The sequence below is a fragment of the Triticum aestivum genome, chromosome 2A (assembly GCF_018294505.1).
Source record: "Triticum aestivum cultivar Chinese Spring chromosome 2A, IWGSC CS RefSeq v2.1, whole genome shotgun sequence".
NCBI classification, from domain to species: Eukaryota; Viridiplantae; Streptophyta; class Magnoliopsida; order Poales; family Poaceae; genus Triticum; species Triticum aestivum.
In genome coordinates, this window is record NC_057797.1 from 346,393,585 (window position 1) to 346,537,763 (window position 144,179).

The following is a 144,179-nucleotide window of genomic DNA, read 5'->3' on the forward strand; positions in this document are numbered from 1 at the left end:
CAAGTAAATCATCATCACCTAACAAGTCATCTTCATCACTATTGAAATCAACATACTCGGGGTGTGATACCTTTGGACCTTTGGCCATGAAGCATCTTCCAATTCCTTCATTTGGTGAATCAAATATGTCGTAGGAGTTGGTTGACACAAGTGCTAGACCGGCAACACCTTCATCTTGAGTATATTCGGAGTCGGAGTGATAGCTTCTCTCGGAGTGACTGTCGGAGTCGGAGCCGGATACCCATTCACCAACATGAGCTTGATGTCTTCGTTTTGTGTAGCTCCTTGATGACTTGTCCTTCCTTTCCGAATCCTTGCTTCTCCGAGAGGGTCTTCGTTCATAACGATCATCCCTACTCCTTCTCTCCCTCGATGGTGATTCTTCTCTTCTACTTCTTCTTTTGGGAGAATCTTCTCTTCTCTTGTGGGGAGCCGTACACTCATTGGAGTAGTGTCCGGGTCTTCCACAATTGTAGCAGTTTCGCTCTCGACTAGAAGATCTTTTGTCATTGTAGGACCTTGACTTGGAACTTCTCTCTTTGCTTCTATTCTTGTAGAACTTGTTGAAGTTCTTCACCATTAGGCTCAATTCTTCATTGAAGGTTTGTTTCTCACTTGATGATGTGGGAGCTTCACATGAGGCTTTGTAAGCACCACTTGACTTGTTATGGAGCTCCTCCTTATCCTTGAGTGACATCTCATGAGCAACAATTCTTCCAATGACTTCCGTTGGCTTGAGATCTTTGTAATTTGGCATCATTTGGATCAATGTGCATACGGTATCATATTTTCCATCCAAGGCTCTTAGGATCTTCTTGATGATGAATTTGTCGGTCATCTCTTCACTTCCTAAGCCGGCAATCTCATTTGTGATAAGAGCAAGCCTAGAGTACATTTCAGCGACACCTTCACCATCCTTCATTTTGAACTTGTCAAGTTGACTTTGAAGCACATCCAACTTGGATTCCTTGACGGAGTCGGTACCTTCGTGCATATCAATCAAAGTATCCCAAATTTCCTTTGCATTCTCAAGACGGCTGATTTTGTTGAATTCTTCGGGGCACAATCCGTTGAAGAGGATATCACAAGCTTGAGCATTGTATTGCAGCATCTTCAACTCTTCCGCGGTAGCTTCACGATTCGGTTCTCTCCCATCAAAGAATTCACCTTGCAAGCCAACACACACAATAGCCCAAACGGCGGGGTTATGTCCAAGAATATGCATTTTCATCTTATGCTTCCAACTAGCAAAATTAGTACCATCAAAGTAAGGACCTCTACGGTGGTAATTTCCCTCGCTAGACGCCATACTCTCCTAGGTTGTGAAACCAAGGCTATGACTTCCAAAAGCTATGAAAATCAAGGCAAATGGAGACCAATGCTCTGATACCACTTGTAGGATCGAAAGTATGTCTAGAGGGGGGTGATTAGACTACTTGACCAAATAAAAATCTAGCCTTTTCCCAATTTTAGTTCTTGGCAGATTTTAGCAACTTTGAACAAGTCAAGCAATCTTAACACAATTCAAGCAAGCATGCAAAGAGTATATGAGCAGCGGAAAGTAAAGCATGCAACTTGCAAGAATGTAAAGGGAAGGGTTTGGAGGATTCAAACGCAATTGGAGACACGGATGTTTTTGTCGTGGTTCTGATAGGTGGTGCTATCGTACATCCACGTTAATGGAGACTTCAACCCACGAAGGGTAACGGTTGCGCGAGTCCACGGAGGGCTCCACCCACGAAGGGTCCACGAAGAAGCAACCTTGTCTATCCCACCATGGCCATCGCCCACGAAGGACTTGCCTCACTAGCGGTAGATCTTCACGAAGTAGGCGATCCCCTTGCCCTTACAAACTCCTTGGTTCAACTCCACAATCTTGTCGGAGGCTCCCAAGTGACACCTAGCCAATCTAGGAGACACCACTCTCCAAGAAGTAACAAATGGTGTGTTGATGATGAACTCCTTGCTCTTGTGCTTCAAATGATAGTCTCCCCAACACTCAACTCTCTCTCACAGGATATGGATTTGGTGGAAAGAAGATTTGAGTGGAAAGCAACTTGGGGAAGGCTAGAGATCAAGATTCATATGGTAGGAATGGAATATCTTGGTCTCAACACAAGTGTAGGTGGTTCTCTCTCAGAAAATATAGGTTGGAAGTGTAGGTTTGTTCTGATGGCTCTCTCCACGAATGAAGAGGAGGTGGAGGGGTATATATAGCCTCCACACAAAATCTAACCGTTACACATAACTTTCCAAACTCGGTGGGACCGAATGGTTAAACTCGGTCGGACCGATTTAGCAAAGCTAGTGACCGTTAGGGTTTTCGGTGGGACCGACATGCAACTCGGTAGGACCGATATGATTAGGGTTAGGGCATAACGTAATCTCGGTGAGACCGATTACACAAACTCGGTGAGACCGATTTTGGTAATAAGCTAACCAGAGAGTTGGTCAGGTAAACTCGGTGGGACCGATCGCTCATTTCGGTGAGACCGAAACGTTACGAAGGGAAAACAGAGAGTTTACATTGCAATCTCGGTGGGACCGATCGCTCATCTCGGTGAGACCGAAATGTTACGAAGGGAAACAGAGAGATTACAACCCCATCTCGGTGAGACCGAGATCCCTATCGGTGAGACCGATTTGCCTAGGGTTTGTGGCAGTGGCTATGACATTTGAAACTCGGTGGCGCCGGATAGAAAGAATCGGTGGGGCCGAGTTTGACTTTTGGTTTAGGTCATATGTGGATGTGAGAAAGTAGTTGAGGGTTTTGGAGCATATCACTAAGCATTTTGAGCAAGAACCTCATTAAGCAACACCTCATCCCTCCTTGATAGTATTGTCTTTTCCTATAGACTCAATGTGATCTTGGATCACTAAAATAGAAAATGTAGAGTTTTGAGCTTTGAGCTTGAGCCAATCCTTTGTCCTTAGCATTTTGAGGGGTCCACTTTTCTCATCCATGCCATGCCAATCATTGAGCTTTCCTGAGATATTAATCTTGAAATAGCATTATCTCAGTGAGCTATATGTTGTTAGGAATTCCCAAAACCACCTAGGGATAGTTGCACTTTCAGAAGCCCCAGCACAAGCACCGGCAGGGAAGGCCGTCGGAGCTCAGTTGGAAGACCGCTAGAGGAGGCGAAGGCACCAGGAAGGCGACCCCATCCCTGGCGACCGAGAAGCAGACGATGACTGTGCCGAGGAAGGGAGGGGAAAGATGGAAAGACGAGGGGCAGGTCACCAGTACGAGACGAACGTGTCGGTGCTATCATACTCTGACCCGACGGCTTGTCTCCCGCCTTCTCCATCTTCCTGGCCTCATCTTCATCAACACCGCTCTAGGGAGGCACCAACCTCTCGATCCGATGCCTTCCCCAGAGAAGCAGCCAGGGCCAAGATCGCCAGGGGGCTCGAGATGCGCCGCTCCCCACCTTGGCGGGCGGGAAGGCGCACCTCCCTTCAGCATCAACCCCAGTTCTGCCAAAAGGGGCAGTGCTGGGATTACCAACGATCCCTAGCCCTGCATCCTGGACGCGCGTCGAGGGCTCCAAGAACCTGGTCTCCAAGCCAACGAGTGGCAGCGGCTCAAGGCAATATGCCACGTTCCCCGACGGATGACCGACCGAGACAGAGGAGACAATCATTTCAGCATAATGGGAAAGCTTTGATATCTCCCACACCATGTACACCTCGTCCGCCGAGCCTCCTCCGGGCCTGGACCAGACTCACTCCTCGAGCAGCAGCATGAGCATTCGACATTTCCGAATTCAAGCTATGGACCAAGGCCTGGCCCCGGGCTCTCTCCTTCGGCGTGGCCAATAGAAAGCAGAGGGTGGAGGAGACGAGATGTGAGGATGAATGCCTCCGCTCCTCCCCACCCCTCCTTTTATAGGTGGGTCGGGGAAGAGAGTCGATCCCTCAACGGGTAACCGCCGCCCTCCTCCACCAATTCCAAAAGACCGGGTCCCCGCCGTGATGCTCTCCCGCACTCGCATCCATTACCTACGCCGTGCGATGCATGCATCATACATGGTTGAGGATAAGGGCATGGTGGGAAGATTGAATTGACAGTTACTCCCCTGTGCGTTAAAGTCATTCACGGGCCATTACAAGAGTGGCCCCACCACAATTGGCTTTATGTGACGCAGGAAAACCGAAAACTGGCCTGGACTCAAGTTAATGAAGAAGCAAAGAAGATCTCAGGGGGCCAGCCAGTTCTACGGTCCTGCGTGTGCACTGGTTAGGGCCCACCCCAACGATGCTCAGAAGCGCGTTTGCGCCAGGCCTGGGGGCTCCTGTCGGTGCAATAAACCCTGGGTCTGTTGCCCAGACTGTGCACAGGCATGAGAACAAGATCACAGCACCAAGATCAGATTGAAGCACAAGGGATTAGTTCTTCGAACGACTAACGTGCAACACAAGAGGACCAAGACTAGCTAGAGAAGTAAGATATCGCTAAGGGAAAAACCTCCCTTGTCAGGCAGGCGAGCCTGGCAAGGACGGGATTACCCTCGGAAGCAAGCCTTCGGGTCGTCTCGGCAGGCCTGACGGGGCTTGCGGAGGCAAAACCACTCCACCGCACCACCTCATCACGACACACGTCGTCGATCAGTGTGCTGTGACATCGTCGATCAGTGCGGTGTCACGCTCCAAAGTGACTAAGTGGCTGCTATTCACCACATGGCAGGCACTTCCTACAGAAAATACCTCCAAGCGATGCCCGTCCTGAGACGTGTCAAGCAAGTAGGCGCGAAGCTGGCAAAACAGCCTGGCAGGGCCTGCTGGGCGAGCTGTGATGTGACGTTTAGCGGCGCATTTAATGCGCTCTGCCCAGCCTGCAAAGTTAGGTATTATAGGACTGTTTGCTATCTAATCAGTGTGTAATGACTAATTTGCCACTATGGTGACCCCTTGATATATAAAAGGAGGCCCAAGGCAATCGAAGAAAGGGTTGGCTGATTCAGACCCTCGCACACTCATACGCGTGTAGCCATTCTCGCCTCGAGGCAACCCTGCCGGGAAAACGTGCTACGCTCACCACCATCTTTTCCACCATTAATCCACCAAAGTAGGAGTAGGGTTTTACGCCTCACGGCGGCCCGAACCTGAGTAAAAACTGCCTGTGTGATCTCTGTCGTGATGTTCCATGCTTCTTCGCTCGCCCGCCACCGAACCAGAAAGGGGCTCTTGGTCCCATAGGTGGCCGTGGATTCCCACGACACCCTAGTCACCACCACCAAGGCCAGCAGGACATGACAGGGTGAACAAAGTCGGAGCCCACGAGGAAGCCTGCCGGGGTCCAGCTAGAGGAGCCGGAGACACCATCCACACCTCCACATCCAACTCCCCGACAAATCACCTTGCTGGGGAGGAGATGCAGGTGCAAATGGTGGTGCCGCCAATTGCCGATGACGGTGTGGCTGGTGTTTAGCTCTAGTCGGAGCCATCGTCCTCCCCATCGGCTACGCCATCATCACCGTCACTATCCTCCTTGTTGCTATTGCTCCAGAAGGAGCTTCCGTCATTAGTAGAGCTCTCCCTGCAGCACCCTAAACAAGTACCCGAATGCCCGAAGACATTGACGGAGAGCAAGGTGGCGTCCATTAACTTGAAGTGGAGAACATGTCCCGCTGCCAAGCTATGGGAATGTGCAGCCTCATCCCCGATGGCTGTTTGACCTCCATTACCCTTGCAAACGGGATAGGAAGCCGAAGGCGGCTACGCGGGGGCTCGCGCAACTTAGCGATAAACTCCAATGGTTGGTCCCCGACGTGGCCTTCATTCGAGTTCTGAACAGCCAGGGGAGGCACGATCAAAATGTCGCCTTGCCCTCCTCGGCCCCGAACGCCACGATGACCATGCATGCGTCCCCTCCCACCTCCCCTTGCGGCGGGTTCCGCCTTCGCGTTCCTGGAGGGAGGCGGGAGGCGTTGTTGAGCAGAAACCCTCGTCGCAACCGTCGGAGCACCACTGCACCCTCTCCCCCTCTTCATGATGGGGAGATGATATCACAAGGAAGGAAGAAGGATGGGTGTGAGTCAGCACCTCGCCCATGTTCCCTTTTATATGCTAGCGGGGCCGAGGGCTGGCTCCTCACCCAGGGAGCAACCGCCCCGTTCCGCCAGTATGACTCCTCTATGACACTAATGGCGCACGCAATCAAGACCGACCCCCCGCACCAAACCACTACGCATGGCTTTCTGCCATGGCACTCATTCCCATGCCCTCCGCATCCGCCACCAACCCTGTGCAATGCATGTGGCACATGTAGCAGAGGCACCAGGAGCGAGGAAGCTAGTGGAATGGCAGTTATCTCCACGTGAAAGTGGGACGTGGGTAGCCCATAGATCATGGCTTAAATTTCCTCCATAACTTCTTGGATGACACACGGAAAAACCAGAAACTAATTCCAGCACAGGTTAATGAAGAAGCAATGAAAATATCAATTAATGAGCTACCACGAGCCCTCTACCTGTGTACCTGATAGGGCCTACCCCAACGACGCTCGATAGCGCGTTCGGGCCAGGCCCTGGGGCTCCTGTCGGTGCAACAATCCTTGGCGTATGTTTCCTAGACTGTACACAGGCACGGTGGCAAGATTGCGACAACAAGACAAGACCAAGCTAAAGATATAGCCCTTTGAGGAATCAAGGGGCAGATCAAGAAGACCAAGACAAAGCCAAAGGAGCAAGATACCACTAAGGAAAAACCTCGCTTCCCGGGCAGGCGAGCCCGGTTAGGTCGAGCCACACCAAAGACAAGTCTCAAGACTCACCCGACAGGCTTGCCGGGGACCCCGAGGGCGGATTACCCCGCCAAGACACCACCGCTCCACCACATGGCGACTCATGTCACTTATCAGTGCGGTGTCGAGCCCCCAAGTGATTAAGTGGCTGTCCTGTGGCACATGGCAGCCATTTGGGGAGAATATCCACCCTGCATGACACCCGTGCAGAGGCGTGTCAGGCAGATAGGGCGAGAGACAGCTAAAGTAGCGCGGTAAGGCTTGCCAGGCTACTCCCACGATGTGACATTAAGTGGTGCATTTAATGCGCCTTGTCCTGTCTGTAGAGTTAGGTATGATAGGACTGTTTGTTGTCTAATCAGTGTGTAATGACTGATTTGCCACTGTGGTAACCCCTTAGCCTATAAAAGGAGGACCATGGCGACCTAAAATAGGATTTGGGCATTTGTACACTCTTACGCGCGTAGCTGCTCTCCCCAAGGCGACCTTGTTGGGCTTGAGTGCCGCGTGATTGTCTTGGTCCGCCATCAAATCCACCAAAGCAGGAGTAGGGTTTTATGCTTCCCAACGGCCTGAATCTGGGTAAAAACCACCGCGTCACCATTGTCGTGCTGCCTCCATGATCTCCTCTTTTTGTGCAACGTGCCCCTCCCCCTTGCCGAACCTCAAGGGGCCAGCGGCCCCATAGGTGATTGTGTTTTGCCACGAGAAAGCTCGACGCGCTATTCACAACTTTGGGTTCGTGCAAGCGACGCCCCCTACCTGGCTTGCCAAAGATGTCATGGGTGGACACGATGGCATATGGGCCATCAGCCCCTTGTGGTTCAGCAAGGGGGAATTCACATTGCACAAAAGAGCGGAGGTTGTGAGGCAGCACGACGACGGTGACACAGGTGGTTTTTTACCCAGGTTCATGCTACCATGAGGCGTAAAACCCTACTCCTTCTTTTGGTGGATTGGATGAAGGAATCACAACAACACGCAACGCTCGAGTCCGGCAAGGTTGCCTTGGGCCTCCTTTTATAGTCAAAGTGGTAACAAAAGTGGCAAAACAGTCATTATATGGTGACTAGATAGCTAACTGTGCTATCATACCTAACTCTAGAAGTTAGGAAAAAATGCATTAAATGTGTCGCTAGGTGTCATGCTGAGGGTGAAACCCAACAAGCTTGTCGTGCCGCTTAATCATCCTCAGCATGTCATCTTGACACACCTCCGGACAGGTGTCAAATGGATATGATCTGCCTTCCATCGTGCTGCCACATGCTTAGTGGAGGCCAATTAATCACCTGGAGGGCCTAACACCGCATGGACAAGTGACTTGTGTTGTTGTGCGGTGGAGCGGTGGTGATTATCCTGTGCCTGCTGGGGCAGGGCTTGCCGAGCCTTCTTGGAGGGATGCGCGCCTCAGTCTCGGATTGCCCCAGAGGCGCAGATGGCGTGGTTTGGCTCTGTTGTCACTTGTGGCATCAACCTTGCCGGTCTCGCCTGGCCGGCATGGTACACTCTTCTTGGAATCTCTTGTCTTGTATATCTGGCTTGGTCCTCTTGATCCGCTCCTTGATCTCATGAAGAGCGGCTTTTCTGGCTTGATCTTGCTTTGTACATGTGATAGCCATTCCTTCGTCAAGCCCTGGCTGTCGGAGCGGAGGCTCTTCGTCCGTGCACAAGTCAAGGGGAATAAACACCCATGTTTGTGTACCCTGACACATGGGGAATAATATTCGGAGCTGCTTAGTCTTAAACCCCATGAAGAAGTCCCATCGAAAGGAATAGCCATCCTCTACATGTGCTCCCTGCTACCTCTTTTAGCACTGTGTTGGTTTTCCCCGAAGAGGAAGGGATGATGAAGCAAAGTAGCGTAAGTATTTCCCTCAGTTTTTGAGAACCAAGGTATGAATCCAGTAGGAGGTGATGAGGACATCAATACAATTGTTACACCCACAGCCCCTGCTGTTATACATACTGGACCAATTACTAGAGCTCGTGCACGCCAACTAAATTACCAGGTACTTTCGTTTCTTGGTAATGATTCTAATGTTCATGAGAATATGGTGCTGCCTAAATTGGATACATTTGTTTTGCTTACAAATGAAGGGCCTAGCTTGGAGAAGGATGAACATTGGAGCAAGAACAAGCATGGAGATGATGGCATGCGCAAGGGGAACAAGAACGGAGTTACAAGTGATGATTTCAGGACTTTGAAGCCACCATAATGGGTGCATGAAGCCTTGGACGAAATATACAAGATGCCACTTCATAAATTTCGTCCCGAGGCTATTTTAGGTGATGCGTCACCTTATTATTGGGCCAGGCCCATGTAATTTCGAAATATATAAGTATAGGCTATTTTTAGAGTCCGTATGTGTGGGGAAACAAGAGATAGGGTTGATTTCGGACCCCTCCACCAAGGGCCACGAAATTCCCCCCCTCTTCCTCCATATATACAGCCCTTAGGGCATCGTTTAGACTTTGGGTTTTGTTTAGATTAAAAGTTCGCCATAGCTGCAACTTCGCGTACTTCGTTTGTGTTCAACGACCAGACAAAGGCGTCACAGAACCCCACCTTGATCAATAAAGCTTTCATCTTATATTCGCAATATCCAGATTGCAATCTTAGTTTCTTGCTTGTTCTTCGTTTGCTCGCAGGAAACAGACCCTCGTGGTCAGGTTGATCGTGCTCCGGCGTGGTCAATAACCTCTCGGAGTTGGTTTAGCGATTGCTAAGGCGCGACGTCCTCACACGTTCGTAGTCGGATCGTCAAAGTCGATTTCCACCAAAGCGATATCTATCATCTCATCGAAAGACGGGACACCTTTGCCTCTATCAAGTGGTATCAGAGTTCCAGGATGCTCGGTGAGATTTTACAGTTTTTCGTAGTTTAGATCGAGTCTGTTCTTCATACCTACAGTCCACGAAAAAGCCACAAAAAAATTAGGGTTAGTTCATCATATCCGAACCAATCTGAGCCTTTGCATAATCTTTTTAGGGTTTTGCTTTGTTGAATTTGCGGTTGCATCGTCGTGTCTAGTTGCTGGTCTTAGAGTCTAGTCTTTTAGAGTTTCGAGTTCTGGTCATAAGTTGTCATGCCGCCGCCGCACCATCATCATCGCCCCTGCCATCTACCACCACCGCTCCGAATTCGTATCCATATACCACCACCAATCCGTGCCCATATACCACCACCGATCCATATCCATATACTACCACCGCTACCACCACCGCTGCCATATACCACCACCATATATCCACCACCAATCCGAGTTCCTTGCTTATTAGGTTTGTTTTCGGGATCCATCTAGATTCCGATTCGTGTTTCCTTGCCGGAGTAGGTTTCGGAAAAAAAAAGAGTCGGGTAGCCACGCTCCGTTTAGGCCCAAAATTTTTCGAAAACGCATTTTTCGAAAAAATTTCTGGCTATCCTATTTTTAGGTGTTTCTGAGTGTTTTGAGACAGGTGCCATTATAGGAAGTTTTTTTTTGACCCGTTTCCAGTTTTTGGGTCCGGGCAGTCAAAAAAAAAAAAATTGGTCGAAAAAATTTCGTGCCCATCCTGTCAGTTTGAGCTAAGAAGAGTTTTGAGACACTCGCCATTATAGTGATTTTTCGCAAAAAAAAACAGCGTAAAAAAAAAGCAGCGCAAAAAAAAAGAGCGAAAAAAAAAAATTCAGAGTGTGCTTTTCCCTTGTTTACGTGCCGCGCCGTGATTTTGTTGGTGTTCTAGGCTCGCGTCTCTAGCACAGTCTAGCCTAGGACCAGCACAGTACCGTCGTTGAGCGTTTATTCAACTTTGCATCTCTGAATTGATTATTGCTGACCCTTTTTGCTACCATACTATAAGCCTTCCCAGCTCCACATACATCTACGTCGTGTGTTTGACTCTCCCTGGTAATCGCTCTATCCAAGCTTTGAGATTTTTTGACTACAACGGTTGCCGATCACCGCCTGCTGCTGGGTAAGAACTGGTAAGAATTTGAGATTTGCTTGACGGATTTGTGATACACCACCACCACTTCTTAGTAGTCTGTAGGATCATATTCTTGTGTGTTTCTATTGCTGCTAACCATGCCAGGATCACAAGCTGACGAGATTGACTGGGAGAACTTATCGAACAAGGAGCTTCATGATAAGTTTCAGCAAATGATGACTGAACAGGTACAAGATGTGCTGAACAATTTTGAAGAGGCCATGGAGAAGATCACTGGCCTTGAGAAGACGTTCGAAACAAAGCTCGATAACAGATTTAATGAACTGCTTGCGCGTCTTCCACCACCGGCTGCACCTGTCGCACCTCTGCAACAACAACAACTACGCCCCCTTCCGAATCAGTATGGACGAGCACAGCGTGTTCCTATTGTGCCAGGACAAAATTCTGGTGCCGCTGGTACTGCTGTTGGTGTTTCTTTGGCTCCTGCTACTGCTCCTGCTGGTACCCAGGAGGATGGTGAGTATGCGGGCGATTATGAGGATGAGGTTGATCAAAATCAGATCTACGAGCAACCACCAGCACCACCACCAGCAGGTCGACCTTAGGTATATATTCGTAATGGTAGGCCTGCACCACCACCTCGGGTACGAGATGATGTCCATATTCCTAAACTGAAATTGAATATTCCACCATTTGAGGGTAGATATGTTCCTGATATATATCTTACTTGGGAGTTAGAAACTGAACAACGATTTACATGTTTACAATATCCTGAGGAGAGACGAGTTGCTGCTGCCGTTTGTGCTTTCACTAGTTTTGCATGTGTATGGTGGTCTGAACATTGTAGATTATATCCTAGTCCAACTACTTGGGCTGCTTTGAAAACTGCTATGCGTACGCGTTGGGTTCCACCATATTATCAACGTGAATTGCTTCAAAAATTGCAGCGTTTAAGACAAGGGAAAAATTCTGTAGAAGAATATTATCAGGAATTACAAACTGGCATGATTAGATGTGGTATTGTTGAGGAGAATGAAGCTATGCTTGCACGTTTTCTGGGTGGATTAAATAGAGAGATTCAGACCATTCTAGACTATAAGGAGTATACTAATATCACTCGTTTATTCCATCTTGCTTGTAAAGCTGAACGTGAAGTGCAGGATCGACAAGCATTGGGGCGAACTAACTTTTCTGCAGGCCGACCTTCATCATGGACACCACGTGCATCTTCTACTTCAACTGCACCAGCACCTCCATCCAGTGCCACCTCCAGCCGTGATACAAGAAAACAGGCACAACCACCATTATCTGCCAAGAGCGCACCTGCGGGGCCTGCACAGCGTTCTTCTTCTTCCATGGCATCAACAGGGCGCACAAGTGATATTATTTGTCGTCGTTGTAAGGGAGGAGGTCATTATGCGAGAGAATGCAAATCTCCGCGTGTGATGATTGCTACCGTGGATGGTGGATATGAGTCCGCTAGTGACTATGATGAGGAGACATTGGCTCTTATTACACGTGAAGAACATGGTGGAGATGATTCTGATCATGAGACGCAATACATGGCTCCTGAAGACGCTGACAGGTATGAATGTTTAGTTGTTCAACGTGTTTTGAGTGTGCAGGTCACACAAGCTGAGCAAAATCAGAGGCACAATTTGTTCCATACCAAGGGAGTTGTGAAGGAACGTTCTGTGCGCGTCATAATAGACGGAGGGAGCTGCAACAACTTGGCTAGCATGGAGATGGTGGAGAAGCTTTCTCTCACCACAAGACCACATCCACATCCTTACTACATCCAATGGTTCAACAACTGCGGCAAGGTTAAGGTAACACGTACTGTTCGTGTGCATTTTAGTATCTCTACATATGCTGATTATGTTGATTGTGATGTGGTACCTATGCAAGCATGTTCCTTATTACTTGGTAGACCATGGCAATTTGATAAAAATTCTGTACACCATGGTAGAAACAATCACTATACTCTTGTTCATAAGGATAAAAATATTACTTTGCTTCCTATGACTCCTGATTCCATTTTGAAAGATGATATTAATAGAGCTAATAAAGCACAACAGGAGAAGAATAAGAGTGAAAATCAGATTGTGGCAAAAGAATTTGAGCAACAAATGAAGCCTAATAATAAACCATCTAGTGTTGCTTCTGAAATTAAATTGAAAAGTGCATGTTTATTTGCCACCAAATCTGATATTGATGAGCTAGATTTCAGCAAATCTGTTTGCTATGCTTTTGTGTGCAAAGAGGCATTATTTTCATTCGAGGACGTGCCTTCCTCTTTGCCTCCTGCTGTCACTAACATTTTGCAGGAGTTCGCTGACGTATTTCCACAAGACGTGCCACCGGGATTACCGCCTATTCGAGGGATTGAGCATCAGATTGACTTAATTCCCGGTGCTTCACTGCCAAACCGTGCACCATACCGTACCAATCCAGAGGAGACGAAGGAGATTATGCGTCAAGTACAAGAGCTTCTCGACAAAGGTTATATACGCGAATCCCTTAGTCCTTGTGCTGTTCCTATTATTCTAGTGCCGAAAAAGGATGGTACATCACGTATGTGTGTTGATTGTAGAGGCATTAATAATATTACTATTCGTTATCGTCATCCTATTCCTAGGCTAGATGATATGCTTGATGAATTGAGTGGTTCTACAATATTCTCCAAAGTTGATTTGCGTAGTGGCTACCATCAAATTCGTATGAAATTGGGAGATGAATGGAAAACAGCATTTAAAACTAAGTTTGGATTATATGAGTGGTTAGTCATGCCTTTTGGGTTAACTAATGCACCTAGTACTTTCATGAGATTAATGAACGAAGTTTTACGTGCTTTCATTGGACGATTTGTGGTAGTTTACTTTGATGACATATTGATTTATAGCAAATCTTTGGAAGAACATTTGGAACATTTACGTGCTGTTTTTATTGCTCTACGTGATGCACGTTTGTTTGGTAACCTTGGGAAGTGCACCTTTTGCACCGACCGAGTATCTTTTCTTGGCTATGTTGTTACTCCACAGGGAATTGAAGTTGATAAAGCCAAGATTGAAGCTATTGAGAGTTGGCCGCAGCCCAAAACGGTCACACAAGTGAGGAGTTTTCTTGGCCTCGCTGGATTCTATAGGCGTTTTGTGAGAGATTTCAGCACCATTGCTGCACCTCTCAATGAGCTTACAAAGAAAGATGTGCCTTTTCTTTGGGGTACTGCACAGGAAGAAGCTTTCACGGTATTGAAAGATAAGTTGACACATGCTCCTTTACTCCAACTTCCTGATTTTAATAAGACTTTTGAGCTTGAATGTGATGCTAGTGGAATTGGATTAGGAGGTGTGTTATTACAAGATGGCAAACCTGTTGCATATTTTTCTGAAAAATTGAGTGGGCCTAGTCTGAATTATTCTACCTATGATAAAGAATTATATGCTCTTGTTCGGACTTTAGAAACATGGCAACATTATTTATGGCCCAAAGAATTTGTTATACATTCTGATCATGAATCTTTGAAACATATTAAAAGTCAAGCTAAACTGAATCGTAGACATGCTAAATGGGTTGAATTCATTGAGACTTTCCCTTATGTCATTAAACACAAGAAGGGAAAAGAAAATGTTATTGCTGATGCCTTGTCTCGTCGCTATACTATGCTTTCACAACTTGACTTCAAAATATTTGGTTTGGAGACCATCAAAGATCAATATGTGCATGATGCTGATTTTAAAGATGTAATGCAGAATTGTAAAGAAGGAAGAATGTGGAACAAGTTTGTTGTTAACGATGGATTTGTGTTTCGTGCTAACAAGCTATGCATTCCAGCTAGCTCCGTTCGTCTTTTGTTGTTGCAGGAGGCGCATGGAGGAGGATTAATGGGACACTTTGGCGTGAAGAAGACGGAGGACGTACTTGCTACACATTTCTTTTGGCCAAAGATGAGACGGGATGTTGAGCGTTTTATTGCTCGCTGCACTACATGTCAAAAAGCTAAGTCACGACTCAATCCTCATGGTTTATATATGCCTTTGCCTGTACCTAGTGTTCCTTGGGAGGATATATCTATGGACTTTGTTTTAGGTTTACCTCGAACAAAGAAGGGGAGGGATAGCATATTTGTTGTCGTGGATAGATTCTCGAAAATGGCACACTTTATACCATGTCATAAAAGCGATGATGCTGTTAATGTTGCTGATTTGTTCTTTCGTGAAATTATTCGCTTGCATGGTGTGCCAAATACTATTGTTTCAGATCGTGATACTAAATTTCTTAGCCACTTTTGGAGATGTTTATGGGCTAAGTTGGGGACTAAACTGCTTTTTAGTACTACTTGTCACCCCCAAACTGATGGACAAACTGAAGTAGTCAATAGAACGTTGTCTACTATGCTTAGGGCTGTTTTGAAGAATAATAAGAAAATGTGGGAGGAATGCTTGCCTCATATTGAATTTGCTTATAATCGTTCATTGCATTCTACTACTAAGATGTGCCCTTTTGAAGTTGTCTATGGTTTCCTACCTCATGCACCTATTGATTTGTTGCCTCTTCCATCTTCGGAGAAGGTTAATTTTGATGCTAAACAACGTGCTGAATTGATTTTAAAAATGCATGAGTTAACTAAGGAAAACATTGAGCGCATGAATGCTAAATATAAACTTGCTGGAGATAAGGGTAGAAAACATGTTGTGTTTGCACCTGGAGATCTTGTTTGGTTACATTTGCGTAAGGATAGATTTCCTGATTTGCGCAAATCAAAGTTAATGCCACGTGCTGATGGTCCCTTTAAGGTGTTAGAGAAAATAAATGATAATGCATATAAACTTGAGCTGCCTGCAGATTTTGGGGTTAGTCCCACTTTTAACATTGCAGATTTGAAGCCTTATTTGGGTGAGGAAGATGAACTTCCGTCGAGGACGACTTCATTTCAAGAAGGGGAGGATGATGAGGACATCAATACAATTGTTACACCCACAGCCCCTGCTGTTATACATACTGGACCAATTACTAGAGCTCGTGCACGCCAACTAAATTACCAGGTACTTTCGTTTCTTGGTAATGATTCTAATGTTCATGAGAATATGATGCTGCCTAAATTGGATACATTTGTTTTGCTTACAAATGAAGGGCCTAGCTTGGAGAAGGATGAACATTGGAGCAAGAACAAGCATGGAGATGATGGCATGCGCAAGGGGAACAAGAACGGAGTTACAAGTGATGATTTCAGGACTTTGAAGCCACCATAATGGGTGCATGAAGCCTTGGACGAAATATACAAGATGCCACTTCATAAATTTCGTCCCGAGGCTATTTTAGGTGCTGCGTCACCTTATTATTGGGCCAGGCCCATGTAATTTCGAAATATATAAGTATAGGCTATTTTTAGAGTCCGTATGTGTGGGGAAACAAGAGATAGGGTTGATTTCGGACCCCTCCACCAAGGGCCACGAAATTCCCCCCCTCTTGCTCCATATATACAGCCCTTAGGGCATCGTTTAGACTTTGGGTTTTGTTTAGATTAAAAGTTCGCCATAGCTGCAACTTCGCGTACTTCGTTTGTGTTCAACGATCAGACAAAGGCGTCACAGAACCCCACCTTGATCAATAAAGCTTTCATCTTATATTCGCAATATCCAGATTGCAATCTTAGTTTCTTGCTTGTTCTTCGTTTGCTCGCAGGAAACAGACCCTCGTGGTCAGGTTGATCGTGCTCCGGCGTGGTCAATAACCTCTCGGAGTTGGTTTAGCGATTGCTAAGGCGCGACGTCCTCACACGTTCGTAGTCGGATCGTCAAAGTCGATTTCCACCAAAGCGATATCTATCATCTCATCGAAAGACGGGACACCTTTGCCTCTATCAGGAGGCTACGCGCGAGTCCCTCACACCTGCACAAAACAAATAAATCCTCGCAACCAACGCAAATAGGGGTTGTCAATCCCTATAGGGCCACTTACGAGAGTGAGATCTGATAGATATGATAAGATAATATTTTTGGTATTTTTATGATAAAGATGCAAAGTAAAATAAAGGCAAAGTAGTAGGAGATTAATATGATAAAGATAGACCAGAGGGCCATAGGTTTCACTAGTGGCTTCTCTCGAGAGCATAAGTATTCTATGGTGGGTGAACAAATTACTGTTGAGCAATTGACATAATTGAGCATAGTTATGAGAATATCTAGGTATGATCATGTATATAGGCATCACGTCCAAGACAAGTAGACCGACTCCTGCCTGCATCTACTACTATTACTCCACTCATCGACCGCTATCCAGCATGCATCTAGAGTATTAAGTTAAAAACAGAGTATCGCCTTAAGCAAGATGACATGATGTAGAGGGATAGACTCATGCAATATGAAGAAAACCCCATCTTGTTATCCTCGATGGCAACAATACAATACATGCCTTGCTGCCCTTACTGTCACCGGGAAAGGACACCGCAAGATTGAACCCAAAGCTAAGCACTTCTCCCATTGCAAGAAAGATCAATCTAGTAGGCCAAACGAAACTGATAATTCGAAGAGACTTGCAAAGATAACCAATCATACATAAAAGAATTCAAAGAAGATTCAAATATTATTCATGGATAGACTTGATCATAAACCCACAATTCATCGGTCCCAACAAACACACTCCAAAAAGAAGATTACATCGAATAGATCTCCACAAGAGAGGGGGAGAACATTGTATTGAGATCCAAAAAGAGAGAAGAAGCCATCTAGCTACTAACTATGGACCCATAGGTCTGAAGTAAACTACTCACACTTCATCGGAGAGGCTATGGTGTTGATGTAGAAGCCCTCCGTGATCGATGCCCCCTCCGGTGGAGCTCCGGAACAGTCCCCAATATGGGATCTCGTGGATACAGAAAGTTACGGCGGTGGAATTAGGGTTCTGGCTCCGTATATGATCGTTTGGGGGTACGTGGGTATATATAGGAGGAAGAAGTACGTCGGTGGAGCAACTGAGGGCCCACGAGGGTGGAGGGCGTGCCTGGGGGCCTCCTGTTAGCTGGCTTGACCTAGGGTCCAAGTCTCATGAGTTTTATTCTGTGAGAAAATCATGTTCCCGAAGGTTTCATTCCATTTGGACTCCTTTTGATATTCCTTTTCTTTGAAACCCTAAAATAGGCAAAAAAACAACAATTCTGGGTTGGGCCTCCGGTTAATAGGTTAGTCCCAAAAATAATATAAAAGTGGATAATAAAGCCCAATAATGTCCAAAACAGTAGATAATATAGCATGGAGCAATCAAAAATTATAGATACGTTGGAGATGTATCAAGCATCCCCAAGCTTAATTCCTGCTCGTCCTTGAGTAGGTAAATGATAAAAATAGAATTTTTGCTGCGGAGTGCTACTTGGCATAATTTTAATGTAATTCTTCTTAATTGTGGTATGAATATTCAGATCCAAAAGATTCAAGACAAAAGTTTATATCGACATAGAAAATAATAATACTTCAAGCATACTAACAAAGCAATTATGTCTTCTCAAAATAACATGGCTAAAGAAAGTTATCCCTACAAAATCATATAGTCTATCTATGCTCTATCTTCACCACACAAAATATTTAAATCATGCACAACCCCGATGACAAGCCAAGCAATTGTTTCATACTTTTGACATTCTCAAAAAAAATCAATCTTCATGCAATACATGAGCGTGAGCCATGGATATAGCACTATAGGTGGAATAGAGTGGTGGTTGTGGAGAAGACAAAAAGGGGAACATAGTCTCACATCAACTAGGCGTATCAACGGGCTATGGAGATGCCCATCAATAGATATCAATGTGAATGAGTAGGGATTGCCATGCAACAGATGCACTAGAGCTATAAGTATATGAAAGCTCAAAAAGAAACTAAGTGGGTGTGCATCCAACTTGCTTGCTCATGAAGACCTAGGGCATTTTGAGGAAGCCCATCATTGGAATATACAATCCAAGTTATATAATGAAAAATTCCCACTAGTATATGAAAGTGATAATATGAGAGACTCTCTACTATGAAGATCATGGTGCTACTTTGAAGCACAAGTGTAGTAATAGGATAGTAACATTGTCCCTTCTCTCTTTTTCTCTCATATTTTTTTATTTGGGCCTTTTCTATTTTTTTATGTCCTCTTTTCTTTCTTTTTTTTATTTTTCGTCCGGAGTCTCATCCTGACTTGTGGGGGAATCATAGTCTCCATCATCCTTTCCTCACTTGGGACAATGCTCTAATAATGATGATCATCACACTTTTATTTTTCTTACAACTTAACAATTACAACTCGATACTTAGAACAAAATATGACTCTATGTGAATGCCTCCGGCGGTGTACCGGGATATGCAATGATTCATGAGTGACATGTATGAAAGAATTATGAACAGTGGTTTTGCCACAAATACTATGTCAACTACATAATCATGTTAAGCAATATGACAATGATGGAGTGTGTCATAAATGGAACGGTGGAAAGTTGCATGGCAAAATATCTCAAAATGGCTATGGAAATGCCATAATAGGTAGGTCTGGTGGCTGTTTGGAGGAAGGTATATGGTGGGTGTATGATACCGGCGAAAGGTGCGCGGTATTAGAGATGCTAGCAAAGGTGGAAGGGTGAGAGTGCGTATAATCCATGGACTCAACATTAGTCATAAAGAACTCATATACTTATTGCAAAAATCTACAAGTTATCAAAGCAAAGTATTATGCGCATGCTCCTAGGGGGATAGATTGGTAGGAAAAGACCATCGCTCGTCCCCGACCGCCACTCATAAGGAAGACAATCAATAAACAAATCATGCTCCGACTTCATCACATAACGGTTCACCATACGTGCATGCTACGGGAATCACAAGCTTCAACACAAGTATTTCTCAAATTCACAACTACTCAACTAGCATGACTTTACTATCACCATCTCCATATCTCAAAACAATTATCAAGTACCAAACTTATCATAGTATTCAACACACTCATAAGAAAGTTTTTATTATTAATCTTGCATACCAAGCATACTAGGATTTTAAGAAAATTTCCATGCTGTTTAAGACTCCCAAAATAATCTAAGTGAATCATGAGAGATCAATAGTTTCTATAAAACAAATCCACCAGTGTGCTCTAAAAGATATAAGTGAAGCACTAGAGCAACATTATATAACTCAAAAGATATAAGCGAAGCATATAGAGTATTCTAACACATTCCAAATCATGTATGGCTCTCTCAAAAGGTGTGTACAGCCAGGATGATTGTGGTAAACTAATAAGCCAAGACTCAAATCATACAAGACGCTCCAAGTAAAACACATATCATGTGGTAAATAAAAATATAGCTCCAAGTAAAGTTACCGATAGAAGTAGACGAAAGAGGGGATGCCTTCCGGGGCATCCCCAAGCTTTGGCTTTTAGGTGTCCTTAGATTATCTTGGGGGTGCCATGTGCATCCCCAAGCTTAGGCTCTTGCCACTCCTTGTTCCATAATCCATCAAATCTTTACCCAAAACTTGAAAACTTCACAACACAAAACTTAAAGTAGAAAATCTCATGAGCTCCATTAGCGAAAGAAAACAAAATACCACTTCAAGGTACTGTAATGAACTCATTCTTTATTTATATGGGTGTTATACCTACTGTATTCCAACTTCTCTATGGTTCATAAAATATTTTACCAGCCATAGATTCATCAAAATAAGCAAACAACACACGAAACACAGAATCTGTCAAAAACAGAACAGTCTGTAGTAATCTGTAGCTAGTGCAAGATCTGGAACCCCAAAAATTCTAAAATAAATTTCTGGACGTGAGGAATTTATCTATTAATCATCTTAAAAAAGAATTAACTAAATAGAACTTTCCAAATAAAAAGTACAGCAGTTCTCGTGAGCGCTAAAGTTTCTGTTTTTTACAGCAAGTTCAACAAGACTTTTCCCAAGTCTTCCCAACGGTTCTACTTGGCACAAACACTAATTAAACACAAAAAACACAACCAAACAGAGGCTAGATAATTTATTTATTACTAAACAGGAGCAAAAAGCCAGGAATAAAAATAAAATTGGGTTGCCTCCCAACAAGCGCTATCGTTTAACGCCCCTAGCTAGGCATAACAAGCAAGAATAGATCTAGGTATTGCCATCTTTGGTAGGTAATCCATAAGTGGTTCTCATAATAGATTCATAAGGTAATTTACTTTTATTTCTAGGAAAGTGTTCCATGCCTTTCCTTAACGGAATTTGGAATCTAATATTTCCTTCCTTCATATCAATAATTGCACCAATCGTTCTAAGGAAAGGTCTACCAAGAATAATAGGACATGAAGGATTGCAATCTATGTCAAGAACAATAAAATCTACGGGCACATAATTACTATTTGCAACAATAAGAACATCATTAATTCTTCCCATAGGTTTCTTAATAGTGGAATCCGCAAGGTGCAAGTTTAGAGAGGAATCATCAAAATCACGGAAACCTAACAAATCACACAAAGTCTTTGGAATCGTGGAAACACTAGCACCCAAATCACATAAAGCATAGCATTCATGATCTTTAATTTTAATTTTAATAGTTGGTTCTCACTCATCATAAAGTTTTCTAGGGATAGAAACTTCCAATTCAAGTTTTTCTTCATAACACTGCATCAAGGCATCAACAATATGTTTAGTAAACGCTTTATTTTGACTATAAGCATGAGAAGAATTTAGCACGGATTGCAACAAGGAAATACAATCAATCAAAGAGCAATTTTCATAGTTAAATTCCTTGAAATCCATAATAGTGGGTGTTGCAACATCTAGGGTTTTAATTTCTTCAATCTCACTTTTATCAAATTTAGCATCAAGAGTAAAAGATTCAGAATTCTTGAAACGCCTTCTAGGTAAAGGTGGATCATATTCAGTCCCATCATTATCAAGATGCATATTGCAAAACAAAGATTTAATAGGGGACACATCAATAAATTTTAGATCTTCATCATTATTTTCATAGGAACTAGAAGAACACGCTTTTATAAAGGCATCTTTCTTAGCACGCATCCTAGCCTTTCTTTGCACACGTCAATGGAAATTATCATGGCTTTGAGAGACTCATTGATATCATGCTTAGGTGGGATAGATCTAAGTTTCAAAGAATCAACTTCAAGAGCAATTCTATCAACGTTCCTAGCCAAAATCATCAATCTTAAGCAATTTTTCTTCAATCATAGCATTAAAATTCTTTTGCGAAGTAATAAATTCTTTAATATTAGATTCGAAATCAGAGGGCATCCTATTATAATTTCCATAATAATTGTTGTAGGAATTACCATAATTATTAGAGGGATTACTAGGATAAGTCCTAGGACTGAAATTTCCTCTATACGCGTTGTTACCAAAATTGTTCCTACCAACAAAATTCACATCCATAGATTCATTATTATTCTCAATCAAAGTAGACAAGGGCATATCATTAGGATCGGACGAAACACTCTTATTAGCAAATAATTTCATAAGTTCATCCATCTTACCACTTAAAACATTAATTTCTTCTATCACATGCACCTTTTTATTAGTAGATCTTTCAGTATGCCATTGAGAATAATTAACCATGATATTATCTAGGAGTTTAGTAGCTTCTCCTAAGGTGATTTCCATAAAAGTGCCTCCCGCGGCCGAATCTAAAAGATTTCTAGAAGAAAAATTCAATCCGGCATAAAATTTTTGTATAATCATCCACAAATTTAAACCATGAGTAGGGCAATTACGTTTCATTAGTTTCATTCTCTCCCAAGCTTGTGCAACATGTTCATGATCAAGTTGCTTAAAGTTCATAATATCATTTCTAAGAGAGATGATCTTAGCGGGAGGAAAATACTTAGATATAAAAGCATCTTTGCACTTATTCCACGAATCAATACTATTTTTAGGCAAAGACGAAAACCAAGCTTTAGCACGATCTCTAAGCGAAAAAGGAAATAGCTTCAATTTAACAATATCATTATCCACATCTTTCCTCTTTTGCATGTCACACAAATCAACGAAGCCATTTAGATGGGTAGCGGCATCTTCATTAGGAAGGCCGGAAAACGGATCTTTCATGACAAGATTTAGCAAAGCGGTATTAATTTCACAAGATTCAGCATCAGTAAGAGGAGCAACCGGAGTGCTAATAAAATCATTGTTGTTGGTATTGGTGAAGTCACACAATTTAGTATTATCTTGAGCCATTGCGACAAACAAGCAAACTAACACACAAGCAAACAAAAAGCAAGCGGACAAAAAGGGGAAAATAGAGAAAGAGAGGGAGGATAGAGAGAGAGAGGGCGAATAAAACGGCAAGGGTGAATTGGGGGAGAGGAAAACGAGAGGCAAATGGCAAATAATGTAATGCGGGAGATAAGGGTATGTGATGGGTACTTCGTATGTTGACTTTTGCGTAGACCTCCCCGGCAACGGCGCCAGAAATCCTTCTTGCTACCTCTTTTAGCACTGCATTGGTTTTCCCCGAAGAGGAAGGGATGATGCAGCAAAGTAGCGTAAGTATTTCCCTTAGTTTTTGAGAACCAAGGTATCAATCCAGTAGGAGGCTACGCGCGAGTCCCTCGCACCTGCACAAAACAAATAAATCCTCGCAACCAACCCAAATAGGGGTTGTCAATCCCTATAGGGCCACTTACGAGAGTGAGATCTGATAGATATGATAAGATAATATTTTTGGTATTTTTATGATAAAGATGCAAAGTAAAATAAAGGCAAAGTAAATAACTAAGTAGTAGGAGATTAATATGATAAAGATAGACCCGGGGGCCATAGGTTTCACTAGTGGCTTCTCTCGAGAGCATAAGTATTCTACGGTGGGTGAACAAATTACTGTTGAGCAATTGACAGAATTGAGCATAGTTATGAGAATATCTAGGTATGATCATGTATATAGGCATCATGTCCGAGACAAGTAGACCGACTCCTGCCTGCATCTACTACTATTACTCCACTCATCGACCGCTATCCAGCATGCATCTAGATATTAAGTTAAAAACAGAGTAACGCCTTAAGCAAGATGACATGATGTAGAGGGATAGACTCATGCAATATGAAGAAAAACCCATCTTGTTATCCTAGATGGCAACAATACAATACGTGCCTTGCTGCCCTTACTGTCATCGGGAAAGGACACCGCAAGATTGAACCCAAAGCTAAGCACTTCTCCCATTGCAAGAAAGATCAATCTAGTAGGCCAAACCAAACTGATAATTCGAAGAGACTTGCAAAGATAACCAATCATACATAAAAGAATTCAGAGAAGATTCAAATATTATTCATAGATAGACTTGATCATAAACCCACAATTCATCGGTCCCAACAAACACACCGCAAAAAGAAGATTACATCGAATAGATCTCCACAAGAGAGGGGGAGAACATTGTATTGAGATCCAAAAAGAGAGAAGAAGCCATCTAGCTACTAACTATGGACCCGTAGGTCTAAAGTAAACTACTCACACTTCATCGGAGAGGCTATGGTGTTGATGTAGAAGCCCTCCATGACCGATGCCCCCTCCGGCAGAGCTCCGAAACAGGCCCCAAGATGGGATCTCGTGGATATAGAAAGTTACGGCGGTGGAATTAGGGTTTTGGCTCCGTATATGATCGTTTGGGTGTATGTGGGTATATATAGGAGGAAGAAGTACGTCGGTGGAGCAACAGGGGGCCCACGAGGGTGGAGGGCGCGCCTGGGGGGCCATGCCCCCTACCCCGTGGCCTCTTGTTAGCTGGCTTGACGTAGGGTCCAAGTCTCCTGAGTTGTATTCGGTGAGAAAATCACGTTCCCGAAGGTTTCATTTTGTTTGGACTCCGTTTGATATTCCTTTTCTTCGAAACCCTAAAATAGGCAAAAAAAACAGTAATTCTGGGCTGGGCCTCCGGTTAGTAGGTTAGTCCCAAAAATAATATAAAAGTGGATAATAAAGCCCAATAATGTCCAAAACATTAGATAATATAACATGGAGCAATCAAAAATTATAGATACGTTGGAGACGTATCACTCCCATGTAAAATGAGTAAATGAGAGAAAAGGAGAAAGAGAGAAAGTAGAAAAAATCACTAGCCTTAGAACCAGCCCTATTGTATAAGTGAATGATATTTCTACATTGTGATTGACATGGCTATATTATGAACGATGATGCGGAGGTAGCAATAGATTTTTATTTATTTGCGAAGGTAGTAGCAGATGGATATTCAACGAGGAGTGAAATGATGGTTGTTTCCTCAGTCAAACATAGGGAAAGATGAGCCTCATTATTTGATGGCTCATTAGTCATTATTACTGCCTATACTCTTTTCCCATATAATAACCACATGGTAGAGTAGTTTATACTTTTAATAACCATGCTCGAAGAGAAGAGGTTCATGCACCCATGCATGTAGTACTCTTTGCGTCTTCCCCAACCACACACTTGACATGGTGGAGCTCATTTTTGTACGAAAATGCAGCCCACGTGATAATTTGACGTGTGTAGTAGTAGTTACTCACTTAATGGAGGGTCGGGAATCATGCATGAATGGTTCTGCGTAATTTATAAATAAAATTTTTTCTTCAGTGGCACGTACGCATTATAAATGGGCTCATATGGAGAGAAAAAGAAACCGCTCCACTATATACATAGCCAGGAGCCTACATGGTTGCTTGCTAGGGTTGCTCTCTTCACACTCTCTCACACAAAACGACTGTGGCCACATCCCTAGTCACACATCCGGGCGGATCAAGTCCACCAAGGGAAGGGGAGGATATTTTGTGTAGATGCGGTCGCTGTCGGCGAGGGCAAAAACCAATTGTCGACGCATCCCGATCAAAGGTCCCCATCGTTCCCTCTCACAAAGTGGGCACGGTTGCCTTCGACCCTTGCTCACTACCGCGACGTGGGCAGATGCCGCCTCCCGCCGTCCTCCTAGCTACATCTCAACATCCCTCGGGTACATCTTCCTTTACAACCGGCTTGCACCACTGCCCCGGCTACCCACATCACTCCATGTGGATATCTCTCTACTTCATTGCCCCGTGCGTACCTCTATTGGCTTCTACTGTATATGTGATGAGTTTATGTCTCATCAACTAGTTCCACTAGTCTTATTCTAATCACACTTCTTCAATTTCTTTACCACGGGGATGCTCAGCTCGATTTTAGTGAAACTGCACAAAAAGGATGATCAAAGGGTTGCAAACTTCATTCCTTCAGAAGTTTCAACCTCGCCAGCAAATTAAAGCCTGGTTAGGGTTTAGGGTTCCAGGCCTAGGGACTCCATAGATCATTTTTTTCTTTAGTTGTCTCTGTTCCAAAACATGTGTCACAACTTTAGTTGGTACAAATTTGAGACACTTATTTTTGAATGGAGGGAGTACATATTGGCTATGATATGTGAATCACTGAGATTCAATAGCATGCATGTTAGTCTCCTTTGTATTTGATGGAATGTTGCAGTGAGGCAACCTTGGATACAAGATACATGAAGCAGAAGATGAAAGCTTCGTAGCATTGTACAATTTTATCTCGCTGAGAAATTAAAGTACTGTGTACTAAAGAGTTAGGTGTCGCACGGTGTCCAAAAAATATGGTGATAGTGTGAGGTGGGCCATGTAATCACCAAGCTACCATGTTTTCGCTGCTTTCACACTCCTCCGTTGCAAGAGTGGAGAAAATTTTAAAGACTGGAGACGCTCTACCTCCTTTCGTCGAAACGTGGGACATCCAACATCCGATGCACGTGTCATGCACCAAACTAAAGTGTACAGTACAACTAAGACTCAGCACGGGCATACCACCTTAGTAATAATGACTAGTGAGTTGTCAAATCACATAGACCCGACAGTAAGTTGGACGGACTGCAACCATCACTCTTCGTTGAATCTGCTTCTCCCTTCAACGCAGGCACCAGTGAGAGGTCATGTCTGCTGTACTCGAGCATGAATGCGGCAGCGATTCTCTAGAGCGGCGCTGACCGTTTCAGGCAAGAAGCGTGTGCGGGTGATGGAGGGGGTATGGGTGGGCGAGGGTGGTCTGGAGAGGCATGGCAGCTATCCCGACTGGATGCCCAGAAATGAGAGGATGCACCAACTCTTGCGGCTAAATCATAGCACACCATCTCTCTATAGGTTGGTGTGTGTAGGATTGAAAGTATGTCTAGAGGGGGGGTGATTAGACTACTTGACCAAATAAAAACTTAACCTTTTCCCAATTTTAGTTCTTGGCAGATTTTAGCTATTGTAGGACAAGTCAAGCAATCATCACACAATTCAAGCAAGCATGCAAAGAGTATATTGGCAGCGGAAAGTAAAGGATGCAACTTGCAAGAATGTAAAGGGAAGGGTTTGGAGAATTCAAACGCAATTGGAGACACGGATGTTTTTCCCGTGGTTCGGATAGGTGGTGCTATCCTACATCCACGTTGATGGAGACTTCAACCCACGAAGGGTAACAGTTGCGCGAGTCCGCGGAGGGCTCCACCCACAAAGGGTAACGGTTGCGCGAGTCCATGGAGGGCTCCACCCACAAAGGGTAACGGTTGCGCGAGTCCACGGAGGGCTCCACCCATGAAGGGTCCACGAAGAAGCAACCGCCCACAAAGGGTCCATGAAGAAGCAACCACCCACAAAGGGTCCACGAAGTAGCAACCTTGTCTATCCCACCATGGCCATCGCCCACGAAGGACTTGCCTCACTAGCGGTAGATCTTCACGAAGTAGGCGATCTCCTTGCCCTTACAAACTCCTTGGTTCAACTCCACAATCTTGTCGGAGGCTCCCAAGTGACACCTAGCCAATCTAGGAGACACCACTCTCCAAGAAGTAACAAATGGTGTGTAGGTAATGAACTCCTTGCTCTTGTGCTTCAAATGATAGTCTCCCCAACACTCAACTCTCTCTCATAGGATTTGGATTTTGTGGAAAGAAGATTTGAGTGGAAAGCAACTTGGGGAAGGCTAGAGATCAAGATTCATATGGTAGGAATGGAATATCTTGGTCTCAACACATGAGTAGGTGGTTCTCTCTCAGAACATATGAGTTGGAATTGTGTATGTGTTCTGATGGCTCTCTCCACGAATGAAGAGGAGGTGGAGGGGTATCTATAGCCTCCACACAAAATCCAACCGTTACACACAGTTTTCCAATCTCGGTGGGACCAAATCAAAAAACTCGGTCGGACCGAAAAGGTAAACCTAGTGACCGTTAGAGATTTTCGGTGGGACTGACATGCAACTTGGTAGGACCGATATGGTTAGGGTTTGGGCATAACATAATCTCGGTGAGACCGATTACACAAACTCGGTGAGACCGATTTTGGTAATTAGCTAACTAGAGAGTTGGTCAGGCAAACTCGGTGGAACTGATTTGCTCTTTCGGTGAGACCGAAAAGTTACAAAAAGGAAACACTGAATTTACATTGCAATCTCGGTGGGACCGATTCGCTCTTTTGGTGAGACCGAAAAGTTACGAAAGGGAAACAGAGAGTTTGCAATCCCATCTCGGTGAGACCGAGATCCCTATCAGTAGAACTGAATTGCTAGGGTTTGGCAGTGGCTTATGACAAATGAAACTCGGTGGCACCGGATAGAAAGAATCGGTAGGACCGAGTTTGGCTTAGGGTTTAGGTCATATGTGGAAGTGGGAAAGTAGTTGAGGGTTTTGGAGCATATCACTAAGCACATGAAGCAAGAGGCTCATTAAGCAACACCTCATCCCTCCTTGATAGTATTGGCTTTTCCTAAAGACTCAATGTGATCTTGGATCACTAAAATATAAAATGAAGAGTCTTGAGCTTTTGAGCTTGAGCCAATCCTTTGTCCTTAGCATTTTGACGGTTCCACTTTCACATCCATGCCATGCCAATCATTGAGCTTTCCTTAAATAATCATCTTGGAATAGCATTAGCTCAATGAGCTATATGTTGTTATGAATTACCAAAACCACCTAGGGATAGTTGCACTTTCAATCTCCCCCTTTTTGGTAATTGATGACAACATATAGATCAAAGCTTCGACAAATGATAATAAGCATGAAATATATCGTCGCTTTGAGAAGTATGTGACAAGTAAGAGCTCCCCCTAAATTTGTGCATATTTAAAATTTGCTTTGGACTGCAAATGCACAAAGAGTTACAGTCATGGGTTACTCTTCCATGTCACATACATCTTGGTGGAGCACTTAAAACGATAAGAATGAAATACATGCACTCATCACCAAGAATAGTGAATGGTCACATAAGATAGATAAGATATATCAAGCATGCACAAGTGTAGCTTATGATCAAACACATGATCATCAATGTCTCACGAGCAATGACATAGTATGTCAAGCACTCAAAAGCAAACAAAGTTCGAAAAACCACCAAATAAAGCAAGAGATAAAAAAGCAACACTCTCTTTCTCGAAGCCTATGATCTATACATTTTCTCCCCCTTTGGCAACAAGTTACCAAAAAGTTCCTAGAAAATGCATAGTGCTAAGTCGACACTCAGGCTTGATCTTCAGGTGGTGGTGGAGTCCGGAGCACTCCAAGGACGAAGTCTTTTGTAGACGTGGTCGGAGTCGAGGCTAAAGTGGACGCTGGAGCTGGTGGAACTGAGGCTGTAGCTGGTGCAGACGTGGTGGCTCTGGGATCAGCAACTGGCACTGCAGACGACCTCAGACCTCATGGCAGTCTGGCAAAGGCATCAGTTGTAGTCTTGCCTCTCCTCTCATGCATGTCATCCTGGAGCTGCTCCACTGCAGTCTGAATCTCTGTCACTTTGACATCCGAGTCATAGAACTTTTGTTCCATGATCCTCTCTAAGCTTGCCTGGTTCTGAGTTAGGGTAGCTAGTCCTTGCTCAATCCGCAGGGTGGATGCAATCAAGTAACCAAGCTGCTCTTGTTTTGTTTTCAGGAAATATTCAGATGCCTCCTCTTGAGTTGGCATCTTGGCAGCTTTCTCCTTCCTTGCTTTCTCCTTCTTTGCTTGTGCTTGTGTAGATGATGGTTCATTCTCAGTCATGACCACTTGATTATCTTCAAAATCTGGACGGATGGGTAGGTGTTCCTTGTCCAATAAGTATATCCCCGTGCCCATCTTAGAGTTGATGAGCTCATGAGTCTGTGGGGGCATATCCACAGCTCCTCTTCTGGTCTGTTGCTGTCCTCTTGATTGTTTCAATCATAAGGCTCATGACTTTGAATTTCTGTGGCATGTCAAAGATATGAAGCAAGTTGATCGTGTGGCCCCTGATCATCTTGTGATCTCCAGACTTGGGCAATAGGGTGTGCCTAAGAATCCAGTTGATGGTTGGCAGCCCTGACAGAAGATAGTGTACTGAGCCAAACTTGAACGTATCAGGTGCTTCATTTGGAATCTCCTTGTACATGTTTGACATTGAGTTGTGGTCCATCTTCTTCTTGGCATAAATGTCCAAGTCATCGTCATGCTCTTCTGGGGCATTAATCAGCTGAGCCCATTCAGCAACTGTAGACTGGTACCTCGTACCCTCTGACATCCATACAATCCTGCCATCAGGATAGAAATGGGTTGTGGAGTAGAACTGCATGATGAGTTCCTCGTTCCACTTTGTGAGCTTCTGCCCAACAAAGTCCTCTACTCCACATGCCTTGAAGCTGTCCTGCACTCCAGGGTAGTACTCTTCGTTGTCCTTGATGTATTGCCAGTCAACCCATCTCATATCACAGACTATTGGCTTCTTATCAAGCAGCACTGTCTCATAGAAGTCTTGTTGTTCCTTGGTGTGAAATCTATAGTCAACTGCAGTCCTTCTCCTTGAAGCATACGGGTCTGCTTCTCTCCACTTCCGGAGCCCTGAATCTCTCCTGAGTTTCATATCCTCAGCCACAGGATGAGCATCGTTGTGGTCTGGGATCTTGGGCTTGAGCTTTCTAAGAACATTCTCTTCTTCTTCTGCAGCTTCAGGCACTGGGGCCTTGTTCTTCTCAGTAGTTGGGATGCTTCTTGTGTTCCTCTTTGGCTTTGGCTTTGGAGCTGGCTTGGCCTTGGAAGCAGCTGCCCCTATTCTTATGGCATCACCAATCAGCTTGGGTGCCTTAGGTGCTGGTGCAGCTACCTCTTCTTCTTCCTCCTCATCTTCCATGATGGAAGCCTTGCCAAGCACTCTGGCTACGGTCTTCTTCACCCTTTCCTTCCTTTTCTTGCCTTCAGCAGCAATTGGCTCTATGGGAGTGGGATTCTCAGAAATCTTGATTGAAGCTCTGGCCTTTGGCATAGGCTGCCTACCTGCTGGCCTTTTGATCTTTAACCCTGGCTTTGTGCCCTGAGCTAGCTCAATTCTCATGGAAGTTGCTTCCTCTTCTGCCACATAATCCTCATCTTCTGAGTCTGAGGTTCTCTTCTTTCTCTGTCTTGTGGCAGCTTTAGGCAGATTGCTAGGGGTGCTCCTTCTGCCATCATCTGAGGAACTTGAGGGACTAGTGCCCTCACTCATCTGCACTTCCTGCTCTGACAAGTTCTGGCTGTCACTCTGATCAGACATGTTGCAAACTCTGACTGCTGACCCTGTGAATAGGTTATAGATGAGATAGAGTGGATGAGCATCACAAAATGCAGAGATTTTTGCAAAAGAATGACTCAAAAACTTAGTTTTAGTTTCCCACTGAAATCATCTTGGATCTACCGATTTTTAAACTCGGTGATACCGAAGCAGTTTTGGAACCTAAACTAGTGAACTCGGTCAGACCGAGTCATAGTTCGGTGGCACCGAGACTGCTAGGGTTTCACAGAGTTCCAAAATCGGTCACACCGATCAGTAATTCTCGGTCAGACCGAGTCTCACTTGTGCAATGGCATAAGCCAAATCGGTGGGACCGAGTTTTTCAACTCGGTGGGTCCGAGATGGTTTCGGCGGAAACCTAACCCTAAAATTTTCGAATCAAAACTAATCTACGAACGCATTGACTGGACAGGAGTGTTTCAATCGTGGCAAGAATCATGATGATCACAATGTGCTAAGAATCAGATTGGGGAATAGCACAAAGATCGAGTCCATACCCTAGTTCGGCGGAGACTCGCTACGGCGGCAACGGCGGGGTAGAATTCCGTTGACGGCGATGGAGACCAGCGACTGGAGGCGGCTGGCGGCGAGGAGACGATCCAGAGACCAAGTTGGCAGAGCAGGCTATTGCGCGGGCGAAGGGGTTTGGAGAAATTTCCAAATTTTTTTTGCCCGTGACTATATATAGCCCGACCCTGTCGGTGTGACCGAGTGGAACGACTCGGTGGCACCGAGATGCAAAACTGTACACAGTTATTGAAACTCGGTGTGACCGAATGGTTCAAATTGGTTGCACCGAGATCGAAAACATAGATCAACTTAATGATCTCGGTAGGACCGAAAGTAGGGTATCAGTCAGACCGAGAATCATAAAGAGGTTTTGGAAGTTTAAGTCTATGATGAATCGGGGACTCCGAGCGCTCCTCACACAGAGTGGTTCGAATCTGACTTGATCAAATTTTGTGATGTAGCATGAATAGAGTTTGAGACGAGAAAAGCATAGATAGCTAGAGGAGGTTCTTAGGCATTGTTGTCCATCCACTTGGCAAAAGGAAATAAGACCAAACAATCAAAACAACAAGTGGATGTCCTCGAATGAGTAAAATATGCAACCAGCATGCTCACACAATAAGATGGCAAATGAAATATGTGACAAGGCATGCACAACCAATTCTAGCATCTATCAAGCAATTTGCGATGACAAGGTCATCTATATATGAGTATATTGACTTAGGAGTCAAGTGAGAACACTTGATCATAGGTCATACTCATCGTTTAATCTCAAGTGGGGTTACCACTTTTACATAAAGCATTGTTGTGTTCACATCTTTAGAGTTGCTTTAGCTCAAGTCTTAGAGTAAAGCTCCCCCTAGATGTGATATCCCCCCTTAGAGGGATGAACTAACCTCGGGTTTTGTCGATGATGACTTCATGTAGATGTTGAAGATGTGGATGCTCAATGTTGATGTAGATCACTTGGAGCTATCCCTTTGAGTGAATTGCACTTTCAATACCTACATGGGTTAGTCCCGCAAGGAACAAACAAGGATATCCATAGACATAGAGTGATGCACACACAAGATGATGTCCATGAAAACTTTTAGGTTACCTTGTTCCTTGTCTTACCAACAAGAGGGTTTGTGACTCCTTGAACTAGTGCAAGATGTGGAAGTTGATTGCACTTGTTCTTGCCAAAATGATAAGAGTGAAGTATGTTGGCGGAGTCACCCTCAAGAACTCTCTAGTTCTTCTTCTTTTGGATCCACACCATCTTGATGGGAATCCTTGGAGTTGTAGGCGTACTTGATGAAGTGGAACTTGAAGTAGTCTTGGGAATCCACTTGACTAAGGTCTTAGGAGCTTCTTCAAATGCATCAATTTCCTCTTGAAGCTTGTCCTTGCCTTTTTGCTTGTAGTCTTGTGGTGGAAGATCATCTTGAGCTTGTGTCCCCTTGAAAGAAGTATCATACTTCTCTTGTTGAGGAAAAAACTTTGTCTTGGGGTATTGATCTTCTTCCCACTCAACTCCATTGGCATTGAATTTTTGTTCAAAACCAACACCTTGATTCTTCCGGTGCGTTCCTTGCTTGCGCACAATTTCCTCGAATTGCTTACTCCCGGCAAGGCTTTTGTACACTCCTTTCTCTATAATTCCCTTCAATAAGCTATTTTCTTGCTCAAGTGTAACTTGGCTAAGAGAATCATTAGTGGAATCAAGAGAACTACTAGAAGCAACAATATTGGATTTAGCATGATCATTGTTACTGCTAGAGGAAGAATCTTTCTTGTTCTTGTTACTAGACTTGACTTGAGGCATGTAAGTGGATAAGAGTAAATGCTTGGCAATGTAAGGAGAACTTTTCTTGCGGAGATCATCATTGATTGCTTTTAAGAACTCATGCTCTTGCTCAAGATTGAGCTTTTCAAAGCGTAATTTCTCATGAGCTCTTAAAAGTTCTCGATGATCTTCGAAGATAGTTTCATGAGCTAACTTAAGAGTGTTTAGTTCTTTAGTTAGAGCCTCAATCTTCTCCTTATCATTGTCATTCGTTTTATCTTGATTAGCATGATTAATTGACGTTTCATCATAGTATTCATCACTAGAGTTGTCAACAAGCAAATCATCACCTAACAAGTCATCTTCATCACTATTGAAATCAACATACTCGGGGTGTGTTACCTTAGGACCTTTGGTCATGAAGCATCTTCCAATTCCTTCATTTGGTGAGTCAATGATGTCGTAGGAGTTGGTTGACACAAGTGCTAGACCGGCAACACCTTCATCTTAAGTATCTTCGGAGTCGGAGTGAGAACTTCTCTCGGAGTGGCTGTCGGAGTCGGAGCCGGATACCCATTCACCAACATGAGCTTGATGTCTTCGTTTTGTGTAGCTCCTTGATGATTTTTCCTTCCTTTCCGAATCCTTGCTTCTCCGTGAGTATCTTTGTTCATAACGATCATCTCTACTCCTTCTCTCTCTTGGTGGTGATTCTTTGCTTCTTGTTTTTGGAGAATCTTCTCTTCTCTTGTAGGGAGCCGTACACTCATTGGAATAGTGTCCGGGTCTTCCACAACTGTAGCAGTTTCGCTCTCGACTAGAAGATCTTTTGTCATTGTAGGACCTTGACTTGAAGCTTCTATCTTTGCTTCTACTCTTGTAGAACTTGTTGAAGTTCTTCAACATTAAGCTCAATTCTTCATTGAAGTTCTGTTTCTCACTTAATGATGTAGGGGCTTCACATGAGACTTTGTAGGCACCACTTGATTTGTTGTGAAGTTCCTCTTTATCCTTAAGTGACATCTCATGAGCAACAATTCTTCCAATCACCTCTGTTGGCTTGAGATCTTTGTAATTGGGCATCATTTGGATCAATGTGCACACGGTATCATATTTTCCATCCAAGGCTCTTAGAATCTTCTTGATGATGAATCTATCAGTCATCTCTTCACTTCCTAAGCCGGCAATCTCATTTGTGATGAGAGCAAGCCTAGAGTACATTTCAGCGACACCTTCACCATCCTTCATTTTGAACTTGTCAAGTTGACTTTGAAGCACATCCAACTTGGATTCCTTGACGGAGTCGGTACCTTCGTGCATATCAATCAAAGTGTCCCAAATTTCCTTTGCATTCTCAAGATGGCTGATTTTGTTGAATTCTTCGGGGCACAATCCGTTGAAGAGAATATCACAAGCCTGAGCATTGTATTGCAACATCTTCAACTCATCCGTGGTAGCTTCACGGTTTGGTTCTTTCCCATCAAAGAAGTCACCTTGCAAACCAACACACACAATAGCCCAAACGGCGGGGTTATGTCCAAGAATATGCATTTTCATTTTATGCTTCCAACTAGCAAAATTAGTACCATCAAAGTAAGGACCTCTACGGTGATAATTTCCCTCGCTAGACGCCATACTCTCCTAGGTTGTGAAACCAAGGCTATGACCACCAAAAGTTATGGAGATCAAAGCAAATGGAGACCAAAGCTCTGATACCACTTGTAGGATCGAAAGTATGTCTAGAGGGGGGGTGATTAGACTACTTGACCAAATAAAAACTTAACCTTTTCCCAATTTTAGTTCTTGGCAGATTTTAGCTATTGTAGGACAAGTCAAGCAACCATCACACAATTCAAGCAAGCATGCAAAGAGTATATTGGCAGCGGAAAGTAAAGCATGCAACTTGCAAGAATGTAAAGGGAAGGGTTTGAAGAATTCAAACGCAATTGGAGACACGGATGTTTTTCCCGTGGTTCGGATAGGTGGTGCTATCCTACATCCACGTTGATGGAGACTTCAACCCACGAAGGGTAACGGTTGCACGAGTCCACGGAGGGCTCCACCCACAAAGGGTAACGGTTGCGCGAGTCCACGAAGGGCTCCACCCACGAAGGGTAACGGTTGCGCGAGTCCATGGAGGGCTCCACCCACGAAGGGTCCACGAAGAAGCAACCACCCACAAAGGGTGCACGAAGAAGCAACCACCCACAAAGGGTCCACGAAGTAGCAACCTTGTCTATCCCACCATGGCCATCGCCCACGAAGGACTTGCCTCACTAGCGGTAGATCTTCACAAAGTAGGCGATCTCCTTGCCCTTACAAACTCCTTGGTTCAACTCCACAATCTTGTCGGAGGCTCCCAAGTGACACCTAGCCAATCTAGGAGACACCACTCACCAAGAAGTAACAAATGGTGTGTAGGTAATGAACTCCTTGCTCTTGTGCTTCAAATGATAGTCTCCCCAACACTCAACTCTCTCTCATAGGATTTGGATTTTGTGGAAAGAAGATTTGAGTGGAAAGCAACTTGGGGAAGGCTAGAGATCAAGATTCATATGGTAGGAATGGAATATCTTGGTCTCAACACATGAGTAGGTGGTTCTCTCTCAGAACATATGAGTTGGAATTGTGTATGTGTTCTGATGGCTCTCTCCATGAATGAAGAGGAGGTGGAGGGGTATATATAGCCTTCACACAAAATCCAACCGTTACACACAGTTTTCCAATCTCGGTGGGACCGAATCAAAAAACTCGGTCGGACCGAAAAGGTAAACCTAGTGACCGTTAGAGATTTTCGGTGGGACTAACATGCAACTCGGTAGGACCGATATGGTTAGGGTTTGGGCATAACGTAATCTCGGTGAGACTGATTACACAAACTCGGTGAGACCGATTTTGGTAATTAGCCAACCAGAGAGTTGGTCAGGCAAACTCGGTGGGACCGATTTGCTCTTTCAGTGAGACCGAAAAGTTACAAAAAGGAAACACTGAATTTACATTGCAATCTCGGTGGGACCGATTCGCTCTTTCGGTGAGACCGAAAAGTTACGAAAGGGAAATAGAGAGTTTGCAATCCCATCTCGGTGAGACCGAGATCCCTATCGGTAGAACTGAATTGCTAGGGTTTGGCAGTGGCTTATGACAAATGAAACTCGGTGGCGCCGGATAGAAAGAATCGGTAGGACCGAGTTTGGCTTAGGGTTTAGGTCATATGTGGAAGTGGGAAAGTAGTTGAGGGTTTTGGAGCATATCACTAAGCACATGAAGCAAGAGGCTCATTAAGCAACACCTCATCCCTCCTTGATAGTATTGGCTTTTCCTAAAGACTCAATGTGATCTTGGATCACTAAAATATAAAATGAAGAGTCTTGAGCTTTTGAGCTTGAGCCAATCCTTTGTCCTTAGCATTTTGAGGGTTCCACTTTCACATCCATGCCATGCTAATCATTGAGCTTTCCTGAAATAATCATCTTGGAATAGCATTAGCTCAATGAGCTATATGTTGTTATGAATTACCAAAACCACCTAGGGATAGTTTCACTTTCAGTGTGTCGCTCTTTGTAACACACACGCGCGCGCATATGCACACACCCACACACACAAAGGTCCATAGAATAGGAATATCGTGGGAGTGGGAAACCACGGGAAGTGAGATAAATGGAGTACGTACAAGAAGACAAGAGGTACATGCAAACACATCGGAGACATAGTCGCTGCCTTGCATAATAGCCTAGCCGACCACAGCATGATGGCCGGATCTGTGCCTCTCTCGTCCCGGTGGCGGTGGTCAACCGCTATATCTGTGGCAGTGGGATTTGACACATGCAGCTATTGGATTTGGAGCATTCCGGCAGCCTGCGACTGCTCCTTGCCATGGATTGTCCGGGTACTGGGTCGCACAACAATGGCAATGCCTCCATGTCGCATGTAGGTACTGAATCCGCCTCTAGCCTCTCGGATCTACCCCGTCGGCGGATCATCGACAAAGACACGGTCGGCCACCGTCCAGGCTCGGCCCTAGCCCAACGGCTAGTCGGTTCACCGTTGCCACTCATAAAGTGCGATGGCTTCCCGCGACAGGTCATGCGCCGCGTTTCGACCATGCCAGAACATCCTAGATGGATGTTCATCAAGTGCAAAAAAGATAAGGTGTGTAGTACTTATTTTGATTCGGTTGTGCTCCCTTATTCGGCGCATGTTCGGTAGCTTATACTCAAACTTGTGTGTAGGATGGATGCAAGTTTTGGTTTTGGGGAGAATAATACATCGATCTATTGATAGCATGAAATTTGGTATATGCTCGTGCACTCCTTGCTAGAATAGAGGCTAGAGATGAGTCTAGAGATGATATTAGATGTGAAGCAACGTCTAGTTCTTTAGAATCAAAGAAGAGAGAAGTGTGCAAGCTCGAGAAGCCACAGATCAACAATGAAGACATAGAGAAGATATTAATACAATTAGTGGGAGCAGTTATGGAAATAAGATATCTTTTAAAATGTCTAATTGTGGTTCTTGTTTTCTTTGATCTCTCCTAGCAAAGAATTCATGAATGTACTTCCTTGTATCAAAATGTTCTTGATGAAATAAAGAAATGTGCTTGAACATAAATGTGTGCATACGGCTGGTGGCCGTATTTATTACGTTGGTTCTAAATTTTTGCCGCTGGTTAATTTTGTTGCCGAACTTTGATAAAAAATACTCTGTAAAGAAATACAAAAGTGTTCAGAACACATAAAAAAGAAGCCAATACTATTTATTTTTTGGTGACATGTATTAGCAGTTTACTACTTCCTCCTTTTTGGCTTATTGTGCTCATCTCATTTTCATTGTTTTACCAGATTATATAGTCTTATTTTCACTTATTTCCACCACATGTTCACATTCCAAGGTGCATTAAATTGATGCATGCAAGGAATAAAATAAACCAACTAGTGCATGTATCCATTCCTAATCATTTAGTGGTCATCCATGAATATATTGTAATTAATGCAAATTAAAGTTTGAGCAATTTTGGAAACTATGAGACAGAGTACATTTTTATACTCATCATCTGCCTTGGTTGATGAGATATCAAATTTATGCCCTATAAACTAGAAAGGATGGAGTAGTTAAAATTTTGGTCAAACATTGACAAAATGACGTGGCGTAAAAACCTGGATGGGGGTAGTAGTACCAGATACGGTGGCACACTGACTTAGGCCGAATACAAGTGCCCAAAATTATTGGAAGAGAGCAGAGTGTACATACAAAATAATTAAAATTGGATTTCTCGAAAATATTTAAAATTGGAGGATGGTGCAGCCCACCTTTCCGATATTTTGACCATGTGTGGTTCAATTGTTGTTCACTTTGGAGGGTCGAGTACCACATGTGAATGAAAGTAAGTGTGATCGAAAGGCGTGGAGCGTTAATTGCGAGTTGACTCCTTCGAGCATTAAATTTTCTTCACGTATTAGCATTGCCCTAGTATTTTTGTTCACTAGTACGTTAAATAAAGAGTTCCATTTCATGCATAGTTTAAAACGATTTTTCGGGGAGAAAAAGAAAAGCACTCCAACTATATACGATGCAGGCTCAACGCTTGTTTTCTAGGGTTTTCTCTCTTCACAATCTCTCTCCACTATATATATAGACGCTGGAGCCTCAACACTTGTAGTTGCTCTCTTCACACTCTCTCATCCTCTCTAGATCTAAACAAGACTATGTTGGCCCCTCTCTCTCTCTCCCCTCGCTGTTGGTCAAAGAGCCGGCAGGACCCCGTTCGCCGGGGAAGAGATGGAGGCTTAACACTGTCATCATCGGCGAGGGAGGGAATCAACTGCTAACACCGCTGTTCTCTTTCACCCAGCGGTGGCGCTGGAGGGCCTCCGACCCCTTCTTCCTTATTGCCGTACATAGTGTGGGCAGATCAGCCTCCAGCCACCCACCCAGCTATTGGCATTCTGGGAACGGGTGTACCCAGACTTGCCTGCATGCGACCCATGGAGTGGCTTCATCGGCGGCCCGGTATGGCCCAGCTTCAACATCAATAACTCAAGACCCTCGTGAGGGGCCAAGCCTCATGAGGCGGATGACGCCAAGGCCTCTATGAGGAGCGGCATCCTCAGGCTAGCTCCCAATGAGCGAAGATCTCTATGCAAGACACGCCTCGTGAGGTTCGGATGACGTGAGCCATGACGACCAAGGCCAGGCGGGCGCCAGCGGGCGCAGTGTACCAGCTTCCTCTTCTGTGCTAAGAAAGCAAGCGCAGGCGCAAAGTCCCGAGGAATCAGCCAAAGGTTTCCATTCATGTGCAACAAGACCAAGACCGCCAGGACGGAGGTCATCACCGAGCCCACCATGGCGTCACAACCAGACGCTTTTGTAGGCGAAGACTACTTTTGTTTGGATAGCATGTACTAGTTGTCTCCCTTCGAATTTGGCCGTTGTGGGATCCCTTCCCGCCTTTCATTTGGGAAGAGGACCAAGGCCACTATAAATAGGACCTAGCCACCACCATAGAAAGGGGGATCATTCAGATCATACTTTCCCTCACCAGCTCAAGAACACTCCTCCTCTTGACGTTTTTCTCCCGCTATACTAGTTCATCCTCAACCCCTTGAGGCCAATCCACCACAAACTAGGAGTAGGGTTTTACACCGCAAGGTGGCCCGAACCTGGGTAAACTGTTGTGTCCCTTTTCCTTCCAGTTCATCGAGCTAGTCCGTGAGATTGGTGAGTAGGCAGACTGGGGAGGACGAGTTCTCCGCACACACCCCAGAGTTCGAACCTCTCAAGGGTCTGCGGAACCCGAAATCCAACATTTGGCGCGCCAGGTAGGGGTGTGTCAAAGATCCACCGCTCTCTCTGGTGTGCTCCATTGTTTGGCGTCCATGGCGGTCACTCCTCCATCGACCTGGTCAACGCACACGCTCGGAGGGGCCCCGGGCCTCCGAGCTTTCATCCCCACCCTGCGGTAGGTGCAGTGGCCACCCAAGATCAGGCCGGAGCTGCCGCCCCGATACGACAGCGCAGCAGACCCGACATGTTTTCTCCGGGCATACGAGGAGGCTGTGTTGGCGGCCGACAGCGATGACAAGGTCATGGCCAACTGGCTTCCCATGGCCCTCGCACGTGCGCTGCGCACCTGGCTGCTCAGCCTGCCAGGATATTCCATGGCCTCCTGGGATGAGCTTGGCGGCCTCTTCGTCACGTGCTACGCGGCACCAGCGCCCCACGCTGTCGTAGCCCTCCTTGATGGTTCGCAGGTGCCGCCCTCGGACTGCCATGTCAGGCAGTTATTTCGCCAGGTGAGTGCCGCCCACTTGCAGCAGGTAGCTCCTCTGGGCTGGGCAGAACCCAAGGCCGACCTCATCTTCAACTCGAAGGACCACCCCGCGACCACCGCGGGCGCCGGCGCGCTCCCAATGCTCTGCACCCCCACCATCTGCAACATGGCTGTCACCAAGACTCTCATCAATGGTGGAGCCGGCCTCCTCAATGGCTCTCCGTGGAGGCTTTCGGCTTGCTTCACGTGCCCTAAGGCCAGCTCCGCCCTACCAAACCCTTCTCCGGGGTCGTCGATAGCTCCACTTGCCCCCTAGGGCAGATCCACCTCCCCGTCACCTTCGGCACCCGTGACAACTACCGCATCGAGCTTATCGACTTCGATATTGCCCGCATCGGCCTCTCGTGCAACGCCATCCTCAGGTACCCGGCCATGGCCAAGTTCATAGTAGCAACTCAGCATGCCTACAATCTCATGAAGATGCTGGGGAGCAGCGGCGTCCTCACTATGGCAGGGGACACCAAGGAAGCATTGTTGGCCCTCAAGCTCGCCTTCAGGGCCGTAGAGGCTACGCGACCAAGTGAAGAAGGAGCCCCGGAGGCTCTGAGGGCTGCGCCAGTGAAGAAGAAGCAGTTGTTCTCCCAAGATCACACCGAGACGAGGCATGTGCCGGTTAATGAAGACGGGGCATCGGGCGCCACCTTCACCATAGGTGCCGGCCTCCCCCCAGATCAAGAGGAGGCATCGGTCGGCTTCTTGCGCAAGAACAAGAATGTGTCGCATGGGAGCCTAAGGATCTTGTTGGAATACCAAGGGGAATAATCGAGCATCACCTGAGGGTGTGCCCTAATGTGCGCTCGGTAAAGCAGAGGGCGCGGCAGCAGTCCGTGGAGAAGCAGTCGGTGATCGTATAAGAGACATGCAAACTGCAAGAAGCTGGTGTCATTCGGGAGCTGCGGTACCCGGAATGGATGGCGAACCCGGTCATCGTCCCCAAGAAAGGTGGGAAGGAGCGCATGTGCGTCGACTTCACCAACCTCAACAAGGCTTCCCGCTTCCGCTCATTGATCAGATCCTTGACTCCACCGCTGAGTGCGACCTGCTATGCTTTCTTGACGCCTTCTCGGGCTACCACCAAATCAAGATGGTGGTGCAGGACATTGAGAAGACAACCTTATTGACCCCATGTGGGGTGTATTGCTACACCTGCATGTCGTTCGGGCTGCGTAACACCAGAGCGAGTTTGCAGCGGCTGATGCACATCGCTCTGGGCCAACAGCTCGGGAGGAACATCGAGGCCTGCGTGGGTGACATAGTGGTGAAGTCTCAGGAGGCAAGGGCCTTTATTGAAGACCTGGAAGAAACATTTGCCAGTCTGCGCAAGGTAGATCTATGGCTCCATCCTGAGAAATGTGTGTTTGGCGTCCCCTCAGGCAAGCTGTTGGGCTTTCTGGTGTCGCATAGGGGAATCGAGGCCAATCTAGAGAAGGTTAAGGCAATATAAAGGATGAGCCCACCACAGACCCTCAAGGAAATGCAGGAGCTGGCGGGCTGTGTGACCTTGCTAGGGCACTTCATCTCCAAGCTGGGAGAATGCTCCCTCCCATTCTTCAAGTTGATGAAAAAGAAAGGACCATTCGAGTGGACCCGTAGGCTGACGCGGCGTTCCAAGACCTCAGGAAGTACCTCACCAGCCTGCTGGTGAAGGTAGCACCACGCCCCCTCGAGCCCTTGGTGCTCTACCTGGATGCCATGCCTCACTCGGCCAGCACAGCGCTGGTGGCGCCCCGGGAGGAGCGCCTGGCCAAGGGCTCGCAGAGCAGCACTCAGCCACCGGTTGAAACATAGCAGCTTCAGGACGATGCTCTTGAGGCCTCGGCTGCCCCAACAGATGTCCAAACTCCTCAGGACGGAGCTCCTGAGGCCCCGGCTGCCCCAACAAACAACTCGGCTCCCGAGGCTAAACAGCCTCAGGAGGAACAAGACCCCACCAACACTTCCACCCTCGTCGAGCACCCGGTGTACTTCGTTAGCATGGTGTTGCGTGATGCGCCGGCACATTACCCCATGCCGCAAAAGCTCGTGCTCTCCTCGTCGCCTCCCACAAGCTGCGCCATTACTTCCAGGGCCACCCCATCAAGGTTGTCTCGGCTTACCAGCTAGAAAGGGTGCTGCAGAGCCCCAATGCCGTGGGAAGGGTCACAGAGTGGAACATCGAGCTGCAGGCATTCCAGTTGGAGTTCAGCACCACCAGGGTCATTAAGGGTGTGGCGCTCACCGACTTCATGGCGGAATGGACCAATGTCCCCAGCCCAAAAGTGGGCGAGGATCGATCCCTCTCATCGGGAAGCGAGGCACCAGACGGCTGGGTCATGTACTTTGACGAAGCATTCGCACGTCAAGGCGCGGGGGCTGGAGCCGTGCTCATCTCTCCCACCTAGGGCAAGCTCTACTACGCTGTGTAGCTCTGCTTCTAGCAGGGCGAGAAGGTCTCCAATAACAAGGCGGAGTATGAAGGCCTGATCGCCGGGCTCGAGGCTGCGGCAGCCTTGGGAGTAAAGGGCCTCACCATCAAGGGCGACTCCCAGCTCCTCATCAACTTCTCCAACAAAGTGTACGAGCTGAAAGACGAACACATGGATGCATACCTTGCGGAGGTACGCAAAATTGAGAAAAAAATTCTTAGGCCTGGAACTGCAACATGTGTCATGCAGCATGAACAAGGAAGCAGACGACATCACCGAGAGGGCATCCCGGCACCTAAATCAGGAGCCTGGCGTCTTCGAGGAGCGGCTCTTCAAGCCATCAGCAGTCCCTCCTGCTGCGGAACCAGCTTTGCCTCAGGAGGAGCTCCCCCCAGCACCCCTCTCGGGAGCCCCCACTTGTGTCCCAACCTCGGGAGCATATCTGCTCCTCGCGCTTGAGCCTTAGGAGGGGTGCTAAATCGAGGAGTTCAAGGCGTACCTGCTTCAGGGGATCCTGCCAGAGAAGGAGGAAGACGCGGAGTGCGTGGCTCGCCAGGCCACTGCTTACTGCATTCAGGACTGTGAGCTCCATCGGAAGCGACCAAACGACGTCTCTTTACAGTGCATCTCCAGGGAGCAAGGACACGAGTTGCTGGCTGACATACACGGCAGGGACTGTGGGCATCACTCTTCATCGCGCACACTCATGGGCAAGGCGTTCCGCAGTGGATTCTACTGGCCAACGGCGCTCAACAACGCTACCGAGCTGGTGAGGTCCTGCGAAGCCTGACAATTCCATGCCAAGCAGATCCACCAGCCCTCTTAGGGTCTCCAGACCATCCCGCTCTCGTGGTCCTTCACGGTCTGGGGCCTGGACATCTTGGGCCCATTCCCTCGAGCGCCTGGGGGCTACCGCTACCTCTACGTCGCTGTTGATAAGTTCATCAAGTGGGCGGAGGTGGAGGTCGTCCGTACCATCCCGGTCGGCTCGGCGGTCAAGTTCATCAAGGGCCTCGTGAGCCGGTTCAGGGTCCCTAACCGTATCATCACCGAAAATGGCTCGCAGTTCACTAGCAACCTTTTCAAAACATATTGTGCTAACCTTGGAACGTAGATATGCTACGCCTCAGTGGCACACCCCAGGGCAACGGCCAAGCCGAGCATGGCAACGCGGAGGTCCTGAGAGGCCTCAAGGCAAGAACCTTCAAGAAGAAGCTCGAGGCCTGCGGCAGGGGCTGGCTGGACGAGGTCCAATCCGTGCAATGGTCCAGCCGCACCATCGCGACCAAGCCACTATGCGAAACTCCATTCTTCCTTGTCTACGGAGCCGAAGCGGTTCTCCCACACGAGGTCCGGCATCGCTCCGCGCAGGTCTTGGTGTTTGACGAGGCATGCCAGGACACCTCACGGGTGATGGACATCATGCTGGAGGAGGAACGCCGCCGCCAAGCCTCGCTCGGAGCAGCGAGGTACCAGCAGGCGCGGCAGCGGTATCACTACTACAATGTCCGCTCCAGGATGCTTGATGTGGGTGATCTCGTCCTGAGGCAAGCGCTCTCTAGGGAGGGCTCGTTCAGGATCGCTCTTGTCTCCAGGACTGGCACCGTGCGCCTGGAGACGCAGGACGGGATCCCCATCCAGAATGCTTGGAACATCCAACACCTCTGGAAGATCTACCCATGAAGAAAGGCCCCGTGCCAATGAAGGTCTCGGCTCGTGACACTCTCACATAATAATGAGTGGGGCTATACATGCCCCAGAGTCTCCTGAGTGTCGCCCACGGGCCTCACAGGGGCTCCCTCTCACGTCCTAGTGGCAGCACTTAGCTCCGCGCTGGTGAGAAGACTAGACTAGGTGCCGGACGCGGCTGTTCTTTTGCTTGCTTTCTGTAGCTAGTTTCTAATTTCTTAATGGAATTCGGAGTTTTTGCGTTTTGTTCGCTGGAGTTGGAATTTTTCTCCTCTTGCTTCGCTTGTCTCCCAGTCTTGGCCCGGGAAGAGCGGCACTTGCCCATCGCTCCTCCTCATGCGTCCCGCGCGTGGGGGCTAGGTAGGCGTGCACGTCTGGGTTCACCCGCACGCAAGCACACCTCACCGAAATCCCGTTGCCCAAGTGATCCGGTTTTCTTAATCCTCGCGAGACCCCCTCGAATGAGCTCGTGGACATGTGCACCCTCTTATGTCCGTGCCCCCAGGGTAGCGTGACATGGTGCACTAAGCCACAGCTAACCCATGCCTGGGAACTCGTGCAAGGAAGAACAAGGTGCCTCGACAACCTTTCTAATAACTCTGCAGCTCTGCAATGTCTCCTGAGGCCGACGGCTCCTGAGTCATCGGGAAGGGAGCTTCGCCGGATGCAGAAGGGCGCGCCCTCGCGAGGTGGGAAACTACCATGAGCACATCAAGCTAAGTTACCCTAACCGCACCTACTCGGGGCATAAATATCATGGCATAACATCAAAATAATAAGCATAGCATAGTGGCATAAGTGCCATAGTAAAAGTAGCAAGCGCGGGTGCCAAGTTCAAAGGAATCAGCCAAAGGTTTCCATTCATGTGCAACAAGACCAAGACCGCTAGGACGACAGGACGGAGGTCATCACCGAGCCCACCATGGCGTCACGACCAGAGGCTTTTGCAGGCAAAGACTACTTTTGCCAGGATAGCATGTACTCCCTCCTTCCATCTATATAGGGCCTAATGCGTTTTACGAGGCTAACTTTGACCAAATATTAGAGCAATAATATATGACATGCAACTTACACAAAGCACAGTGTTAAATTTGTGTGTGAAAGGAGCTTTTAATGATATAATTTTCACATTGTGCATGTCAGGTACTATTAATCTTGTCAATAGTCAAAGGCGGTCTTAAAAAACACATTAGGCCCTATATAGATGGAAGGAGGGAGTACTAGTTGTCTCCATTCAAATGTGGTCGTTGTGGGATCACTTCCCGCCTTTCATTTGGGAAGAGGACCAAGGCCACTATAAATAGGAGCTAGCCACCACCATAGAAAGGGGGATCATTCAGATCATACTCTCCCTCACCAGCTCAAGAACACTCCTCCTCTTGAGGTTGTTCTCCCACTGTACTAGTTCATCCTCAGCCCCACGAGGCCAATCCACCACAAAGCAGGAGTAGGGTTTTACACCGCAAGGTGGCCTGAACCTGGGTAAACTGTTGTGTCCCTTTTCCTCCCGGTTCATCGAGCTATGCCATGAGATTGGTGAGTAGGCAAACTGGGGAGGATGAGTTCTTTGCACACACCCCAGAGTTTGAACCTCTCAAGGGTCTGCGAAACCCAAAATCTGACACCAGCCACACCCCGATAACCCTAAGTGTCGTGGGAAACCACAGCCACCTATGGGACCAAGGGTCCCTTTGCTGGTTCGACCTGGGGATGTCACATTGCACAAAGAGCAGAAGAATGTGGGGTAGCACGACAAAGATCATGCAGGCAATTTTACCCAGGTTCGGGCCGCTGCAAGGCATAAAACCCTACTCCTGCTTTGGTGGATTGATGGTGGAAGAATTATGGTGGAGCGTAGTACACTTGCCCGGCAGGGATGGCAGTGGCTACACACGCACGAGTGTGGGGGTGTCCAATCTTCTAAACCTTTCTACGGTTGCCATGGGCCTCCTTATATAGATTAAGGGGTCACCACAATGGCAAAATAGTCATTATGCACTGATAAGATAGCAAACAGTGCTATCATACCTAACTCTACAGGTTGGCAGGTCGCATTAAATGCACCGCTCAATGTCACATTGTTGCTTGCCCGGCAAGCCTTGCTGAGCTTGTCTTTCCAGCTCCACACCTGCTCGCTTGACACGTCGCAGGATGGCTGTCGCCTGTAGGTATCTCCAGTAGAAAGAGGCCGCCATGTGGCGAATGGCTGCCACTTAATCACTTTGCAGCTTGACACCACACTGATTGACGACGTGGGATGTCTTGGATGTTTTCTTCCGGGGGTGACCCCGCCCTTCCGAGCTCGCCTGCCCGGCAAGGGAGGCTTTTATTCTGGTGGTATCTTGATCCTCTGGCTTGATCTTTGTCCTCTTGATCTACATGTTGGTTCTTCGATGATCTTGGCCTCTTGCATTCTAGCACGACATTTGCTCGTCTGTGCATGAGTTAGGGGAAAATACATGCCCTTGTTTGTTTTCCCTGACACTACGGTATAATTTTACTTAATCCACATGCATTGCTCTAGCTGGATGTGGATTTTTTTCGCTTCTGCACTCGAATCCACGTGTTGGATCAAACAAAAAAGTACGGGGGGGAGTTGTATAGCACGAATCTAGGACGTGGTTCAAAGAGGAAAGGAAGGGGAAAAGTAGTACCGACTGGCTATCCAACACTTATGTTGGTCGAAAAGGGAAAACAATGACAAACGCAGTACACACATATGTAAAGAACTGATCTTTCTATGGGTGGGGGACAAGGCTGTAGAGTTTAAGCAGGACTAGATTTGCTGCCCTCACATAGGGAAAGGTGTCTAAAGAGAACAAAAATGGGAAAAACACAAATATGATCCTTGGTTGTTTGTTGTAACAGACTGTGCATCACCCCTTTATATTAGGTGGATGCACATGGTGCTAGTGCATCCACTGTCCCATACAACTCATTAGCTGTTGTTAATCTAATAATGCTGCTGGAAAATTGAAGCAATGCCACAGCTAAAAGAAAATTACATGTTTAACGAATTGTATTGATGATGAGCCCAGATTCCGCGAAATGGCTTGATGCCATGAAATCTGAGATGGGATCCATGTATGAGAACAAAGTATGAACTTTAGTTGACTTGTCCTATGATCGTCAAGCCATAGTGAATAAATGGATTTTCAAGACGAAGACTGACGCTGATGGTAATTTTACTATCTACAAAGCTCGACTTGTCGCGAAAGGTTTTCGACAAGTTCAAGGAGTTTAGTACGATGAGACCTTCTCACCGGTAGCGATGCTTAAGTCTGTCCGAATCATGTTAGCAATTGCCGTATTTTATGATTATGTAATCTAGCAAATGGACGTCAAAACTGCATTCCTTAATGGATTTCTTAAAGAAGAGTTGTATATGAAGCAACCAGAAGGTTTTGTCGATCCTAAAGGTGCTAACAAAGTGTGCAAGCTCCAGCGATCCATTTATGGACTGGTGCAAGCATCTCGGAGTTAGAATATACGCTTTGATGAGTTGATCAAAGCATATGCTTTTATACAGACTTATGGTGAAGCTTGTATTTACAAGAAAGCGAGTGGGAGCTCTGTAGCATTTCTGATATTATATGTGGATGACATATTGTTGATTGAAAATGATATAGAATTTCTGGATAGCATAAAAGGATACTTGAATAAGAATTTTTCAATGAAAGACCTCAGTGAAGCTGCTTATATGTTGGGCATCAAGATCTATAGAGATAGATCAAGACGCTTCATAGGACTTTCACAAAGCACATACCTTGATAAACTTTTGAACCAGATCAAAATGGACCAGTCAAAGAAAGGGTTCTTGCCTGTGTTACAAGGTGTGAAGTTGAGTAAGACTCAAAACCCGACCATGGCAGAATATATAGAGAGAATGAAAGTCATTCCCTATGCCTCAGTCATAGGTTCTATAAAGTATGCCATGATGTGTACCTAGCCTATTGTGTGCCTTGCCATGAGTTTGGCAAGGGGGTACTATAGTGATCCAGGAGTAGATCACTAGACAGCTGTCAAAATTATCTTTAGGTACCTAAAGAGGACTAAGGAAGTGTTTCTCGGTTATGGAGGTTATAAAGAGTTCGTCGTAAAGAGATACGTCGATGCAAGCTTTAACGCCGATCTAGATGACTCTGAGTCATGATCTGGATACATATTGAAAGTGGGAACAATTAGCTAGAGTAGCAACATGCAGAGCATTGTAGACATAGAAATTTACAAAATACATACAGATATGAATATGGCAGACCCGTTGACTAAACTTCTCTCACAAGCAAAACATGATCATACCTTAGTGCTCTTTGGGTGTTAATCACATAGCAATGTGAACTAGATTATTGACTCTAGTAAACCCTTTGGGTGTTGGTCACATGGCGATGTGAACTATGGGTGTTAATCACATAAATATGTAAACTATTGGTGTTGAATCACATGGCGATGTGAACTAGATTATTGACTCTAGTGCAAGCAGGAGACTGAAGGAAATACGCCCTAGAGGAAATAATAAAGTTGTTATTTTATATTTCCTTATATCATGATAAATGTTTATTATTCATGCTAGAATTGTATTAACCGGAAACTTGATACATGTGGGGATACATAGACAAAACACCGTGTCCCAAGTAAGCCTCTACTAGACTAGCTCGTTAATCAAAGATGGTTAAGTTTCCTAACCATGGACATGTGTTGTCATTTGATTAACGGGATCACATCATTTGGAGAATCATGTGATGAACAAGACCCATCTGTTAGCTTAGCATGTTGATCGTTCCGTTTTATTGCTATGGCTTTCTTCATGTCATATACACATTCCTTTGACTATGAGATTATGCAACTCCCGGATACCGGAGGAATACCTTGTGTGCTATCAAACGTCACAACGTAACTGGGTGATTATAAAGATGCTCTACATGTATCTCTTAAGGTGTTTGTTGGGTTGTCATAGATCGAGATTAGGATTTGTCACTCCGAGTATCGGAGAGGTATCTCTGGGCCCTCTCGGTAATACACATCATAATAAGCCTTGCAAGCAATGTGACTAATGAGTTAGTTATGAGATGATGTATTACGAAACGAGTAAAGAGACTTGCCGGTGACGAGATTGAACTAGGTATGAAGATACCGACGATCGAATCTCTGGCAAGTAACATACCGATGACAAAGGGAATAACGTATGTTGTCATTATGGTACGAACGATAAAGATCTTCGTAGAATATGTGGGAACCAATATGAGCATCGAGTTTACGCTGTTTGTTATTGACCAGAGACATGTCTCGGTCATGTCTACATAGTTCTCGAACCCGTAGGTTCTGCATGCTTAACGTTCGATGACGATTTTGTATTATGTGAGTTATGTGATTTGGTGACCGAATGATGTTTGGAGTCCCATATGAGATCACAGACATGACGAGGAGTCTCGAAATGGTCGAGAGGTAAATATTCATATATAGGACGATAGTATTCGGACACCGGAAAGTGTTCCGGGGCTACCGGGTACGTATCGGGTCACCGAAAGGGGTTCCAGGCACCCCCCCCCTCCCCCGGCAAAGATATGGGCCTTATTGGGCCAAGGGCGGGATTGACCAGCCCCTAGTGGGCTGGTGCACCCCATATAGGCCAAACAGGAGTAGAAGGAACGAGGGAAGGGAGAAAGGAAAGGGGAGGATTCGGCCTCCCCCTTCCCTTCTCCCCCCCTCTCTTTCCTTCCCCCTCTGATGGATATGGAAGGGGGGAGGCCGACTTGGAGGAGGCGCCAAAGTAGGATTACTCCTACTTGGGGCGCCCCTTGCAGCCCCTCACACACACACACACACACACACACACACACACACACACATATATATAGTGTGTGGGGGGGGCACCGCTAGAACACACGACATTGATTCCTAGTCATGTGCGGCGCCTCCCTCCACAGTTTACGCCTCCGGTCATATTGTCATAGTGCTTAGGCGAAGCCCTGCGTGGATCACTTCACCATTACCGTTACCACGCCATCATGCTGACGAAACTCTCCCTCGAAACTTTGCCGGATTAAGAGTTCAAGGGACGTCATCGATCTGAATGTGTGCAGAACTCGGAGGTGCCGTATGTTCGGTGGTTGATCGGTCGGAATGAGAAGAAGTTTGACTACATCAACCGCGTTGTCAAAATGCTTTCGCTTTCGGTCTACGAGGGTACGTGGACACACTCTCCCCCTCTCTTTGCTATGCATGTCCTAGATAGATCTTGCATGAGCATAGGAAATATGTTGAAATTGCGTGCTATGTTCCCCTACAATTATCTACTTCACCTCGTTGATATTGCGACCTTTTGTTGCACTACACAAAACACTTATTTAAGAGTGTTTTGTGTGGTTCAACTAAAATGTCACACCAACAATGTTTCTTGATTGCTTGATCTTAGTGGAACTGCACAAGAGGAGATCTGACTTCCTATCTATGCTGGCAAATTTGTTTCAGATCTTCTTCTTATGAGTTGTTTGAATTCTGCATCATGAGAGGTCAGTACTGGCCTTCTTCCACACGATTGTGCAGTGTGTTTTCATATGTTGTGCTACTTATACGGTAATGTTGCTTGATTTTATTGAACTACAGAAAAGGAGACCAGACTTCCAATCTGTATGTGCAACGTAATATCCCATTGAGGTAAGATAATGATATTTCACAATTGTTGGCCTATATTTTGCTACTGTCATCAGAAAAATAATGTTGTTTAGTGCTATACTTGTGCTCCCTGATTGACATGCCAAATCTTACATTGAAGGCAAAGCTTGTCTGTTATTGAAGCAAGTGATGAAGGGGAAGAACAAGCGTAAGAAGAATAAAAATCAACTCCAGGTATTGTAATGAAGCATTGGAACTATGATGACACAATTAATGACATAGTTTTGCATCTTAATTGTTTGCTATGGCTGGAATGAGCAATTTTTTTGCCATTGTGATCTGATGCCACTCTTAATGTAATATGTAATTATCTCTACTTGTGCAAACAGGGATCTCGTTTTAAGATAACATATATTTTAGTGGAACTGCACAAGAAGATGTTGGAAACATTAAACTAATCGAGGAGTATATAGAAGCATGGCAACCACAGTAGATAACAATGGATGGTTACCGAGAAGTGCTTCATTTGTATGCTCTACACAATAAGCCTCTTGACAAAGGTTGGTACCGGCCCACGAATTTCATCCATATGATTGAGCTTTGTCATCTATATCCATGTTGTGCTACTGTTTAGCTACTATCATGAGAAAGTGGTATTGTTTCGCATCTTAATCTAAGGCTGCTAATGAATTGAGGCACCGGTTTTCCCACCATTATAGCCACTGATAAAATGAAGTAATAATACAGTTCAAGTTGAGTTGTTGTCTTTGGTATCATATCATTTCCTATGACTATGCATCTCTTTGTGACTATACATTTCATCAGTTACTCCCGTTGTTAATGTAATGGATGTTTTAAATATTTCCTTTTCTTTTTTATGAGAAAACATGGATGCTAGCACTTAGTTGTTCTCTTGTCTTCACACAACAGGATCATCCTCCTCTGAAGAAGAATATGGAGTACGTGAAGTGCCTAGTTCCGATTATGCCAGGATGAAGAAGCCAAGTCTCTCTTCTTATTAGAAGGGAGCAGTTGAAGGATGGTTACATTACTTCCCACAAGAACAAACTAACTTCAGCTCAGGACTCATAGATCGCCATCTTTGTTGCTGTGATGGCCAATACAATGTTGTTTTAGGATTCTTTCTGGCGAGTTCCATTTTTTAAATGTGTGTTCTACATGGAACATGTAGGTGCATGTTTAAACTGTAAATTCATAATACAGTTTGTTTTATACAAATCACTTTTTTGTATTTATGCAAATAGGGATGCTCAGCTTGATTTCAATGGAAACTACACAAAATGTTCTGATGGTTCATGTCCACCATTATACTTCATCATGCAAAATACATTGAGTGTTCTCGAATCATTCATTTCCACCTTCAGCCACAAAATTAGCTACAAGAAAGGAGGTGCCGATATGTTCAAGGCATTGCAATATATAAAGGCAAAATCCTACAAGGTACGCGTGAAGTTTGTTGATTTTAGTGGAACTGCACAACAAGAACAGCTGGTTTATTTAGCACAAGGTGACATGTCAATGTGCAAACTGATGGCAAACCCTGCCCATTCCACAATTGCAGGCATTTGATATTTTGGAATGGGGAAACCTTGTCAATGTTTGCTCATTGATGTACACAAAAAGACACGAATTTGATATTTTGTAATGAGACAACCTTGTCAAATTTTGATCATTGATGTTAGCAAGAAGACACATGTTTGATATTTTGGAATGGGACGCCCTTTGCCAGCATCATCGATCGATTTTTCTTTTTTATGTCTTTAGTTGTGAAGTAAATATTGGCTCTGACGTGTGAATCATTAATATGCATAATCATCGATTGTTGTGAATGTTATCTATGAATTGCTAGGCCTTTGAGTTTGATTAGAATGTACAAGCACGGTAAAAAGCTGCTCAAACTTTTTGTATATGAAACTGCTACAAACGAGGTGATCACCGTGCGCCCTGAGAATAATGCTAGTACATATTGTTTTGCATGTTCATCTAATGCCACAGATGCAAGAATTCAAACTAATCAGAGTAAATTTGTTCACACACGGACGAATTTCATATAAGCATGTCGGATTTCATTACATTTCAGACATTCTTCAATTAAAAAGGGGTGCGCTGGAGGTATAATTAATAAACCTAATATATGATCTCCGGCGCCCATTGCCCGCGTCCGGCTGAGCCCCAAGAACTGAAGCTTCTTCTCTAGCTCCGCATCCGGAGCCACAATAAGTAAAGCTATCCGACTCCATGTCACCGCCAGCAACTAATCGACCATCGATGTTCAACCCGCCAAGCTTGGCTTCAACCGAAGGGTAGGAGCGATGGCCTTACTTCGACCCGAGCGGCCGCGACCTACCATCTTTTACTCTTCCTCGTCTTCTGTGTGGTGCGGCCTCGTTGGCGGCAGGGCGGGACCTTGACGGAGTCAGCAATGTCCTCTACCTCGTTGGCAGCGCCTCGGTGGAGTGGGGGAAATCCCCCCCACCTCGTTGTCGGCAGGGCAGGGCCTCAGCGGAGCTGGCAATGTCCTCTACTTCGTTGTTGGCGGGGCTGGCCCTTGGTGGAGCAGGGCCTCTCCATAGCCGGCGAACTCCTCCGACTCGGTGTCGGCGGGCCGGGGCCTCAGCGGAGCCAGTGGTGTCCTCTGCCTCATTATTGCTGGGGCGGGGCCTCGGCAGAGCAGGGCCTCGCTGTAGCCGGCGAAGTCCTCCGCCTAGGTGCCAGCGAGGCAGGGCCTCGGTGGAGTCGGCATTGTCCTCCACCTCGTTGTCGGTCTCACCAAACAGTGCCTCGCCCACTTCATCACCCTCTTTGTAGGCGGCCACAACCTCGACTACCCGCATGCTGTATGACTCAAGCAGCGCCCCCTGCTCCGCCCGCTCCACAATGATCTGCTCCTCCGCATGCAGGTGCTCATGGAGGACAGGGTGGTTGTACGTGGCATCGGCCTACGCCTCCCGGAGCTGTTCCTCATGCTTCTGGATCACCATGTACATGTATTGGGCACAGGCCTCGTCGATGGTCATGTTGCAATGCACCGGAGAGGATGGCACGGAGGAGGGGGTTGGTGCTGAATCATCGACGACCATGTTCTCCATTGGGACGTCATCGTCCTCCGGTTGCCTGCCAGCCAGCCAGTCGGCAGCAATGGCTGTCATCTCCTTCCTATGGTCCGTCGTCCGCCCATCCCGAAGAGCACTGGAGCGCGAGGAAGCCATGGTGGGAGTGGTGTGGAGAGATGAAAGGGAACGGAGGCAGATGACTGCGGCTATGACCGGTTCGCAATTTGTATAGCAATGGTGGGCGATAGAGGGACGAACAGTTGGCATCGGAGTAGCCGCCTCAGCAACAACGTATCATTAATGTGGGCGGCAGACAGAGGGACGGATGCCACTTCCGTGTTTGAACGTGGAGCAGTCGCCTGCACTGGGAAGCGGCGCGAGCGGCGCTGACCATTTCGGGCGGAAAGCACGCGCAGGCGAGGGAGGGAGTCTGGGTGGGCCAAGGCGGTCAGTCTCGTGCTTGGCAGTGGTCTGGTCTAGCAGCCGAACATGCTAGCTCGCCAGCGAGCTCACCGAGCTCAGGGGCGACAACCAAACGATGGACAAGGCTTCCGACCAGGAGCCGCCACCATCGCCCAAGCCGGTTCATGCCATGTTCACCATAGAGGAGGTGTGGACGCACTTCGACGCCCTAATGGCGGAAGAGCTAGCAGCGCTGCCGGAATCGGCATTCTGGCAAGCGCAGGAGAACCAATGCTACAACCTCCGTCTCATCAACGAACACCGGCTCGCCAAGGGCGAGTCGCCAGCGAATAAGTGAACGACAAAGTCGTCTGATACGTCTCCAATGTATCTATAATTTATGAAGTATTCATGCCATGTTTACAACAATTTTATATGGTTTGGGTGCAATTTTATATGATTTAAATGGAACTAACCTGGACTGACGTTGTTTTCAGCAAAACTACCGTGGTGTTGTTTTTTGTGCAGAAATCAAAGTTCTCCAAATGCAGCGAAACTTTTTGACGATTTTTTTGGTAGAAAAGAGGCACTAGAAGCATCATGAGAGGGCTAGAAGAGCCACAAAGGCCCCACAAGGCACCACGGCGTGCCAGGTGGGGCTGGCTCGCCCTAGCACCTTGTGGGCTACTCGTGGCCCATCTTCGCGTGATTCCAATGCTGAAAAATCCTATATAAATAGAAACCCCCAGAAATAACCCTAGATCAGAAGTTCCACTACTGAAAGCCTCTGTAGCCATGAAAAAGATCTAGACCCTATTTCGGCAACCTGTTGGAGGGGGAAATCATCACCGAAGGCCATCTTCATCATCCCGGCAGCCACCATGATGAGGAGGGAGTAGTCCACCCTTGGGGCTAAGGGTTTGTACCAGTAGCTATGTGTTTAATCTGTCTCTCTCATGTCCTTGAGTTGGCACGATCTTGATGTATCGCGAGCTTTGTTAATATAGTTGGATCATATGGTGTTTTCCCCTCTCTATCTTGTTGTGATGAACTAAGTTTTCCCTTTGAGATTTCATTCTTATCAGATTGAATACTTTTATGGATTTGAGAGCACTTGATGTATGTCTTCCTATGAATACTCGTGGTAACAATGGGGTATCATATTGATTCACTTGATATATGTTTTGGCACTCAACTCGTGGATTCCTGAGGTGACAATGGGGTAATCTATGCATACAGGTTAATGCACGTTTTCGTCCTTATTTCTCCGGTAGAAATCATGGGGCACTCTTTGAGGTTCTTTGTGTTAGATTGAGTATTACAAATATGATATTTTTTATGCATATCGTATAATCAACTCACGGATGCTCGTGGTGACATTAGAGTATCTAGGTGACATTAGAGTTGGTTGATGTGTATCATATGGTGTTATTTTAGTACAAACTCTTGGATAGATCGATCGGAAAGGATAACTTGGTGTTATTTTAGTATGAACTCTTGGATAGATCGATCAGAAAGTATAACTTTGAGGTGGTTTCGTACCCTACAAACAATTTCTTCTTATGTTCTCAGCAAGATAGGAACTTTGGAGTGATTCTTCATTGCACGTTGAGGGATGGTTATATGACCCAATTATATTAGCATTGTTGAGAGATTGCACTAGTGAAAGTATGAACACTAGGCCTTGTTTCTAAGCATTGCAATACTATTTGTGCTCACTTTCGTTACTCGTTACCTTGCTATCTTTTATTGTTCCTATTACAAAAATCAATATCTACTATCATTACTACACTTATTGATGCGGAGCATATTATGGTCATCCCCATGGACCTACCATCGTCTCACCAAGTGCTAAGAGGACCTATGACACGAGCTAGAGCTAGAGCTCTCGAGACCAAGGTGACTTCCTTCCTTAGTGATATCACATATGATCCTCTCAAGACATGGCTACTACCTAAGTCTGGAATGTTGTGCATGATCAGGTACCAAGAGGACCCTCCCGAGATGCACGTGAAGACGGACAAGTCCCCAAGTTCACGGATGAAGAGAACCAATGGAAGGAGTCAAGAATAGCTTCCAGGCCCCGGACATCCGGCCATGACCTCGGACATCCCGCCCCTGGAGCATCGCCCGCAGCAGCTGCCCAGCCGCCAAGCACCTACAGGCCCCGGACATCCGGCCCCGGCCCGGACATCCAAACCAAGCCTGGAAATCTGGCGCCCCTAGTCCCGAATGCGTCAAGGCCAACCCCTCCAGCCCGGATATCCGGCCACCCCAGCCCGGACATCCGGCCCAACGCCCAGACATCCGGCCTCCCTGTCTGCGCACAGTGTAAGGGCCCGAGGCCCATGTACCCCTTCGCCCACCTAGACTATATATACTCCTCCTCCTCCCTCTTTCTAGGGTCAGCATTGTTTTAACTCATATGTGAGACAGAGCTTCGGTCATCCATCCAGATCTACTCCTTTGCAAGGGACCGACACCTCTTCGGAGAAGATCCACTTGGATTCAAGACCTCTAACGGGAAGACATCAAGACCTCCTAACGGAGAAGAACCGGTTACCCTATGTATCATCCTTTGTTGGATTCGGATCTTGTATCTCTTTGTGTTTCGAGGATCCAGCATATGTGTGACCTAATCTCGTTGGTTTGAGTGATTCTCTCGTGTTTCCCCTCGTGTTCTTCGTGTTCCTCGTTGGGATCCGCTCCTTTCCTGAAAGATCTGCCATCTAGGGGTCCACCCTACATCATCTAGGTATCATGAGCCACGTTGATCATGATTTCAGAGCCTCCCCTCTTTGTTTTATAGCCTAATTTTGTTGATTTCTACCCTAATTCAAAAATTCCCCACAAAAATAGCCCCCCAATTTTTTTTTGTGATTTGTTGGTGTGATGAAGATATGTTGGATTTGATCCGCAGATTTCATGTATTGCAGGTAGATCTAGCTTTCCCCCATCTTTTCACCAATTTCCATCCACAAAATCTCCTGAATTTTCCCCGAATTTGCCTCTTCCACGCGGTGTTCCTCGAGTTCGTCCATGGATCCAGAGCCCGGACATCCGGCCACCCCGGACATTTGGCCCTCAAGCCCGGACATCCTGCCCCTGACAGCAACATCTCCATCCACCGCCCCGTTTTCCGTCCAAATTTCGCCAAATTTTGTTCTAGTGCCCACATTCACTTCCGCATACGACCATCACTTCCGCATAGCACCACCATTTCCCGCAAACACCACAATCGCCTAACCGCTACCAATTCCGCCAGTTTTGTCACATTTTGTTTTAAGAATTTGAGTTGCAGTTCCGTGTCCTATTGTGTTTCGGCTATTTAGGTACGGTTTGACATCAACATCTCCGCTGCTCATGTTCGCCACAGACTCGTCATCAACAACGACCACTCCACCATTTTAGCACCATACCGCAAGCAAGAATGGTAATGTCATCTTGGTATCGTCATATCTCATCATTTTACATTCTTGCCATTGCATTGATAACCACCATAGCCCAATTTTGCGTATCTTACCCATTGAGACTAGCCTTTGAGTATTGCCGGCAATGTCACTTGTGCACATTAGTGATCATACTTCACATTGCATACTTACCATATCATCTTGGTCCATATCTTAGTATCATCTTTTGTGTCACAAAGTTGTCATCGCATACACAATTGCTATCTGGGTTCGTGAAGAATTGCATGAGAAAAGAGCTCAAGAGAGAAAGAGCCAAACAAGCTTTTAAGCAAAAGTGAAACATAAGAAAAGAGCTTTTAAGCAAGAACCATAGCATCATACTACATTAAGATTGTCATACTAGATCATCTTGGACATATCATTGGAGTACCATACATAGAGCATACTTGGGATAGAAGCCGTTGCATTTTTGCTTAGTAGGTTCTGCACAAGTCTCGTATCCACCTATTGTGCAATCATGCTAGCGTCTCTCTAGTGTTGTGCAACAAGAGCATTTTCATGGATTCCACATTTTGGCTCATTCCTTGGTTGCACGACTCCACTTATCTTTTTGCGTGTGTGTTTCCGGTACCACATTTTGCTATTGGTCTACTTGTTGCTTTTGCAAATTTGCGAATCTTTTCCAACATTATTGAAGCTCACTAACAATTGCATCCAATTTTGTGCCACCATCCTAACCGAGCTCCACTATAAGCTTTTACTTGTGTAGGTGTGAGAAACCGACAAGAATTCGTACCAATTGTGCGATTTCCTTGTTCCACATTGAGTGATCATTGATCCGTCTTCAACATCGGTCAAGGTACATTTGGTATAAGTTCTTCTCTTTCTCGCACTCACATAGTTTTTTGGAATGATGGATAGGCCAAGTACTTCTACCAACCCACTCTTCATCGAGCAAGACGACGACATGTCCTCCTACATCGCAAAGAGCCATCTCTTTGGTGCACAACGTGCTTTGCATCAAGATCAACAAGCAATGAGCGAACACATCGACAACCTCGCCACCAACTTGCGACTCTCCGAGCAATGTACAAGAGACTATTTTGACAACAAGCTCGACGACCACAAGCAAGAGAATGACGCAAGAATGGACGAGATTCGTGCTTTGTTGCTCACCGCTCTTCTTCCACTTCATCCTACTCAAGAAGGAGCCGCTCGAGTCGACACTCCGGCTACACCATCTCCGGCTCAAGTACACCGACATCAAATACTCTTTGACGTGCCGCATGCCAAGATCGTCAAGGAAACCGCAACCCTCTACATGACAACGACTCTCAAGAGCAACGACACCGCCAAAACCAAGCTACTTTTTCGCAAGCACGAGAAACGCCAACGCCAACACGAAGAGAAAGAGCGAGCGCGACTACACCAAGATGCACAAGATGCCGAGGCACAACGTCAAGAACAACAATTGCAAGAAGCCCAAGCACTTGAGGCGCAACGTGCCCTCCAAGATTCAAGTCGAGCCGTAGCCACGCGCAACCGACAAGCTCGTGCGCAACAAGAAGCGCTTCGCGAAGAGGTTCAAGAGAGGGTTTTTCAATCAAGAGTGCATCGTCAAGTTCCTCAAGCTCCTCCACAAGCTCGATAAGCACCTCAAGTCCACGAAGAGCAAGAAGGCAATGGAAATCATCCAATACAAGAATAGGTTGAGGGATACAATCCTCCTCGTCAAGGACGTCATCACCCTCGACCCCAACACAATGAAGAGCAACCCCACGGCAAGCTCAAGTTCACCATGCCAAAGTTCAATGGAAGCAATGATTCCGAAGAGTACCTTTCATGGGCATAGAAGGTTGACAAAATCTTCGCTTGCACAACTATGAGGAAGAGAAGAAGATCGCGATGGCGTCCCTTGAGTTCCAAGACTATGTCCTCATTTGGTGGGAACAAGTCATTGAGCGCTGAGAGGCAAGAGGTGAACCACCCATCACTACGTGGGCGCAAATGAAGGATGTCATGAGAGCACACTTCGTGCCAACATACTACAACCGTGACCTCTTCAAGAAAGTCCAACTCCTCAAGCAAGGAACCAAGAGGGTTGAAGAATACTACAAGGAAATGGAGATTGCCATGACAAGAGCTAATGTCATAGAAGATGATGAGAAAACTATGGCACGTTTCTTGAATGGACTCAATCATCCTATCAAGAAGATCACCGACTTCCAACCATACTCGAACCTCATCAAGCTAGTCCATCAAGCTACCAAGGCGGAACGTCAAGTGCAAGATGAATTCAAATATGCCAAGTTCTCATCCAAGTTCTATGGTTTCTCAAACAACCAAGTTTCAACGACTCCAACACCTTCTACCCCAACGAAGCATCTACAAGCAACGGCGACAAGTCAAGTTACAAGAAAACTTCAACAACCTCAAGTTGTCCTCCTACTACAAGCAACTTCGAGCCAAGAGCTTCATCATCCTCTACCCCAAGTGATGAGACCATCAAGACAAGTTCCTTCAAATTCTTCACATGCGGAGGCCGAGGCCACAAGTCCTTTGAGTGTACCAACAAGCACACCATGATCTTCAACGACGATGGTACATACGACTCCATGAGTGAAGGAGAAATGGAAGCACTTGAACAAGTGGCCATGCACCGGCAAGTGAACGAAGATGAAGAGGATCAAGTCTTTTGTGACGAAGATTCAAGCCCCGCTCTCGTTGTCTCCAAGGTCTTGGCTCTTCAACATCAACAATAAGAATACCAAAGATGCCATATATTCCATACCAAGGCCGGCATCAATGGAAGGTACATCAAGGTCATCATCGATGGAGGGAGTTGCCATAACTTAGCAAGTGAAGAACTTTGCTCCAAGCTCCAATTGGTCAAGATGAAGCACCCACATCCCTATAAGTTTCAATGGCTAAGCGACTCGAGCACTATCCAATTCGAGCATAGAGTACAAGTTTCTTTCAAGATCGGAGCTTACGAAGACACTTTGGAGTGTGATGTCGTTCCAATGTCCATTTGCCACCTTCTTCTTGGGCGACCATGGCAATTTGGTCGAGGTGTCATCCACAACGGCCGAACGAATCACTATATCTTCAAGATGAAAGGAAAGGAGTACGTACTTCGACCTATGTCTCCAAGCCAAGTGATCGCCGACAAGCGAGCCAGCCATCGTGGATAGAATAGTGAGAGAGCGAACCACCAAAAAGAGAGTGAGCGCCACAAGCCCAAATCGAGTGCCTCCACAATGAGCGACAAGAAGAACTTAGTTCTATTTGTCACCAAAAGTGAGATAAGAGAAGTGTGTGAGAACCCATCAAGTGTCATACACTATGTCCTTTTGTGCAAGGACGAGGCACCAAAAGCTAACACCTCTCACAATTTACCTTTAGTGTTATCTTCTCTATTGCTAGAATTCCCAGATGTTTTCCTCGACGAGCTACCTCCGGGTCTACCTCCTCTACAAGGCATCGAGCACCGAATCGACCTCATCCCCGGAGCACCACTTCCTAACAAGGCTCCCTACCGAGTCAACCCCGAGGAAACTAAGGAGATCCAACGGCAAGTACAACAATTCATCGACAACGGCCATGTTCAAGAAAGTTTAACCCCTTGTGCCGTCCTGGTAATCCTTGTTCCCAAGAAAGATGGTACATTTCGCATGTGTTCCGATTGCCGTCCTATCAATGCTATTACCGTGCGTTATCGTTACCCTATTCCACACCTAGATGATATGCTTGATGAGCTTAGCGGAGCCATAATTTTCTCTAAGATTGATCTTAAGAGTGGCTACTATCAAATACGCATCCAAGAAGGTGATGAATGGAAAACCGCATTTAAGACCAAATTTGGCTTATATGAATGGCTAGTTATGCCAATGGGTTTATCCGAGGCACCCGGTACTTTCATGCGACTCATGTATTTTGTTTTTTGACCTTACATTATTGTATTTGTTGTGGTCTACTTTGACGATATTCTTGTCTTTAGCAAATCTCTAAAAGACCATGTCACCCACCTTCGAATCGTGCTACGACCTTTAAGCTAATATGGACAAATGCCTTTTTGGTGTTGATAAGCTTGTTTTCTTAGGTTTCGTTGTATCTTCTAACGGTGTTCATGTTGATGAATCTAAGATCAATGCTATTAAAACTTGGCCCCAACCAACCAACTTGCAACAAGTGCGTACTTCCTTTGTTTAGCCGGTTTCTACCATAGATTTGTGAAGGATTTTAGCACCATTGCTTCACCTTTACATGCTTTGAGTAAGAAGAATGCTCCCTTTGTTTGGGGACCATCCCAAGATACCGCATTCAATGAGCTTAAAAATTTGCTTACTCATGCTCCCATGCTTGCATTACCCAACTTTGACAAACCTTTTGAAATTCATTGCGATGCTAGTGGTAATGGCATAGGAGGTGTGTTAACGCAAGAGAAGTGCCCCATAGCTTACTTTAGTGAGAAACTTTCCGGGGCGCAACTCAATTACCCCATCTATGACAAAGAGCTATATGCTTTAGTGCAAGTTTTGCATGAATGGGAACATTATCTTCGCCCTCATGAATTTATCATCATGAAACGCTCAAGTATCTTAAGGGTCAAACTAAATTGAACAAGCGTCATGCTAAATGGAGTGAGTTCATTGAGTCATTTCCTTATGTCATCAAGTACATTAAAGGAAAGGAAAATGTTGTGGAGGATGCACTTTCCTACATATGCATGCTTGTCACCAACCTTGAATTGAATGTCATTGGTTTTGAGCACATAAAAGACTTGTATGTGCATGATCCTACTTTTGATATTCCTTATGCCAAATGTTTGACACATACATCTTGGGAATGCTACTACATCAAAGATGGTTATCTTATGAGATCTCACAAACTTTGCATCCCCGAGTCTTCTATTCGTTTGTTACTTTTGCAAGAATCTCATGGAGGAGGACTAATGGGACACTTTGGACGCAACAAGACATTCACTACACTCTCCAAGAACTATTTTTGACCCAAGATGTTTCGTGACGTCAACCGCTTCACCAACCAACGCTCTACATGTCGCAAAGCTAAGTCTAAAGCTCAATCCCGTGGTCTCTATATGCCTCCTCCAATTCCGTATCAACCATGGGAAGATATTAGCATGGATTTTGTCCTTGGTTTGCCTATAACTAGAAATAGAAAGGATTCTGTATTTGTTGTTGTGGAACGATTCTCTAAGATGGATCATTTCATTCCTTGCAACAAGATAGACGATGCTTCACATGTTGCCAATCTTTTTTGTAGGGAAATATTGCTCCTACATGGAGTACCAAAGACGATAGTCTCGGACCGTGACATCAAGTTCCTAAGCTACTTTTGGAAAACCTTATGCGCCAAACTCGGAATCAAGCTATTTTTCTCCATGGCATACCATCCACAAACTGACGGCCAAACGGAGGTGACCAACCTCACACTCTCCACTCTACTTCGCGTGTTGATCAAGAAGAACATCAAGGAGTGGGAGGAGTGTCTACCCATCGCCAAGTACGCCTACAACCGAGCAAGACATTCAACTACCAGCAAGTCCCCCATCGAGGTCGTCTATGGTTTCAACCCGTTGTCCCCATTGGACATTCTTTCTCTACCACTACAAGAGCGCACAAACATGGACGCAAGTGCCCGACTCAATTATCTCAAGAAGATGCATGAATATACAATGCACACCATTGAGCGCCAAGTACAATGACTCACGACCAAGCTCAACCTCAACCAGCACCCCATGGTAGTCAACATTGGAGATCTTGTGTGGCTACACCTTCGCAAGGACCGTTTCCCCAATGAACGCAAGTCCAAACTTCTACCACGAGCAGATGGACCCTTCAAGGTGCTTGAATGCTACAACAACAACGCATACAAGCTTGACATTTCACGAGACAAGTACTCGGTGAGCGACATATTCAATGTCAAATATCTCTCTCCCTACCACGGTGATGAAGATTTCGATCCAAGGTCGGATCTTCCCCAAGGGAGGGAGATGATGCAAAGCATCCGATGGTCATCCCCATGGACCTACCATCGTCTCACCAAGTGCCAAGAGGACCTATGACACGGGCTAGAGCTAGAGCTCTCGAGACCGAGGTGACTTCCTTTCTTAGTGATTTCACATATGATCCTCTCAAGAATTGGCTACTACCTAAGTCCGGAATGATCAGGTACCAAGAGGACCCTCCCGAAGATGCACATGAAGACGGACAAGTCCCCAAGTTCATGGATGAAGAGAACCAATGGAAGGAGTCAAGAACAGCTTCCAGGCCCCAGACATCCGGCCATGACTGTCGTGGTTCTAAGTCTGAAAGTAGATTAGGGGGTGCGTAAGTGGAGGCAAGATCCTAGCTACGATGAAGTTGTGCACGCAAGATTTACGAGTCCAGGCCCTTCGCGGAGGAAGTAACAACCCTACGTCTCGGTGCCCTGAGGCGGTCGACTGGATTATGCGTGAAGTTACAGGGGGTGCGGACCCTTTTCACAGTGATGGGGGTGGCTTATATAGAGTGCGCCAAGACCCCAGCCAGCCCACGTCACAAGGAGTTCAATGTACATAAAGGTGAGGCGTTACTGGTAACGCCAGCAATAAAGTCATATAAATGACCATTAACACTATGGAGTGAACGCCTGAGCGTTGCCATCCTGAGTGACTTTAGATCTTCTATACTCCGAGTTGTTTCTTGTATAGTCGAGTGATGGTGTATGGGTCGAATGGAATTGGGCTATCCGAGTGGAGTTGTTGGTCGAGTGGGTTGCACTCTGAGGTGATTCCAGTCGGTGGAAATGATTGTGCTTTGAATGATGCTGATATTTGGGTAGTGTCCTTGGGAAGGGCGTCTAGGTTAGGCCCATTACCCTACCCTAGGTACATGTCATCGTCATTAGCCCCCGAAACTATTTTTGAAACCTCAACCTTATTTTCAGTCGCCTTGATCCATTCAGAACCTGTCGAGTGAACTTATACCGGAACGCTTCGAGTGTTGGAGAGGAATGAAATCTTTGGCGTGATTGACTGCGCTGCCATCTCCGAATCTCACAAGATTCGAAATTTGGGGAAGCGCACGGGACGGAGTGTGCCACAGTAATCGGGACGGAATAGGCAAGGGCGCCTCAATTTCTTCGCCGCCTTATTTGCCACGTACCGAGCATGCGGCTGTTGCGGGATTTGACAGGATTTCTTGGGCCCGCATGTCAGTCACTCAGAAACAAGCAAATAAAAGACTCTGCGGCCGGTGAGTCTGCACATCGTTCCCCATTCTCCTTCCCCTCCCTTTGTTTCCACATCTCGCCCCCGCCACTCTCGACACCACCGCACCACTTGTTTGTAGTCCACAGCGATGGGGAAGGACAAGACGGCAGCTCTGGAGTGCACCAAGAAGGCGACGGCAATGGCGACGACAGCGGCGAAGCCGATAGGGAAGAAGACGAGTCCGGGGATCCTCCTCGAGGTCCGGCCTGCCGCTCGGCTGGATCCAGGGTGACTGGATCCACTCCACGATCCAGCTAGAGGACGTGGAGGATCTGACCTCGAGAGGTTTGATTGCTCATGAATCTTGGAGGCTTCCCTGCAACGAGACCGAGCCGCAGCTGCAGGAGGGTGAGTGCATCCTCCTTGCAACTCACGTCGACTGCAGATTCTCTCTGCTTCCTCATCCTTTTTTTGGGGCTTTCTGAACTTCTTCGGAGCCCAGCTTCATCACTTTCCCCCCAACACCATCATGTATCTAGCTGCATTTGTTTCCATGTGCGAAAATTTCTTGGGCTGCCGACCGCATTGGGGTCTCTTCAAACATATCTTCACCTGTCGCTCTCAGTCGGTGAAAAAAGCTAATCTAAATGATGAGAAGACTCACGTGCTCTAGATGTGTGGAGGCCTAGGTATCCAGATGAGGAGAAAAAGTGTCTTTCCAGTCGTAATCCTTCCCGAGTCAGTTAGAGGGTGGAAGTCAACCTGGTTCTAGTGCAAGGACTAGCCGACTCCTGGTCAGTCGACTGGTCTCCCTCCCTTCTCCATGGAACGAGTCCAGCAACCCACTTCCTTGGAAGTAACCCCAACAGAGAGAGCAGAGGTGAACAAGCTGATGGAGTGAGTAATCCAATTGGTCCGGGATGGCGTGACTGGTATGGACCTGCTGGAAGTGTTCCTCAGTCGACGCATCCAGCCGTTCCAGGCCCGCGATCATCCTTTGTGGATGTATTTAGGCATTGAGGACACCACTCGGATCCACCCGGAGGACGTCACCAAGGAGACAGTGGAGCTGTGGTTGCAGGGCATCATCAGGAACAAAGATAACCCCCGGGGGTCCAGAAGAGTTCAACCATTCTTTGCTGGTCATGAACCTGAAAAGGTCTGTCTTTTCCTGTCGAGTGCTTCATTATCGAGTGCTTATCTTTCGAGTGCTTCTTCATTCTGATTTGTAACTGCCTTCATGCCCGACTGACGTCTATGTTAATCTTTGTCTTGTAGGTCTACATTGATATGTATTCAATGCCCAATGGAGAGCAGGACTGGGAGGGAGAGGCGAGTGGCGGCGAAAGCGGTGATTGGAGATCCGATGATGAGGATGAGGAGGAGAGTGAGGATTCAAGCGACGGCGAGGAGGTCGACTCTCCGCCTCATTCTGAAAGACGCTCCAAGCAGACCCATGACCTTGCGAGTATTTGCGGCAAGGCAGTTGCGTAGAAGTCAAAGCACACTCGGACTTCCTCTCCCGTCCCGACTGAGAAGGTGCCGAAGCAGCCCAAGATTGCGGCTCCTAAGCCTCGGAAGACTCTACCCAAGATCAAGATCAACGTTCATGTCGCCTTAGGGTAAGTGTTTTGTTTTCTCCTTTGATACAATGATTTCTTAAGCAGATGTCGACTCGCTTTCTTGCTTGACCGAGTGAATTCAGGAACTTGCAGTGCTGCTACTTCTGGGACCTCAGTGGACATTTATAGGAATAAGGACGATGCAGAAATGGAAGATGCGGCCACCTCCAAAGCAGGTGTGACTCTGCTATCTTGCTTCCAGTCTGTTAATTTCCTTGCAGGTCGACTGATAAATTGCGGTCTAAACTTTGGTAGCACCACAACATGTGATTGAACTTCTAGACGATGACGAAGGAGTGCCACTAATGCCTATGGGAAGGAGAATTAGGAGCTCGAGCAGGAAAGCACCGATCGGCAAGACAACCCAAATGACATCAGTGCCCGAGCCAGTGGTCCAGCAGACTAGAGATCTCAATCGGGCTTCCGTCACTTTTGTTGATCTTGTGTCGACTAAATGCGCATCAGCGTCGACTGCCCAAGACCCTGCTTCATCTATTCAACCCCATGCCTTAGACCCTCAAGTTGCTGCGACTGTTCCACCGTCTCTGTTGTTCATCACCCATCATGTTCCGGAGGATCAGGCAAGCACTGCTAAGGAAGCTATACGCCAAGTAGGCCTGATGATGGAGCGGATGAAGACGGTGCATGAGACCAGCCAAGCTACCTATGATGCCAGTGTAGTTCTCCAAGCCATTGTCCAGGTTAGTTGATTTCCGACTGACCCTCCAACTTGATGCTTGACAACTGCTATTTTCTCATTCGCAAGATGTCCGTGGATGATAGTTTTCACACTTTCAAACTTCATGCACATTTGTTCACCCACTGGGTGCGTTCTTTTATTACGCAATCTTCTTCTCTTGAACCAACATCGAGTGAACTTTCAAATCAGGGGGAGCACGCAGAGTGCACCCACTGGGTGTAGTCCCCGAGACCGCCGTCGAATGTTTGATTCGGCGAGGGGTCTTAAATCTTTATTGATAAAAAATCCACTCGGTCTTGAACGGATCCTGTCGAGTGAATTCTTAAACTAGTGGGGGCCCGCCAAGTGCACCCACTGGGTGTAGTCCCCGAGACTGTGGTCGACTGTGGGCAGTCGGTCGTGGTCTGAGACCTTTTTTTTGAGCGACCGGACTGACCAAGTCGAGTACCAGGTGGGGGCACGCCAAGTGCACCCACTGTGATGAGGACATCAATACAATTGTTACACCCACAGCCCCTGCTGCTATACATACTGGACCAATTACTAGAGCTCGTGCACGCCAACTAAATTACCAGGTACTTTCGTTTCTTGGTAATGATTCTAATGTTCATGAGAATATGATGCTGCCTAAATTGGATACATTTGTTTTGCTTACAAATGAAGGGCCTAGCTTGGAGAAGGATGAACATTGGAGCAAGAACAAGCATGGAGATGATGGCATGCGCAAGGGAAACAAGAACGGAGTTACAAGTGATGATTTCAGGACTTTGAAGCCACCATAATGGGTGCATGAAGCCTTGGACGAAATATACAAGACGCCACTTCATAAATTTCGTCCCGAGGCTATTTTAGGTGCTGCGTCACCTTATTATTGGGCCAGGCCCATGTATTTCGAAATAGCCTATACTTATGTATTTCGAAATAGCCTATACTTATGTATTTCGAAATTACATGGGCCTGGCCCAATAATAAGGTGACGCAGCACCTAAAATAGCCTCTGGACGAAATTTATGAAGTGGCATCTTGTATATTTCGTCCAAGGCTTCATGCACCCATTATGGTGGCTTCAAAGTCCTGAAATCATCACTTGTAACTCTGTTCTTGTTCCCCTTGCGCATGCCATCATCTCCATGCTTGTTCTTGCTCCAATGTTCATCCTTCTCCAAGCTAGGCCCTTCATTTGTAAGCAAAACAAATGTATCCAATTTAGGCAGCATCATATTCTCATGAACATTAGAATCATTACCAAGAAACGAAAGTACCTGGTAATTTAGTTGGCGTGCACGAGCTCTAGTAATTGGTCCAGTATGTATAGCAGCAGGGGCTGTGGGTGTAACAATTGTATTGATGTCCTCATCATCCTCCCCTTCTTGAAAAGAAGTCGTCCTCGACGGAAGTTCATCTTCCTCACCCAAATAAGGCTTCAAATCTGCAATGTTAAAAGTGGGACTAACCCCAAAATCTGCAGGCAGCTCAAGTTTATATGCATTATCATTTATTTTCTCTAACACCTTAAAGGGACCATCAGCACGTGGCATTAACTTTGATTTGCGCAAATCAGGAAATCTATCCTTACGCAAATGTAACCAAACAAGATCTCCAGGTGCAAACACAACATGTTTTCTACCCTTATCTCCAGCAAGTTTATATTTAGCATTCATGCGCTCAATGTTTTCCTTAGTTAACTCATGCATTTTTAAAATCAATTCAGCACGTTGTTTAGCATCAAAATTAACCTTCTCCGAAGATGGAAGAGGCAACAAATCAATAGGTGCACGAGGTAGGAAACCATACACAACTTCAAAAGGGCACATCTTAGTAGTAGAATGCAATGAACGATTATAAGCAAATTCAATATGAGGCAAGCATTCCTCCCACATTTTCTTATTATTCTTCAAAACAGCCCTAAGCATAGTAGACAACGTTCTATTGACTACTTCAGTTTGTCCATCAGTTTGGGGGTGACAAGTAGTACTAAAAAGCAGTTTAGTCCCCAACTTAGCCCATAAACATCTCCAAAAGTGGCTAAGAAATTTAGTATCACGATCTGAAACAATAGTATTTGGCACACCATGCAAGCGAATAATTTCACGAAAGAACAAATCAGCAACATTAACAGCATCATCTCTTTTATGACATGGTATAAAGTGTGCCATTTTCGAGAATCTATCCACGACAACAAATATGCTATCCCTCCCCTTCTTTGTTCGAGGTAAACCTAAAACAAAGTCCATAGATATATCCTCCCAAGGAACACTAGGTACAGGCAAAGGCATATATAAACCATGAGGATTGAGTCGTGACTTAGCTTTTTGACATGTAGTGCAGCGAGCAATAAAACGCTCAACATCCCGTCTCATCTTTGGCCAAAAGAAATGTGTAGCAAGTACGTCCTCCGTCTTCTTCACGCCAAAGTGTCCCATTAATCCTCCTCCATGCGCCTCCTGCAACAACAAAAGACGAACGGAGCTAGCTGGAATGCATAGCTTGTTAGCACGAAACACAAATCCATCGTTAACGACAAACTTGTTCCACCTTCTTCCTTCTTTGCAATTCTGCATTACATCTTTAAAATCAGCATCATGCACATATTGATCTTTGATGGTCTCCAAACCAAATATTTTGAAGTCAAGTTGTGAAAGCATAGTATAGCGACGAGACAATGCATCAGCAATAACATTTTCTTTTCCCTTCTTGTGTTTAATGACATAAGGGAAAGTCTCAATGAATTCAACCCATTTAGCATGTCTACGATTCAGCTTAGCTTGACTTTTAATATGTTTCAAAGATTCATGATCAGAATGTATAACAAATTCTTTGGGCCATAAATAATGTTGCCATGTTTCTAAAGTCCGAACAAGAGCATATAATTCTTTATCATAAGTAGAATAATTCAGACTAGGCCCACTCAATTTTTCAGAAAAGTATGCAACAGGTTTGCCATCTTGTAATAACACACCTCCTAATCCAATTCCACTAGCATCACATTCAAGCTCAAAAGTCTTATTAAAATCAGGAAGTTGGAGTAAAGGAGCATGTGTCAACTTATCTTTCAATACCGTGAAGGCTTCTTCCTGTGCGGTACCCCAAACAAAAGGCACATCCTTCTTTGTAAGCTCGTTGAGAGGTGCAGCAATGGTGCTGAAATCTCTCACAAAACGCCTATAGAATCCAGCGAGGCCAAGAAAACTCCTCACTTGTGTGACCGTTTTGGGCTGCGGCCAACTCTCAATAGCTTCAATCTTGGCTTTATCAACTTCAATTCCCTGTGGAGTAACAACATAGCCAAGAAAAGATACTCGGTCGGTGCAAAAGGTGCACTTCCCAAGGTTACCAAACAAACGTGCATCACGTAGAGCAATAAAAACAGCACGTAAATGTTCCAAATGTTCCTCCAAAGATCTGCTATAAATCAATATGTCATCAAAGTAAACTACCACAAATCGTCCAATGAAAGCACGTAAAACTTCGTTCATTAATCTCATGAAAGTACTAGGTGCATTAGTTAACCCAAAAGGCATGACTAACCACTCATATAATCCAAACTTAGTTTTAAATGCTGTTTTCCATTCATCTCCCAATTTCATACGAATTTGATGGTAGCCACTACGCAAATCAACTTTGGAGAATATTGTAGAGCCACTCAATTCATCAAGCATATCATCTAGCCTAGGAATAGGATGACGATAACGAATAGTAATATTATTAATGCCTCTACAATCAACACACATACGTGATGTACCATCCTTTTTCGGCACTAGAATAATAGGAACAGCACAAGGACTAAGGGATTCGCGTATATAACCTTTGTCGAGAAGCTCTTGTACTTGACGCATAATCTCCTTCGTCTCCTCTGGATTGGTACGGTATGGTGCACGGTTTGGTAGTGAAGCACCGGGAATTAAGTCAATCTGATGCTCAATCCCTCGAATAGGCGGTAATCCCGGTGGCACGTCTTGTGGAAAGACGTCAGCGAACTCCTGCAAAATGTTAGTGACAGCAGGAGGCAAAGAGGAAGGCACGTCCTCGAATGAAAATAATGCCTCTTTGCACACAAAAGCATAGCAAACAGATTTGCTGAAATCTAGCTCATCAATATCAGATTTGGTGGCAAATAAACATGCACTTTTCAATTTAATTTCAGAAGCAACACTAGATGGTTTATTATTAGGCTTCATTTGTTGCTCAAATTCTTTTGCCACAATCTGATTTTCACTCTTATTCTTCTCCTGTTGTGCTTTATTAGCTCTATTAATATCATCTTTCAAAATGGAATCAGGAGTCATAGGAAGCAAAGTAATATTTTTATCCTTATGAACAAGAGTATAGTGATTGTTTCTACCATGGTGTACAGAATTTTTATCAAATTGCCATGGTCTACCAAGTAATAAGGAACATGCTTGCATAGGTACCACATCACAATCAACATAATCAGCATATGTAGAGATACTAAAATGCACACGAACAGTACGTGTTACCTTAACCTTGCCGCTGTTGTTGAACCATTGGATGTAGTAAGGATGTGGATGTGGTCTTGTGGTGAGAGAAAGCTTCTCCACCATCTCCATGCTAGCCAAATTGTTGCAGCTCCCTCCGTCTATTATGACGCGCACAGAACGTTCCTTCACAACTCCCTTGGTATGGAACAAATTGTGCCTCTGATTTTGCTCAGCTTCTGTGACCTGCACACTCAAAACACGTTGAGCAACTAAACATTCATACCTGTCAGCGTCTTCAGGAGCCATGTATTGCGTCTCATGATCAGAATCATCTCCACCATGTTCTTCACGTGTAATAAGAGCCAAAGTCTCCTCATCATAGTCACTAGCGGACTCATATCCACCATCCGCGGTAGCAATCATCACACGCGGAGATTTGCATTCTCTCGCATAATGACCTCCTCCCTTACAACGACGACAAATAATATCACTTGTGTGCCCTGTTGATGCCATGGAAGAAGAAGAACGCTGTGCAGGCCCCGCAGGTGCGCTCTTGGCAGATAATGGTGGTTGTGCCTGTTTTCTTGTATCACGGCTGGAGGTGGCACCGGATGGAGGTGCTGGTGCAGTTGAAGTAGAAGATGCACGTGGTGTCCATGATGAAGGTCGGCCTGCAGAAAAGTTAGTTCGCCCCAATGCTTGTCGATCCTGCACTTCACGTTCAGCTTTACAAGCAAGATGGAATAAACGAGTGATATTAGTATACTCCTTATAGTCTAGAATGGTCTGAATCTCTCTATTTAATCCACCAAGAAAACGTGCAAGCATAGCTTCATTCTCCTCAACAATACCACATCTAATCATGCCAGTTTGTAATTCCTGATAATATTCTTCTACAGAATTTTTTCCTTGTCTTAAACGCTGCAATTTTTGAAGCAATTCACGTTGATAATATGGTGGAACCCAACGCGTACGCATAGCAGTTTTCAAAGCAGCCCAAGTAGTTGGAATAGGATATAATCTACAATGTTCAGACCACCATACACATGCAAAACTAGTGAAAGCACAAACAGCAGCAGCAACTCGTCTCTCCTCAGGATATTGTAAACATGTAAATCGTTGTTCAGTTTCTAACTCCCAAGTAAGATATATATCAGGAACATATCTACCCTCAAATGGTGGAATATTCAATTTCAGTTTAGGAATATGGACATCATCTCGTACCTGAGGTGGTGGTGCAGGCCTACCATTACGAATATATACCTGAGGTCGACCTGCTGGTGGTGGTACAGGTGGCTGCACGTAGTGTTGATTTTGATCAACCTCATCCTCATAGTCTCCCACATAATCATCCTCCTCCGCATCAGCAGCAGGAGCCACAGAAGTATCAACAGCAGCACCAACAGTTTGGCCAAACGCAAGAGGAACACGGCTTGCTCGGCGGAGGTCTGCTTCGCGACGTGGAGGTAGTCGTTGTTGTTGTTGTTGGAGAGGTGCGTTAGGTGCAGCGGGTGGTGGTGGTGGAAGACGCGCGAGCAATTCATTAAACTTGTTATCGAGCTTTGTTTCGAACGTCTTCTCAAAACCAGTGATCTTCTCCATGGCCTCTTCAAAATTGTTCAGCACATCTTGCACCTGTTCAGTCATCATTTGCTGAAACTTATCATGAAGCTCCTTGTTCGATAAATTCTCCCAGTCAATCTCGTCGGCTTGTGATCCTGGCATGGTTAGCAGCAATAGAAACACACAAGAATATGATCCTACAGACTACTAAGAAGTGGTGGTGGTGTATCACAAATCCGTCAAGCAAAATCTCAAATTCTTACCAGTTCTTACCCAGCAGCAGGCGGTGATCGGCAACCGTTGTAGTCAAAAACTCTCAAAGCTTGGATAGAGCGATTACCAGGGAGAGTCAAACACACGACGTAGATGTATGTGGAGCTGGGAAGGCTTATAGTATGGTAGCAAAAAGGGTCAGCAATAATCAATTCAGAGATGCAAAGTTGAATAAACGCTCAACGACGGTACTGTGCTGGTCCTAGGCTAGACTGTGCTAGAGACGCGAGCCTAGAACACCAACAAAATCACGGCGCGGCACGTAAACAAGGGAAAAGCACACTCTGAATTTTTTTTTTTCGCTCTCTTTTTTTTTTTTTGCGCTCTTTTTTTTTGCGCTGCTTTTTTTTTTTTTTGCGAAAAATCACTATAATGGCGAGTGTCTCAAAACTCTTCCTAGCTCAAACTGACAGGATGGGCACGAAATTTTTTCGACCAAATTTTTTTTTTTTCCGACTGCCCGGACCCAAAAACTGGAAACGGGTCAAAAAAACTTCCTATAATGGCACCTATCTCAAAACACTCAGAAACACCTAAAAATAGGATAGCCAGAAATTTTTTCGAAAAATGCGTTTTCGAAAAATTTTGGGCCTAAACGGAGCGTGGCTACCCGACTCCGGCAAGGAAACACGAATCGGAAACTAGATGGATCTCGAAAACAACCCTAATAATCAAGGAACTCGGATTGGTGGTGGATATATGGTGGTGGTATATGGCAGCGGTGGTAGTATATGGATATGGATCGGTGGTGGTATATGGACACGGATTGGTGGTGGTATATGGATACGGATTCGGAGCGGTGGTGGTAGATGGCAGGGCGATGATGATGGTGCGGCGACGGCGTGACAACTTGTGAACAGAACTCGAAACTCTAAAAGACTAGACGCTAAGACCAGCAACTGAACACGACGATGCAACCGCAAATTCAACAAAGCAAATACAGAAAAGATTATGCAAGGCTCAGATTGGTTCGGATGGGATGAACTAACCCTAATTTTTTTTTTGGCTTTTTCGTGGACTATAGGTATGAAGAACAGACTCGATCTAAACTACGAAAAACTGTAAAATCTCACCGAGCAACCTGGAAATCTGATACCACTTGATAGAGGCAAAGGTGTCCCGTCTTTCGATGAGATGGTGGATTTCGCTTTGGTGGAAGTCGACTTTGACGATCCGACTACGAACGTGCGAGGACGTCGCGCCTTAGCAATCGCTAAACCAACTCCGAGAGGTTATTGACCACGCCGGAGCACGATCAACCTGACCACGAGGGTCTGTTTCCTGCGAGCAAACGAAGAACAAGCAAGAAACTAAGATTGCAATCTGGATATTGCGAATATAAGATGAAAGCTTTATTGATCAAGGTGGGGTTCTGTGACGCCTTTGTCTGGTCGTTGAACACAAACGAAGTACGCGAAGTTGCAGCTATGGCGAACTTTTAATCTAAACAAAACCCAAAGTCTAAACGATGCCCTAAGGGCTGTATATATGGAGGAAGAGGGGGGAATTTCGTGGCCCTTGGTGGAGGGGTCCGAAATCAACCCTATCTCTTGTTTCCCCACACATACGGACTCTAAAAATAGCCTATACTTATGTATTTCGAAATTACATGGGCCTGGCCCAATAATAAGGTGACGCAGCACCTAAAATAGCCTCTGGACGAAATTTATGAAGTGGCATCTTGTATATTTCGTCCAAGGCTTCATGCACCCATTATGGTGGCTTCAAAGTCCTGAAATCATCACTTGTAACTCTGTTCTTGTTCCCCTTGCGCATGCCATCATCTCCATGCTTGTTCTTGCTCCAATGTTCATCCTTCTCCAAGCTAGGCCCTTCATTTGTAAGCAAAACAAATGTATCCAATTTAGGCAGCATCATATTCTCATGAACATTAGAATCATTACCAAGAAACGAAAGTACCTGGTAATTTAGTTGGCGTGCACGAGCTCTAGTAATTGGTCCAGTATGTATAGCAGCAGGGGCTGTGGGTGTAACAATTGTATTGATGTCCTCATCACAAATGCACCCAAATGGGGTGATAAAGGCTATTTTTATTTCATCTGGACCATACAATCAGATCTGATGGTACCCTAAATAAGCATCTAGAAAGGACAAACGCTCGCATCCTGCGGTCGAGTCAACAATTTGATCGATGCGGGGCAGAGGGAAATGATCTTTCAGGCAAGCCCGATTGATATGTTTGAAGTCGATGCACATGCAAAGTGAATCGTCCTTTTTGGGGACCATGACAACAGTGGCAAGCCACTCGGAGTGGTATATCTCACGGATGAACTCAGCTGCTAGAAGTCGAGCCACCTCCTCGCCAATTGCTTTCCTCTTCTCCACGGCGGACCGATGGAGATGCTCTTTGATAGGTTTTGCTTTTGGGTCAACTCACAAATGGTGCTCAGCCAGTCCCAGGGGTACACCTAGCATGTCAGAAGATTTCCATGCAAAGATGTCCCAGTTCTCACGGAGGAACTGGATGAGCGCTTCTTCCTATTTGCTGTGGAGTGTTGTTGAAATATGAGTCGAAGCAGCATTAGGATCGGTAAGGTGAACATGAACTTGTTTCGTTTCACCGGACGACTGTAATGAAGATTCTGAAGTGGGCTTCTTGGCACGCAACAAATCACTCGGATATGCGTTCTTCTGATACTCTTGCATTTCTGCTGCTACCATCTGTTCATCAGCAATCTTTGAGCCTTTCTGGAAACATTCCTCTGCCCTCTGCCGATTCCCAGTGATCATAATCACGCCTTTGGGTCCAGGCATCTTCAGCCTGAGGTATACATAACATGGTCGAGAAATGAAGCAAGCATACACAGGCCTGCCCAAAATAGCATGATAAGCACTATGGAAATCCACAACTTCAAATGTCAACTTTTCCCTGCGATAGTTCTTCCAATCGTAAAAAACCACATCAAGAGTGATCTGGCCGAGTGAATCAGCTTTTTCCCAGGGATGACACCATGGAAGCGCATATCGCTTTCACTGAGCTTGGACATCGGGATGCCCATCTCTCGGACGGTCTCAGCATACAGAATGTTCAAACCACTACCACCATCCATGAGGACTTCGGTCAATCGGGTGCCTCCGACGACTGGGTCGACCACCAACGCTTGCCTCCCTTGGTAGCAACACGTGCCGGATGATCTGACTGGTCGAATGTAATGGGAGTCTTTGACCACTTGAAATAACCATGTTCACTTCTCTGTTAATGACTTTCAATCGACTTTTACTCTGAACATCAGCGAAAATCATCAAAGTGGCATTGATGTTGGGGAAACCATCATCTTCCTCTTTGTCTTCATCCTTATCAGACTCTTTCTCTTTCTCTTTGGACTGACCCTCTCGGAATTGCCGAATAAGGAGTCGACAGTTTTGAGTGGTATGCTTGGGATAAATCAGGTTTCCTTCTTCATCCACTTTGGTGTGTATATGACACGGCAGATCCACCACATCATTCCCTGCTGAATCCTTCACCTTTTTGGGAACCCACGGTCCTTTTGGTTTTCCCTTGAATCTTCCCTCAGTCATTGTTGCGGCTTCACCAGGAGCGGCGGGTTCGGCCTTGCGCTTCTGTTTCCGATTGGAATTACCTCCCCCGGCTTCTTGGGCAACTGGTTTGCTCTTGCCGCTGCAGGGTCGGTCTTCTTCTTCACCGTTGGTGTACCGAGTGGCTATTTCCATCATTCGGGTCAGAGTCATATCTCCTGTCCGACCGAATTTTAGGTTCAGCTCCCGGTACCAAACGCCCTCCTTGAAGGCGCAGACTGCTTGGTGCGGTGACACATTTTCCACTTTGTGATGCAAAGTGGTCCGCCTCTGGATGTAATCTCTCAGCGTCTCATTCGGCTTCTGAACACAATGTTGCAATTCTGTCAGTCCTACGGGTCGTTTGCAAGTGCCTTCAAACATTCGGGCAAACACTCGGGCCAACTCCTCCCAACTGAATATGCTGCCAGGAGCCAACAGATTCAACCAAGCCCTGGCCGACCCTTCCAACATCAAAGGAAGGTGTTTCATGGCTACCTCATCATTACCGCCGCCAATCTACACAGCCACACGGTAATCCTCTAACTAGGTGTCAAGTTTGGATTCACCAGTAAACTTACTTACCCAGTCGCCAACCTGAAGTTGGGAGGGATCTCTACGGCTCTGATGGCACTGCTGAAACACTCAGGCCCTGATACATGCACTCGATTGCTAGCTGGTCGATCTTTGTCTTGTCCTTCTCTGTGAGCTCTATTCCAGTCGACCAGACCTTGTACCAAAATTGATCTTGCGTCAAATCCAGGTTCCCTGGGGTCGACTGGATGCCTTCGCTCGTCACCATATGGACGCCTGTCGTCGGGTCGTCGTGGTACATACGACCCGCCTCGCGGAGGGGGCATTGACACTCGACGACGGTCCTCACGGCCGACCTGATGATCATATTGCTCATAATTCCGGACCATGAACTGCTCTTGACGGTGTCCACAGCCCTCACGCCGCGGAGGCGATCTTGGGCTGTGAGTCAACTAGACAGTGTCCACAACCACAAATCTGCTATGGATCCTATTGCGTGACTGGGAAACTGCTGTGTTCTGCTCTCCCGCTGCACGGAGCAGCGCTCTAATCTGCATCAAACCTCTTCCAGCCTCTGATTGGGACGGCTGGATTGACTCTACTATGCGGGCTGTAGCAGTAAGATTCTGAATTGGGGTACGGTATACCTGATGCTCGGGAGGAAGCAATTGCCGCTGTCGTCGACTGGATTCAGGGACCAGCCGTCCAGCGCGGTCGTCGAGTGAACGCTGGAGATTCTCCAGTCGTGTGCGCTCAGCCAAAGTGGCCAGGTGCGCAATCTCCAAGGCCCGAGCCTCGGAGGTTTCCCCGACAATGGGAGTGTGGAGTGCCTCCGAATTGCGACGATGCAGCTCCTCTCGCTGTTGTGAAGTAAGGGCTTGAGGAAGATATTCTTCATGAACATGTGACGGATCACCGCCGCCATCGCCATCGTCACTGCGGTGGAAACCAGGCGAGCTGCGCGGCGTGTCAACCATCAGAACTTCTGCCGCAGGGTCACTGCTGTCACACTCGGACAGTGTCTCTACAGAGCCAGTCGGCGGGTCCAACAACCCATAGAGAGATTCGTCGGGCTCGATTGCCGCGACTTGAGGGGTGGCCGACCGGCGAGCCACTGCATGCTTGATCTACCGCTGAAGTCGCGATCGACCGGATCGCTTGCGGCGTCGAGCGGCCAAGAGGGAAGACGTTGCGGGAACCGACCGATGTTGGGTCGACGGCATCCGCAGAAGGACGCCGCGGGCGCGCGCCCAAAAGTGGGTCGCCCCGCGGACTGGGAACGCCTCAACATCGAGGGGAGCTTCCTGAAGCCAAGCGGAGTCGTCGGCGATGAAAACAAGCGCGCCGAGACAGATCTCGCAGCCCTCGGCCAAACCTTCGCCGGATACCATGATGATAGGTCTCAGAGAAATCGCAACCTCACCAGAAGTTGCTAAGACACCTGCCCCACGGTGGGTGCCAACTGTCGTGGTTCTAATTCTGATAGTACATTAGGGGGTACATAAGAGGAGGCAAGATCCTAGCTACGATGAAGTTGTGCATGCAATATTTATGAGTTCAGGCCCTTCGCGGAGGGAGTAACAACCCTATGTCTCGGTGCCCTGAGGCGGTCGACTGGATTATGCGTGAAGTTACACGGGGTGCGAACCCTTGTCTCAATTGTGGGGGTGGCTTATATAGAGTGCACCAAGACCCCAGCCATCCCACGTTACAAGGAGTTCAATGTACATAAAGGTGAGGCATTACTGGTAATGCCAGCAATAAAGTCATATAAATGACCATTAACACTACGGAGTGAACGCCTGACCATTGCCATCCTGAGTGACTTTAGATCTTTTATACTCCGAGTGGTTTCTTGTATGGTCGAGTGATGGTGTACTGGTCGAACGGAATTGGGCTATTCGAGTGAAGTTGTTGGTCGAGTGGGTTGCACTCTGAGGTGATTCCAGTCGGTGGAAATTACAGTGCTTTGATTGATGCTGATCTTTGGGTAGTGTCCTGGGGAAGGGCGCCTAGGTCAGGCCCATTACCATACCCTAGGTACTTGTCATCGTCAATGACCCCAGACACCCAGCCCCTGGAGCATCGCCCGCCCAGCCGCCAAGCACCTACAGGCCCCGGACATCCGGCCCGAGCCCGGACATCCGGACCAAGCCCGAAAATCCGGCGCCCCCAGTCCCGAATGCGTCAAGGCCAACCCCTCCAGCCCGGACATCCGGCCACCCTAGCCCGGACATCTGGCCCCCAGTGAAAGCCCGGACATCCGGACAGATGCCTGGGCATCCGGTCTCCCCTGTCTGCGCACAGTGTAAGGGCCCGAGGCCCATGTACCACTTCGCCCACCTAGACTATATATACTCCTCATCCTCCCTCTTTCTTGGGTCAGCGTTGTGTTAGCTCATATGTGAGATAGAGTTCGCTCATCCATCCAGATCTCCTCCTTTGCGAGGGACCGACACCTCTTCGGAGAAGATCCACTTGGATTCAAGACCCCTAATGGGAAGACATCAAGACCTCCTCATGAAGAAGAACCAGTTACCCTATGTATCGTCCTTTGTTGGATTCAGATCTTGTATCTCTTTGTGTTTTGAGGATCTAGCATATGTGTGACCTAATCTCGTTGGTTTGAGTGATTCTCTCATGCTTCCCCTCGTGTTCTTCGTGTTCCTCATTGGGATCCGCTCCTTTTTTGAAAGATCGGCCATCTAGGGTTCCACCCTACATCACTTATATCACCATCTCTTCATCGAACTAGTGCACCTATACAATTTACCATTGTATTTGGTGTTGTGGGGGACACAAGAGACTCTTTGTTATTTGGTTGCAGGGTTGTTTGAGAGAGACCATATTCATCGTACGCCTCCCACAGATTGATAAACCTTAGGTCGCATGCTTGAGGGAAATTTGCTACTGTCCTACAAAACTTTGCGCTTTGAGGCCCAACACGAGTCTACAAGAACAAGCTGTGTAGTAGACATCACCGTCACGGACATCTGGCCCTATGATCCTGGCTTCCTGAATGAGCAGCGGGTGCTGTATCAGACCATCCGTAGGGCCAGTGAGGCCCTCTCCATCATCCTTCAAGTTTTTGCGCTCGCCGTGGCGCTGCCGTCTCACGTTGTCAACATGGTTAACGAACATGAGGAATCCGAAGATGACTTTACGTGGAGAGGATGACAATACGGACCCACCAGGGCCATAGCCGTACGTACGCAAGTACCTCCTTATTACAACTATAAAAATTGCTTCCTCCTGGTTTCCTGACATCACAATTCCACACCGTTGTCAACCTATGTAGTCAATAAACAAGTGAATTGCACAAGGGGCGGCCGACAGCTGGGACCCAGCGGCTCAAGCTGTATTTGTTTTTTGAGGTGTGAGTAGAGTTTTTCCTGAGCGATGTTTTTGTTGTTGTTCAGAGGAGCAGGGTATCAACTGGGCGGGCTGTGGCCCATCTAGCCCAGGCTATTATTTTATGTCGACCAAATATCCAACTCAGATATTATTTTTTTCAAGGTGAAAATGGCTAGCCCAGCTATACTTTTTTTAAGGAATACCCAACCCAGGTCAACTTGTTATTCTCCGCCCCGCTGGGCTGCAAATCTTTCCTAGGAGGGATACATTAGTCTTAACAAGAAAATGAGCTTTAAGAAATAATAAATGGTCTATAATTATAAAAACTGGGCTGTAAATATAAAAAAATGCACCAAACAGGTAATTAGTTATAAAAATATCGTTTGTGGATTTTGAAAATTGCAATTTCATTACTTGTTGCGCGTGTAAAATTTTGTTGGATTATTACCTAATACAAATTTATTTTGAAATTATATTTAATCTGACTCGAAATTTTGGGATAAAAATATTTTGGATCCCATAAAAATGTGGGAAATTTTGTTGAATTCTGTTTTGAGCTGTTGGCTGAAATTATTAATCGTTGTCATGGCTAGAAAATGGATTGTAATTTTAACAAACTGTAAATGGCCTGTAGTAAATTCCATTAGAATTCAAAAATGGGTTGTACATTATTACAAATCGTGAATAAGCTATATGTTCTCTGCCACAGATGTGATGCTCACTTGTGGGCCTACTAAGTTGACGCGTACGCAAGGCTTGTAAACTTATAGTCAACAGTGATTCTAGCAATAGTGGTCGTTGGATGTCCATCCAACGGTTGTTGTGCTTCTTCAATCTCGGATATTCTTGCTTCAGCCGCCCAAACCACCACCAGCGGTACCGCCTGCTACTGCCTCCCGTAACCGGTTGTGCTGTCGCGCAGGCCTCATTGGCCCACCCTACTCCCATCGCCGTCGAGGCCATTTCTCTACTCACTAACACCTTCTGTTATTCTTCGGCAACGGCAGCCTCACACCGCAGCCGAACCAGTGAACCCTCAAACTCCCCTCTGCATGGGCTTCCACTGTTGTGCCTTCTCCGGACCTGGGTCGTTCCCTTCCTAGGCCTCGCCATTGTCCACCGTGTTGGTTCTCTCGGCACGGTGTGGTCAACTTTCTCAAAAAACGACATCCATCGGAAGAGGCATGTACATGGAGTGCCTGACAGTAGGGACCCACATGGCCCATGGTCGTAAACAGCAAGTGCCTCTTTATTTTGCGAAAACAAATGATTTCTCCCTCTGATAGGTTTGACCCACTAGCTACATCTTCGCACGCAAGGAAGTGCTTCCTTTATTACGTGGAAAAAATTCCTCTCCCTGACAGCTAGGACCCACCAGCTTTATTATGATCCATTTCGTGAAAATATAGATTGTACCAAAGATGTTAAATAGTTTTCTTTTTATTCTAACTCGACAAAGAAGAAATTAAAAAAACCTAGAAAACATCTTTGCACACAAGGAAGTGCCACCTTATTACGCAAAAAAAATGATTCCCCCTACTAGCTGGGACCCACCAGATTTGGAGGCTGACTTGTGGGCCTACTAAGTTGATGTGCACACAAGGCTTTGTCAACTTAGTCAATAAACGATTCTAGCTGCAGTGATCGTTGGATGTTAATCCAACTGCCGTGGTGCATCTTCAACCTTTGGTCTTCTTTCTCCAGCTGCCCAAACCAGTGCCCGCCTACTCCAACCTCCCATGGTCGGCTGTGCTGCCACCCAGGCCTCATTGTCCGACCATACTACGACCGGCCAGGCCTTCCGTCTACTCACCCACACCCCCTGTTATTCTCCGGGTACGGCAGCCTTACACCACAGTCGAACTAGTGAACCCTCGTACTCCCCTCCGCATGGGCTTCCACCTGCCTCATCTTCCCTAGCTCTACATCATTCCCTTCCTAGGCCTCGCCATCATCCATCGTCCTGATGCTCTCAGCGCGGCGCCGTCAATGAGGTCAACAAACGACAGTCATCAGAAGAGGACTTTAGTCGGTGAGGCTGGCAGCTAGACCCACCAGCTACATCTTCAAACACAAGGAAGTGCCTCCATATTACACGGAAAAAATGATTCCTCCTCCTGACAGCTGGGACCCACCAGCTATATCTTCTCGCGGAAGGAAGTGTGTCCTTATCCTCCCTGACAGCTACGACCCATCCGGTCGAAGCGTACGTAGCGATGTCTATCTGGTCTCGAATGTGTACGTACATATTGGTCGATCGGTCTCTCTGCAATGATGAACCGTGGCCGAACAAGCAGTAGCACGTGTTGTAGTAAAGCCCCGACGTAGAAGTTCAGACAGTCCCCTCTAAACCGTGTACACGTACATACAGCCACAGTGCAAAAAATACGGCCATGTACATACATACGAGTGGGGTCTCGAACACGTACTCGTGCATACATACGGCTTGGGACCGTGTACATGGAGAGGCAATAGACGGCAGCAACGGCATCCTGTTGATCGACTCCCAACTGGCTGGGTCGGAATGGAAAAACTGCATCGTGTTCATCGGGAGGCAACAGAATGCGTCCTGTTCATCAGGAGCCAACTAGCTTCGACGGAACAGCCAAAACGTGGTCTGGCATATTGCAGTATGGAGGAAATGACCTTCTGTTCGACCACCTACGGTCGAAACGGGATCCTGTTCATGGGGAGGGGTCTGGCGTACCGCAAAATGGAGGAAATGGACTTATGTTCGAGCTCCTATGGTTGAAATAGGGGCCTGCTGATCGGGAGGGGTCTGGCATACCGCAAAATGGAGGATACATACTTCTCTTCGACTGCCTATGGTCGAACGGGGTCCTGCTCATCAGGAGGGGTGTGGCATACTGCAAAACGAGACTCCATGGGCTACTGTTCATCCACCGTCGACTTCCTCCAGCCTCCACCAGCTACTGTTCATCCAGCCTCCACGGGGTACTGTTCATCCACCCCCAACCGGCTGGGGTGTGGCGGCCTCCTTGGGGTTCTATTAATCCAGCAACGGCCTAATACCACGGGGTCCTGTTCATCCAACCCTCACCAGGAACTATTCATCCACAGCCAATCAACCGGCTCGACTCACCATGTCTCGACTCGTTCTACCTACCGTGCGCACGATAGCAACGTCACTGTTCATCGAGAGAAAACCCAACACCGGCTGGTGACGTCTCGCACGGGGGCCCGATCGGCTTCAGTAAGCAGATTAATCGCTCGGGTTCAGTGAGCAGCAGCAGCGAAGGAATCGCTCGGGTTCAGTGAATAGTGAATGAATCGCTTGGGTTCAGTTAAGAGCCAAGGGGTCGATCGCTCTGGTTTAGTAACATAGCTAGTGCAATCGCTCAGGTTCAGTTAGAGCCAACGCCTCGCACCCACACGCGTATGAGAGAGAAATGTGCAAACCACAGTGCATCGCTCGGCCCCAACCACCCAACGTAATTGGGAACTCCCCGATGTTTTCCTCTCCCTCTTTCCACCATGATTTTTTCCGTCATGGACGGTCCAAAGAATGTCATGCAGGTGCGTCTTCGGCCCGCCCAGGACGAAAAGCCCATTTTTTGTAATGATTTTTTGTCAAAGAAGTAGGAGCCCCCACATCTATGATGATACATGTTTTATCACAATTATCATCATAGAAGTGTCATAAGCATGACAATTTTTTTGTTAGGGACATAATGTCACGGATGTGTCTTTTTTGTAGTGGGTGCTACAGTGGCGAGCCCCATGCGCACGGGGTCTGGAGGCCGTGCGCACGGGGATACGCATCTTGGTTATAGAAGCCTCCTCGGAGGCCCGTGGGCACAGTGTCGGGATGGCCCGTGCACACGGGATCGCTCGGGACCTGTTGTCTTCATCTTCTTTTACTCCTTCTCCTTCCTCGTGGCCTTGGGGGTGCTTCTCCTACTCCTTTGGGGTGTCCCTTAGCTGCTTAGTGGCGCTGGCCTTCGTACCTGATGACACATAACATGTTTTGGTGAGGTAGCATCCAAGTTCCATTTATATCCATATCTATCTCGAGTAGGAGTGAGTTCACCTCGGTTACGATGGGGCGTGCTCGAGCTCTTGTCATAGGTGCACGTGGTGCTTGATGTGTTGGTGTATAGCCCATGGGGATGATGGAAGGATGTTCTACATCACACGGGAGCCGCACTACAGCCTTAGTGTTTTTCCTAATTTCTTTTGGTATGTGAGGTCGATTTAATATTCACATATATGCTGAAATTTTGACAAGAACCAACACTATTTGAGACGGACCTAAAACTGCCCGCAATAGCTAACCAAGTACCACAAATTATTATGCATCTGCGAGGCCATAAGTACTCATACCCCCAAATAATTACTGATCCTATAAATTGATTAATTACCTTTTGCATTTGCTTTATATTTGATTGCAAAAAAGAGTTGCATCTGGTATTCTAAATCTCTCTGCAACTTTATATGGGTGCTACTCATATTGTGCAGTCACCTAGAATGGGGATTTTACCTAGCAAGTTCATTTTGAATCTTTTGGATTTTCACTTGTAAACATTATATATTGTTTGGTGAAAGTAATACAAACTCATGGTGCTCCCGTTTGCTCTAATCTAGATTAGCTTCATTCAGTATTGAGGTGATATTGATATTAACCTCAACAATGGTTATTCTCTGTATTAGGTTATACAAAAATTTAAGCAATTGTAGTATTTGGCAAGAATACCCTCAGTGACTCGGCTAAGCGCGAATCATATAAAAACAAGATGACAAACAAATCATATCAAACTGCAGGCCTCACTGAACCATACACACTGCATGCCCATGATCGATGTGGCGGCGACATTCCCGGGGATGTATTGTGGAGGATGATGGTGGCAAGCACGTCACTGCATGGAGAGGTCCATCTCCCTGGTGTTCCAATGAAACTTATTGCCGAACTATCTAAAGCTTTAGATGTAAGACTTGCTATAAACTTTACTTCACAAGCACATTTTCAGAAAATTGAAGTTAAATTACCTCAGTTCATGATGCTTGTACCTCGGCAACTAGGCAAGCACTAACAGATCCACCAAGCACAATTTTCTAGCACTAGATCGGACCACATGGTTTTCTTGTGTAGATACATACTCAGATTGTTCTTGCTTCATATGGAATTGATGTCTACAACTTGTTCTAAGTATATAACCTGACCTCAGTTGGTACGCCTGAGCCGAGCTCATGTTCATGAATCATGAGTGCATTTTTGTTTTATTACCACGGGGTCCAGTTCATCCAAGCATCAGCGGGAACTATTCATCCACAGCCAACCAACCGGCTCGACTCACCACGTCTAGACTCATGCTACTTATCGCGTGCACTGTAGCAAACGTCATTGTTCATCGAGAGGCCACCCAACATCGGTTGGCTATGTCTCGCACGGGGGCTTGATCGGCTTTAGTAAGCAGATCGTTCGCTCGGGTTCAGTTAGCAGCAACATCGAAGCAATTGCTCGGGTTCAGTCAACAGCGAATGAATTGCTCGAGTTCAGTTAACAGCCAAGGGATCAATCGCTCGGGTTCAGTAACGTAGCTAGTGCGATCGCCCGAGTTCGGTTAGAGCCAACACCTCGCACACACACGCCCGTATGAGATAGAAACATGCAAACCACTGTGCATCGCTCGGTCCCGACCACCCATCATAACTGGTAACTTCTCAATATTTTCCACGCCCTCGCTTCTACCATGATTTTTTCCGTCATGGACGACCCAAAGAATGTCATGCAGGTGCGTCTCCTTCCCGCCCAAGATGAAAAGCCCATTTTCTATCATAATATTTTGTCATACAAGTAGGAGCCCACCATATCTATGATGATACATGTTTTGTCACAATTATCATCGTAGAAGTGTCATAAGCATGAAAGAAAAAAATGTTCGGGCCATAATGTCACGGATGTGTCTTTTTTGTAGTGGGTGCTACAGCGGCGAGGGCCCATGCGCACGGGGTCTGGAGGTCGTGTGCATGGGGGTGTGCATCTCGGTCATAGAAGCCTCCTAGGAGGCACGTGTGCACGGTGTCTGGATGGCCCGTGCGCACGGGGTCGCCTGGGACCTGTTGTCTTCATATTCTTGGACTTCTTCTCCTTCCTCGTGGCCTTGTGGTGCTTCTCCTACTCCTTTGGGGTGTCCCTTAGCTGCTTGGTGGCGTTGGTCTTTGTACCTAATGACACAAAGCATGTTTTGGTGAGGTCGCATCCAAGTTCCATTTATATCCATATCGATCTCGAGTAGGAGTGAGTTCACCTTGGTTTCGATGGTGTGTGCTCGAGCTCTTGTCATAGGTCCACGTGGTGCTTGATCTGTTGGTGTAGAGTCCATGGGGATGATGGAAGGATGATCCACATCACACGGGAGCCGCACTGCAGCCTTAGTGTTTTTCCTAATTTCTTTTGGTATGTGAAGTCGATTTCATATTCTCATATATGTTGAAATATTGACAAGAACTAACACTATTTGAGACGGTCCCTCAAACTGCCTGCAATAGCCGACCAAGTACCACGAATTATTATGCATCTGCGAGGCCATAAGTACTCAAAACCCCAAATAATTATGAATCATATTAATTGGTTCATTACCTTTCGCATTTGCTTTCTGTTTGATTTGGAAAAGAGTTGCATCGGGTATTCTAAATCTCTCTGCGGGTTTATATGGGTGCTACTCATACTGTGCAGCCACCTAGAATTGGGATTTTACCCAGCAAGTTCGTTTTTAATCTTCTAGATTTTTCACTTGTAAACATTCTATATTGTTTGGTAAAAGTAATACAAACTCATGGTGCTCCCGTTTTCTTTGATCTTTATTATCTTCGTTCAGTATTGAGTTGATCTTGATATTAACCTCAACAATGGTTATTCTCTCTACTAGCTTATACAAAAATTTAAGCAATTGTAGTATTTGTCAAGAATATCCTTATGGACTCGGCTAAGCACGACTCATATAAAGACAAGATGACAAACAATACATATCAAACCGCACGTCTCACTGAACCATACACGCTGCATGCCCACGACCAATACGGCGGCAACATTCCCAGGGATATAGTGTGGAGGACGGCGGTGGCAAGCACGTCACTGCTTGGAGAGGTCCATCTCCCTGGTGTTCCAATGACAGATATTGGTGAACTATCTAAAGCTTTAGTTGTAAGACATGTTGTGAACTTTACTTATCAAGCACGTTTTCAAAAAAAATTGAAGTGAAATTGTCTCAGTTCCTTATGCTTGTTCCTCGACGACCAGGAAAGCACTAATAGATCCACTAAGCACAATTTATAGCACTAGATTGGACCACATGGTTTTATGTCTAGATACATACGTATGCGAAGCATCCTACGGTTATCCCCATGGACCTACCGTCGCCTCACCAAGTGCCAAGTGGACCAATAACACGAGCACGTGCTAGAGCTCTCGAGAACAAGGTGACATCTCTCCTTAGTGATATTCAATATGATCCTCTCGAGACATGGCTACTACCTAAGTCCGGAATGTTGTGCAAGACCAGGTACGAAGAAGACCCTGTCGAAGATGCACGTGAAGACGGACAAGTCTACAAGTTCATGGATGAAGAGAACCAACGGAAGGAATCGAGAACTGCTCCCAGGACCCGGACATCCAGCCAGGATCCCGGACATCCGGCCCCTGGAAGTGTCACCAGCAACCGCCCAGCCATCGAGCTACAGGGCCCGGACATCCGGCCCGACGTGAGCCCGGGCATCCGGCCACTAGACCGGAAATCTAGACCACTCCTATCCAGGGAGCACCGAAACTAGACCCTGCCAGCCCGGACATCCGGCTCCTCATGAAGGCCCGGGCATCCGTCCCAATGCCCAAATGTCTGGCTCCTCCTATCTGCGCACAGTGAAACGGCCGAAGCCCATGTACCCCTTCGCCCCCATAGACTATATATACTACTCCCCCTTCGTGTTTCAGGGTCAGTAATAGTTTAACTCATTTGAGAGATAGAGCATTGCTCATCCACTTGATACATACTCCTTCAGAGACCGAGGCCTCCATGGAGAAGATCCCAGGTGGATTCAAGACCCCGCAAGGGAAGATCCCCTCGTCGATTCAAGAACCCGTCTCTGGATCAGGAAGAACTACTGCCTCTTGTTTCGTCCTTTGTTGCGTTTGAATCTTGTGTTAGTCTTACTGCTCATGGATCTAGCACATGTGTGATTGTTCTTGTTGATTTCAGTGTCTTTCTCATGATTTCTCTCATGTTTCCCCTCGTGTTCTTCATGGGATACCTCCAAATCACCTTAGGGTTTCCACCCTACATCATCTTGGTATCATGAGCCAAGGTTGATCACGACTTTGGAGCCTCCCCCATCATTTTCTAGCCTTGTTTTGCTTGATTTCATCTTAATCTCGAAAATCACCACAAAAATAGCCCTCCCAATTTTTTTTGTGATTTGTTGGAGTGATGATCTTTTGTCAGATTTGATATGTGGATTTTATGTGTTACTTGTTGATCTAGCTTCCCCTAACTTTTCCCCCCATTCCATCCACGAAATCCCTAAAATTTTGCCCCGAAATTTTCTCTTCCCCACGAGTTCCATCGGGTTCATCATGAATCTGGAGCCCTGAACATCTGGCCCGACAGCCCGGGCATCTCCCCCCCTCTCCCGGACATCCGGCCTGACAGCCCAGACATCTGGCTTCCCACAGCATCCCCTCATCCCCTACCCCTTATTCCACCTAACTTTCACCAATTTTGACCGGGCATACCACCAATACTTCCGCATACCTCCACAGCATTCCGCATCCACCATCGCTTACCCGCTACAACCTCCGACAAATTTTGACACATTTGCTTTGAGAATTTGAGTTGCGGTTTCCGTTTCCTAACGTGTTTTGAATACTTAGGGATGGTTCGACAATGACATCACCGCCGCTCATCTTCGCCACAGATTCGTCATCGATGACATCCACTTCACCATTTGACACCATAAACCATAAGCAAGGATTGTAACTTCAACGACATCTTTGTATACTCCTTGCCATTGCTTTGATAACGCACTTTAGCCTACCTTTTGTGCCGCTTATCTATCGAGACTAGCCATTGAGTATTTCTGACAACGTTGCTTGTGCACATTAGTGATCATCGTCTCATTGCATATATCACATCATATTGGTATCCGTATCTTGGTATCATATCTTGTGCCACAAGGTTCTCATCGCATATACACAATTGCTATCATGGTTCGTGAAGTTTTGCATAAGAGGCCAAAGAAAGCCACCAAGCTTAAGCAAAGAGCTTTTAAGCAAGAACCATAGCATCATACTACATTAAGATTGTCATACTCGATCGTCTTGGTTCATATCACTGGAACACCATACATATAGCATACTTGGGATAGAAGTCGTTGCATTTTTGCTTCGTATCCACCTATTGTGCAATCGTGATAGCATCTCTCTTGTGTTGTGCAACAAGAGCATTTTCCGTGGATTCCACATTTTGAGCTCATTTTTGGTTGCACGACCCCATCTATCTTTCCACGTGTGTGTTTCCGTGTACCACTATTTATTATTGGTCTACTTATTGCATTTGCAAATTTGTGAATCTTTTTCAGCATTATTTGAATCTCGCTAACAATTGCATAAATTTTGTGCCATCGCCTCACCAAGCTCCACCAAAAACTTTATTTGTGTAGGTGTGAGAAATCGATGAGATATGGTACCAATTGTGTTATTTCCTTGCTACACTATTAAGTGATCATTGATCCATTCTCAACATCGGTTAAGGCACATTTGGTAGAGTTCTTTCCTTTCATCCACTCACATATTTGCTTGTGATGATGGATAGGAAAACTACTTCTTCGAACCGACTCTTCATCGAGCAAGATGAGGACTCAAACACCTTCGTCACCAAGAACCACCTCTTTGGCGCACAAAGAGCTTCACATCAAGAACAACAACCATTGAGCAACCACATCGACAACCTCGCCACCGACTTGTGACAATCCGAACAAAATACAAGAGACTACTTCGATAAAAAGCTTGACGCACAAAAGGAGGAGAGAAATGCAAGAATGGACGAGATTCATGCCTTGTTGGTCAACCGTTCTTCTACCTCTTCGTCCTACTCAAGAAAGAGCCACTCAAGTCGTCATTCTTCGCAATCTTCTTCGGATGCAAGTCCTCCTCGAGCTTGTTTGCATCGTCGCCAATACCATGAAGTTTATCAAGCTCCACAAAATCCATTCCATGGAAATGGTTTACAAGACCATCTCCGTGAACGTGAACGCCAATGACAACAAGCTAATTACCTTACGGTCCAAGAGCAAGCTCCAACACGCCAAGAGCGAAAAGAACAACAAGATGGTGATGCACTTCAACAAGAGCAACATTGTCATGAGGAACAAGCACTTGAAGCCGAATAAGCTCTGCAGGAATCAACTTAATCCGTCAATGCTTGAAACCGCCATGTACATCTACAAGAAGAGGTCCTCCGCCGTGAGCGCCAAGAAGAGGCCGCTCGTCATGAAAAGCTCCAAGAAATGAGGAATTGTGCTAACCTTACATGACCTCAACGCTAAGCTAACAATGAGGGGCAATAGAACCAAGCGGTTCAAGATCCTCCTTCTCGGCAAGAGCATCAACATCACCATCAACCCCAACACAATGAAGAGCAACGCTACGGAAAGCTCAAGTTCACCATGCCCAAGTTCGCAGGAAGCAATGATTCTGAATAGTACCTTTAATGGGCATTGAAGGTTGACAAGATCTTTCGTTTACACAACTATGAGGAAGAGAAGAAGATCGCCATGGCATCCCTTAAGTTCCAAGACTACATCCTCATTTGAGGTGGGAGCAAGTCATTGAGCGTCGAGAAGCAAGAGGTGAACCACCCATCACAACATGGAATCAAATGAAAGACGTCATGCGAGTACGCTTTGTGCCAACATACGATAATCGCGACCTCTTCAAGAAATTACAACTCCTCAAGCAAGGACCCAAGAGCATTGAAGAGTATTACAAGGAAATGGAGATTGCCATGATTCGAGCACATGTCATGGAAGATGATGAGAAAACTATGGCACGTTTCTTGGATGGACTCAATCATCCTATCAACAAGATCGCTGACTTCCAACCTTACTCAAACCTCATTGAGCTAGTGCACCAAGCTACCAAGGTGGAGCGACAACTTCAAGATGACTACAAATATATCAAGTTCTCTTCCAAGTACTACGGCTCCTCCTACAACCAAACTTCAATTACTACAATGCCTTCTACCTCAACCAAACCTTCTACAAGCAACGGCGACAAGTCTAGTTACAAGAAAACTTCGACAACCTCTGGTCATCCTCCTACTATAAGCAACTCCAAGCCGAGAGATTCATCATCGTCTACTCCAACAGATGAGACCGCCAAGACAAGTTCCATCAAATGCTTCACATGTGGAGGCCGACGCCACACGACATATGAGTGCCCTACACGGCTCACCATGGTCCTCAACGACGATGGCACATACGACTCCATGAGTGAAGAGGAAATGGAAGCCCTTGAGCATGTGGCCATCCACCGACAAGTGGATGAAGATGAAGATGACCAAGTCTCTTGTGACAATGATGTGAGCCCCGCTCTCGTTGTCTCCAAGGTCTTGACGCTTCAACATCAACAAGACAAAGACGAAAGATGCCATATCTTCCACACCAAGGCGGGCATCAATGGAAGGTCCGTGATGGTCATCATCGACGGAGGAAGTTGCCACAATTTGGAAAGTGAAGAGCTATGTAACAAGCTACAATTGGTCAAGATGAAGCACCCTCGCCCCTACAAGGTCCAATGGCTTAGCGACTTCAGCACCATTCAAGTGGAGCACACTTTTCAAGTCTCCTTCAAGATTGGAGCATATGATGTGGTGTGGTGTCGCCGGAAACCACGGCCACCTATGGGACCAGGAGTCCCCTTTGCTGGTTCACCAAGGGGGGCAACACGTTGTGCAAAGAGCAGACGAGCGTGGGGCATCACAATAGAGATCACATAGGCAATTTTCTCCAGGTTTGGGCCGCCGTGAGGCGTGAAACCCTACTCCTGCTTTGGTGGATTCATGGTGGAAAGGTGGTGGCGGAGCGTAGTACACTTGCCTGGAAGGGTTGCCTCGAGGTAGTAGTGGCTACGCATGTACGGGGGTGTGAGTTATCCAACCTGCTAACCCTTTCTACGGTTGCCATGGGCCTCCTTTTATAGATCAAGGGGTTACCACAGTGGAAAAGTAGTCATTATGCACTGATAAGATAGCAAACAATGCTATCATACCTAACTCTGCGGGGTGATAGGGCACATTAAATGTGCCGCTAAATGTCACATCGTTGGTTGCCCGACAAGGCTTGCCGGGCTATCTTGCCCGCTCCGCGCCTGCTCGCTTGACACGTGCAATACGGGTGTCGTCTGAGGGTTTATCCTATAGAAAGTGGTTGCCATGTGGCGAATGGCTGCCACTTAATCACCCTGCGGCTTGACACCGCACTGATCGACGACGTGGGTCATGATAGAGTGGTTTGTGAGGTGGTTTTGCTTCCGTGAGCCCCGGCAGGACCTGCCGGGGTGCTTTGGTTGTTTGTTTCTGGAGGTGGCTTCGCCCCTTGCTAAGCTCGCTTGTCCGACAAGGGAGGCTTTTCTTGATGATTTCATGCTTCTCTGGTTTTGATCTTGGTCCCTCTGATTTGCATGTTGGTCCTTTAAATCTCTGGGGTCCTTGCACTCTGATCTAGGATGGTGCTCCAATCTTCTTCTCGTGCCTATGCATAGTCTGGGCAACAGACCCAGGGTTTGTCGCACCGACAGAAGCCCCCGGGCCTGCCCCGAACACGTTGCCGAGCTTTGTTATGGTAGGGCCTAACAAGTGCATAGGCGAGGGTTGCTGAAGATGCTGGTCTCTTGAGGTCTTCTTTGCTTCTTCATTAGCCTTGATCCCGGGCCAGTTTCCGGTTTCCCAGCGTGTTGCGTAAAGCCAATAGTGGTGGGGTTGCTCCAGTAATGACCAATGAATGACTTTAATGCACGGGGTGGAAACGACCAATTCACTCTTCCAACCACGCCCTTATCCTTGGCCACGTATGTTGCATGCATCGCGTGGGGTAGGTAACGGAGGTGTGTGGCGTGGAAGAGCATCAAGGTGAGGACCCGGTCGTCTTTGAATTGGTGGGGGAGGATGGTGATAGCCCGTTGATGGAGCAGCTCCCCTCCTCGCCTCGCCTATAAAAGGGAGGGGTGGAGGAGGGCAGAGTCACCCATCCTCACATTCCTCCTCTTCTGCCTTCTGCTTCTTGTTAGATATGTTGGAGGGGAGATCCCGAGGCCAGCCCCCAGGCTCTCGGTATGGGTTAATGTCGCCACATACTAGTGTTGATGCTTGGGGAGTGATCCTAGTCCTTAGTGTGGCGACCTTCTTGGTTCCTTCCAGGCTCGGTCAGGAGGCAGGGATGGAAATCATTGGAAATCCCAGCACTGCCCCTGTCGGAAATCTTGGGGCTGATGTCGACGAGAGGCGCACCATCTGCCCGCCAAGGAGGGGAGCGATGCACCTCAAGCTCCCTGGCCATCTTGGTTGCTCGCCATGTCCATCACCGTTTCTTCCGGCTGCCGGGAAAAGGCTTGTCCCCTGGGGCTTCCGCCTCCCCAAGGGGTCTTCTGGCTGGGCCCTGGCGTCCTCCTCTGTCGGTGCCTGTGCTGGAGCCCCCCGCTTAGCCTTGGAGGTGGTGACCAGGGGGTCGTCGAGGTGCTCCGCACGTCTTCCTCCTTCGCAGCCTCGCCACTCCCGACCCTGTTAGGTTGCACCCGCCAGTTCCTGACAAGGATCGGGGTGGCGTTGTGCCAGCGCGTCGCTCGTCCTCTTCTCTTCCCACCGCTGATGAGGACATCAATACCTTTGTTACACCCACAGCCCCTGCTGCTATACATACTGGACCAATTACTAGAGCTCGCGCACGCCAATTAAATTATCAGGTACTTTCGTGATGAGGACATGACTACCTTGGATATGACCAAAAATATTGCATATATGCATATTTGTCAGGTGATTTCTAGTGCAAACTATTCAATAATCTATTTATATTATCCAGAACAAAAATACTTCACACACTTTTGTGTTTTGTCTAATTGCAGGTGTATGGGACATTTGTACAATCCACATATGAAGATAAGGAAGAAAGAGATGTTTATTTGTTGTCCAAAAAGTTCTCTCACGTCACTTTTGGCCCAAGAGAAGATAGAGTCCAAGTCTCTCACGTTCTGGATTCAGATTCGGACTGCACAGACACACCTGACTCAAAACAGACACAAGTTTTTCATACGGACTCCGAATTGGGTGATTCTTTTTTTGTTGGAAACTAGATTTCGTGCACTTTCCAACCCAATTGGAATCACCTTCAAATTCGTCCGGAGCGTTGAGTTGTGGACGAAACAATCTGATGCTGCAGCAGAATCCGAGTCAAACTACAAGTCCAAAGGTGTTACATCACCTCCACTTGGGCCCATTGGCCTTGTACGACCTAGATTTAGTTTTAGGCTGCCTTGGGACGTCCTCCCACCTCCTTGTCCGCCACCCCTTGCTCCTATATAAGTAGATCCATCTAGTAGCTTTTCCTTGGGATTTGTTTAGTTAAAAGTTAGCCATTGCAACTTCGTGTACTTCGTTTGTGTCCAACGACCAGACCAAGACCGCTTACGGATCCCCACCTTTATCAATACCTCATATATATTTGCAATATTCAGATTGCTTTTATCATATTCTTCCTTGTTCTTCGATTGCTTGCAGGAATAGACCTTCGTGGTCAGGTTGATTGTGCTCCGGCGTGGTCAATAACCTCTCGGAGTTGGTTTAGCGGTTGCTAAGGCGCAACGTCGTGCACGTTTGTAGTCGGATCGTCAAAGTCGTCTCCACCAAATCGATAGTTATCATCTCATCGAAAGATCGGGACACCCCCGCCTCTATCAAGTGGTATCAGAGCTACTTAGTATCCTTCATTGATGCTAGTTGTGCTACGTCGTGACCTCATTAGTGTTCTAGGCTCGCGTCTCTAGTCCGGTCTAGCCTAGGACCAGCACAGTACCGTCGTTGAGCGTTTATTCAACATTGGATCTTTGAATTGATTATTGCTAATCTTTTGCTACCATATATAGCCAACCCAGCTCCACATATTTCTACACCGTGTATACGTACGCTCCCCTGGCAATCGCTTTACTCAATATTCGGAGTTACTTGACACCGCTGGTTGCCGATCACCGCCTGCTGCATGGTAAGAACTTGTAAGACATTGATATTTGCTTTACTGTGAGCGTTTTACCACCACATCCTAGTAGTTATAGGAACATTATTTTTGGGTTTTGTTTCTTGTTCTACTAATCATGACAGGATCCAGAGTCAATTCATGGGCTTTGTCGATCGCGGGAGACGTGCCACCACCTTTGCAAATACCACAACCGTCACGAGAGGTGCACAAACATCCAAATGCACATGATCAGGTTAATGTATCTATACCACCATTTAATGGCCGTTTTAAACCTGCTTTATATATTGAATGGGAGTTCGACATAAAAAATATATTTGCTTCCCATAATTTCGATGAACATAAAAAGGTTAAGGTTGCGGTTGGTTCTTTCACTGGTTATGCTTTGGTTTGGTGGAGTGAATATTGTCGGTTAGACCCTGATTATATACCTACTACTTGGGATGATTTGAAACTTGCCATGCGACATACTTTCGTGCCTGCTTATTATACTCGTGACATGATTAAGAAGTTGCAATCTTTAAAACAAGGTAGTGAAAGTGTAACAAAATATTATGATGATTTACAAACTACCTTGTTGCATTCCTCTTTAGAAGAAAGTGAAGATGATTTTATGGATAGATTTTGGGGAGGATTAAACCGTGATATTCAAGAGATACTAATTCATGAAGAGTGTTATCCTATGGACCATTTGTTTCATCTTGCTTGCAAAGCTGAACAGGAAATAAAACGACGTGTTGGCCACGAGGAGAACAAGCGCACGGTGCACATTCCAAGAGTTGATATGATTGTTCCTTCAACTACTAGGCATACTATGACAACCACATCCGTTGTTGTCAGGACTACATCACCTCCACCATGTGACACATCGCCCCCGAGAGTGGCTACATCATCTGAGTTGATCATAAGAGGTAATGACAAAGGTACTGATCTTCCATCTCTACATGAGAATGATGAATGCCTTGTCAATTTGAATGCACCATCTGATGAGCTACCCACTACTTTGATCACACCACCTATTTTAGAGGACTACGTTGATAATTTGACTTTGCCATGTGATCAAACAACTGAAATACCAACAACTTTGAGTGCACCCATTGAATTAACTATTGATGCAAAAGAACCAATGTTTAATCATTTTGATATGACCTCTAATCTTGGTGATGATTCTGTGTTGAATGACTTATTGCATGTTTGCTTATTTAAGCATGTTGTAGCATGTAAATTTGATGCAAGTAAAGTTTATTCACCAATGTTGGGATGGTTTAATGATGAACATTGTCAATCTTTTGAAATGAATAAGAGCTTCACTTATATGTGCAAACTGAGTTGCAATATTTTCATGCCTTCTATTTCTTGTGCTAATTTTTTGGCTTTAGATTTTATGAACTATGCAAGTTACTCATCTATTCATGTGTCATATATGCAAAAATCAAGGGAAGTGAAAATGGATGACACATACATATACAACATGTACACCTTGTCTCTTTTGTTAGCCACATTTCAGATTAACCAACGCCGAGGACGGCTTTATTTTCAAGAAGGGGAGGATGATGAGGACATGACTACCTTGGATATGACCAAAAATATTGCATATATGCATATTTGTCAGGTGATTTCTAGTGCAAACTATTCAATAATCTATTTATATTATCCAGAACAAAAATACTTCACACACTTTTGTGTTTTGTCTAATTGCAGGTGTATGGGACATTTGTACAATCCACATATGAAGATAAGGAAGAAAGAGATGTTTATTTGTTGTCCAAAAAGTTCTCTCACGTCACTTTTGGCCCAAGAGAAGATAGAGTCCAAGTCTCTCACGTTCTGGATTCAGATTCGGACTGCACAGACACACCTGACTCAAAACAGACACAAGTTTTTCATACGAACTCCGAATTGGGTGATTCTTTTTTTGTTGGAAACTAGATTTCGTGCACTTTCCAAACCAACTGGAATCACCTTCAAATTCGTCCGGAGCGTTGAGTTGTGGACGAAACAATCTGATGCTGCAGCAGAATCCGAGTCAAACTACAAGTCCAAAGGTGTTACATCACCTCCACTTGGGCCCATTGGCCTTGTACGACCTAGATTTAGTTTTAGGCTGCCTTGGGACGTCCTCCCACCTCCTTGGCCGCCACCCCTTGCTCCTATATAAGTAGATCCATCTAGTAGCTTTTCCTTGGGATTTGTTTAGTTAAAAGTTAGCCATTGCAACTTCGTGTACTTCGTTTGTGTCCAACGACCAGACCAAGACCGCTTACGGATCCCCACCTTTATCAATACCTCATATATATTTGCAATATTCAGATTGCTTTTATCATATTCTTCCTTGTTCTTCGATTGCTTGCAGGAATAGACCTTCGTGGTCAGGTTGATTGTGCTCCGGCGTGGTCAATAACCTCTCGGAGTTGGTTTAGCGGTTGCTAAGGCGCAACGTCGTGCACGTTTGTAGTCGGATCGTCAAAGTCGTCTCCACCAAATCGATAGTTATCATCTCATCGAAAGATCGGGACACCCCCGCCTCTATCATTTCGTTTCTTGGTAAGGATTCTAATGTTCATGAGAATATGATGCTGCCTAAATTGGATACATTTGTTTTGCTTACAAATGAAGGCCTGGCATGGATAACAGGGATGAACAATGGAGCAAGACCAAGCATGGACATGATGGCATGCGCAAGGGGATTAAGAACGGAGTTACAGGTGATGGTTTTAGGAATTTGAAGCCACCATAAGGAGTGCATGAAGCCTTGGATGAAATATACAAGTTGTCACTTCATAAATTTTGTCCAGAGGCTATTCTAGGTGTTGCGTCACCTTATTATTGGGTCAGGCCCATTTATTTTCGAAATACTTAAGTATAGGTTGTTTTTAGACTCTGTATGTGTGGGGAAACAAGAGTTAGGGTTGGTTTCGGACCCCTCCTCCAAGGGCCACGAAATTCCCCCCTCTTCCTCCGTATATACATCCCTTAGGGTGTCGTTTAGACTTTGGGTTTTGTTTAGATTAAAGTTCGCCATAGCTACAACTTCACGTACTTCGTTTGTGTTCAACGTCCAGACAAAGGCGTCACAGAACCCCTCCTTGATCAATGAAGCCTTCCTCTTATATTCTCAATATCCAGATTGCAATCTCAGTTTCTTGCTTGTTCTTCGTTTGCCTGGAAGAAACATACCTTCATGGTCAGGTTGATCGTCCTCCGGCGTGGTCAATAACCTCTTGGAGTTGGTTTAGCGACTGCTAAGGCGCGACGTCCTTGCACGTTCGTAGTCGGATCGTCAAAGTGGACTTCCTCCAAAACAATAGCCACCATCTCATCCAAAGACGGGACACCTTTGCCTCTATCAAGTGGTATCAGATTTCCAGGTTGCTCGGTGAGATTTTACAGTTTTTCGTAGTTTAGATCGAGTCTGTTTTTCATACCTACAGTCCACAAAAAAGGCCAAAAAAATTAGGGTTAGTTCATCATATCCGAACCAATCTGAGCCTTTGCATAGTCTTTTTAGAGTTTTGATTTGTTGAATGTGCGGTTGCATCGTCGTGTCGAGTTGCTGGTCTTAGCGTCTAGTCCCTTAGAGTTTCGAGTTCAGTTCACAGGTTGTCACGCCGTCGCCTCACCATCGTCATCATCATTGCCATATACCACCACCTCACCATATACATCGTCGCTGCCATATACAACCACCAATCCGAGTCTGCATATACCATCGCCATATACCAACCCAATCCGAGTCCAGATATACCATCTCCATATACAACCACCAGTCCGAGTTCCACCAGATTCATCTCCGCCACCAGTCCTAGTCCGAGTCCAGTATTTGTTGCTTTGTTTTCGAGTTCCAGATCACGCGATACTTCGAGTCGTGATAGAGTAGGACTCCCGAAACTCCGTGCTACACACAGTAGAAAAATAGTTCCAAACTCAACAAAAACTAAGTCTGGAAAATTCTGGCTAGGCATTTTTCGACCATTTGTAGACTTTTTCGGAAAAAAATTTGTTGCAGAGCAAAAAAAAGAGGAAAAAAGTGCAAAAAAAGTGGAAAAAAGGAAGAAAATTCAAAGAGTGCTCCTCCCTTGTTTACGTGCCGCGCCATGTTTTTGTTCGTGTTCTAGGCTCGCATCTCTAGTACGGTCTAGCCTAGGACCAGCATAGTACCGTCGTTGAGCGGTTATTCAACTTTGCATCTCTGAATTGATTATTGCTGACATTTTTGCTACCATATCATAAGCCATCCTAGCTCCACATACATCTACATCGTGCGTTTGACACCACCCGACAATCTCTCTGTCCAATCTTTGAGAGTTTTGACTACAAGGGTTGGCGATCACCACCTGCTGCTTGGTAAGAACTGGTAAGATTTGGAGATTCGCTTGACGGATTTGTGATGCCCCACCACCACCACCACCACTTCTTAGTAGTCTATAGGATCATATTCTTGTGTGTTTCTATTGCTACTAACCATGGCAGGATCACAAGTCGATGAAACTGACTGGGAGAACATGACGAATAAGGAGTTGCATGATAAATTTCAGCAAATGATGAGCGGACAGGTGCAAGATGTGCTAAACAGATTTGAAGAGGCCATGGAGAAGATATATGGCATGGATAAGACGTTCGAAACAAAGCTTGATAACAAGTTTAATGAATTGCTCGCGTCTCTTCCACCACCACCACCGGCTGCACCTAACGCACCTCAACAACAACAACAACAACAACAACAACAACAACAACAACAACAACAACAACAACAACAACAACAACAACAACAACAACAACAACAACAACAACAACAACAACAACAACAACAACAACAACAACAACAACAACAACAACAACAACAACAACAACAACAACAACAACAACAACAAAAACAACAGCAACAACAGCAACAACAACAGCAACAATAACAGCAACAACAACAATAACAACAGCAACAACAGCAACAGCAACAACAACAACAACAACAACAACAACGTCACCTTCCAAATCAAGTGGGACGAGCACAACGCGTTCCCATTGACCCTGGGAAAATTCTAGTGCCGCTGTTGATGCTTTTGTAGCTCCTGCTGCTACTGCAGAGGTGGAGGACCATTATGAGGATGAGGTTGATCAAAATCAGAACTACGTGCAACCACCAGCACCACCACCACCAGGTTGTCCTCAGGTATATCATTGCAACGGTAGGGCTGCACCACCACCTGAGGTACGAGATCATGACCATCTCCCTAAACTGAAATTGAATATTCCACCATTTGAGGGTAGATATGTTCCTGATATATATCTTACTTGGGAATTATAAATTGAACAACGATTTACATGTGTTACAATATCCTGAGGAGAGACGTGTGCCTACTGCTGTTTGTGCTTTCACTAGTTTTGCATGTGTTTGATGGTCTGAACATTGTAGATTATATCCTATTCCAGCTACTTGGGCAGTTTTGAAAAGTGATATGCGTACTCGTTGGGTTCCACCATATTATCAACGTGAATTACTTCAAAAATTACAGTGTTTAAGAAAAGGAAAAAATTCTGTAGAGGAATATTATCAGGAATTACAAACTGGCATGATTAGATGTGGTATTGTTGAGGAGAATGAAGCTATGCTTGCATGTTTTATGGGTGCATTAAATAGAGAGATTCAGACCATTCTAGAGTATAAGGAGTATAATAATATCACTCGTTTATTCCATATTGCTTGTAAAGCTAAACGTGAAGTGCAGGATCGACAGGCATTGGCGCGCACTAACTTTTCTGCAGGTCGATCTTCATCATGGACACCACGTGCATCCTCTACTTCCACTACACCAGCACCTACATCAGGTGCCACCTCCAGCCGTGATACAAGAAAGCAGGCACTAACACCACTATCTGCCAGGAGCACACCAGCCGGGCCTGCGCAGAGTTCTTCTTCTTCCATGGCATCAACAGGGCATACAAGTGATATTATTTGTCGTCGTTGTAAGGGAAGAGGACATTTTGCGAGAGAATGCAAATCTCAGCATGTGATGATTGCTACTGAGGATGGTGGGTATGAGTCCACTAGTGACTATGATGTGGAGACTTTGGCTCTTATTACACATGAAGAACACGGTGGAGATGTTTCTGATCATGAGACACAATACATGGCTGCTGAAGATGCTGACAGGTATGAATGTTTAGTTGCTCAACGTGTTTTGAGTGTGCAGGTTACACAAGCTGAGCAAAATCAAAGGCATAATTTGTTCCATACAAAGGGAGTTGTGAAGGAACATTCTGTTCGTGTCATCATAGATGGAAGGAGCTGCAACAACTTGGCTAGCATGGAGACGGTGGAGAAGCTATCTCTCACCACAAGACCACATCCACATCCTTACTACATCCAATGGTTCAACAATAGCGGCAAGGTTAAGGTAACACTTACTGTTCGTGTGCATTTTAGTATCTCTACATATGCTGATTATGTTGATTGTGATGTGGTACCTATGCAAGCATGTTCCTTATTACTTGGTAGACCATGGAAATTTGATAAAAATTATGTACGCCATGGTAGAAACAATCAGTATACTCTTGTTCATAAGGACAAAAATATTACTTTGCTTCCTATGACTCCTGATTCCATTTTGAAAGATGATATTACTAGAGCTAATAAAGCAAAATAGGAGCAAATTAAGAGTGAAAATTAGATTGTGGCAAAAGAATTTGAGCAACAAATGAAGCCTAATAATAAACCATCTAGTGTTGCTTCTGAAATTAAATTGAAAAGTGCATGTTTACTTGCCAACAAATCTGATATTGATGGTCTAGATGTTAGCAAATCTATTTGATATGCTTTTGTGTGCAAAGAGGCATTATTTTCATTCAAGTACATGCCTTCCTCTTTGCCTCCTGCTGTCACTAACATTTTGCAGAAGTTCGCTGACGTCTTTCCACAAGACGTGCCACCGGGATTACCACCTATTCGAGGGATTGAGCATCAAATTGACATAATTCTCGGTGCATCACTACCCAATCGTGCACCATACCGTACCAATCCAGAGGAGACGAAGGAGATTATGCGTCAAGTATAAGAGCTGCTCGGCGAAGGTTATATACGCGAATCCCTTAGTCATTGTGTTGTTCCTATCATTTTAGTGCCGAAAAAGGATGGTATGTCACGTATGTGCGTTGATTGTAGAGGCATTAATAATATTACTATTTGTTATCGTCATCCTATTCCTAGGCTAGATGATATGCTTGATGAATTGAGTGGCTCTACAATATTCTCCAAAGTTGATTTGCGTAGTGGATACCATCAAATTCGTATGAAATTGGGAGATGAATGGAAACAACATTTAAAACTAAGTTTGGATTATATGAGTGGTTAGTCATGCCTTTTGGGTTAACTAATGCACCCAGTACTTTCATGAGATTAATGAACGAAGTTTTACGTGCTTTCGTTGGACGATTTGTGGTAGTTCACTTTGATGACATATTGATTTATAGCAAATCTTTGAAGGAACATTTGGAATATTTACGTGTTGTTTTTATTGATCTACGTGATGCACATTTGTTTGGTAACCTTGGGAAGTGCACCTTTTGCACCGACCGAGTATCTTTTCTTGGCTATGTTGTTACTCCACAGGAAATACAAGTTGATAAAGCCAAGATTGAATCTATTGAGAGTTGGCTGCAGCCCAAAACGGTCACACAAGTGAGGAGTTTTGATGCGGAGAATCCCAAGGTCATCCCCATGGACCTACCATCGTCTCACCAAGTACCTAGCGGACCCATGACACGAGAACATGCTAGAGCTCTCGAAACCAAGGTGAAATCTCTCCTCTCACACTTCCACTTCGATACACATGAGACATGGATACTACCTCAAATGGATACATTATGCATACTCAGGCATCAAGGAGATAGCCATGAAGAAGCTAAGGAGCAAGGAGAATCAGAAGAGGAAGATGGAGCTGAAGAAGAGGAGACAGGCGTCAACTCTCTGGACAGCCCGAAACTTCCGGCCAGAGCCTGGACCTTCCGGCCGACCCGGAGCTTCCGACCTGCGACGTCTTCGACCAGCCCAGGCGTCCCAACTCTCTGGTTAGCCCAGAACCAGCCCGGACCTTCCGGCTCCGGGAACCTCCGGCCAGCTCGGACCTTCCGGCCCTTGTAGACCATCCCAGCTCCACCCATGCCAACTCTCTGGTTAGGTCGAACCCTCCCCGGAACCTCCGGCGCCCGGAACTTCTGGTCCTGACTGCGTGCAGTGAATTGGGCCGAGGCCCGTGTACCCTTTCGCCCCTTAGACTATATATACTCTTCACCTACCTACGTTTTAGGGTTAGCAAAGGATTAGCTCATATTTCGTGTGAGAGCTTTGCTCATCCACTTGGTTACCTTCTCCTCAGAGATTCGAGCCTCCACCGGAGAAGATCCCCAAGCAGATTCAAGACCCCTTTTAGGGAAGAACTCAAGACCTCCTCACGGAGAAGACCGGATACCCTTGTATCCTCCATAGTTGTCTGTGGATCGTGTATCTTCTCTTATGTACTCGAGGATCTAGCACATGTGTGACTTATTCGTGTTGGTTTAGTGTTTCCTCTCGTGTTTCCCCTTGTGTTTTCCCTCGTTTTCCTCCTCGCGTTTTTCGTGTTCATCACGGGATCCGCTCCTTTTCGTGAAAGATCAGCCGATTAGGGTTCCTACCCTACATCATCTTGGTATTAAGAGCGACGTTGATCACGATTTCGGAGCCTCCCCGTTGTGTTCCTAGCCTAGTTTTTGTTGTTTTTGTCCCTAATTCAAAAATTCCCCTCAAAAATAGCCCCAAATTTTTTGTGATTTGTTGGTGTGTTGATGTTTTGTTGGATTTGATCCGTGAATTTTGTGTGTGGCTCGTAGATCTAGCTTCCCCACCCTTCTTTTTTCACCAAATTTTTCTTTTCCCCTTCGGATTTGGGTTGTTCTCCAAGTTTTTTCGCCCAAATCCACGATCCCCAATTCTTTGTTCTTGCCAGATTCGCGACCACCGGAACTTCCGGCCCCGCCCAGACCTTTCGTCCTCCGGACCTTCCGGCCAACCCCGGAACCTCCGGCCCCCGGAACTTCCGCTTTGCCTGGAACTTCCGGCCTAGACATAACGTTCGCGCATCTTCGACCACTTCCGCATACGCACTCCCACCACCTTTACACCATCACAACTTCCGCATACCACCACCATTGCTTACCCGTTTCACACTCCGACACGTGTTGCCACTTCGAGCTTTGAGAATTTGAGTTGCGGTTCCGTATCCTTTTGTGTTTCGGCTATCTAGGTACAGTTCGGCATCAACATCACCGCCGCTCATCTTCACCACGGACGCGTCATCAACAACGACCACCTCGACTACATCTTGGTATTCATGCCACCATTTTGCCACCATACCGTACGCAAGAAACGGTAACCTCAACTTGGTATTGGACATATCACTCTTGCCATTACATCGATAGCCATCATAACCTTACTCCTTTGCGTTGCTTACCCATTGAGACTAGCCATTGAGTATTGCCGGCAACGAGACTTGTGCACATTAGTGATCATACTTCCCATAGCATACATACATCATTGTTGCATATCTTGGTATCATCTCTTGTGAAACAAGGTTGTCATTGCATACACACTTGCTATCTTGGTTCATCAAGCATTGAATAAGAAAAGAGCTCAAACATCAAAGAGCCAAAGAAGCTTTTAAGCAAAAAGGAAAGATAAGCAAAGAGCTTTTAAGCAAGAACGATAGCATCATACAACATTAAGATTGTCATTAGATCATCTTGGATCATATCATCGAAACACCTTGCATAGAACATACGTGGGATATAAGTCATTGCATTTTTGCTTAGTAGGTTGTGCACAAGTCTTTGTATCCGCCTATTGTGCAATCGTGCTAGCATCTCTCTAGTGTTGTGCAACAAGAGCATTTTTGTGGATTCCACATTTTGGCTCATCCTTGGTTGCCCAACCCCACTTATCTGTTTGCGTGTGTGTTCTCGTGTACATTACATTGCTTGGTCTACTTGTTGCATTGCAATCTTGCGAATCTTTTCCAACATTATTGAAGCTCACTGACAATTGCATCAAATTTTGTGCCACCATCCTAACCAAGCTCCACCATAAGCTTTTACTTGTGTAGGTGTGAGAAACCGACAAGAATTGGTACCAATTGTGCTATTTCCTTGTCCACATTGGAGTGATCATTGATCCACTTTCAACTTCGGTCAAGGTACATTTGGTATTCGTTCTTCTCTTTCTACCACTCACATTTTCCTTGGAATGATGGATAGGCCAAGTACTTCTACCAACCCACTCTTCATTGAGCACGACGACATGAACTCCTATGTCACCCAGAGCCACCTCTTTGGTGCACAACATGCTTTGCATCAAGAGCAACAAAGCAAATGAGTGAACGCATCGACAACCTTGCCGCCGACTTGCGACTCTCCGAGCAACGTACAAGGGACTACTTGGAACACAAGCTCGATGATCACAAGCAAGAGAATGACGCAAGGAAGGACGAGATTCGCGCTTTGTTGCTCAACTGCTCTTCTTCCACTTCGTCCTCTTCAAGAAGGAGCCGTTCAAGTCGACACTCCGACTTCACCCTCTCTGGCTCAAGTACACCAACATCGAACACTCTACGTCGTGCCGCGTGCAACGATCGTCAAGCAAGCCTCAATCCTCTACACGACGCCAACTCTCAAGAGCACCGACAACGTCAAACCCAAGAGGCTTTTGCACTAGCACGAGATCGGCAACGACAACGCCAACATGAAGAGGAAGAGTGAGCGCGTCTACACCAAGTTGCACAAGATGTCAAGGCACAACGCCAAGAACAACAACTTCGTGAAACTCAAGCACTTGCGGTGCAACAAGCCCTCCGAGATTCAAGTCGAGCTGTAGCCAACTGAGGCCGACAAGCTCGTGAACATGAAGAAGCACTTCGCGGGGAAATTCAAGAACGAAGATGTCAAGCTCGCGTGCATCGTCAAGTTCCTCAAGTTCCTCCTCGAGCTCGACAAGCTCCTCCACAAGCTCGCCAAGAACATCAAGTTCATCAAGAGCATGACGACAATGGAAATCCTCCACGGCAAGAGCAACATGAGGTTGACAATCATCAACAACATGGGCGTCATCATCCTTGATCCCAACACAATGAAGAGCAACGCTACGGAAAGCTAAAGTTCACAATGCCCAAGTTTAATGGAAGCAACGATCCTGAAGAATACCTTTCATGGGCATTGAAGGTCGACAAAATCTTCCATTTGCACAACTTTGAAGAAGAGAAGAAGATCGCAATGACATCCCTTGAGTTCCAAGACTATGTCCTCATTTGGTGGGAACAAGTTATTGAGCGCCGAGAGGAAAGAGGTGAACCACCCATCACCACTTGGGCACAAATGAAGGATGTCATGAGAGCACGCTTTGTGCCTACATACTACAACTGCGACCTCTTCAAGAAACTTCAACTACTCAAGCAAGGAACCAAGAGCGTTGAAGAGTACTATAAGGAGATGGAGATTGCCATGATATGAGCCAATGTCAAGGAAGATGATGAGCATACAATGGCATTGATTAGGACATCAATACAATTGTTACACCCACAGCCCCTGCTGCTATACATACTGGACCAATTACTAGAGCTCGTGCACGCCAACTAAATTACCAGGTACTTTCGTTTCTTGGTAATGATTCTAATGTTCATGAGAATATGATGCTGCCTAAATTGGATACATTTGTTTTGCTTACAAATGAAGGGCCTAGCTTGGAGAAGGATGAACATTGGAGCAAGAACAAGCATGGAGATGATGGCATGCGCAAGGGGAACAAGAACGGAGTTACAAGTGATGATTTCAGGACTTTGAAGCCACCATAATGGGTGCATGAAGCCTTGGACGAAATATACAAGATGCCACTTCATAAATTTCGTCCCGAGGCTATTTTAGGTGCTGCGTCACCTTATTATTGGGCCAGGCCCATGTAATTTCGAAATACATAAGTATAGGCTATTTTTAGAGTCCGTATGTGTGGGGAAACAAGAGATAGGGTTGATTTCGGACCCCTCCACCAAGGGCCACGAAATTCCCCCCTCTTCCTCCATATATACAGCCCTTAGGGCATCGTTTAGACTTTGAGTTTTGTTTAGATTAAAAGTTCGCCATAGCTGCAACTTCGCGTACTTCGTTTGTGTTCAACGACCAGACAAAGGCGTCACAGAACCCCACCTTGATCAATAAAGCTTTCATCTTATATTCACAATATCTAGATTGCAATCTCAGTTTCTTGCTTGTTCTTCGTTTGCTCGCAGGAAACAGACCCTCGTGGTCAGGTTGATCGTGCTCCGGCGTGGTCAATAACCTCTCGGAGTTGGTTTAGCGATTGCTAAGGCGCGACGTCCTCGCACGTTCGTAGTCGGATCGTCAAAGTCGACTTCCACCAAAGCGATATCCATCATCTCATCGAAAGACGGGACACCTTTGCCTCTATCAAGTGGTATCAGATTTCCAGGTTGCTCGGTGAGATTTTACAGTTTTTCGTAGTTTAGATCGAGTCTGTTCTTCATACCTACAGTCCACGAAAAAGCCACACAAAAAAAATTAGGGTTAGTTCATCATATCCGAACCAATCTGAGCCTTTGCATAATCTTTTTAGGGTTTTGCTTTGTTGAATTTGCGGTTGCATCGTCGGTCTAGTTGCTGGTCTTAGAGTCTAGTCTTTTAGAGTTTCGAGTTCTGGTCATAAGTTGTCACGCCGCCGCCGTACCATCATCATCGCCCCTGCCATCTACCACCACCGCTCCGAATTCGTATCCATATACCACCACCAATCCGTGCCCATATACCACCACCGATCCATATCCATATACTACCACCGCTACCACCACCGCTGCCATATACCACCACCATATATCCACCACCAATCCGAGTTCCTTGCTTATTAGGTTTGTTTTCGGGATCCATCTAGATTCTGATTCGTGTTTCCTTGCCGGAGTAGGTTTCGGAAAAAAAAAAATTTAAGTCGGGTAGCCACGCTCCATTTAGGCCCAAAATTTTTCGAAAACGCATTTTTCGAAAAAATTTCTGGCTATCCTATTTTTAGGTGTTTCTGAGTGTTTTGAGACAGGTGCCATTATAGGAAGTTTTTTTTGACCCGTTTCCAGTTTTTGGGTCCGGGCAGTCGAAAAAAAAAATTCGAACAAAAAAATTTCGTGCCCATCCTGTCAGTTTGACCTAGGAAGAGTTTTGAGACACTCGCCATTATAGTGCTTTTTCGCAAAAAAAAAGCAGCGCAAAAAAAAAGAGCGCAAAAAAAAGAGAGAGCGAAAAGAAAAATTTCAGAGTGTGCTTTTCCCTTGTTTACGTGCCGCGCCGTGATTTTGTTGGTGTTCTAGGCTCGCGTCTCTAGCACAGTCTAGCCTAGGACCAGCACAGTACCGTCGTTGAGCGTTTATTCAACTTTGCATCTCTGAATTGATTATTGCTGACCCTTTTTGCTACCATACTATAAGCCTTCCCAGCTCCACATACATCTACGTCGTGTGTTCGACTCTCCCTGGTAATCGCTCTATCCAAGCTTTGAGAGTTTTTGACTACAACGGTTGCCGATCACCGCCTGCTGCTGGGTAAGAACTGGTAAGAATTTGAGATTTGCTTGACGGATTTGTGATACACCACCACCACTTCTTAGTAGTCTGTAGGATCATATTCTTGTGTGTTTCTATTGCTGCTAACCATGCCAGGATCACAAGCCGACGAGATTGACTGGGAGAACTTATCGAACAAGGAGCTTCATGATAAGTTTCAGCAAATGATGACTGAACAGGTACAAGATGTGCTGAACAATTTTGAAGAGGCCATGGAGAAGATCACTGGCCTTGAGAAGACGTTCGAAACAAAGCTCGATAACAGATTTAATGAACTGCTTGCGCGTCTTCCACCACCGGCTGCACCTGTCGCACCTCTGCAACAACAACAACTACGCCCCCTTCCAAATCAGTATGGACGAGCACAGCGTGTTCCTATTGAGACAGGACAAACTTCTGGTGCCGCTGCTACTGCTGTTGGTGCTTCTTTGGCTCCTGCTACTGCTCCTGCTGGTACCCAGGAGGATGATGAGTATGCGGGTGATTATGAGGATGAGGTTGATCAAAATCAGATCTACGAGCAGCCACCAGCACCACCACCAGCAGGTCGACCTCAGGTATATATTCGTCATGGTAGGCCTGCACCACCACCTCAGGTACGCGATGATGTCCATATTCCTAAACTGAAATTGAATATTCCACCATTTGAGGGTAGATATGTTCCTGATATATATCTTACTTGGGAGTTAGAAACTGAACAACGATTTACATGTTTACAATATCCTGAGGAGAGACGAGTTGCTGCTGCTGTTTGTGCTTTCACTAGTTTTGCATGTGTATGGTGGTCTGAACATTGTAGATTATATCCTATTCCAACTACTTGGGCTGCTTTGAAAACTGCTATGCGTACGCGTTGGGTTCCACCATATTATCAACGTGAATTGCTTCAAAAATTGCAGCGTTTAAGACAAGGGAAAAATTCTGTAGAAGAATATTATCAGGAATTACAAACTGGCATGATTAGATGTGGTATTGTTGAGGAGAATGAAGCTATGCTTGCACGTTTTCTGGGTGGATTAAATAGAGAGATTCAGACCTTTTAGACTATAAGGAGTATACTAATATCACTCGTTTATTCCATCTTGCTTGTAAAGCTGAACGTGAAGTGCAGGATCGACAAGCATTGGGGCGAACTAATTTTTCTGCAGGCCGACCTTCATCATGGACACCACGTGCATCTTCTACTTCAACTGCACCAGCACCTCCATCCGGTGCCACCTCCAGCCGTGATACAAGAAAACAGGCACAACCACCATTATCTGCCAAGAGCGCACCTGCGGGGCCTGCACAGCGTTCTTCTTCTTCCATGGCATCAACAGGGCACACAAGTGATATTATTTGTCGTCGTTGTAAGGGAGGAGGTCATTATGCGAGGGAATGCAAATCTCCGCGTGTGATGATTGCTACCGCGGATGGTGGATATGAGTCCGCTAGTGACTATGATGAGGAGACATTGGCTCTTATTACACGTGAAGAACATGGTGGAGATGATTCTGATCATGAGACGCAATACATGGCTCCTGAAGACGCTGACAGGTATGAATGTTTAGTTGCTCAACGTGTTTTGAGTGTGCAGGTCACACAAGCTGAGCAAAATCAGAGGCACAATTTGTTCCATACCAAGGGAGTTGTGAAGGAACGTTCTGTGCGCGTCATAATAGACGGAGGGAGCTGCAACAACTTGGCTAGCATGGAGATGGTGGAGAATCTTTCTCTCACCACAAGACCACATCCACATCCTTACTACATCCAATGGTTCAACAACAGCGGCAAGGTTAAGGTAACAGGTACTGTTCGTGTGCATTTTAGTATCTCTACATATGCTGATTATGTTGATTGTGATGTGGTACCTATGCAAGCATGTTCTTTATTACTTGGTAGACCATGGCAATTTGATAAAAATTCTGTACACCATGGTAGAAACAATCACTATACTCTTGTTCATAAGGATAAAAATATTACTTTGCTTCCTATGACTCCTGATTCCATTTTGAAAGATGATATTAATAGAGCTAATAAAGCACAACAGGAGAAGAATAAGAGTGAAAATCAGATTGTGGAAAAAGAATTTGAGCAACAAATGAAGCCTAATAATAAACCATCTAGTGATGAGGACATGACTATCTTGGATATGACCAAAAATATTGCATATATGCATATTTGTCAGGTGATTTCTAGTGCAAACTATTCAATAATCTATTTATGTTATCCAGAACAAAAATACTTCACACACTTTTGTGTTTTGTCTAATTGCAGGTGTATGGGACATTTGTACAATCCACATATGAAGATAAGGAAGAAAGAGATGTTTATTTGCTGTCCAAAAAGTTCTCTCACGTCACTTTTGGCCCAAGAGAAGATAGAGTCCAAGTCTCTCACGTTCTGGATTCAGATTCGGACTGCACAGACATACCTGACTCAAAACGCACACAAGTTTTTCATACGGACTCCGAATTGGGTGATTCTTTTTTTGTTGGAAACTAGATTTCGTGCACTTTCCAACCCAATTGGAATCACCTTCAAATTCGTCCGGAGCGTTGAGTTGTGGACGAAACAATCTGATGCTGCAGCAGAATCCGAGTCAAACTACAAGTCCAAAGGTGTTACATCACCTCCACTTGGGCCCATTGGCCTTGTACGACCTAGATTTAGTTTTAGGCTGCCTTGGGACGTCCTCCCACCTCCTTGGCCGCCACCCCTTGCTCCTATATAAGTAGATCCATCTAGTAGCTTTTCCTTGGGATTTGTTTAGTTAAAAGTTAGCCAACGCAACTTCGTGTACTTCGTTTGTGTCCAACGACCAGACCAAGACCGCTTACGGATCCCCACCATTATCAATACCTCATATATATTTGCAATATTCAGATTGCTTTATCATATTCTTGCTCGTTCTTCGATTGCTTGCAGGAATAGACCTTCGTGGTCAGGCTGACCGTGCTTCCGGCATCGTCAGTAACCTCAGGAGATTGGTTTAGCGATTGCTAAGGCGCAACGTCGTGCACGTTTGTAGTCGGATCGTCAAAGTCGTCTCCACCAAATCGATAGTTATTATCTCATCGAAAGATCGGGACACCCTCGCCTCTATCAAGTGGTATCAGTTTTCAGGTTGCTCGGTGAGAATTTCCAGTTTTCCTAGATTAGATTTATTTTCTTACCTATTGTCCAAGAAAAAGCAACAAAAAAGAGTTAGATCTATTCATCATTGGTCCAAGCCAGTCTGAGCCTTTGCAATTTTCTTTTCATTGCTTGCATAGTTGAATTATCGGTTGCATCGTCGTGTCGAGTTGCTGGTCTTAGTGTCTAGTTCATTTAGAGTTTCGAGTTCTGTTCACATTAGTCACGCCACCGCTGCATCATTATCTCTTCCGCTGTCCACCACCCATCCATCAATTTCCACCACGTGCTACCCACCATTCATTGTCATAATAATAGTTGAGATCGTTCACATCTTCACTTGATCCAATCTGCATCTTCTCTAGTTTGTTTTGGAAAGAGGGAGTAAAAAAGAGAAAAAAAAGGAGAGAAAAAAAAGGAGAAAAAAAAGTCAGAGAAAAAAAAAGGAGAGAAAGAAAAAAAAAGTGTGAGGAAAAAAAAGAGAAAAAAAAACAAAAAAAATCGGCACAAACTTTTTCATAGGAAAGTTGGAGACAAAGTTGTTGATATATCCTGCTTGGCTGTTGTTTCACCTCATTATCTTTACTGCCGTTGTGATCTTCACTTATATCTTGCTGTCCAGAGCTACTTAGTATCCTTCATTGATGCTAGTTGTGCTACGACGTGACCTCATTAGTGTTCTAGGCTCGCGTCTCTAGTCCGGTCTAGCCTAGGACCAGCACAGTACCGTCGTTGAACGTTTATTCAACATTGCATCTTTGAATTGATTATTGCTAATCTTTTGCTACCATATATAGCCAACCCAGCTCCACATATTTCTACACCGTGTATATGTACGTTCCCCTGGCAATCGCTTTACACAATCTTCAGAGTTAATTGACACCGCTGGTTGCCTGTCACCACCTGCCGCATGGTAAGAAATTGTAAGATATTGATATTTGCTTTACTGTGAGCACTTTACAACCACACCCTAGTAGTGCATAGGAACATTATTCTCGAATTTTGTTTCTTGTTTCTACTAATCATGACAGGTTCCGGAGAAAGAAGTTCTTGGACGACGAATACATCTTCACCATCACGAGAGTTGGGACAACACACACAAGCACATGGTCAGGTTATCTCTTTACCATCATTTGAGGGTAGATTTAATCCTGCTATTTATCTAGCTTGGGAGTTTGAAGTAGAACAAGTTTTTAGTTACCATGACTTTTCTGAACTTGAGCGAGTACAAGCTGCCACTAGAGCATTTACTGGTTTTGCTTCTGTTTGGTGGAGTGTGCGTTGCAAGAAAAACATTGATAACCAACCCACAACTTGGAAAGATTTGAAACATGTAATGAGACAACAATTTTTCCCTCGTTACTATCGTCGTGAATTGCTTCGCAAATTTGAACAATTTAAACAAGGCAATAACACTGTTCATGCTTACTACCAAGAGTTCAAATCTTATATGCGTCATTGTGACATAGAAGAATCTGAGGATGATACAATTAATAGATTTTTTGGTGGTTTGAACCATGATATTCAGGCAAGATTTAGGTATATTCCTCGTTGCATTACTGGTATGTATGTTCGTGCTTGTACCTTTGAGAGACAGTTACAGGAGGATGCATTGGGTGACTACAACAACTACTATTCCAATTCATGCTCACTACCATCGGTTGATTCCTCCACCGTTGCACCTACTAGAGCAGCCACACCTCAGATTATGAGTGCGACATCATCTCAAGTGTATGGTGCATTGTCATTGTCCATACCGACATCAGCTACGTCTTTGCGACAAGGTAACAGTATATGTATTGATGATATAACTTCACATGAGAATGATGCATCCCTAATTAACTTAAATACATCATGTGTTGAGTTACCTGTTGATTTGAGCACGCCACCTATTTTAGAGAATCATGTTACTATGATGAATGCATCATGTGATCAAACAACTGAAATACCAACAATTTTGAGTGCACCCATTGAATTAACTATTGATGCAAAAGAACCAATGTTTAATCATTTTGATATGACCTCTAATCTTGGTGATGATTCTGTGTTGAATGACTTATTGCATGTTTGCTTATTTAAGCATGTTGTAGCATGTAAATTTGATGCAATTAAGGTTTATTCACCAATGTTGGGATGGTTTAATGATGAACATTGTCAATCTTTTGAAATGAGTAAGAGCTTCACTTATATGTGCAAACTGAGTTGCAATATTTTCATGCCTTCTACTTCTTGTGCTAATTTTTTGGCTTTAGATTTTATGAACTATGCAAGTTACTCATATATTCATGTGTCATATATGCAAAAATCAAGGGAAGTAAAAATGGATGACATATACATATACAACATGTACACCTTGTCTCTTTTGTTAGCCACATTTCAGATTAAGCAACGCCGAGGACGGCTTTATTTTCAAGAAGGGGAGGATGATGAGGACATGACTATCTTGGATATGACCAAAAATATTGCATATATGCATATTTGTCAGGTGATTTCTAGTGCAAACTATTCAATAATCTATTTATGTTATCCAGAACAAAAATACTTCACACACTTTTGTGTTTTGTCTAATTGCAGGTGTATGGGACATTTGTACAATCCACATATGAAGATAAGGAAGAAAGAGATGTTTATTTGCTGTCCAAAAAGTTCTCTCACGTCACTTTTGGCCCAAGAGAAGATAGAGTCCAAGTCTCTCACGTTCTGGATTCAGATTCGGACTGCACAGACATACCTGACTCAAAACGCACACAAGTTTTTCATACGGACTCCGAATTGGGTGATTCTTTTTTTGTTGGAAACTAGATTTCGTGCACTTTCCAACCCAATTGGAATCACCTTCAAATTCGTCCGGAGCGTTGAGTTGTGGACGAAACAATCTGATGCTGCAGCAGAATCCGAGTCAAACTACAAGTCCAAAGGTGTTACATCACCTCCACTTGGGCCCATTGGCCTTGTACGACCTAGATTTAGTTTTAGGCTGCCTTGGGACGTCCTCCCACCTCCTTGGCCGCCACCCCTTGCTCCTATATAAGTAGATCCATCTAGTAGCTTTTCCTTGGGATTTGTTTAGTTAAAAGTTAGCCAACGCAACTTCGTGTACTTCGTTTGTGTCCAACGACCAGACCAAGACCGCTTACGGATCCCCACCATTATCAATACCTCATATATATTTGCAATATTCAGATTGCTTTATCATATTCTTGCTCGTTCTTCGATTGCTTGCAGGAATAGACCTTCGTGGTCAGGCTGACCGTGCTTCCGGCATCGTCAGTAACCTCAGGAGATTGGTTTAGCGATTGCTAAGGCGCAACGTCGTGCACGTTTGTAGTCGGATCGTCAAAGTCGTCTCCACCAAATCGATAGTTATTATCTCATCGAAAGATCGGGACACCCTCGCCTCTATCATCTAGTGTTGCTTCTGAAATTAAATTGAAAAGTGCATGTTTATTTGCCACCAAATCTGATATTGATGAGCTAGATTTCAGCAAATCTGTATGCTATGCTTTTGTGTGCAAAGAGGCATTATTTTCATTCGAGGACGTGCCTTCCTCTTTGCCTCCTGCTGTCACTAACATTTTGCAGGAGTTCGCTGACGTTTTTCCACAAGACGTGCCACCGGGATTACCGCCTATTCGAGGGATTGAGCATCAGATTGACTTAATTCCCGGTGCTTCACTGCCAAACCGTGCACCATACCGTACCAATCCAGAGGAGACGAAGGAGATTATGCGTCAAGTACAAGAGCTTCTCGACAAAGGTTATATACGCGAATCCCTTAGTCCTTGTGCTGTTCCTATTATTCTAGTGCCGAAAAAGGATGGTACATCACGTATGTGTGTTGATTGTAGAGGCATTAATAATATTACTATTCGTTATCGTCATCCTATTCCTAGGCTAGATGATATGCTTGATGAATTGAGTGGCTCTACAATATTCTCCAAAGTTGATTTGCGTAGTGGCTACCATCAAATTCGTATGAAATTTGGAGATGAATGGAAAACAGCATTTAAAACTAAGTTTGGATTATATGAGTGGTTAGTCATGCCTTTTGGGTTAACTAATGCACCTAGTACTTTCATGAGATTAATGAACGAAGTTTTACGTGCTTTCATTGGACGATTTGTGGTAGTCTATTTTGATGATATACTGATTTATAGCAGATCTTTGGAAGAACATTTGGAACATTTACGTGCTGTTTTTATTGCTCTACGTGATGCACGTTTGTTTGGTAACCTTGGGAAGTGCACCTTTTGCACCGACCGAGTATCTTTTCTTGGCTATGTTGTTACTCCACAGGGAATTGAAGTTGACAAAGCCAAGATTGAAGCTATTGAGAGTTGGCCGCAGCCCAAAACGGTCACACAAGTGAGGAGTTTTCTTGGCCTCGCTGGATTCTATAGGCGTTTTGTGAGAGATTTCAGCACCATTGCTGCACCTCTCAACGAGCTTACAAAGAAGGATGTGCCTTTTGTTTGGGGTACCGCACAGGAAGAAGCCTTCACGGTATTGAAAGATAAGTTGACACATGCTCCTTTACTCCAACTTCCTGATTTTAATAAGACTTTTGAGCTTGAATGTGATGCTAGTGGAATTGGATTAGGAGGTGTGTTATTACAAGATGGCAAACCTGTTGCATACTTTTCTGAAAAATTGAGTGGACCTAGTCTGAATTATTCTACTTATGATAAAGAATTATATGCTCTTGTTCGAACTTTAGAAACATGGCAACATTACTTATGGCCCAAAGAATTTGTTATACATTCTGATCATGAATCTTTGAAACATATTAAAAGTCAAGCTAAACTGAATCGTAGACATGCTAAATGGGTTGAATTCATTGAGACTTTCCCTTATGTCATTAAACACAAGAAGGGAAAAGAAAATGTTATTGCTGATGCTTTGTCTCGTCGCTATACTATGCTTTCACAACTTGACTTCAAAATATTTGGTTTGGAGACCATCAAAGATCAATATCTGCATGATGCTGATTTTAAAGATGTAATGCAGAATTGTAAAGAAGGAAGAATGTGGAACAAGTTTGTCGTTAACGATGGATTTGTGTTTCGTGCTAACAAGCTATGCATTCCAGCTAGCTCCGTTCGTCTTTTGTTGTTGCAGGAGGCGCATGGAGGAGGATTAATGGGACACTTTGGCGTGAAGAAGACGGAGGACGTACTTGCTACACATTTCTTTTGGCCAAAGATGAGACGGGATGTTGAGCGTTTTATTGCTCGATGCACTACATGTCAAAAAGCTAAGTCACGACTCAATCCTCATGGTTTATATATGCCTTTGCCTGTACCTAGTGTTCCTTGGGAGGATATATCTATGGACTTTGTTTTAGGTTTACCTCGAACAAAGAAGGGGAGGGATAGCATATTTATTGTCGTGGATAGATTCTCGAAAATGGCACACTTTATACCATGTCATAAAAGCGATGATGCTGTTAATGTTGCTGATTTGTTCTTTCGTGAAATTATTCGCTTGCATGGTGTGCCAAATACTATTGTTTCAGATCGTGATACTAAATTTCTTAGCCACTTTTGGAGATGTTTATGGGCTAAGTTGGGGACTAAACTGTTTTTTAGTACTACTTGTCACCCCCAAACTGATGGACAAACTGAAGTAGTCAATAGAACGTTGTCTACTATGCTTAGGGCTGTTTTGAAGAATAATAAGAAAATGTGGGAGGAATGCTTGCCTCATATTGAATTTGCTTATAATCGTTCATTGCATTCTACTACTAAGATGTGCCCTTTTGAAGTTGTGTATGGTTTCCTACCTCGTGCAGCTATTGATTTGTTGCCTCTTCCATCTTCGGAGAAGGTTAATTTTGATGCTAAACAACGTGCTGAATTGATTTTAAAAATGCATGAGTTAACTAAGGAAAACATTGAGCGTATGAATGCTAAATATAAACTTGCTGGAGATAAGGGTAGAAAACATGTTGTGTTTGCACCTGGAGATCTTGTTTGGTTACATTTGCGTAAGGATAGATTTCCTGATTTACGCAAATCAAAGTTAATGCCACGTGCTGATGGTCCCTTTAAGGTGTTAGAGAAAATAAATGATAATGCATATAAACTTGAGCTGCCTGCAGATTTTGGGGTTAGTCCCACTTTTAACATTGCAGATTTGAAGCCTTATTTGGGTGAGGAAGATGAACTTCCGTCGAGGACGACTTCATTTCAAGAAGGGGAGGATGATGAGGACATCAATACAATTGTTACACCCACAGCCCCTGCTGCTATACATACTGGACCAATTACTAGAGCTCGTGCACGCCAACTAAATTACCAGGTACTTTCGTTTCTTGGTAATGATTCTAATGTTCATGAGAATATGATGCTGCCTAAATTGGATACATTTGTTTTGCTTACAAATGAAGGGCCTAGCTTGGAGAAGGATGAACATTGGAGCAAGAACAAGCATGGAGATGATGGCATGTGCAAGGGGAACAAGAACGGAGTTACAAGTGATGATTTCAGGACTTTGAAGCCACCATAATGGGTGCATGAAGCCTTGGACGAAATATACAAGATGCAACTTCATAAATTTCGTCCCGAGGCTATTTTAGGTGCTGCGTCACCTTATTATTGGGCCAGGCCCATGTAATTTCGAAATACATAAGTATAGGCTATTTTTAGAGTCCGTATGTGTGGGGAAACAAGAGATAGGGTTGATTTCGGACCCCTCCACCAAGGGCCACGAAATTCCCCCCTCTTCCTCCATATATACAGCCCTTAGGGCATCGTTTAGACTTTGGGTTTTGTTTAGATTAAAAGTTCGCCATAGCTGCAACTTCGCGTACTTCGTTTGTGTTCAACGACCAGACAAAGGCGTCACAGAACCCCACCTTGATCAATAAAGCTTTCATCTTATATTCGCAATATCTAGATTGCAATCTCAGTTTCTTGCTTGTTCTTCGTTTGCTCGCAGGAAACAGACCCTCGTGGTCAGGTTGATCGTGCTCCGGCGTGGTCAATAACCTCTCGGAGTTGGTTTAGCGATTGCTAAGGCGCGACGTCCTCGCACGTTCGTAGTCGGATCATCAAAGTCGACTTCCACCAAAGCGATATCCATCATCTCATCGAAAGACAGGACACCTTTGCCTCTATCAGGCATGCTTCTTGAATGGACTCAACCATCTTATCAAGAAGATCGCCGACTTGCAACCATACTCGAACCTCATCGAGCTAGTGCATCAAGATACAAAAGCGGAACATCAAGTACAAGACAATTACAAGTATGCCAGGTTCTCATCCAAGTCATACGGCTTCTCCAACACCCAAGCTTCAATGACTCCAACACCATCTATCAAGCCTTCTACAAGCAACATCGACAAGTCGAGTTCCAAGAAAGCTTCATCAACTCCAAGTCATCCTCCTACTACAAGCAACTTCAAGCCGAGAGCTTCACCATCATCCACTCCAACCGATGAGACCGTCAAGACGAGTTCCTACAAATGCTTCACATGCGGAGGCCGAGGCCACAAGTCCTACGAGTGCACCAACAAGCGGACCATGATCCTCAACGACGACGGAACCTATGACTTGATGAGTGAAGGATAAATGGACGCTCTTGAGCAAGTCGCCATGCACTGTCAAGTGAAAAATGAAGAGGAACAAGTCTTTTGCGATGAAGATTCAAGTTCTGCTCTTGTTGTCTCCAAGGTCTTGACTCTCCAACATCACCAAGAAGAAGACCAAAGATGCCACATATTTCACACCAAGGCCGACATCAATGGACGATCCGTCAAGGTCATCATCGATGGAGGGATTTGTCATAATCTCGCAAGTGAAGAACTTTGCTCCAAGCTCCAATTTCCCAAGACGAAGCACCCACATCCATAAAAAGTGCACTGTCCTAGCGACTCCGGCACTATTCAAGTCAAGCATCGAGTACAAGTCTCCTTCAAAATTGGCGCCTACGAAGACACCTTAGAGTGTGATGTCGTTCCATTGACCGTTTGCCACCTTCTCCTTGGACGCCCATGGCAATTTGATAGAGGTGTCATCCACAATGGCCGAACGATCCACTACATCTTCAAGATGAAGGGAAAGGAGTACGTACTTCGTCCCATGTCTCCAAGCCAAGTTGTCGCCGACAAGCAAGCCACCCATAGTGGAGAAAATAGTGAGAGAGTGAGCCACCAAAAAGAGAGTGAGCGCCACAAGCCCAAATCAAGCGCCTCCACGATGAGCGAAAAGAAGAACTTAGTCCTATTTGCCACCAAAAGTGAGATAAGAGGAGTGTGTGAGAACCCATCTAGTGTCCTACACTACGTCATTTTGTGCAAGGACAATGCACCACAAGCTAACACCTCTCACACTCTTCCTCTAGTGGTGTCTTCTCTTTTGCAGGAATTTCACGACGTTTTCCCCGACGAGCTACCTCCGGGACTACCTCCACTACGAGGCATTGAGCACCGCATCGACCTCATCCCCGGAGCACTGCTTCCGAACAAAGCTCCCTACCGCGTCAACCCCGAAGAAACCAAAGAAATACAAAGGCAAGTAAATCATCTCATAGACCATGGACATGTGCGTGAAAGCTTGAGCCCTTTTGCCGTCCTGGTCATTCTTGTGCCAAAACGAGATGGTAGCTTTCGCATGTGCTCCGATTGTAGACCTATCAATGCTATCACCGTTCGCTATAGGTATCCCATTCCACGCCTTGATGATATGCTTGATGAACTTAGTGGTGCCACTATCTTTTCCAAAATTGATCTTAAGAGTGGTTACTATGAAATCTGCATACAAGAGGGTGATGAATGGAAACCTGCTTTCAAAACAAAGTTTGGGTTGTATGAATGGTTAGTCAGGCCTATGGTTCTATCGGAAGCACCGGGTACTTTTATGCGTCTTATGAATCATGTTTTTCGCCCTTACATTGGTGTGTTTGATGTGGTCTACTTAGATGATATCCTTGTTTTTAGCAAGTCTCTCAAAGAGCATGTCAACCATTTCCGAACCGTTTTACAAACTCTTCGAAAAGAACACCTCTATGTTAATATGGAGAAATGCCTTTTTGGCGTTGACAAGCTCGTTTTCTTGGTTTTTGTTATCTCTTCTAAGGGTGTTCATGTTGATGTGTCCAAGATCAATGCTATTAACACTTGGCCACAACCAACCAATTTGCAACAAGTGCTTAGCTTTCTTGGCCTTGCGGGTTTCTACCGTAGATTTGTCAAGGACTTTAGCACCATTGCTTCACCTTTGCCTACTTTGAGCAAGAAAAATGCGCCCTTTGTTTGTGGACCATCCCAAGATACCACTTTCAATGAGCTTAAGAATTTGCTTACTCATGCTCCCTGCTTGCATTACCCAACTTTGACAAGCCCTTTGAGATTCATTGCAATGCTAGTGGTAATGGCATAAGAGGTGTGTTAACGCAAGAGAAGCGCCCCATAGCTTACTTTAGTGAGAAACTTTCCGGAGCGCAACCCAATTACAACATCTATGACAAAGAGCTCTATGATTTAGTCCGCATTTTGGATGAATGGAACACTATCTTCGCCCTCATGAATTTATCGTTCATACCGATCATGAAACTCTCAAGTATCTTAAGGGCCAAACCAAGTTGAACAAGCGTCATGCTAAATGGAGTGAATTTATTGGGTCTTTTCCTTATGTCATCAAGTACACCAAAGGTAAGGAAAACATTGTGGCGGATTCCCTTTCCCGCATATGCATGCTTGTTACTCAACTTGAATTTGATGTCATTGGCTTTGAGCATATAAAATACTTGTATGAGCATGATCCTACTTTTGCTACTCCTTATGCCTAGTGTTCGACTCACACCTCTTGGGAACGCTATTACATCAAAGATGGATATCTTATGAGAACTAACAAACTTTGCATCCCCGAGTCTTCTCTTCGTTTGTTGCTTTTGTAGGAATCTCATGGAGGAGGCTTAATGGGACATTTTGGACTTGACAAGACGTTCGCTACGCTCTCAAAGAACTACTATTTGCCCAAGATGTTTCGTGACGTCAACCGCTTCACCAACCGATGCTCTACATGTCGCAAAGCTAAGTCCAAAGCTCAATCCCATGGCCTTTATATGCCTCTACCAATTCCATATCAACCATGGGAAGACATCAGCATGGACTTTGTACTCGGTTTGCCTAGGACTAGAAATGGGAAGGATTCGGTATTTGCCGTTGTGGACTGTTTCTCTAAAATGGTACATTTCATTCCTTGCAACAAGATAGAGAATGCTTCACATGTGGCTACTCTCTTTTGTAGGGAAATATTGCGTCTACACAGAGTGCCAAAGACGATCGTCTCGGACTGCGACCTCAAGTTCCTTAGCTACTTTTGGAAGACCCTATGCGCCAAGATAGGAATGAAGCTACTCTTCTCCATGGTGTATCATCCACAAACCGACGGCCAAACGAAAGTTACCAACTGCACACTCTCTGCTCTACTTCGAGTACTCATCAAGAAGAACATCAAGGAGTGGGAGGAGTGCCTACCTATCTCCGAGTTCGCCTACAACCGAGCAAGACACTCAACAACAGATACAAGACACACTATCAAGCGCTAAGTACAATGACTTGCGACCAAGCTCAACATCAACAAGCACCCCATGGTCTTCAACATTGGTGATCTCGTGTGGCTACACCTTTGCAAGGACCACTTTCCACAAGAACGCAAGTCCAAGCTTCGACCACGAGCGGATGGACCCTTCAAGGTGCTTGCACGCTACAACGACAACGCCTACGAGATCGACATTCCTCGTGACAAGTACTCCGTGGGCGACATATTCAACGTCAAATATCTCTCTCCCTACCATGGTGAAGAAGAATTTGATCCGAGGACGGATCTTCTCCAAGGGAGGGGAGATGATGCAGAGCATCCCAAGGTCATCCCCATGGACCTACCATCGTCTCACCAAGCGCCTAGCGGACCCATGACATGAGCACGTGCTAGAGCTCTCGAAACCGAGGTGACATCTCTCCTCTCACACTTCCACTTTTCGATACACATGAGACATGGCTACTACCTCAAATGGAGACATTATGCATACTCAGCAGGTATCAAGGAGTTAGCCATGAAGAAGCTAAGGAGCAAGGAGAATCAGAAGAGGAAGATGGAGCTGAAGAAGAGGAGACGGACGTCAACTCTCTGGACAGCCCGAAACTTCCGGCCAGAGCCCGGACCTTCCGGCCGACCTGGAGCTTCCGGTCTCCGACATCTTCGAACAGCCCAAGCGTGCCAACTCTCTGGTTAGCACGGAACCAGCCCGGACCTTCCGGCTCCGGGAACCTCCGGCCAGCCCGGACCTTCCGACCCCTGTACACCAGCCCAGCTCCACCCGTGCCAACTCTCTAGGTAGGCCGGACCCTCCACGGAACCTGGCCCAGAACCTCCGGCGCCCGGAACTTCCGGCTTCGCCCGGAAATTCCGGCCCTGCCTGCGCGCAGCGACTTGGGCCGAGGCTCGTGTACCCTTTCACCCCTTAGACTATATATACTCTTCTCCTACCTATGTTTTAGGGTTAGCAAAAGATTAGCTCATATTTTGTGTGAGACCTTTGCTCATCCACTTGGTTACCTTCTCCTCGGAGATTCGAGCCTCCACCGGAGAAGATCCCCCAAGCGGATTCAAGACCCCTTGATAGAGGCGGGGGTGTCCCGATCTTTCGATGAGATGATAACTATCGATTTGGTGAAGATGACTTTGACGATCCGACTACAAACGTGCACGACGTTGCGCCTTAGCAATCGCTAAACCAACTCTGAAAGGTTATTGACCACGCTGGAGCACAATCAACCTGACCACGAAGGTCTATTCCTGCAAGCAATCGAAGAACAAGCAAGAATATGATAAAAGCAATCTGAATATTGCGAGTATATATGAAGTATTGATAAAGGTGGGGATCCGTAAGCGGTCTTGGTCTGGTCGTTGGACACAAACGAAGTACACGAAGTTGCAATGGCTAACTTTTAACTAAACAAATCCCCAGGAAAAGCTACTAGATGGATCTACTTATATAGGAGCAAGGGGTGGCGGCCAAGGAGGTGGTAGGACGTCCCAAGGCAGCCTAAAACTAAATCTAGGTCATACAAGGCCAATGGGCCCAAGTGGAGGTGATGTAACACCTTTGGACTTGTAGTTTGACTCGGATTCTGCTGCAGCATCAGATTGTTTCGTCCACAACTCAACGCTCCGGACGAATTTGAAGGTGATTCCAATTGGGTTGGAAAGTGCACGAAATCTAGTTTCCAACAAAAAAGAATCACCCAATTCGGAGTCCGTATGAAAAACTTGTGTGCGTTTTGAGTCAGGTATGTCTGTGCAGTCCGAATCTGAATCCAGAACGTGAGAGACTTGGACTCTATCTTCTCTTGGGCCAAAAGTGACGTGAGAGAACTTTTTGGACAGCAAATAAACATCTCTTTCTTCCTTATCTTCATATGTGGATTGTACAAATGTCCCATACACCTGCAATTAGACAAAACACAAAAGTGTGTGAAGTATTTTTGTTCTGGATAACACAAATAGATTATTGAATAGTTTGCACTAGAAATCACCTGACAAATATGCATATATGCAATATTTTTGGTCATATCCAAGGTAGTCATGTCCTCATCATCCTCGCCTTCTTGAAAATAAAGCCGTCCTCGGCGTTGCTTAATCTGAAATGTGGCTAACAAAAGAGACAAGGTGTACATGTTGTATATGTATATGTCATCCATTTTTACTTCCCTTGATTTTTGCATATATGACACATGAATAGATGAGTAACTTGCATAGTTCATAAAATCTAAAGCCAAAAAATTAGCACAAGAAGTAGAAGGCATGAAAATATTGCAACTCAGTTTGCACATATAAATGAAGCTCTTATTCATTTCAAAAGATTGACAATGTTCATCATTAAACCATCCCAACATTGGTGAATAAACCTTACTTGCATCAAATTTACATGCTACAACATGCTTAAATAAGCAAACATGCAATAAGTCATTCAACATAGAATCATCACCAAGATTAGAGGTCATATCAAAATGATTAAACATTGATTCTTTTGCATCAATAGTTAATTCAATGGGTGCACTCAACATTGTTGGTATTTCAGTTGTTTGATCGCATGGCAAAGTCAAATTATCAACGTAGTCCTCTAAAATAGGTGGTGTGATCAAAGTAGTGGGTAGCTCATCAGATGGTGCATTCAAATTGACAAGGCATTCATCATTCTCATGTAGAGATGGAAGATTAGTACCTTTGTCATTACCTCTTATGATCAACTCAGATGATGTAGCCACTCTCGGGGGCGATGTGTCACATGGTGGAGGTGATGTAGTCCTGACAACAACGGATGTGGTTGTCATAGTATGCCTAGTAGTTGAAGGAACAATCATATCAACTCTTGGAATGTGCACCGTGCGCTTGTTCTCCTCGTGGCCAACACGTCGTTTTATTTCCTGTTCAGCTTTGCAAGCAAGATGAAACAAATGGTCCATAGGATAACACTCTTCATGAATTAGTATCTCTTGAATATCACGGTTTAATCCTCCCCAAAATCTATCCATAAAATCATCTTCACTTTCTTCTAAAGAGGAATGCAACAAGGTAGTTTGTAAATCATCATAATATTTTGTTACAGTTTCACTACCTTGTTTTAAGTGTTGCAACTTCTTAATCATGTCACGAGTATAATAAGCAGGGACGAAAGTATGTCGCATGGCAAGTTTCAAATCATCCCAAGTAGTAGGTATATAATCAGGGTGTAACCGACAATATTCACTCCACCAAACCAAAGCATAACCAGTGAAAGAACCAACCGCAACCTTAACCTTTTTATGTTCATTGAAATTATGGGAAGCAAATATATTTTTTATGTCGAACTCCCATTCAATATATAAAGCAGGTTTAAAACGGCCATTAAATGGTGGTATAGATACATTAACCTGATCATGTGCATTTGGATGTTTGTGCACCTCTCGTGACGGTTGTGGTATTTGCAAAGGTGGTGGCACGTCTCCCGCGATCGACAAAGCCCATGAATTGACTCTGGATCCTGTCATTATTAGTAGAACAAGAAACAAAACCCAAAAATAATGTTCCTATAACTACTAGGATGTGGTGGTAAAACGCTCACAGTAAAGCAAATATCAATGTCTTACAAGTTCTTACCATGCAGCAGGCGGTGATCGGCAACCAGCGGTGTCAAGTAACTCCGAATATTGAGTAAAGCGATTGCCAGGGGAGCGTACGTATACACGGTGTAGAAATATGTGCAGCTGGGTTGGCTATATATGGTAGCAAAAGATTAGCAATAATCAATTCGAAGATGCAATGTTGAATAAACGCTCAACGACGGTACTGTGCTGGTCCTAGGCTAGACCGGACTAGAGACGCGAGCCTAGAACACTAATGAGGTCACGGCGTGGCACAACTAGCATCAATGAAGGATACTAAGTAGCTCTTGACAGCAAGATATAAGTGAAGATCACAACGGCAGTGAAGATAATGATGAAAAACAACTGCCAAGCAGGATATACAACAACTCTCTCTCCAACTTTCCTCCTGAAAAGTTTGAGACAATTTTCTAATAAATTCTTTCAAATAATGCTACTAACTCAAGCTTTCCAATGCAAAAAGAATCACTTAATTCCGAGTTGATATGAGGAGTCAAAGAATTCTAAAACTGGCCTGAAAAATTGGAACAAGTTGTGTTCACGAACTTCGGAGGGCAAAAAGACATATTTAGAAGCCGATTTGGAGGTGTCAAATATTGAACTAGCTTCTGCAACTATTTAGATGCGGCTCGTCGCTATCTTCAATTTGAGTACTCACGGAGCTAAAACGGACTTCGTATGAGGAAGATACACCTGTTTTACTGAACAATGCGCAAAACAGATTCCAATCCGAATTCAGGTACGAGATTGATTCTAGATAGATCCAATTTTTTTTCTTCTCTCTTTTTTTCTCACACTTTTTTTTCTTTTTCTTCTCCCTCTTTTTCTGTTTTTTTCTTTCCTTTTTTCTCTCTATTTTTTTTCTTTATCTTCTTTTTCTCCCTCTTTCCAAGACAAACTAGATAAGATGCAGATTCGATCAGGCGAAGATGTGAGTGACCTCAACTATGATTATGACAATGAATAGTGCGTAGCACGTGGTGGAAATTAATAGATGGGATGGTGGACGGCGGAAGGGATAATGATGCAGCGGTGGCGTGACTAATGTGAACAGAACTCGAAACTCTAAAGGAACTAGACACTAAGACCAGCAACTTGACACGACGATGCAACCGATAATTCAACTATGCAAGCAATGAAAAGAAAATTGCAAAGGCTCAGACTGGCTTGGACCAAAGATGAATAGATCTAACTCTTTTTTGTGGCTTTTACTTGGAAAATAGGTAAGAAAATAAATCTAATCTAGGAAAACTGGAAATTCTCACCGAGCAACCTGAAAACTGATACCACTTGATAGAGGCGGGGGTGTCCCGATCTTTCGATGAGATGATAACTATCGATTTGGTGAAGATGACTTTGACGATCCGACTACAAACGTGCACGACGTTGCGCCTTAGCAATCGCTAAACCAACTCTGAAAGGTTATTGACCACGCTGGAGCACAATCAACCTGACCACGAAGGTCTATTCCTGCAAGCAATCGAAGAACAAGCAAGAATATGATAAAAGCAATCTGAATATTGCGAGTATATATGAAGTATTGATAAAGGTGGGGATCCGTAAGCGGTCTTGGTCTGGTCGTTGGACACAAACGAAGTACACGAAGTTGCAATGGCTAACTTTTAACTAAACAAATCCCCAGGAAAAGCTACTAGATGGATCTACTTATATAGGAGCAAGGGGTGGCGGCCAAGGAGGTGGTAGGACGTCCCAAGGCAGCCTAAAACTAAATCTAGGTCATACAAGGCCAATGGGCCCAAGTGGAGGTGATGTAACACCTTTGGACTTGTAGTTTGACTCGGATTCTGCTGCAGCATCAGATTGTTTCGTCCACAACTCAACGCTCCGGACGAATTTGAAGGTGATTCCAATTGGGTTGGAAAGTGCACGAAATCTAGTTTCCAACAAAAAAGAATCACCCAATTCGGAGTCCGTATGAAAAACTTGTGTGCGTTTTGAGTCAGGTATGTCTGTGCAGTCCGAATCTGAATCCAGAACGTGAGAGACTTGGACTCTATCTTCTCTTGGGCCAAAAGTGACGTGAGAGAACTTTTTGGACAGCAAATAAACATCTCTTTCTTCCTTATCTTCATATGTGGATTGTACAAATGTCCCATACACCTGCAATTAGACAAAACACAAAAGTGTGTGAAGTATTTTTGTTCTGGATAACACAAATAGATTATTGAATAGTTTGCACTAGAAATCACCTGACAAATATGCATATATGCAATATTTTTGGTCATATCCAAGGTAGTCATGTCCTCATCACCCCTTCTAGGGAAGAACTCAAGACGTCCTCACGGAGAAGATCGGCTACCCTTGTATCATCCTTGGTTGTCCGTGGATCGTGTATCTTCTCTTATGTACTCGAGGATCTAGCACATGTGTGACTTATTCGTGTTGGTTTAGTGTTTCCTCTCGTGTTTCCCCTTGTGTTTTCCCTCATTTTCCTCCTCGTGTTTTTCGTGTTCATCACGGGATCCGCTCCTTTTCATGAAAGGTCGGCCGATTAGGGTTCCTACCCTACATCAAGTTTTCTTGGCCTCGCTGGATTCTATAGGTGTTTTTTGAGAGATTTCAGCACCATTGCTACCCCTTTCAATGAGCTTACAAAGAAGGATGTGCCTTTTGTTTGGGGTACCGCACAGGAAGAAGCCTTCGTGGTATTGAAAGATAAGTTGACACATGCTCCTTTACTCCAACTTCCTGATTTTAAAAAGACTTTTGAGCTTGAATGTGATGCTAGTGGAATTGGATTAGGAGGTGTGTTATTACAAGATGGCAAACCTATTGCATACTTTTCTGAAAAGTTGAGTGGGCCTAGTCTGAACTATTCTACTTATGATAAAGAATTATATGCTCTTGTTCGTACCTTAGAAACATGGCAACATTATTTATGGCCCAAGGAATTTGTTATACATTCTGATCATGAATCTTTGAAACACATTGAAAGTCAAGCAAAACTGAACCATAGACATGCTAAATGGGTTGAATTCATTGAGACTTTCCCTTATGTCATTAAACACAAGACGGGTAAAGAAAATGTTATTGCTGATGCATTGTCTTGTCGTTATACTATGCTTTCACAACTTGACTATAAAATATTTGATTTGGAGACCATCAAACATCAATATGTGCATGATGCTGAATTTAAAGATGTATTGCAGAATTGTAAGGAAGGGAGAACTTGGAAGAAGTTCATTCTTAACAGTGGATTTGTGTTTCGTGCTAACAAGCTATGCATTCTAGCTAGCTCCATTCGTCTTTTGTTGTTGCAGGAGGCGCATGGAGGAGGACTAATGGGACACTTTGGTGTGAAGAAGACGGAGGACGTACTTGCTACACATTTCGTTTGGCCAACGATGAGATGGGATGTTGAGCGTTTTGTTGCTCGCTGCACTACATGTCAAAAAGCTAAGTCACGATCCTCATGGTTTATATATGCCTTTGCCTGTACCTAGTGTTCCTTGGGAGGATATATATATGGACTTTATTTTAGGTTTACCTCAAACAAAGAAGGGGAGGGATAGCATATTTGTTGTCATGTATAGGTTCTCGAAAATGGCACACTTTATACCATGTCATAAAAGCGATGATGTTGTTAATATTGCTGATTTGTTCTTTCATGAAATTATTCGCTTGCATGGTGTGCCAAATACTATTGTTTCGGATCATGATACTAAATTTCTTAGCCACTTTTGGAGATGTTTATGGGCTAAGTTGGGGACTAAACTGTTTTTTAGTACTACTTGTCACCCCCAAACTGATGGACAAACTGAAGTAGTCAATAGAACATTGTCTACTATGCTTAGGGCTGTTTTGAAGAATAATAAGAAAATGTGGGAAGAATGCTTGCCTCATATTGAATTTGCTTATAATCGTTCATTGAATTCTACCACTAAGATGTGCCCTTTTGAAATTGTGTATGGTTTCCTACCTCGTGCACCTATTGATTTGTTGTCTCTTCCATCTTCGGAGAAGGTTAATTTTGATGCTAAAGGACGTGCTGATTTGATTTTAAAAATGCATGAGTTAACTAAGGAAAACATTGAGCATATGAATGCTAAATATAAACTTGCTGGAGATAAGGGTAGAAAACATGTTGTGTTTGCTCCTGGAGATCTTGTTTGGTTACATTTGCGTAAGGATAGATTTCCTAATTTGCGCAAATCAAAGCAAATGCCATGTGCTGATGGTCCTTTTAAGGTGTTAGAGAAAATAAATGATAATGCATATAAATTGGAGCTGCCTGCAGATTTTGGGGTTAGTCCCACTTTTAACATTGCATATTTGAAGCCTTATTTGGGTGAGGAAGATGAGCTTCCGTCGAGGACGACTTCATTTCAAGAAGGGGAGGATGATGAGGACATCAATACCATTGTTACACCCACATCCCCTGCTGCTATACATACTTGACCAATTACTAGAGCCCGCGCACGCCAATTAAATTATCAGGTACTTTCGTTTCTTGGTAAGGATTCTAATGTTCATGAGAATATGATGCTGCCTAAATTGGATACATTTGTTTTGCTTACAAATGAAGGGCCTGGCATGGATAAGAGGGATGAACACTGGAGCAAGACCAAGCATGGACATGATGGCATGCGCAAGGTGATCAAGAACAGAGTTACAAGTGATGATTTCAGGACTTTGAAGCCAGCATAAGGAGTGCATGAAGCCTTGGACGAAATATACAAGATGCCACTTCATAAATTTCATCCAGAGGCTATTCTAGGTGCTGCGTCACCTTATTATTGGGCCAGGCCCATGTATTTTCGAAATACTTAAGTATAGGTTGTTTTTAGAGTCCGTATGTGTGGGGAAAACAAGAGTTAGGGTTGGTTTCGGACCCCTCCTCCAAGGGCCACGAAATCCGCCCCCCCCCCTCTTCCTCCATATATACAACCCTTACGGCGACGTTTAGACTTTGGGTTTTGTTTAGATTAAAGTTCGCCATAGCTGCAACTTCGCGTACTTCGTTTGTGTTCAACGACCAGACAAAGGCGTCACAGAACCCCACCTTGATCAATAAAGCTTTCCTCTTATAGTCGCAATATCCAGATTGCAATCTTAGTTTCTTGCTTGTTCTTCATTTTCCTACAAGAAACGGACCTTCGTGGTCAAGTTGATCGTGCTCCGGCATGGTCAATAACCTCTCGGAGTTGGTTTAGCGATTGCTAAGGCGCGACTTCCTCGCACGTTCGTAGTCGGATCGTCAAAGTCGACTTCCTCCAAAATGATAGCCTCCATCTCATCGAAAGACGGGACACCTTTGCCTCTATCAACCGCACTACCTGGGGCAAGAGGGGCAGGGAGAGGAGTTTACGGAGCACTTATCTTTTTTAAATCTTAAATCTGTCAGCAGTTGCCAAATTTTAATTCAAATAATGTAATCTCTCGAATCTATGTTTGTGTTCTGTAATGCCTGTACTTGTATTAGCATATCGGTGAAAAAGATGAACCTTGTCGGGAACCCGTGCATGTGTATGTCCATGCAGAGTTGAGATGCCTCTTCAATATAAATAAAAAAGTTTTCCCCGGCAGGTTATCCTGCCGGTACCCTTTTTTTGTCTGCCGGAGAGTTGCGTCTGCCGGGGAACAGATAGAAGGACCAGCCCCCCGCCAACTTCTTTTTACAAAAGGCCACTGCGACCATCCTGACTGAAGCAACGTTCGAGTCACGGATGGGAGCACCTAAGTTTCAAAAGAGTGGCGAGGCTTTCTCATGCACAAGTTATAGCTTACAGAACACTAATGGACAAGAGGTAGAACTTATCTGGCTGGCTTGCCGGGGATCGGCGTGCTGGGCAGCCTCCTCATCTTCTTGTCGAAGCCAAGTTCATGGTCGGAACCTGCAGCTTCATGCATATGAGAATGAATGCAGGAGAAGATCCTATCTATATGCATATGCAGATGCTCATGAAATATGTATGCGGTGGTCTTGGAATGCTCATGGATGCATGCCGATCTAGGTCGGGGGCCCCCGACAGCGCTTCTTTATTTTCTCTTGCACGTGGTCATCACCCCGGCTTTGTATAAGGGGTTACATGCAACTGAGGCAAGGCATGTACAAAAAGGGTGGCTGCCGGGCAGGGCCCGACAACCGCGCCTTACGGGTAGAACTTGCTGATATGCTCAATATTTCATGAGTTTTGCAACTGAGTGCCATCTCCGGTCTCCAGATGGACTGCCCCAGGTTTAGTGACTCATACTACCCGGTAAGGGCCTTCCCACTTTGGTAACAACTTGTTTGAACCCTTGGCGGACTAAACGCGCCTAAGGACAAGGTCACCATCCTCAAAACACCGGACGTGAACCCTGCGGCTATGATAGCGATGCAAGGCTTGCTGATAGTGTGCAGCACGCATAGCAGCCCGAAGACGGTTCTCCTCGAGTAGCATAGCATCGTCACGCCGGTGCTGATCTTTGCGCTACTTCATAGTAGGTCGCGCCTTACGGGTGGAACTTGCGGAGATGCTCAATATTCCATGAGTTTTGCAGCTGAGTGCCATCTCCGCTCTCCAGACGGACTGCCCCGGGTGTGGTGACTCGTACTACCCGGTAAGAGCCTTCCCACTCCGGTGACAACTTGTTTGAACCCTTGGCGGACTGAACGCGCCTAAGGACAAGGTCACCTTCCTCAAAACACCGGGTGTGAACCCTGCGGCTATGAAAGTGGCGCAGGGCTTGCTGATAGCGTGCACCACGTATAGCAGCCCGGAGACGGTTCTCCTCGAGTAGCACAACATTGTCACACCGGTGCTGATCTTGTGCTACTTCATCGTAGACAAGCACTCGAGGCGACCCGTAAATGAGTTCCGTGGGGATAACTGCTTCTGCCCCGTAGACCAGGGAGGAGGGAGTCTGCCCGGTAGCTCGGTTCGGTGTCGTTCTGAGGGACCAGAGAACTACCGGCGGCTCGTCGATCCACCGCCTGCCGTGCTTTTGCAGCATATCAAAAGTTCTCATCTTGAGTCCACATAGCACTTCGGCGTTCGCCCTCTTAGCTTGTCCATTGCTCCGAGGGTGTGCCACAGAGGCAAATGAGATTTTGCATCCGAGGGCATGAACATATTGCATGAAGACCGTGCTCGTGAACTGGGTGCCGTTGTCGGTGATGATCCTTGCTGGAACTCCAAAACAACACACCAATTCTTTCAAGAACTTGACAGCTGACTGAGCAGCCACCCATCTCATGGCAGTCACTTCCGGCCACTTTGAAAAACTTGTTCATGGCAACGAACAAGAATTCAAAGCCCCTGATTGCTCGGGGGGAGGTGATAACTCACAAGTATAGGGGATCGCAATAGTTTTCGTGGGTAGAGTATTCAACCCAAATTTATTAATTCGACACAAGGGGAGCCAAAGAATATTCTTGAGTATTAGCAGCTGAGTTGTCAATTCAACCACACCTGAAAGACTTAATATCTGCAGCAAAGTGTTTAGTAGCAAAGTGGTATGGAAGTAGCGGTAACGGTGGCAAAAGTAACAGTAGCAGTTTTGTAGCAATCGTAACAGTGGTGACGGAAAAGTAACTGTCAGATTCGGGGTTTCGCAGACCCTTGAGAGGTTTGAACTCTGGGGTGCGTGTGAAGATCTCGTCCTCTCGAGTGTGGCTATGCTCCGATCCCACGGCCTAGCTCGAGGAACCCAAGGGACAAGAGACGCAACAGCTTATCCTGGTTCGGGCCACCTTGCGGTGTAATACCCTACTCCAGCTTTGTGGTGGATTGCGTCGAGGGGCTGAGGACAAACTAGTACAGTGGTAGAACAGCCTCAGGAGTTAAGGTGTTCTTGCGCCCGATCAGCTGGTGAGCTGATCAGGGTGGAATGGATCCCTCCCTCTATGGTGGTCGCAAAGTCCTATTTATAGGGGCCTTGGTCCTCTTCCCAAATATAGGCGGGAAGGGATCCCACAACGGCCAAATTCGAAGGGAGACAACTAGTACAAGTCATCCTGACAAAAGTGGTCTTCGCCTGCAAAAGCCTCTGGTGGTGACGCCGCGGTGGGCTCCGCGATGACCTCCGTCCTACCGTCCTGGTGGTCTTGGTCTTGTTGAACCGATATGGAAACCTTTGCTTGATTCCTTGGGACCCCGCGCCTGCACTTGCCTCCTTAGCACCAAAGAGGAAACTAGTACACTGCGCCTGCTGGTGCCCGCCTGGCCTTGGTTGTCATGGCTCACATCATGTGAACCTCGTGAGGTGCATCTTGCATAGATATCTCCGCTCCTCGAGAGCCAGCCTGGTGAGGCCGCCCCCAGGGAGGTCATGGTGTCGTCCCCCTCGTGAGGCTTGGCCCCTCGCGAGGGTCTTGGGTTGTTGATGCTCAAGCTGGGCCTTACCGGGTCGTCGACGGAGCCACGGTGTGGGCCGTAGGTAGGAAGGTCTAGGTACCCCCGTTCCCAGGACGCTGACAGTAACTTAGCAAAGATCAATATGAAACGAGCTCGTAGGCAATTGATCCATGATGGATAATTATGTCGGATGGCATTCACCATGCAAAGGTTATAACATAGGGTGACACAGAACTAGCTTTAGTTCATCAATGTAATGTAGGCATGTATTCCGAATATAGTCATACGTGCTTATGGAAAAGAACTTGCATGACATATTTTGTCCTACCCTCCCGTGGCAGCGGGGTTCCGTAACACCCCGAGATCATGCTACAGTAAACTCCCCCTAATGGTGGCCATGTCATCATGAGTACTATGCAAATTTCCACTTGTCCAAAATCAAAGTAAAATTCATAGTTAAATTGCAAGTGAAATTATTATTTCTTCAAACAGTAAAGCAAAAACGTTCACAATATTCTATAAATTCCCTTGAGCATAGTCATGAATGATTCAACCTCATTTGACTAATTTAGTTTCCCCAGGAAATTAAAACGGTTCCAAATCAGCATTTTTTATGCTTTTCTAATTGTGAACAATCCAAATCCATTCAAACTCCTCCCAAAATTTTGTGGCTGTGCCAAATATCATAATGTATTTATGTGGCCAAGTCCCACAATTTACAAAGACAAATTGGCACCTCAAAATATTGCAAACAGATTCTGTAAAAGAAAACAAAGAAAAGGAAAAAGGAAAAACAGAGAAGGAGAAAAGCCCCCCCCCCCTCAACTCAGCCGACTGGCCCAGCTGGCCACCGCGCCCCGCCCCTTGGGCCTTAACCCACTAGGCCGGCCCACCCCCTGCCTACAATACTCCCTCCCCGTAACCCTATCCTCGCACGAATCCCACTCCTGCTCGTTCCCCACTCCCCCTCTCTCTCTCTCCCGATCCCATCTGGGTCGGGGACCCCGAGCCCGCCGCCGTCGTTTGACCCGCGGCGCTGCCCGTCGCCGCCGCCCGGGGCCACCTCGCCGGACCGCCACACCACCAGCCCCTGCCTCCTAGGCACCCCCCTACTCGACTAGATCGGGGAGGGGCCAGATCCCGCACCGCCCTGAGCCTGCGACGCCGGCGCCCATCCCCGGCGCCTCCTCATCGGCGCCATGCTCCGCCACCTCGTCATCGCCGCTCCATCGCCTCTCCCTCGCCGACGCTAACGCGCCCCGTCGCCCCCCTTTCCTGCTCGCAAGTGAGCGCCGCCATCCCCCTACGCCCCCTCTCTCCCTGGGTCGCCACGGTCACCGCCCTCCCTGCCCGCGGTCGACGTGCTCCGGCACCACCCGTTGCGCGCTCACCTCGCACCTCTCCCCGTCGCTCCCGTGCACGGCCTCGCTGGCCCACGCCCGCGGCCACGGCGCTCGACCGCGCCGCTCACGACCCGTGGTCGCACCACCATCGCCTCTTCCTCCTGCGGCTCCCTCCCGCGCCGGAGCCCCAGTGGTTGCCGCTGGTCGCGCCCGGGGCACGGCTCGCCCGCTCCTCCCCCCCACTGCGTCGCGGCCTTCGCCTGGACGCCACCCCTCGCTGCCGGTTCCCGGCGCCCGCATGCGCGCCAGCCGCCCCGGTGGCCTCGCCCCCACACCGCCGCCCCGCAACGCCCGGTCGGGTGCGCCCCTGTTCGGGCTGTTCCCCGACGCCCGTGCCCGATAGGCCCCTCTGGGCCACAGACACATGGGGCCCGCCTCTGTGAGAAGTTTAAAAAAAAGAAATTAATAAATATATGATGAAAATATTAATTAATTAATTACTTAATTAACTTAACTAATTATGTTTAACTAAACTAATTAAAATTAGTTAATCTAATCTTTTAGTTAACTAATTAATCATGATTAGTTAATCTAGCCAATGACAAACGGGACCCACACGTCTGTTGACCCAGTCAATAGGCGGTTGATTGCTGACATCACGCTCACGTCATAATTACTTTTCCTAATTAAATTAATTCTGTTATTTCTAAAAATGAAATAAAACATTAAAAATTAATATAAAATAAACCGTAACTCCAACGAAAATACTTTGTACATGAAAATTGCTCAGAACGACGAGACGAATCCGGATACGCAGCCCGTTTGTTTGCCACACATCCCTAGCATAGAAAACTCGCAACTTTCCCCCTCCGGTTCATCTGTCCGAAAACACGAAACACCTTGAATACTTTCCCGGATGTTTCCCCCCTTCGCCGGTACCACCTCCTACCGCGTTAGGGCACACCTAGCACCGTGCATTGTCATGTATTCCATCGTCATGCTTATGTTTGCATTATATTTACTGTTTCTTCCCCCTCTTCTCTCCGGTAGACTACGACACCGACGCTGCTGCTATCCATTTCGACTACGGAGTTGACGACCCCCTCCTTGTCAGACAACCAGGCAAGCCCCCCCTTTGATCATCCCGATATCGCCCATTCCATTCTCTCATGCTTGCATTCGATTTTGCTACTATTATTGATTGCTCCTATTCTGATACATAGCCTGCTTTTGTATCTGCTGTTGTACCTTCCTGCTTATCCTAAACTGCTTATTATAGGTTGGGTAGTGATCCACCAGTGACCCCCACCTTGTCCCTGTTGCCCCTGCTTCATCATCGAAGACCCGATCAACGGGATTGAAGACTAGGCCCCGACACCGCACATCACTTTCCCCTTAGTTGCTCGACACTACTGGGTTACTATCGAGTGCCAAGGGTGAGACCTCTTCAGCACTTCTGTTGTTAACCTGTAGTGTAGCTATTCGGTCGTGGTCATCGAGGGTGATTTCCTCCTTAACCACTTCCGATACGGCTCTGTCGTGCAACCCCTCAAGTGTGAACTTCGAGGGTAGATCCTCTTACGTTCACCTTGAGGATTACATCGAGTGGAATTTACCGGGGGTGATTCCTCGGGTTTTCCCCTTGATGTTTGGACACACGGATACTTGGAATTTACCCCCTGTTACTTGGAAAGACGGGTCGACCCTGAGGGGTACACGCGCGAGCTTAATTGTGAGTGATGTGGAGACGGGTTGACCTGGAGGGTGCCCGCGAGATAATTACGAGGCGTGGCCGGGCACTCCTAGCCCTTGCCGCAAGTCCTCGAGACGGGGCAACAGGGTCACCTCTTTCGTGAGTCTCTGCTTGTTACCGCGCGCTCCTAATCCACTGCGATTTGGATATTTGATCCGAGGGGCCTCTGGCCTGATAGCACTAACCATCACGTGGGCATAGTATGGGCGTTCTGTGTCGTATACATCAGCCGAAGCTTAATAGACGTCAGCGGCTGAGCGGCGCGCGCCGGGTTGGACTGCGTAAGCACCTGCCTTGTTGAAGGAGGTAGCTAGGTCTGCTCACCGGCCGCCCACGCAACATGCAGGAGTTCCCGGGGAGATGGCCCATGACCCCTGGGGGCATAGGTTTAGTCCGGCGTGCTGGCCTCTCTATTAAGCCTAGGTCGGGTTGCGGCGTATTGTTTGGCCGAGGCTAGGCATGACCCAGGAAAGTGTGTCCGACCGGAGTTAATCGAGCGTGGTGGGTAAGTTGGTGCACCCCTGCAGGGAAGAAAACATCTATCGATAGCCTGTCCTACGTAACGGACACTTGGAGTTGTATCCCGATCGATACAACTAGAACTGGATACTTGTGATGTGAACTGGTTGGTGATGGGAATTGGATTGTGATGATAACTGGATAGTATGGCTCTGGGATTGCTTTCTCACAGGGAGTAGAGAAAGGATCTCTGGCCGAGGTTGATAACACTACAACTACTACTTTACTTTATGCTACTATACTCCCTCCTGTTGCTGCAACATGGTGGTTTCCAGAAGTTGCTAGTCTTCGATAGGACTAGGCCTTCTCTCTATTCTGGCATTTCTGTAGCCCAGTCCACATAAAGAGCCTTCCTTTGATAATGATGCATATATAGTTTAGAACCTTGCTTGTGAGTACTTTGGATGAGTACTCATGGTTGCTTTGCTCCCCCTTTCCCCCCTTTCTTCTTCTTTTCGGTTGATGCAACCAGATGTCAGAGCCCAGGAGCTAGATGCCACTGCCGATGCCTGCTACTACATGGAGACCGCTGATGACCAGGAGTAGTTAGGAGGCTCCCAGGCAGGAGGCCATGCCTTTTCGATCGATGTTGCTTTTGTGCTAGCCTTCTTAAGGCAAACTTGTCTAACTCATGTCTGTACTCAGATATTGTTGCTTCTGCTGACTCTTGTGTATTCGAGCTTATGTATTCGAGCCCTCGAGGCCCCTGGCTTGTAATATAAAGCTTGTATTATTTTAATTTGTGTCTAGAGTTGTGTTGTGATATCTTCCCGTGAGTCCTTGATCTTGATCGTACACATTTGCGTGTATGATTAGTGTACGATCGAATCGAGGGTGTCACAAGTTGGTATCCGAGCCGATTGCTTGTAGGTAGCCCCCCTTACAACTCCTTGGCCGAAGTCGAGTCTAGTCACTACAAAAATTTTACTAACATGGTTGTGTGTCTTACAGGCCCACGTCGCCATTGGGTGGTATTAGGATCTTTTATTCCTCGTCTATACTCTGGGACTCTGATCTCTCGTCTATTTGGGTTAAATATTTTACTAACTCTGGCATTAGGTTCTCGTACCCACTTCCTCCTGGAGAGCCCCGACATTACTGATGATCGCTTGCTTCGCCAGAAGATTCTGCAGATACTCCTCGATGTTTCTCGAGACCCTATGCCCACTGACTTGCAGTTCCTAACAACCGATAATCCCCGTGAATAACATCCTCGTTGTTTGTACCTTCATCCCCAGTTGCTCTTGTTATTACAATATACCCCAAAATACTTGTCGTTGTTCTGGGAATCCTTAGTGCCTTCTGCTTTGCAGCTTCTTTTTGCACTACGGATAATTCACTGAACCCGTTCATCCCCAGTTGATTCATATGCTTTCCAAAATACTTGGAAATACTATGTGATCTTCTGAAAATCCTCAACAGCCTGTTGTTCTTGGAATTCTTGCCTACTTGCATTCCGGTTAATTTCATTGTCTAGCAATTTATTTTGAAACCTTTGTGATTGTCATTCTGATCCTTTTGATTCAACACGTGTGTGAATGCACATAATCACCAGTTGTTCCCCTAGAATTTATCCTTCCGATTCAGACGTCATTCCGGATATGTGTTGGTTCTCGGCAAATCAAACCTTGATTGATTGCCCATCTAATTCTATTCAACTTACTACTATTTTGGTCAAAGTGTTTGCTTCTGATCTTCTATTTTGGAACTCATAATTTCTTTGTAATTAACCTCGAGTAATTTAGTTAATTCAATAAATTGATGCTTTGGCATTCTTTCTCCTTTTGATGGAGTACCGATACTCACATCAGCCCCGTTATGAACTGTTAGATCCTTTGTTGAATTATCATTCGACAATGTTCTTCATATACAAAAACCTCAAGAAGTTCTTCCCTGATACATAATGCCATTTGGTAAACCATATTCTCTCATTTGGCCAACCATGTTCTGCTTTCAAGCTGGTGATTTTTACTCTTGAAACTTTAGGTATATGTTTCTAAGAAGTCCCTATGGGTTGAACATATGCCTTCTCTAGACCGTGTGAACCCGAAAGTTTTCACGAGTCATACTCTTCTGGTGCTTCGCCAGATAAAATTTCAGCACTACAACTTCTTAGAAAATGAGAAGTGAATGAAAGGTTATGCATTGGAGAAGTGGGAGTCGACCTTGAACTTTGTGTTCATGCCCATGGACACGATGTAGGTCATATAATTAAAGCTTCTCTTCTATTAAATATTCCCTTGGCATAAGTTTATCTTATATCTGGGATCTGGCATTTTGCAATCGTGGTTCTGGCCATGTTCTCCTTTTAAATACCATTTCTCGGACAAGTTGAAGTACTTGTCTTCTGCAGACCGTTGCACCTATCCAACCTTTACTTTGATCTACCGTTGAGTATTACACTCTGGTATCTCAAGAATATCACTGAACTGCATAACTTCTTATGGGTTCTTCATCAACTGTTATTTCTCACTAATTCCAATTTTCCTGGGTTCTGGGTTGTCGTCAACCGAGAACACTGATAAGTGAATCACTTCCGCACTCCGATTCAATAACTCTAAATAGTCTTTGTTGCTTATGAGTTTATTAATCCTTCAAGTCATTCGTAGCCTGGTCGGCTATATCATTATCGTCCAACTTTTTAACTGTGCTACCTGGTCCTTCTTGCCGGAGCAAAGTTTTCGACAATGAGCTAAGCTTACGTCAATCTTCCTCGTCATATCATTTTTTTCTTGAACAACAAGCTTGATTTCAAGCTTGTGTCAAATCCGTGTTCCTCATAGCCTTTCACTTCATCCTTCCTTTTGCTTGATGTCGTCGCTGCCCGATGGCATCTTCATAGGGTCTCTCAAAAAAATTTGTCGTGATCACTGTCAACACTTTGGCTTCTTTAGAGATGTCAATTGAATTCATGGCTCGAAATACCATCCCTGCCCCTCGATGGTTTGTGATATCATCAATGACATCCTTGACTTCCGGCCAACACAGACCTGGTCGTGTTGGTTATTCCTTACGTTCCAACATAATCTTGGAAGTGTTCCTTTGTATCTTTTGAGATCTTCAGATCCAACTCTTACCCGAAACATCATGTTATTGCTACCTCGAAGCATGACTATGGTACTCTATATATCCACAAGAACATTGGAAGCGCAATGCTAATGTTTCTTGATTTATTATTCAAACACCATGGTGTGGGTAATATCATGATTCTTCCCTCACCCCTTTGTCTAAATACTTTTGAACTTGCTGTCCTATCATGTATATCATGCCGCACCTTTCCTTGGGAAGGATATACCCTAAATTCTTGTGTGCAATCACATTTTTTTTCCTTTTCTTTGATCTGATTAATCCCGATAATCACATTTTCCTTTCCATTGGTTTGTTAGTCTTTCTTTTGATCTATATGATAAAAGAAGAAATAATTCCCTGCTTATAAAAACGCCTTAAGGTATAATTCGGTCAGTATGACCCTGTTACTAATGTTGATGACATTCCGTTAACCACCGATGGACGAGAACTTTGACTACTGGTCCGCCTCGTTTCAACGAGCAGGACTCTCATGTACACCCTTGTTTCTAAGGTTATTTCTCATGCTTGGCCTCATATGAAAATCCCGAGCCGCCTTCCGAGAGGCGATCCTACAGTAAACTCCCCCTAATGGTGGCCATGTCATCATGAGTACTATGCAAATTTCCACTTGTCCAAAATCAAAGTAAAATTCATAGTTAAATTGCAAGTGAAAGTATTATTTCTTCGAACAGTAAAGCAAAAATGTTCACAATATTCTATAAATTCCCTTGAGCATAGTCATGAATGATTCAACCTCATTTGACTAATTTAATTTCCCCCAGGAAATTAAAACAGTTCCAAATCAGCATTTTTTATGCTTTTCTAATTGTGAACAATCCAAATCCATTCAAACTCCTCCAAAAATTTTGTGGCTGTGCCAAATATCGTAATGTATTTATGTGGCCAAGTCCCACATTTTATAAAGACAAATTGGCACCTCAAAATATTGAAAACAGATTCTGTAAAAGAAAAACAAAGAAAAGGAAAAAGGAAAAGCAGAGAAGGAGAAAAGCCCCCCCCCCCCTCAACTCAGCCGACTGGCCCAGCTGGCCACCGCGCCCCGCCCCTTGGGCCTTAACCCACCAAGCCGGCCCACCCCCTACCTACACCACTCCCTCCCTGTAACCCTATCCCCGCACGAATCCCACTCCTCCTCGTTCCCCACTCCTCCTCTCTCTCTTTCTCGCGATCCCATCTGGGTCGGGGACCCCGAGCCCGCCGACGTCGTTCGACCCGCGGCGCTGCCTGTCGCCGCCGCCAGGGGCCACCTCGTCGGACCGCCACACCACCGCCCCCTGCCTCCTCCCAGGCGCCCCCAACTTGAATGGATCAGGGAGGGGCCAGATCCCGCGCCGCCCTGAGCCTGCGACGCCGGCGCCCATCCCCGGCGTCGCCTCGTCGCCGCCGTGCTCCGCCACCTCGTGT